General features: G+C 35.7%; 6 protein-coding genes across 7 annotated transcripts; 4 read left to right on the top strand and 2 right to left on the bottom strand.

Moving 5' to 3' along the window:
- Window positions 1–19,253: 19,253 nt before the first annotated feature.
- On the top strand, window positions 19,254–44,615 carry LOC106134270 (runt-related transcription factor 3). Of its 2 annotated transcripts, none has more exons than XM_060948845.1 (5): window positions 19,254–20,288; window positions 34,233–34,346; window positions 40,334–40,435; window positions 41,998–42,183; window positions 43,584–44,615. In XM_060948845.1, exons 1-5 carry the CDS (start codon window positions 19,874–19,876, stop codon window positions 44,198–44,200), a joined length of 1,434 nt encoding a protein of 477 aa, XP_060804828.1. In that variant the 5' UTR covers window positions 19,254–19,873; the 3' UTR covers window positions 44,201–44,615. The 2 variants fall into 2 exon arrangements, with proteins under 2 accessions (XP_060804828.1, XP_013189724.2); XM_013334270.2 differs by having other exon boundaries at window positions 40,319–40,435.
- A 40,559-nt stretch (window positions 44,616–85,174) lies between these two features.
- LOC106134237 (carboxypeptidase B-like) lies at window positions 85,175–89,288 on the top strand. The gene is made up of 8 exons (XM_013334231.2): window positions 85,175–85,370; window positions 85,738–85,821; window positions 85,956–86,089; window positions 86,666–86,826; window positions 87,232–87,357; window positions 87,916–88,021; window positions 88,465–88,611; window positions 89,043–89,288. Exons 1-8 carry the CDS (start codon window positions 85,175–85,177, stop codon window positions 89,286–89,288), a joined length of 1,200 nt encoding a protein of 399 aa, XP_013189685.2.
- Window positions 89,289–89,462: 174 nt separating this feature from the next.
- Window positions 89,463–93,342, bottom strand: LOC132902753 (carboxypeptidase B-like). The gene is made up of 8 exons (XM_060948985.1): window positions 93,213–93,342; window positions 92,426–92,614; window positions 91,873–92,006; window positions 91,413–91,573; window positions 90,914–91,039; window positions 90,412–90,520; window positions 90,076–90,222; window positions 89,463–89,741 (listed from the first exon to the last, which is right to left on the bottom strand). The coding sequence occupies exons 2-8, from the start codon at window positions 92,580–92,582 to the stop codon at window positions 89,463–89,465; spliced, it is 1,113 nt and encodes a 370-aa protein (XP_060804968.1). The 5' UTR covers window positions 92,583–92,614; window positions 93,213–93,342.
- Window positions 93,343–96,436: 3,094 nt separating this feature from the next.
- Window positions 96,437–99,996, top strand: LOC132902752 (carboxypeptidase B-like). Its single transcript, XM_060948984.1, has 6 exons — window positions 96,437–96,562; window positions 96,867–97,027; window positions 97,371–97,496; window positions 97,821–97,917; window positions 98,819–98,965; window positions 99,727–99,996. The coding sequence occupies exons 1-6, from the start codon at window positions 96,437–96,439 to the stop codon at window positions 99,994–99,996; spliced, it is 927 nt and encodes a 308-aa protein (XP_060804967.1).
- LOC106134279 (carboxypeptidase B-like) lies at window positions 99,935–104,513 on the top strand. The gene is made up of 8 exons (XM_013334281.2): window positions 99,935–100,009; window positions 101,193–101,399; window positions 101,829–101,962; window positions 102,493–102,653; window positions 103,076–103,198; window positions 103,466–103,571; window positions 103,758–103,904; window positions 104,238–104,513. The coding sequence occupies exons 1-8, from the start codon at window positions 100,006–100,008 to the stop codon at window positions 104,511–104,513; spliced, it is 1,158 nt and encodes a 385-aa protein (XP_013189735.2). The 5' UTR covers window positions 99,935–100,005.
- A 1,481-nt stretch (window positions 104,514–105,994) lies between these two features.
- On the bottom strand, window positions 105,995–129,667 carry LOC106134238 (runt-related transcription factor 3). Its single transcript, XM_013334233.2, has 5 exons — window positions 129,491–129,667; window positions 129,047–129,263; window positions 116,683–116,880; window positions 106,780–106,944; window positions 105,995–106,485 (listed from the first exon to the last, which is right to left on the bottom strand). Exons 1-5 carry the CDS (start codon window positions 129,665–129,667, stop codon window positions 105,995–105,997), a joined length of 1,248 nt encoding a protein of 415 aa, XP_013189687.2.
- Window positions 129,668–130,908: the final 1,241 nt, after the last annotated feature.

Raw genomic sequence — 130,908 nt, 5'->3', positions numbered from 1 at the left:
AAGTCAATAAAGAAAACATGCCTTTAATGAACTTTTAAAAAAGACAGATGCAAAATACGTTCGGATGTCCAATTGCATTATAGGTTTTATTAATTAACGCATTTAATGTTTTTTTTTTATCCTAAAATCACGCCACCTTTTTTTTCATAAAATACTACAATACTCATAATGGGAAACAATGCAAATTTACTTACAAAAATACATTTCAAATAACATTTTTACAGGTATCATTGATGTCTCCGAAAAAAGACCCCTAAGGACGTAACCAGGAACACCCAAGGAGAAAGAGGTTTGTTTGTTAATTTGTTTGCAAACTCTTTGTTGTACATAAAACAATTATAAGAATATTAAGAAGAATATATTGCCGGCACCAAAACAAAAAAAAATAGGACCACTCCATCCCATGTATGTCGTGTCTGAACGTGGCCATTCAGTCTTTTCAAGACTGTTGGCTCTGTCTACCCCGCAAGGGATATAGACGTGACTATATGTATGTATGTAATATATACAATGGCGGACTTATTCCAATCGCGATTTCCAGTCACCCACAATAAAAAGGAAAATACAGAATAAAAGAGGCTGCGCACATAAAAAAGCATTAAGGAAGTGTTATATTAATCAATTAATTTCAAATTAATTAATGATAAACATACATAAATAAAAAATATATAAACTTACATAAATATAAGAACAAATAATTTTGCATTCGGTGAACTGAATTTAACGGTAACACATATCTACATCTTACGGCTGATTTTATATATATAGGGAACCCACGAACGACTCTGGTCCATGATGATGCCCAAACTTTAGTCACTGTGGAAGATAAAGGAATGATATTGTTATCCAGAACCAAACTAGTAATAATAACATTTGCTAATACATACATACATACATATGGTCACGTCTATATCCCTTGCGGGGTAGACAGAGCCAACAGTCTTAAAAAGGCTGAATGGCCACGTTCAGCTATTTGGCTTAATGATAGAATTGAGATTCAAATAGTGACAGGTTGCTAACCCAACGCCAAAAAAAGAATCCCAAGTTTGTAAGCCTATCCCTTAGTCGCCTTTTACGACATCCATGGAAAAGAGCTGGAGTGGTCCTATTCTTTTTTGTGTTGGTGCCGGGAACCACATTTGCTAATCTCGAAATATAATGCGGACTGCCTGTAACAAAGGCCTGTGACTTTGCAGCGTTAACTAAAAGACCGTTTTGGACTTGGCTTGACCAAACAATGCATATTATAAAACAGAAAAAAAAAAATTCTCTGTACATTGAGTATATTTTCAAAAATGTATGTTTGTACGTTTGTGCGTTTGTTTGTACACGCTTATCTCCGGAACTACTGAACAGATTTAAATGAAACTGTTATTGTATAGCTCTTATGCCTGGTCAACATAAAGGGTATATCATCAATATTACTATCCAAAATGGCAGAGGCATAGATCTGCAAGTCATCGGCATAAAGATGAAAATTAGAGGAAAGAGATTCAGTAATCAATGAAAATTGAGAATAGAACCGGAGAAAGAATGCCACCCTGCGGAACACCAGCTACTAGATAACACCAATCTCAGAAGCAATCATTCAATTTTACACATTATTTACGTTCAGTAAGGTTAGATAAAAACCAACAGAGGGCATTGAGGAAAAATTCAAAGTTCGTAAAATTTCAAGCAATAAATTTTATTGACTCGTGTGGCAGTGGCCTTAATCTCTTATAGCATTATTCATAAAAATTCTAAGTCTCTTATAAATGTCTTTACTAAGACGTTGATTAAGACTTAAGCAGTGTCTTAAATTTTGTTATTCATAAAACCACCCAAGTTGTATCCTAATTAAACATCCCCTATTTTTTTTAACCCTGGCAGTAATAATAATAATCGTGGTAGTTATTTTAACTTAAGTGGTAGCTATCTGGCTGTAGAAGTATTGTTTGTATAAAAATAAAGAAATATAATGCATGTCACTATCACTTTGTTTGACTTCCATATTAAATTTTTTTACCAACCATAATAAGGAGGTAAATTTCTTTGTTGCGTTTAGTTACTAGGTAAGTTGTAAACAGTGTTCTATTTAATGATGGATAATTGTTTCCATATTTTTTTTTTTTGTAAATCTATATTTTATCTTAAAATTCAATATGCAAGTGCATAAGTCCGGAATTGCGTCTAAAAACATCCTCTTGAAATGCACAATACGTATTTCAAGTGTATACATCAGTATGTATTTATCGAGTTTTCGCTGTAACAACCCTGTCGTTGTAATTCACTGACAAACGCATATAAAAGAGTCCGGTTCTGAAAAGCGTCATGTGTGGAGTAGTAATTATATTATTTTTATATTCAAATATAAAAATAATATACCATAAAAATATTTATATTTTGTAAATATGCTTTTTCATATCATATGTAAAATATCAATAAAGAAATATGATAACAATTGGAGAAGATATCGAATAAATTCTTCTAATGTAATATTCTACATAGAAATACAAATTCGAAAACTGAAGACGGTTACTGCATTTCAAACTAAATGGTAGGAGAAAGAGCCGAAACGGCCTCAGGAACTAAATACATATATTGAGATAGAAACAGTTTCAAACATTATGCTCATCTCGCAAAACAATTTAATCAAAATAAACCAATAAATTTTACTTATTCAAAAAAACTTTTATGTACGAAGTGTTAGTAGCGAACAGGTAAAATACTAATTTATTTTATTGACAAAATATTAAAATGTCATCACCAACTAATATTAATATAGAAATAGACACTAACAATCTTATTCATAAAAGTTACTTAATTTTTAAGACACACTTTAAGTCGTAGTTAAGAAAAATCGTACTCATAAGCTTTTTAAAATTAAACATCTTTTTAAACAGTGTCTTAAATTGCTGTCAAATTAAACAGCCTCGGACGCTTATTTAAGAGCTTAAGCAACAACATGTCGGACCAGGCACAGCTGATTTCATTTGACGCCGATGACCATTTTTTCTCACATCTGGCATCTCAATGACTATGGTGCGTTTTGTTTGCATTTTTCGGAACTTGTGTTTCTTTTCGTTTTAATTTTGTATTTTTACACACAAGTATTTTGAAATTCTACAAATTATTTTGATATCGTCGACGATGTTTATAATATTGACCGAGATTTGAATGAGGCATTTACGCGTTCTCGAATAAAAGTTTATTAGGCAAGGTGTTATCCTATATTAAAACACGACGATGAGAAATTGAAAATAAAATTTACATTAACAAAAAAAAATATGGACACAATTATAAATCTTATAAGAGAACAAATAACTGCGGACTCAAGAGGTGGTCAAACATAAAATTATCCGTAATTAAGTAAGACACTGTTCATACGACTATCACAATTAACAACTTACCTACAAACTTAACGCAACAAAGAAACTTACCCACATTAATATATTTGGTCAAAAATGAAGTATTTAAAAGACACTGATTAAGTCTAAATCAAAGTTTTAGTTAAGACGTTCTTAAAAGACTAATTAGGATTTTTTATGAATAAGGCTGTAAGTGTTATGAGTTTAAAACAGAATAAGAAACAAAGATGAAATAATATGACGTATAAATATTTTTGAAATGTTTGACATGACTCCATTCCCTCAGCTGTCGGGCCGCAATGTGCCGATCCTCCCGGGAGGTAATTATGCATGGCCGCTTTTTAGCGCGTCCGCTGCGAATAAAATATAAAAACGCCCACACTAATGATTTCAAGTGAGTTTTGGATTAAAATGTATTATTTCATGTTCTATGCCATGCACACCTTTATTATGTACTTATATGGGATTTTCGTATACATGCATAGTTCTTTTATATCTGAACTATTTAAAAAACCGTGTGGTTCCCGGCACCAATACAAGAAAGAATAGGACCACTCCATCTCTTTCCCATGGATGTCGTAAAAGGCGACTAAGGGATAGGCTTACAAACTTGGGATTCTATTTTAGGCGATGGGCTAGCAACCTGTCACTAGTTGAATCTCAATTCTATCGTTAAGCCAAATAGCTGAATGTGGCCATTCAGTCTTTTCAAGACTTAGGGGCTCTGTCTACCCCGCAAGGGATATAGACGTGACCATATGTATGTACGTACTACTTAAAAATCGTAATGGGAATAATTTAAAAGAGTGTCGGTGGTCGAATCGGTGCCCGGTTATGGGCGTGATGCGCACTAATTCATTGTTTGAAATCTCACCTCAACCATGTAAGTACCAATACTAATGACTTTTTCAAAGTTATGAACATTAGTTTGAAAACCAACCAAAGCTTTTTAAGCGTGGTAAAACATCGTGAGGAAACCTGCACATAAAACATGACTCTCAATCTAGGATCCTTGTTAAAAAAATGGTCTAACAAAACGACAATAAAAGCTTTGTTTATATTTAATTGTTTGTTTGTATCTATATCATTTTTGTTATCGCATTTAAGTAAATTGACACTGCAACTAGTGCATAAAGCAATGTTTCTATTATTAAATAAATTTTAGTGTTAATAGTAAATGCACCACTAGCTTTCCCTTCAGAATCATTTTAGAGATACTACTGGAGGCTAATGATCAGGAATTGTTCCAGATTCATTTCAAATATGGTGATTCCATACTGCTGACGGCAGTAAATTTTTTTTCTTAGTGTTTGTTGGGTTTTAAATGTGGTAAAGCCGCAAGTGGACAGTGAAATGTATCAAGTGACTTATTAAATAAATAATCCTCATAAAAAACCTAAATTCAACAGAACTCTCAAAAAATGTTTCAGCGCCATCTCTTCATTTAAGCCGAAACTACAAAAACTCAGTTTAAGCTCGCGACTCGTCAAGTTTTGCCGAAAGCTACCGATGGCGCTGCTAGTTGATTTGGGAAAATTGTTAGGTTTAGACTTGTATTTGTTTTTTTTTATTTTGTTTTTGTTATGAAATATCTCGAAATTATTCAGAAAAGTCTAATTGGGAGTGATAGATAGCCAGCCGCAATAAACCTTTGTGTATCAATAAAGTTTAAAATAATAAAATATGTATATTTTAATAAGTAGATTTTATTTTTTATTTAAGTAGGAATGTCCTTGTGTAAAAATTCCGATAATTCTCGTTCTTATGGGAATTTCTATAGAGCAAAGTTTCAAGTCTTTCGACCCTGGGGAACCTTACCTAGTTAGTCACTTAGTAAAAAAAAGTTTTATGTAATGAATAATGTAAGGGTAGTTCTACAAATCTAAGGAAGAATTTTAGCCTGATTTCGGCCCGACTTTTTTCATAATTCTGGTTTCGAAATCCACTCTAATAACTAAACTACAACGTCTATTATCTTATCCTAAGCGGAACAGTCAAAATATTTAATGATTTATGGTAATTTAAAGAAAATGTAGTCACAGAAAAATTAAAATGTAAATATTCTAGCACTAAACACAATATTCTAATGATGTTTCCCTCGATTCTCGATAGTTCTAAATATCCTGCATCGCAATTGGACTGGACCCTGAGATAAGGATACTGATAATTTCGGTTTTTAAAAACAACTTGTTAATCTATTGTATTAGTAGTAAAGTTTAACAAAAATATTTTGGTTTATTATTTAAGAATATTTAATAATTTCTTACTATTCCTAGAAAGAAAAAAATGGTATCTTTTTTTTATTCGAGGTTTTAATTAGTTCGTTCGTTCCTTAGTGTCGAATTGAATAAATCACCACTTTAACTAAAATTTGTTTAAGGGACACTGCAGCATACTGAGATTTTGGGTCTTTAAACAAATTTTGTTAAGATTAATAATTGTGGATCTTAATTATTATTTACAGAGATTAACTAGAAACATGTAAAAACAACAGTATGTCGAACAAGAACAATGGTTCAGAACATTTTTTTTTAAATTTGAAATTTCAAAAATAGAAAGCCATTGAAAATTCCTTAGTTTGTACAACTACCCATATAGTTACATTTCCTTTTTCTTTTATCAGTGTAAGAAAGACTTACGCAACAGTCGTCCAATATATTTGTTCACGTGTCCACACCAAGGTGGCCGGAACTATAAATTTGCGGCGACAAAAACCGCGGCAGCAGGGTTCGTAGGTGGCCGCGGTGTCGGGTTCACTTCCTAGTTCGGACTGCTGTTTGTTCAAGGTTTATTGATGTTTGTTTCGTGTTCACTTTCAATTTCAAAGAACTTGATTATGTTTTCACATTATACACAGTACTTAGGTTATTTTAAGTAGATGGGATTCTTCTTATTGGCGATGGGCTAGCGACCTGTAACTATTTGAATTTCAATTCCATGATTAAGTCATACGGCTGAATGTCGCCTTTTAGTATTTTCAAAATTGTTGGCTCTATCTACCCCGCAAGGCATAAAGACATAGTTATGTTTTTAATTACAGGTTAAAAAGGTCATCATTATGATCCTGTTATTGGTAACGGTCTGTGGTTGTACAGGATCAATCCATGACTTTAATTATAATTAAGAAGGTACATTAGTCAGGTAACCATGACCTGAAAGAAGGTCAAGACTAGGAAACCTAATGCAGCTTTGGTTAAAGTTGTTTCATTGGGTGAAAAAACTTTAACGGGACAAGGATAGAGTGGCCTTTAAGTATTTCTCGAAGCGCGCCTAATGAAGCGCGTCTTTATCCTTAATGGGGTAGACAGAGCCAAATGTCGTGACAAGATTACCGATTTTATTATGAAGTCTCTCCTCTATTTTTCAGTTTTTCGCTTGGAGAGACACAATTTAAGGTATTTTAAATAGCAATCTGAAGCGCTTCGAGATATAAAAATGGTGGGCTTCATTACGTGCGCTACACAATAGTTGCCTTAAGAATACCTCTTTTTAACCCGTTCATAGACATCATCATAACAAATTCAAGCACTCGCACAGATAATCCACATGGACCAAACGAGCTACCGTTTGCCACACCTGAGACCGTTTAACAGCGGTCATTTCATATTTTCCCCAGTCCATCTCTCACGCGCCGCTAAATTATTCACCCGGGACTGCCCGGTCAAAAGTAATGACCGGTGAATGCGAAATTACACGTGTTACAATGATGATTCTGTTTACCCGGCCCGAGTAATTTTATCCGGGCATTTGAAGAGCTGTTAGGTTAAGCTGTAATCGTTTTATTTTATGGTTTGTGGTCCTGCCTTGTTTTGGTTGATACAGGAGTAAAAGCACTTGACCTGATACTGAGTTTATTAATGCTGTAATGCTTCTTCCTCTTCCTCCTAGACTTTAGTCCCCGTTGCATCCTCGCTACTCTAGATTGGAGCCCGGGTTAGGACTTTGACCATGGATCCTGGATTGGGTAAGTCAGGTTTTTACACGAAGCGACTCCCATCTAATTTCTGCATCCTTTGCAGGTAAACTTAGCCCGTATTGGATCATGGTTACATATCCAGTGGTTTGAATGAGCAGGTTTCCTAGAAATGTTTTTGCTCGTCGTTGGAGCATCAGTAAGTATTTAAACTAATGTAGGTACATAACATCCAAAATAGTCCTTGGTACATGGCCGAGGTAGGATTCGAACCTGTGCCTTTATGCGTATTAAGCATTTTAACCGGGTACCTTACCGATTCCACTACACACGCTGTAATACTAATATTCTTCTGTGCACTTATTTCCGCAGCCCATAGACATTAACACCGAGGATTTTATTTTGAAGCATCTTACAATTGATATTAGCATCTAGTTAAAATATAAGTAACAAATCACCTATCGATTTTTGGGGAACAAATGTAAGCACCACAGTCGGTAAAACTGACTTATTACAACTCAAATACTGCAAGTATAGACCAAGAAACGAGGATTATTCTAGAAAGCTTCAAATTTTTTTCTATACATAATACGGTAGCAAATCCCCGTCATAGATCGTCAAACCCTAAAACAACATAAGCACACGCGTGCCCACAAAAACGGCACCCGGGGTCGTCTGACCATTTCCGACAAGATATTTATTGGCACATCCTCCACATGGACTCACTTTTTGCATGTTTGCTTTGGATTAAATGTGACGCCGAGCAGTCTGGAAGTGCAGGGTTTGGTTTCGGTTTTTAAAGTTGTGATGACAAACATGTGTTATGTTTTTGTTTTAAGGTCTTGGTTATCAGTTTAAATAAGGAAGTTGTTCGTAGAATGAAAAAAAGAAATGTTATAATCGAAGACTGTGCTAGTGGTTTTCTACAGATCATGAAGCAAAGATCAAGAGATGGGAAAGATTATGTTCGAATTAAATAATGACCTGCTAATTATTAAAATTTAGGTCGGGTAAACAAACGTCACCTCTGTATAATAACTTTTTATTACTAAAATTCAAGGCTACTTTGTCTTCGTCTTGTGTTAATATTAAATGCAAAAATAAATTAACTATTTTATTGATTATTGATGAATATATATGCGGCAATAAAAATAGGTTTTTATCAACTGTAAAAGAACAACAAACAAATTTCGTAATGGAAAATGATTACGTAAAATTGTTTTTCGTAACTCATCTTTTCTGAATATAAGGTTTACTAATAACATACCTATTGTATTCATTGTCAAATATCTTGATTCTAATAAAGACAGGGACTGGAGACGACTTATTTGTGAGGCTCATAACATCTGACGTATGTGCCTGATGAAATGGAGTGTGTATTTATTAAGTTAATTAAACCCTTCTTCAAGGGAACTGAAGGGTCGGGCGCTCCGGATACTAGATGAGATGATATGCAGATTTCATTTATAGAGAATGGGTAGGTGTGTTGTTTATCTTTTGTTACCTTTATAGATAATCTGTGAATTATTATAAATTTGATATTTTCCTGGTTCAAAGTTTAGGTTGATAGTTTATCTATAGGTATATTCCTTATCTCATCAGCGCGATAAACTATCGTTATCTCCTTTCAGGTCATAATGATAACCGAAATAGCGATAGTTTATCGTCGCCGATCAATGACGCACATCTACGGAAGGAGAAGGTATTGTAAGTACTTATTATATTTGATTTTATCTAAATTAAAATCAGAGCATTAGGCATGGGTATTAAGTACGTCAACTATTTCCGTAAAGTCTAGTTATAGTATATAGAAAGTCGTTTATAAAAAAAGGAACAATAATAAAACAGACTTTCTAAAAGTTAGCGGGTACCAATATTAGTCTCTGTTATTTATAATATATTTATAACAAAAGTGAAAATACAAAATATTAAACCTATCAACAAACAACATTCTCCTAATTCCCTTATAAATCGTTTCAAAATATTTGCACGTAACATATTAACTTTATCTCATACGCTCGGAACTCTTAATTTTAATAATTTGAGCAATAATGAGACATTATTAGGGGAGGCTGCCATATTTAACGTTTGAAGAATCGTGTCGGCGTCTAATGAAGCCTCAGTGCGCTTCATTAGTCAAATATGTGTGTATGTGTGTGATTACAGCTTACTTATATGAGATATTGACGGGGCACAAGGCTGTGCCCTTATCTTTGTAAAGTTTTATATTATGCAGCAATGATAAATCACCATTCTACAATGTCGATATAAAATTACATTCAATACCTACATCTTGTAAAACATTTAAAACACCTATACATATCATTATGCTATCTTAAATTCGCTTTAAGGTAAAGGAGGAAGAAATTATTGCAATGAAGCAAATAATAAAAATAACAAGTGAAACACTAATTTTATTTTAATTAATTCAAATAATTTCAACATATCTACTGTATAAATCAGAATAATTCCTCTCCCGAGATCCATCTCAATCGGGCCACCTCAGGAACATAGATCACGGTCTGACAGCGCCTCGGTAATGAAGACGGGTCTACAAACTATAATACGCTATCTAAATGCATCGTCGACAGGCATAAACAATTGAAATAATTATCAAGCTAAACCCCCGGATCACGGAAAGCCCTCGAGATTTCAACCCTTCTGACAGCGTCTTATGCAAATTCTCAAACTTGTCTGCGCCTATGAATACTTTCTCGGCTTTTCCGAAACTATATTCGAAAACAAATCCTAAATTAACTCATTAGAGATTATTTTTGATTGGAATTTTAATCACTTGTGATGTTTTTGTGGTGTTTAGTGTAAAGACTTGCTCAATTGGCTCTCTCTATGGAAACTGTGTTGTGCTGTGTTTGTAGTGTAATTCAACTAAGACGTCGCTAAGCATGTAAATGATAAACAGTAACTGAAATTAGGGCAAATCAATTTATGACACATTTCGTTTTGGAATACTTATTCGTATTCGTCTTTTTTTTGTACCTACTCATATTTTTATGAAATCGGCTTTGTGTGTTAGTTTGTTTTTACACTTCCCTCTTTATCTTTTCGCCTCGCTAGATATTTTGTTGTTGTAAAATAAGTGCATTTTCATATGATTCTTCTCTCTTTATTTCTCTAGGTTTTTGTATGTCATGCATCTCTTTATGAACCTTAATCACTTTTATCAATAAACCTTTAATGAACGTCAAAAAGGTTGATATTTTAATATTTATTTTTGGTTTGTTATATTACTTATTCCTATAATAAAACAGGGATCTGCCAAACAAACGGATGAAATTCAATAAACATTAGCCTGAGAGCATAAACAAATCCAGTGAAATGTAACCGGAATCAGTCGGCTGTAAAGTGCGGTTAAATGAATATACACTATCAAACTTTACGGATTATGTGTGTACAGATATCACTATACTAGCTATACTTATATGGAGCTAATAAGATAATTCCATTTTCTTTGAATATTGATACATTAAAGGTTAATACATGTAATATACTAAAAATGTACATTATTATATTTTAAAAGCATAAAACTTAATCCTAAAGATGGCCTTTCAGTCTTTTCGAGACTGTTGATGTAATTATATGTAAGTACCTACATCATATTAATAGGATTTTATTTTGTCTACCCCGTGGGGGTATAATACGTGCATGTAAATGACTCTTACAAGATAAATGTATTCAGTTAAAGTTGCGTGATAAATCAAATTGTAGAAATATTATTCGTATATCATAATTTAATATCATGACAAGTACAAGCATTATCAAATTTTCAACCATTTTTGACCAGACCAGAAATAGAAATTCAAGTAAAATGCAGAAACACACTTTAATTCTAATAAGATACCTACTTAAATAAAAATAAATCAGATTAAATAAGTTTTGAATCTATTTATTTTTATTTGTCCATAAAAACACCCATTAAGATAATTTCAACCTGTAAACTGTGAATGTGTACACTCACAGCCACACTTCAGCTAGGAAGTGGTTACATCAAAAAGATGTGTTCCTTTACTGACGCGCGTCGTGGCGGGTCTCGTATTCGACTCAGGATGTTACAAAATATTGGGAGTACAGAGAAAAGTGCACTTCTACGTCCAACGTAACGCTAGCACATGCTCGTGGTTCGCACGGAAAATTCAAAAATTAGAGGGAAATTAGAGATATTCTCTTATGTAGCTCCCTTACCTAGGTCACATGAAAAACCTACTAATCAATACTAAATTTCACTCAGTGGTTTAGATTGTACGATGAAATGTAAGATAGCCAGTTAGTGAGTAAATGCTTTATTGTTCACTAAAAGAGTACATTACAAATATTAAACAGTAGTACAGTACAAAGACGAGCTTATCCCTATGTGGGATCTCTTCCAGCCAACCTGACAATAGGAGGAGCGCATACAAAAAACTTACTCTTTTATGCTCGATAATTTTTCTTGCTATTTAACTGACATGAGAACAAGGAAAAGAAAAACGCTTCTAAGACAAAAATAACAATAAAAGGCGCGGCAATGTTGTGCAACCTCTAGACTATCGATGGTTAGCGGCCCCTTCGCGTATCAAAATAATTTAACAAAGAGTCTTGTGCTTGGCTGCCCACCGATAACAATGGTTGTCGGACCTCCGAGAATTTCAAAACGCCCAAATATCTAATTGGAATTTCTAATTAGAATATAGGGCTGCCTAATTAGTTTTCTATTGGATGGTAGAAATATGTTGTTAGATCCCATTTATTGTTTTGACGATATTTAAGAGTAAACGTTGTGTTAGCAAATTTAATTGTATCACAAACTAATTAAAATAAACTGAAACTAAATACAATTAAAACTAACCTAAAAAAAGGGGATAATAAAATAATTAATACTTAATCTTTTATTTAGATATAGAATTTAACCATTATTTAGTGACTCATACTAGGCCCCGTATTATTTAATGGCAATATTCATAATACTAATCTGAATTTGTTGATATCTGTTTACATGTATGGAAAAAATGTCAGATTTTATTTTCTTTCTTCATAAAAATACATAGATTCAACGACTTTTTCTGGTTAGACAATATGCTACGCGGACAAAAATATTTAAGGAAAAATTCATCAAAATTTGAACAAGATAAAATCAGGGAAGGCTGGGTGATAATGCAGAGCCAGAGATTTTACTTGTTATTTAGTCTATAAACAACAAGTATAATCTCTGGCTCAGACAAAATCTGTGCAGTTGGTAAAATTCAATAAAATTTGCATGCAGACATTATAAAGCGCGTAAAGGAAGCGATTCCTGTAACCCTTTCACATAAATTGCAGTGAGTTCCATTTAAAACACGCGGGGTGCCATTAGGTCCGAGGGTCCGCTTGACCGGGCACGGAACCTGGGAAGAAAGGGCTCATTTTCATTAAGCAACTAAACGTACGTAGATTTATATAACATGCAAATCAGAGATTCTCAAATTTGTATAATGACGAGAAAATTCTAGTTTGAATGAGAATAAAATTAGTATTTTCTTACAAGAATTAATTATTCTTGTTAACGCCTACGTACGTACACGTATGTCACCCACGCACGCACACGATGTAAATCGATGAATGAAAATGAATTTCCTTCCTCTCCAAGAAATGGCGTCTATCGGTCCGCATACACTTCTCGGGCGGACGACCATTATTACTTTCATAAATTTATTTTAATAGATATTAAATAAATGTGTTATCAATTTATTCGCTTGTATTTCTACAAAGACCAGCCGCATCTCATCATCAGTTCAAAAAATCAATAATCAAATAATGATCTATTCGTCTATGTATAGTTGTATAAGTTTTGATAGTGTATAGAAAATGTTAGAATACATTTTGATGAGAGGGAGAAAGTTTAAGAAAACAAATTCAAGTAGTAAGTACTTGAACCAACGTAGAATATGAAATCTTCTTGGAAAATTAACATACATATAAAAATATCATCACGTCTATATCCCTTACGGGGTAGACAGAGCTAACAGTCTTAAAAAGACTGAAAGGCCACGTTCAGCTATTTGGCTTAATGATAGAATTGAGATTCAAATAGTGACAGGTTGCTAGCCTGTCGCCTAAAAAAGAATCCCAAGTTTGTAAGCCTATCCCTTAGTCGCCTTTTACGACATCCATGGGAAAGAGATGGAGTGGTACTATTCTTTTTTTTATTGGTGCCGGGAACCACACGGCATTTGGAAATTAACTTAATAAATATTATATAGAAGTTGGTGTAGGATGCACGGGAAAACACACAAGTTGAGAGAGTGTGTGAGAAAATATTATAAAGATATTTTGAGAGCCACTGCCCAAACGAGTGGCCGGCAGTGACCCTCTCGTTGTGGCGTCAGTAAGAGGCATTTTTGCCTGCACCGCATTCCGCCCCGAAGGAACCGCGCAAAGCATTCTTGTGTACAGAGGTCATGCATTCATATGGAATTCTTTATACATAAATAATAAATGAACCAAAATATTATAATTCATTAACGGCTCCATGAAGGCACAGTAAGAAACTCCGTTTTCAAATTAGATTAAGACGCGTTAATATGGCTTATATCACTGCATTTTGTTTGTGAAAAGACCCGCTGTTCCACTGAAATGGAAAGGTACTCCGAATTTTATAAAAGCCTCCAGATTTTTCCATTGATTTCATACTTAAGGTCATTTAACCTTATTTTATTTCTTCTCATTTTCTGTACCCACGCATAGACACGTGTTTGGGCAGTTATCGATGGACGGACGTTCAGTTGTTTTGTCGTGATAAAATGGGGAACATGTAAAATGAAAAAAAAAAATCAGTATTTATTGTAGAAAATATCAGCACGAGACTGCTTCGCTCATGGGAATTTCAAAAAATTTACTTCTTGTGGATTTCTTCTCAGTCATTTCTGTCTCAGCAAAGTGGTCGTAGTCTTCAAGAAATAACAAGTTTTGTATTATGACACAATTCTTTTTGAATCAGAGTAATACTCAGGGCATACAGGTATTTTGTTGTTGGATTAATTTGTCATTGATTTTAGATTTTGTTCGCATTGATAGGTTTGACTTTACACAGTCTTAGTACGAGTAACATGTAAAACAATTCAATACCTACTGCTGACATCAAGAGGATGATAGGTTACAGACACCTACTGATAAGATGAAAATCATACAGATGTTGTAAGCTCAGGTAGTAATAGGTAACTTACTCTTCAATGCCGCAAACTTTAAAGTGGCCTTTCCATTATACGCGTGCAATTTGAGCAGTCGGCATTCGTCTGGCGTACCAATTAAAATATTCAACCCCATTGCGGGTATAAAGTGAAACGAATCGTTTTAAAGTCCACCCGAACTTTTTAAACTTCCGCACAACGTGTGGGGTGCTGCTAAAATAGAAGTTGTTTACGAGTTTAGAATTGTTCCAACGAAAAAAGAAACTTTAATTTCTACATTTTAAAACAAAAGTCGGCGAGGCGAAGGGATAATGGCTTGTACATGTTTACCCTACGCAAGTATGTGACGCGTCTGTACCTTTATTAGGCGAGTTCTTTTTGAGAGAGGTGAAATTAAGGCTTTGTTAATTTATTTTTGTACACCTGAATAAAAATGAAATTAAATTTTAACTAAACCTTTTTTAATATGGGGAGCTGTAGTAACTGTGACTCATTTTTAGATAGCTCTTGGAGCACAGACTATCGGAAAAAATGATTTATTGAAAAACAGACTTAATGAAATCCTTATGCGCAGTATATTGGAAATTTCTTGAAAATAAGTGGAAACTTCGAGAAATTTTATCACGTGTTTGATCTTCTAGGACGGATAAGAACTTCAGCATCGATCACTAATATACATCGACACATTACTGTCAAAGTAGTACATTTGGTTGCCCAATGAATCAGTCTGTGAGCCGGGCTTGGTAATTAGATTTAAGAACAACTGGGCGGCGTCAGTGCGAGAATGGCCTGCATTAATTTGAGCTTCTCTAACGAGGGCGACGGACCGTCCGCCCGACTGGGACCTTGGCGCAGAGGTGTTGTGGAGTCGCATTTGTATAATGTATTATACAAACAGTAAAAGGCGTAGATTATAAATTTAATGTATATATAGCCGCCCAATAGTGCTAATGACTTTAGCTGGAATTCTATTGACCCTCAAACTATTTTTTACCGTTTTTTCATCAGGGAATAATTTTTCTAGATTGTAAGAAACACAAGCATAAAAAAACAATATTTCCGTGAACGTGCCGTTGCCAAAACAACAATAACATAAGCGCACTAGATAAAACTTATCAACACTTGCATACTGCCAGAGTTTTACTTGTTTATTTATTTATTTAATCTTTATTGCACAAACACAATATACTGTATTGTATAGCACAAAAAGCGGACACTTGAATAAAATTATTATCTTACAGTCAACCATTGGGTCATGCTCACACAAACAGATTTTCATTTCATATTTTTATCAACACGTTACCCTCAAACCGTAACGTAATATATTGTTTCATTTTATTGACCTGTTGATTTTTCTAATGCCAAATAAAAAACTATTATTTTGAACATAATAATGACTCCACAGACGTCGCTGTGCCCTGCTAGTCAAGCTGTGTCCGGCGTAGCAGCGGCCACGCGTCCACAGGCTATGTTTATTGCAATCTGGCAGCTAATGCCGCTTGCTTACGCCGCTTACTGCCCTTTTGTAGCCCTTAAACGTAATTATTTACAGCATTACAGTCTTAAAAGCCACAGATTTGAGAAAATACTCAATAGATGTTGAAATTTATAAATTTTTAGTATTCTTATCTTCCTTTCGGATGGAAACCCCAAAAATGTTATAGTTTTTAAGCGCCAAGTAAACAAAATCGTACCATGAAAAACTTCTTAGAATAGTTTCACATGGAGAAACGATGGCAAAACTATTTCCCAAACATTTCATGAATTTTTAAGTTCGACAGCTTATAACGCTAACGTTCAATAGATAATGAAAACAATTAAGAACTGTTTTGTTAATTGAAAATACATTTTGGTGGGATCAAATTACATAATAATATGTGTTAAACAAAAATCTCTTAAATTTCGTAATACGCAAAGGAAAATAAAACAATTCAAATTATTTCCAAAGCGAAACATAATTCTGTAATGGCAACATCTAAGCGTTGGTCAGCCGAAAGGGTTGTTGAACTATCTCCCTACCCTTAACCCTTACAAACAATGCGTTGTGTGCACGGCCTTAAATAAAAGGTTTGATTTTGTGTTGTAAGGGAGCCTCCGTCAATATTTGCAGAGGATTTCATACCTTTATTATTCTCACCGGACCTTTGAGGTGCTTTCTAAATAATAGGTACATGGGTTCGGTGAGTCGATATTAGTCTTAGGTAAATAGATTACATCATTAACAGGAAAATGATTGAGTAGGAAGAAAACTATGACCCAATATAGGTTAGGTTCCTCTGCAAAGGTTGTAAAGATCAGACCAGACGCTGAAACGAAACGGCTCGCTGGTGCAAATCGCAATGAGATTAGAGAGACAGAGTCTAATTGTTATCTTGCCAATTAATGAAGTTATTTTTATTTATGTACCTAATACCAGCGTACGGCTCCAACCGAAAAACATAGAATCCCTTTAATTTCAGCGGTTGGGGCTGTGCGTCGTCTGTCAGTCGGTCACTCGGTAATGGAAGAGTTTTTTTTTTTATAAATTGACTGTCGAGAAAATATTAGAAAAATCATACATTAATTTGCTTTCAATCGTTCCAAAGATCCCTATTCCTGCTTTAGCACGCATACCAGAGTTGGTAGGTATACTTTATTATCGACATTAATGATTTTCATAAAAGTAGATTGACGTCGTGGGAGGCGATCTTTACGACTTAGCCGCCAGCCTTTCTATTCGACAAGATGCAATTTTAAACTTTTATATTTCGTTCAGAACACCCATTGTTCTATTTTCTGGTGGAATATTTGGATTTTTATAGCATCGGTGTGAACCTGTATATAATATTTTTACACATAACGAACATATTTTTAACTGACTACAAAAATATTTGTTTATGTAAGTTTTACAAGTAGTTGCCCGTATATTTAGCACTAAATTGCACAGAAAACAAATTGTAGGAATTTTATTTTTTATAGACATAGATTATTTGGTAGCGCGGAAGAAGATTCACTTTTCTTACTTTCGTAGCGGGTCTACGAGCACTCGTAGACTCCACAATGGGACATGTCCGCAATGCGACTGTATGTTTCTTTCACGATTTTTCTTTTTATGACAGGTTTTGTCTATCTTATAAGCGACGAAGTCATTTCATATGGTTATATTTAGTATTACAACTATTTAAGGAAGGAATTAAGACTTTTCTTAGGGAAATTATGTTCCTCTAATTATATAATGTGTAAGTAAAATTTCAACATGATTGTGTTAAGTAAATCAATAATCCTACATTTGAGATTTTCTCAATTACTTATAATTAAACGTAGTTCCTCGTAGCTAGAAGATATAACATGTAGACGTAAGTACTTACAGTGTACAGTCGCAGGCAATAAATTGCGCCCAACAATGCATTGACAGAGTTTGCACCCCTATCTGTTACCCGTGGACACCCTAGCAGGGTGTCCATGTTGCGTTGTTAGGGCCACAAGGGTTTTGGAAAATATCTTACGTACGGAACAGGCTGAATAGCCTGGGAGGCAAGTGAGATTTGTGGTTTATGTATTTTGTGAATTGGGACATAGGCATGATTAGCCAATAAATAAACTTAAATGAGGATGGTTCGGAAAGAGTAGAAAAAACTCTGAATTGTTGAATTTTGAAGTATGGAAACACTTATATGTGAAACATATTTTATTTTGAAAAAAAAATTACGATTTTTGTGAATATATCTAAATTATTACAAAGGAGGTTGCCTTCAACTTTTTATATGAAACTTATGCCCGCGGCTCCATTCGTATAATACGTATATTTTTAATAATATCTGTGAAATTCTGAAATCTACATTTTAATTTTCAACATCCAATTCGCTGTGGGACTTAGGTTAATAGGTCCTACCGTAATAAGTATTTCAGTCAGTTTAATCTTTCGTACATTTAAAAGATAGATTTCTATGGACATTTAAGTTACAAGCTCTCCGACTAGTAGTGGCCATTAGCGTCACTAGTTGGAGCTGCAGCTGACATTTTCACATGCGACCTCACTGTTCTCTTCAATTTGTACCACCCTATGATAGTGGCACACAGATGTTTTACACTTCAATTCCTAGGATCCGGGGCAGCATCGGGTTCAAATACTGCCATTGTCTTTAAAGTATAAATGTAGTTCGAGTATTTACAGGTCCAATGTCCAAATTGCATAAAATTTAATAATCTTACTTGCTAAACTAGTGATTGTTATTAATTTTAGCAAGATTGATGTTTTATTATTTAATATTGTCTTAAAATTTTAAGTCATCAGATTTAATATAATTTGATTTATATTTAACCAAAAAATGAGAATAAAAATAAAATAAATATTTTTTGTCGTTATATCCGTAGAGTTCTCATATAAATCTGTAATAGGTGCTTAGTTAATATTTGACTAGAATAATTTTTTTTATAAGTGTTAATGATTTTTTTACTCCTATATAATCCCAGTGGAATAAACGAGAGATCACTTCCTCGATAACAAATGAACTGAGTACATTGTGAACTGCTCGTGGACTGGTGACAATGTGCGACGGCGGCGTCGGTGCGGCGGCGGCCGTGGCGCGCGGCCGGCGCGGCGGCTGCCAAATGCCGCAAGCACGCCGCGCCGTCCCGCTTGCTCCGCCGAGCGCGCCGCACCTCTCGCTCGCGCCGGCGCGAACACGTGTTTATTTGTATGTTTTATCCTTCGGCGGCTTTAAACCCAACCCACCCCGACCGCAAAGTGCGCTCCGCCGCCCGCCGCGCCCGCGCCGTCGCCGCCTCTCGCTCGCCGCCGCTGCCACGGAGCCGCACCGACTCGCCCGCGAAACTTTGTCCGAAGTCGACGAGCGCGGACGTACGCCGCGTATTAATAGCCACGAACGGTCACCGCAACCGAGGGCGGCCCTACGCGAGTTGAACCACAACCGCGCTCACAGACGCACGCGTCGAACGCATCATCGAAACTCAACCGACCCGGTACGCGTAAACACATCTCGTTCTACATACGAAACAGAAAAGCGAAACTGAATTCGTGATTCCTAAAAAATCGAAAAAAACACAGTCGAAAGCGAGAGGGACGTGCGTGTGCCGATCGCGTAAACACACGCTGCGAAAAAGTCCCGTCAGTGAAACTAGTGAAAAGTTTTTTAAAGCGCGGGGGAGCCACCCCTTGACGCCGGAAAAAATTGGCCCCTCACGTCCCTCGCCCGCCCGCCGCCGCCGAACTTTTCATTCACTGGGAAAAAAAGTGTGGCAAGGCCGCCGTGACGTCACAGCGTCAAGTGGCCACGCGCGTTCCCTAGCAACCGGTGTCATCGCTCGTCTTCAGAAAGTAGCGGTTCGTGGGGAACGTTAAGGTGACAGTGATGGGGGAATTCAGTGGTGATGTAGTATCGGCACGGTGGTTGTCGCCGGCGTGGAGAGAGCAGTGACATGTAGCCAAGGTCGGGAGGACGGTGGACTATATGTGCAGCACGCAGCGCAGGGTGCCGAGGATGCACCTGACGGGCGCGAGCAGCGGCGCCATGTCGCCCGACACCAGCTCCACGCTGCTTCACGAGACCTACACCAAGATGACGTCTGACATCCTCGCCGAGCGGACGCTCGGGGACTTCTTGTCGGAGCACCCGGGCGAGCTGGTGCGGACGGGCAGTCCCCATTTCGTGTGTACAGTGTTACCGCCTCATTGGCGGTCAAATAAGACGCTGCCGGTCGCGTTCAAAGTGGTAGCTTTAGGAGATGTCGGTGATGGGACGCTGGTGACGGTGAGAGCTGGCAACGACGAGAACTGCTGCGCGGAACTCAGGAACAGCTCAGCCGTGATGAAGAATCAGGTGGCCAAGTTCAACGACCTGAGATTCGTGGGGCGCAGTGGGCGCGGTGAGTGCTGAAGGTGCAGTTATGTGATACACAATAGTATTATCCCAATAAGTTCTTGTGTAAATATTATTTTTTTTTTTCAGGATAAAAGCTTATATTGCAATTAATCTTTAATGAAATAACAATAACAACAACAAAATATGTTGTTACCAACAAGCAAAATGAAATACCTGTTGTTAAAAAACAAATAAGTGCAATTATAATTATTACTCCATTTTAATAAATAACATTCTAAAAAATCATACCATTCTACAAAAAATAAAGTACCTAAAATACCCATAACAAATGACACAAAAATGTCAAATCCGCCGCGGAAGCCACGACAAGAAAACTCCGTGACATTGAGAACGGCTTAAAACTTTTTCCCCGTCACTTAAGAAAGTTTCTGAATGTCAAATAAGGAGGGCGGAACATTTGGGCGGCTATTCCCGCTCAGCCTGTGTCCGCCCTTCGTAAGAAAGTTTACTTTTCTTGAATGAGAATGTAAGATAAAAGTTGAGTACTTTTACGTTGCAATCTTACAACTTTTTTATGATGAAATTTTTACCGGTTCATTTTCCGTCGCTTATTGCATAGAAACAATATTTCACATGATTTCTGAATCAAAAAATTGTTTGACTGCATATTTAAAAAAAACTTGTCGTTTTAATTAAACATTATATAATATTATCATCATTAAATTGTTTAAATTATGTATTAACGAGTCGAGTTGAGAGGTACCTACTTAAGAAGTACTTACATCGTAACTACAGATTCAGAAAAATATAATATCTATGCAATGGGTGCAAGTGATGTACTTTTTTATCAATCAAAGTGAATGTATTGTGACGACAATAAGTGATACCTTGTGTCCAATTTTGGAAATAAATCTATTCTATTATATTTAGGCTCCCGTTTAAACATTGTTCTTACTATATTATTATTTGATTTCGGTACTTTGTTTATTTTGTTTTAAGTTTTAGAATCAAGTAGCAATTAGTTTATCTATTTCCCAAAAAACTAATTAATAAACATACATTATAAACACGCCTCTTACTCTTTTAAATGATAAAAATGAGATTCAAGAACAGAGTAGAGAGAAAATATAAAAGTATCAAATCCAGATCCTACCAATACCTATAATAAATGCGAAAGTTTTTGAGGATGTGTGGATGTGTGTGTGAACTTCGTTACTTTTCGGCGGACTTTGATAAAATTTAGTACACTGGTATTATAAAACGTGGAATAACGCAGAAGGTACTTTTTATCCCGAAATTCCCACATAGCAAAGCCCCAGAGAGCAGCTATTTTAGTATCATTTTTATTATGCTTGACACCTACAATCTTCATGTAGTTTATCCAGCATTATTTTTCAGTTAGATCCTCTGTTTATATCTCATGTTTGCATATTCTTAGTCGGCTATGTCCACGTGGGACATAGCTACGAAAGGTTCATGAACATTCGGAGAACTATGAACGGGCAAAGATGCATCTTCGTCATATATTTTTAATTTTAATCATAACATCAATAAAATCATACATCTGTTAGATTACGCTTAGTTTGAAATATGGTAACGTAAACGGATGACCTTTTTTTGGTTATTTCATAGGTGTGTGTTTACATTTACAGTTTACTCATAGATGTTATGTTCTCTTAAAAGATTTACTTTGCCTATCTCTATTATAAACAGCTTTGATACACAATATTGTTTTATGCATGGCACCAAAAAGGATTCCAAAGGATTTTAATGAATAAAATTTTCAAAAAAGTATGTTGAGGAAAAATAAAATTGTTGTTAACGGGTAAAAATTATTACACTATTAATTATTTATTGAATGAAAAATTAAGAAATATTCGTTTATTTTAATGGTGGTAGAACCATTAATTTTCAGTTGGACAGTTACCTAGGCACTTTTGTTAAACCTCCTCTTTTCCATTACGTATTTGTACACCTGTCACTGGCAAAACATGAAGAACTCAACATAAATTTTTACTTTTAACACAAATGTACATATTTATACGCATGTTTAGCAAATAAAATCTTTGTCTTTGCGGAAGTCAGGAGGGAGTCACTTCGTGTAAAAATCTGACTCACCCCATCCAGAATCCATTATCAAAGGCATACTCCAGGCTCCTCTCCAGAGTGGTGAGGATGTATGTTGAAATTGAGATGCAATATTATATTTATTTATTTACTAATTGATGTACACAGAAAACATCGAGACTGATATTCACAAGAATCAAAATTACAAAGGTACTGCTTTTTCAAAAGAATTCTCTTTCAGCAGACCCGAGATAGGGGACAGGATGGAAGGAATATTTAGGGTTCCGTAGTGAACATGAAACATTTAGTTTGGCCATGTCTGTCTGTTCTACTCAGAGACTATAAGACTATAATTAGATCCACGAGATGCCAAATAATCTGTGGCTATGCTGTTTCAGTTCTTGCGCAATCGTTGTCAACCTTTGCATTCAACCTATGGCATTCTCTCCAGCTGGCAGCGTTGTTTCCAATATGAGTTTTTCCAGTTTGCGATATTGATGTTATATATTTCGTTCGACTTGCAGTTTTGTAACTTATGTATCGTGCTTCTTGTTAACATCCAGTTAGCGGCATTAGCCCAATTCGAAGTGTTTCTTCAGTTCGTAGCATTGATTCCGATATGGTTTAACGTGTATCTAGTTCACAGCACTAATTCAATGCCGTCCGTATAACCTTTTGCCGTATTTCCTCCAGATGTCATCTTGACCTCCAATATGCCGTGTTTCCTCAGGTTCTTAGCATTAATTCGTCGTGTTATCTCAAATTAGCAGTTTATTCTTATACTTACATCGTGTTTTGTCAGGTTCGCAGCATTGATTCCAAAACGTCGTGTTTTGTTATGATTATATATTTATATATTGATATGCCTTCTGTCCTTTATTCTATTTTTTCCTAAGTAGGTACTTTATTTAATACTTTTATCATCATGTTCAAAATTACATACTAGGTTCCGTTCAGCGCTTGGTTCAGATTAATTATTACTATTTTACAACTGATAACGATGATGTGTGTGCGTTGATGATTAAATTTTATTAGCTTCATTTTATATTTTCGGCGGGTTTTTTTGCAACACAAACACACATATCGATGGCTCCTACGTATACTATCGTAATCCACAAAATAGCCATTTTCGTTTTATTAGTATTTCCGAAATATTTTATTATAAACTATCTAATTCACAAACAAAAAAAATTCTATCATTTATAATTAAAAAGTTTTCACACGTATATAATAGTATGTTGCCGTTTCCTGCACAGGATACCGTCGTAATGTCTTATACGATCGGCTACGGGGAAGACGGGAGCGGAGTTGGCAATCGTAACGATTACTTGCGGTTTGGTACGCTGCAAAGAAGCGCGATATTTTCGTACAGCGCGTCTGCAGATTTCACACAAAATACAATAACTAAATTGATGTATGTTAAGAATGAGTAATAAGTATAGGATTGATTATTCAAAACAACACGCTAGAGGTCGAAAATTATGCGATATTACATTAAAAACGACAACGGCAAGAAATGACACTGTTGTTTCTGAATCAATTTCTGTCACCTATGATTTGGCGTTGCTCAATAATAATGTAGAAGAAACTGGAAGAGTACTGAGTAAGTATTCTGACAAGAAATTTGTAATATTTAAGTATTTGCTTATTTTTTGCCAATAGTTAAAAATTAAACTATAGTAAATATAACACACGATTGTTTACGTTATTCATTTGTATTTAACAAGTATCGTAAGTATCATTTACTATTATTTACATTGTCATCAAAACTTTTTTTTTATCGTATGCAATACATACGATTTTTTACGTGGTTAATATTGAAATATTTATTATAGCATTTACACTTACTACAATTTACGTTGTTTAACTATATTTTTTTATTGATAGTAATGTTAAGTTAAGATTGTTTACGTCTTAGATGCAAAATAAATATGTATCTTATGTATCATTTTATTTAACAAAACGGCCATTAATAAATCTTACGGAATTACTCACGTGCTATTTCAATTTTTTTATACTCATCATTATCAGAAGAAGCAGATTTATAATAAATTGACACACTTTCTAAACTGAATATGATGCCGGTATTTTGATGCAATTGTTACAACTAATATTTTTAATCTACTATCGGAATATGTAAATATCACAATAGTAGATTTTATCAGTTATTATATTTTCGGGAAACACTTTAAGCAATTTATCTGTAACTCTAATTGATCACTTGCAGCATTCCCCTGTTCATAGAGTACTTAACAATTTTTTCACCAAAGTCTTCAAACACACAGTACCCGTCTTCCCCTGAATGTACAACTAAGCATGTAGAATAAATAGGCATGATTTTACTTTATTGGTGATCAGATCTATTCGACATCCTTAGCAAACACGCCGTCAACATATTTTAGTGATGTTACACCTACTCTCAAAATAAAAAAAGGTAACTAAACAGACAAGGGCCATTAGAAAACAGTACATTTATTAGAAGACAGTATAAGAATGAATGGATATAAGCAAAGAGAAAAAAAACTTGGTAAGGTGTACGTGACTCGTGAAGGTATACAAAATCCGAAAAAAGAAATAAAATCACCGTGTAAATGTCGATTAAAATGTTTCAAAAATGTATCAACTGACCAAAGAAAAGCAATTTTTGCGTTGGCTTTCTGGAAATTTGAACGATGGATTTATGTATCTAATCTAGTAAGCCGAAATCTTAAGCAAAGAGTTTATATTCATACCCGATCCCACCGAAAATATAATGATTGGGGTAATCAATACTTATATACCAGATACTTATATTCCCGAGTCAGATAGTATAGATGAAATTACATTATAGTTTGCAAAACAGTTCTTATCTACGCTGATGATTAGTGAACAATTTGTTTACACAGTAATACAGAAGACAGACTCTTCTACAGGTACTGTTTCTACTGATATCGAGGCAAGCATTAAAATTATCCATGTAAATATCTGCTGATGCCAGAAAAAGCGTACCTATGTGACCATATCAAATGCTTCCAACGTGTTGAATCCAATTACTCTCGAAAAGATAATTTTACTTATGCTCTTTGCGCGGTCTTAAGTTGTCCGATTTCATATTTAAAGAAGTAGATGCAGGGGCAGTCGAATCTAGGTTTTGGTCAGATACCGCCACAGGGTAAACCGGAATAGAATAGATTATGCAGCTGTAAGCTGTTAACAACATGTAATGTTTGTGTTTTTTATTTGGATTTATTGGAAACAATAAATATACAACAAGAAGAAGACAGTGTTCATGCATTGATTAAAAGAACTGACAATAATAAATATAACTATACTCCTTTCGAATAGTTTGCATAAGGGCTAAGCAAGATGGAAAACCTTATAATGTTGTTGAGATGGATCATACCAAGTTATTGAATTATAAATCAAATTTGGGCATTAAAAATTGGTCTGAAAATATTAACAGTGAAGTAGTGCAATGGATAAACATAAAAGAAATAAATGTTTTTTCTTCTGAGCCTAATAAATTTCTCTATAAATATAATTTAGATGAATCCTAATACATGACCAAATACAAGACGACGACTGCAAGACTGAGCACATAACTCATATTTTTCCACTTTATGATTATGTGCTCCCCATATCTTTGGCTAAAAATGACCTAATAAGTCTTTGCAATAGTTCAATCATTCCAGCAGTTCATCATAACTTTAACTAAGGGATAGGCTTATATACTTGGGATTCCTCTTTTAGGCGATGAGCTAGCAACCTGTTTCTATTTGAATCTCAATTCTATTATTAAGCCAAGCAGTGCCGTGTGGTTCCCGGTACCAATACAATAAAGAATAGGACCACTCCATCTCTTTCCCATGGATGTCGTAAAAGGCGACTAGGGGATAGGCTTACAAACTTGGGATTATTTTTTTTAGACGATGGGCTAGAAACCTGTCACTATTTGAATCTCAATCTTATCATTAAGCCAAATAGCTGAACGTGGCCATTCAGTCTTTTCAAGACTGTTGGCTCTGTCTGCCTCGCAAGGGAAATAGACGTGACCATATGTATGTATGTATGTAAGCCAAGCGGTTGACCGTGGGCTCTTTTGATAACTGTTGGCTCTGTTTTCCCCGCAAGAGTATATTACCGCAAAGACGTGATAATATATCGTATAATAATATGTTATCTCTTTATTTGTTCAAATAGTGGGATTGAGTGAGTTTTTTGGTTTGTAATTTGAGTTTTATGTGCATATTGTTTGCATTAATAACACAAAAATCATAAAGAAATATTATTATATCAAGATGAATTTAATTTTAGTTGTTTTTTTTTTTTTATTCTGGACAAAATGTTTATTTTATGTGCAATTATAATGTTCTAAAAGTATGAAAATAAAATGGTTTTGTTGTAATTTTGTTGTAAAAAATAATCTGTGATTCTTTGATTATGAATGAAAAATTCCGAAAATATTAATTGGTGTAATAATTTACTATGCACATAATATTAATACCTTACAATCAACTGCCTATTATCATAATGAAATTTAAGTTTTAAAGAAGTTTTCAATATAATATCCCAACATACGTGCTTAAACAAAAATCTTATATTCCCATAAAAAGCAGTAAGTAACTCATACCACATTTTTTGTTGACAAATATACAAAGTAAATACTCGTAAAGGAAAGTTACGATTTTTTGATCGACAAATTATACAAAGTAAATAATTGTATAGATAAGTTACGATTTTTAAAAATTATTCGTTTCAACGTAAAGTATCCTAACAACAATATCTCAGAAACTATAACACATTTATAAAAGAATGTTATTATATTCATATACACTATACTTCAAGTAATTGTAGAAAAAAAATCATGTGTCTAGCTTGAAATTTACAGGAACTACACACTCTAACACGTTCAATCGCGTCTCCTGTAAAGTTACATTTTAAGACATACGATAGTATACTTGGGAGCCATCGATATAGCTAATCCAACAATTCACAACACAACATTTCACAATGTATTTTAAATAACACGCAATAGAGTCAAAGTAGCCTAATTGCAACCGGCACAACAAGTGACCAACAGAGTCTATTGTACACAACCGTATTCTTCCGATGTCCAAACAAGACAGACATGTCGTAAAAAATATTAAAAAAAAAATTTAAGGTAGCTCCCATACAGATTCCGTGTCGTGTCGGGTATCGATGAATATTTCTTTAGATCGTTCCTGAAATTATTTGGTTCTAAAGTTCATTTTTTTTGGTTGGTTGTTCCATAGTTATATGTAAATGGCTCAACCGATTTTGATCAAACATGTCTAAGAACACCGAACCTTTGATAAAAAAAATAACCAAATTGAAATTGCTTCATCCATTTGACACAAAAGACACTAAGAGAGACATGTCAAACTACCCTTTTTTTCCGTCGGGTGATAAAAATCAAACCAACTTCAAATTTTCTTATTTGTTTTTTATTTATAACAATACAATAATTTCGATGCAAAATGTTTAAAGACTTGGTTCCTTCAAGTTTAAATTCAAGAGAATATTTCCTCGTCATTTGAAGTCTGTTGAAAGTGTTTTTCCTCCACGAAATGGATAACATCTTTTCGTTTTGATAATAAATGGTAAAAATCTTTTGAGAAACGTATCTAATTATCGACTACATTTTTTATAGATGTGACTTGTTTTTTATTGATACAGAAATGCGGTGTGAATCTGGTGAAAGACTAAAAGCTTTCTTATCTTGACCATTTTAATACATTTCAGTTACTAGTTTACTCTTACTTGGAAAATCTAGATTACGACCCATTCTTAAACCGAAATATACTTGGCCAGATAATATGCATGATATGAATTTTTACGTTTAACTTTAGGGTTCCATCGTTAAAAAAATGATTAATATCAATGTGAATTTAAAAGAAGTTGAATCCTGCAGCTTTTTCAATGTCCAATGAAACTTATGTTAAACATATATTAAGAAACTTTCAATTGGATAATTACTGAGAACGGAAGGTTTGAAGAAGGTCTTCAAACCTTGTGTTTAGGGTATAAATGTGCGTGAGATCAGAAATGATATTATCTGAGAATGGCAATTTTGAGTATGTCGTAAGTAGTCAAAATTTACTTTCTGAGCCACTAGTTTGCATTCAAACTTTATAAGTGCTGTTCAAACTTTGTTCACAGTCTGAAAGCACACGGAAACAACTTATAAAGGGTTATGTTAATGGAAATTAAAGATCTACTGCATATTGCAAACAAAAAACCGTCTCGAACTAACCGCAGCGGAACTTCCGCGTTGCGCTTTAATCTCGAGCGATATTTCAGAAGCGTGCAAATGAAAAGTTAGCGCTGAGACTCGAAGAAGCGCCCGCCTTCTCGCCCGGCAGCCAATGGAAAAGTCGGGAAATAAACGTCTTCTGTAGGCGGGGCCGCGGCCGCACAGCCATTTCAATATTTTTTCCTTTGAAACATTCTTTATTTGAATTTCTTTGCGGCCAGTTTTAATTACCCTCTTCGCTTTACGGTCTCTTTGGATGTTTACAAAATAAATCAAATAAATATTACATAAATATACAGCATCCAAGTTTCTTACGATTAAGATCCGTAATATTAATATTTTTCTGTCAAAATAACTGACGACTTTTTATGCGACACTAAACATTTTTCACACAGCAAAAGTTGGGAGTCAAACCGTCGTAATCGTCGGAACGATAAGGCTACACGCACGTATGCGGCGGCGGTTTCGCTAACACGCGACCCGTAACAGGCCCTTGTCAACCGTAACGCGGCCACAGAGGCAGACCCGACGCCCACAGCCCTGGTTACCCACTCGCCAGGAGGGTTAGCCGCGATGGAAAACTACCATTTCATTTACGATCGTTTGGCTACGAGCTAACTAAGTAAACCCGCAAGTTTAACTATGCCGTGTCGTGACACTTAATCATAACGAGCGGTATTGGATTGGTGTTGGGAAATTGTAGTTGCTGTTTGAGGTTCATGTGTACGCTTTATACAATACTATTTTTTTTTTATTTAAAGGCGTGTATTTTTGGATAGTTTTCTTTAGGGGTCTTGTATAGGACGCATCAACGCGCAAACTATTATTATTGTTGTTTAAAATTTTATTGAAATTTGGATCTAGTACCCATGAACTGTAGTCAACTCAACTAGCTTTTGTCAAGAATTCTATTTACTCCTGTTTACTTACTATACCTATAAACCTATATACTTTATATTTATAATATTTATCACATTTATAGTACGGATTTTTGTATGACTATTAATAAACACACAATCATGATTTAAGCAACTGTGTTTAAAAATATCTAACTTTTTAAAAAAGAACAACAAGTTTAAATAAGTAAGAAACTGGCCATCTACATATGTATAATATTTAAAAGAACTTAAATTGTAAAAAAAAACTAAAAGTAGAAGAGAATGACTAGAACTACTAGAAGTATTTACATTTTTAACCTAAAGACTTAACTTAGTTTTGTATTATCTACACTACACACATAGTGATTAACAGGAATTAGTAGGAACAGTTTACTTAAAAAATCCTCCTTTTTTGATGCTTTAGTTAGATCAACATTGATACTGCTGTGTTATTGCACTGCACAGGATTTAAGCTTAATCAGCATATTGATTCACTAAACTACTAACTGTAACTATTGTAGTCGTAATGACAACGTTTTGACGTTTCAAAATGTAGGACTAAGAATTATACTAATGTACGCAACCAGTGGTACCTTTACATCTCAAATTAATTATTTCTGGCTTCAGTTTCATATATACATATAATCACATCCGATTTCCCTTGCGGGGTAGACAAAGCCAACAGTCTTGGAAATGTAATAGGCCACCACTCTGTAGAGCTGTTTTGGCTTAATTAAAGAATTGCGAATGAAATATAGTGACATATTGTTAGACGACAATGCAAGTGTATTTTGTCATTTGTCAATAAAATTCGAAAGAACTTACCTACTTAGTTACTTTCTGTAATAAAGATAGGCCTATTACCACACAGGTAACAATAAAAACGTACAATTAAACAGCATTATTATCAATTCACTCAGCCTTCGTCACGACGTTGTCTTTAACATTGTAATAACTGACAAAATGGATGTACTATTTCTAAATATATTCAGAAAATTAGCGCATAGTATTGCGAGTTACCCTACTATGCTCCTACCTGTTCCTACATTAGGTAACACTTGACGCCTCAGCTCAATCAGCATATTAATTCAGTCAATTAGCACGCAGGCATTATCAGGTCGTTACCGTAATCACGAATGGCTGACAAGGCGACGAGTGTATTTGACACCCGTCAAATTGGATTGCATCTAGCTAAGAGAATGTCGACGGTGAGAGCCAGTGACGAAAGAAATGTATGGATCAGACCATAGAATTTTTATGTAATAGAAATAGGTTTATTTTCAAAATAGGATACTAGGTGTCGCTTATTGCCATCAACATAACTAAAGCATAATCATATTTAGTAGTACATATATTAGTACCGCTTCCAAAGCGCAGTATAGAAGATGTGTAATGTATGTTGGTTACACCTATGTGCCCCTGACTACATTCCTGATTTGTGTAAGTCAGATTTACTCGAAGCGACACCCGTCTGACCTCCGCAACTTTTGTTGGGAACTTTGAATATCATGGTTACACTTTCAGTTCCTCGATATACATGTTGCCACGCGGTGTTTTCCTCCAAATTTGAATACCAGTTAAAAATCAAACTCAAGCTATATGATACTCATAAAAGTGTCCTTCTTCCTGTGCGCTACCTACACTTTTCTATTTGGCCACCTTAATCTTTCAACCACCGATACCTTGAAAATAAAAAGAAAGATATGGAAAAGATAAGGTCTATGTTGGAATGCATCACATCAAAGTAATTTTAAAATTCTCAGTAATAGAAATAGCAAAGTCATGTCCTCATAAGTTAGTCGTCCAAATTGAGATGTCGCTGCGCCAGTGAAGTGGTGTCGTCTAGTCGCGATTACAATGTTCGCCATTTTGATTGCATTCAATTCGATATTTTCACTCGAATATTTTCAATTAATAAATTTCGATGGTCCAAACTGCAGAGTCTGAGCCTGTAAAAAATATTAATAAATGTAAATAAAGCAAAAATTATGCAGTGATAATGTGAAGATACTCGTACATTCTTCACCAGCCCCTCGGGGAAACAGGCGTGATTATACGTTGCTGTTTTGAGTAGGTGTTATTACCGGTAATTATTTGAATTTCTATCCATTTCCATCGATAGCACTGTGGGTCTTTGATTTGTAAGATCGTGGAGGTGGATTTTTGGTTTAGAAATTTTCGGACAATGGCAAGCAACTAAGCATACGCTTACTAGTCTTAATTAATATCCCCACTTAATTTCCCCTGGGTACTTGCCACGGTTTTTAAGAGACATACATTAAACCTTCCCCAAATACCTAAATAAGCTTTTGAAGATTGTTCCGAGTAAAGAAACGTTTCTGAAACCCGTTTCAAGTGGTTTATGTGATGAGAAAACCAGGAAAACAAATGACAATAAGTCAAAGGCGCAGCTATATTCGAACTTGGGTATCCTGAAAGAGGTACACCTCTTTATGTGTGGAATCTTATAGAAACTGCGCAAATGATAATGTATTAAGGCGAGTAAACGTATTTTACAGGAAATTCTAGAAATTTTCTACTACCTAATCGAACGGGTGATGCAGAGTGTTATAATGTTAAATGTGTGTGGAATCTCATAAAAAACGTGTCGTGTACAGGGTACATTAAGTGGGGTTATTTATTTAGACGAGCGCCGCCGCGCGTCGTAACTGGCACGGAGGGCGCGGTGGTTGGATTTCATGAGCTGTTCAACTTAGACATGACAACACTATCCTTGTGTTGATGTAGATTGGGGTTTATTGTCTGTTAATGTTTATTTAGTGCCTCGTTTTATCCAAACTTCTTCTTTGGTAATATGTAACGGTTTTAAGGCGGAAGAGATTGGCAAAACAATCCACTTCGAACCACACGTTTTAACAGGTTATTGATATTATTGTGTAGAATAAATATAATCTCTTTATATTTATCTATTTATGTGAAGTATCTTATTTTCTTAGGATAAATATAGCATAAATGACTATGGAAAATAAAATTATATACTTATACTATTCCCAATTCTGTGCGCAAAACTCTCAGCTCAGCTCTATTTGATAATTAAGAAAAACTCAGCTTAATAACACACGGTTCCATAAAGTCGTCAGCCCCACGTGAACCTAGGAACCAAACACGAACGAACTTAACGTTATGAAAGAATATTCCTCTTTGACGGACGCTACTTACTTACCATTAGACGTAAAAACATCAGTCCAAATCGTACCAGGTAGACTGGCCTAAGAAGTACTAACGATCATCCAAACCATAATCAATTAATCATCGCAGAACGGCACAGAGCCCCCAAAAGCTACGAAAACAAGTGTGAACGCTGTAAGCGGTTCTCCGGCCACGTTAATAAACTCCGATACGCCGCAACAAGCCGGCCACATGTATACGGCCTCCATTTTTAACGAGACTCACCGCCGAGCCCAAAGTAGCCTACACATGAAATCACATATGAATGAGGCCTTTTTTCAGTTTTTTGGCGTGCGGCGTGCCGCTCCAGGACCCATTAAAGCTTACATGTCACTCCCGTGCCCCCTCGAGAGGACGAGGGAGGGGGCATGTTGGAAAAATCACAAAATCGGTATTGACTGCATCCCGCAGCGAGCGGTCGCAAAGCGCTCTACAATACAGCTTTGACGGACGGTCATTTAATATTAACTGTGGTTTTCCCGCAGATGGAAATGTTTTTTTTTATTGGCAGCGTTACGCCGTGATGAAGTGGCCAGTCCGTTGTTTGTGACGCGCTCTGATATGTTGCGGGATACGATACTCTTTATGCTCTCAACGTTTGAATGAGATTGTTTCGTTTCAAGCACCGTTGGCTCGTTGGCAATTTTTGCATCATATATTTTATATTTACCTTTGTGTTGTCGTTATAATTATTGTCGTTGGGGAAATCATTTAACTGATGTATCATGTTCAAGTGTTTAAGCCACATATACATTTTGTGACATATTGGTATGCTATCTGTCGGTCGTAGGTTTTGATAGACAATTATTTTCGTCACGGACAGACCGGCGTGCAGTGGTACAAAATTCATTCGACACGCAAATTGAAAACGAACTGGCAATAAATTTTTAACTTTTCAAACAAGTGATCAAAATCGAAGTACAAAAGTGAACGGCTGAAAAGAGTAGCGACCGCAGATTGAATTTATGGCTTACGCTCACTTTGAGTAAAAAGTTTTACACAAATATTTTCAGTTTCATTGTGATTGTACATTTACATGTTTTGATTTTATTGTGTAAGAGACCAGTTATTTTGAGGTTCTTTCCTATATTTTTTAAAGCTTAATTCCAATGAAATTACAGTTTTCGCAAAACTCCATGGAGCCATAGGCAATTTGCGCTCATATCAAATGTGTCTAACTTTGTTTCTAAAACATAACTTATTAAAGAAGTCTGTAACAAATAAAAAAAATGTTTGAAATCACATATTAACCTCATAAAAATACATAGAAAAACCCTTACCAACATAAGTACACACTAACACCCTGTAGATGTCCTTGCTCCGAGATATAACGCTAAAAATATGGTGAAGGTTAGCTCTATTCTCATTAAAATAATAATATTGAAATGGCTTTAAAAGTTTTGTCACTATCACAAACTTAATTCTGTTAATGATAATAATGATGATTTTTTTGTTAAATTTCTACGAGCGTTCAAGCTTGTTATACGTCAGTTATCAAGCCCGACTTATGCGTTTCATCTTAAAGAGAAACTATGTAGCCCTATTATGTTTATATCTTGACTCTACCCCAAGTTGTGACGTCACGTTTCCATTGTTCCAGGCAAGTCGTTCACGCTGACCATCACCATATCAACGTCACCCCCGCAAGTGACCACGTACAACAAAGCCATCAAGGTGACGGTGGACGGGCCCAGGGAACCGCGCTCTAAGACCAGTTAGTACATACTCGAGCTGTTATGTTAATATTGGTAAACGTATATAAATGCCGTGTGGTTCCCGGCACCAATAGAAAAAGGAATAGGACCACTCCATCTCTTTCGCATCGATGTCGTAAAAGGCGACTAATGGATAGGCTTATAAACTTGGTATTCTTCTTTTAGGCGATGGGTTAGCAACCTGTCACTATTTGAATTTCAATTCTATCATTAAGCCAAACAGTTGAACGTGGCCTAATGGTTTTTTTGGGACAGTTGGCTCTGTCTACCCGAAAAGGGATATAGACGTGATTATATGTATGCATATATGGCGTCAAATTGTTCGTTGGCCAATCGGCCGTCGGAGAACGGTATCATGCTCTGAAGGTATTTTATAACATTGGTGCAGTGGCTTTATTAAATCTTCAGTAACCATTTTTTTATAATCATAGAAGTTAGTATACTAACTTCATAGTACTTAAGGGATGTATAAATTTTTATACCTTTTCTTATTTCAAAATACATTATTTTCCATTAGCTCCAAAATAATATTTACAACAATATAGCAACACGATATAAATACACCTACCGAGTCAAATTCAAATTCAAAATTATCATTCATTATTATACATTTCAAACATCACTTACTTAATAATTATCATATCTTTTAGTTTCACAATATTGGATGACGTCGAATAAATTACTTATAACTAAGTTTACTGCCGCTTCCAAAGCGTCAGTGCAGAAGGAGCGATAACAAACTAAACTGTAGCATTTTCTTCAGCTACGTGAACTTCATTAGAATATAAATGTGGACGATAGAAACCATTGTTATGATTAATTGATTTAATTGAAATTTAAATTAAAAAAAATCAAATGGAGTGTCATATTTATAAATTAATTATTGTACTGAGTGTGCTGAATTTTGATTTGAACCTACACAAATACAAATCTTTACAAGGTTCCTAGGTAGTAGTCATCAGTCCTTTATTAAGCCATCGCACAAAGTACTTTTTTTCATACAGACAATAAAACATCAGTCATTAGTAAAAGCATTGTATTGTATAATCTGTGTCGGGCCGGACTCGATCCTAAAAACATCAAAGCTTTGAATTTCGAACACTCGAAACACAAACAACCGTGACCGCAAAACATTCGAAAACAAACCGTCCTAATGGAGGTAATTTATTAATAATTTGCAAATAGCCGCTTTACACCGACTGCCATTACCTGAACGTGTGAGGGTTACGAAAACACATAGTTTATAAAATATGAAGATTTCTCCACACTATAGAAATTTGTTGCAATTAAGTCTTCTCCTGCGCCACTTGCGAACTACTTGGTCTAGCTTAGGTACGTACATAAACATACATAGGTATATCACCTTGTTATCTCTTACGGGGTAGACAGACTCAATTTGGCAATATTTTTAACTTTGTAAATGAGAAGTGTTTAAAAGCGAAGTCTTCTATCGAAGTCTACTATCTTACTCACATAGGCTCGTAAATAACATTTTTGCAAACAATAATTAACAACGACATTCAGAGTACTTTTAACAAGTTTATACTAAGTTAAAAAGCCGCTCAACCTGTCAATGAAATCATAAGTAAATGAGACAAAATTTAAAAGTCGAACATATACTTCCAAATTCAAAAATAGTGACAAATCACGGATATTCAAAACGTTAACCCTTTGTCTGTTGGGTGGTATGTTTAACAGCCTTGCACAGTAGCCGTTGGATTTAATAATCTGTATAACGATGTTTTTCTTAAGGCAGCCATGTTGGCTATTTTCGTGCGCCGGCGTCGGACCACCCGCGGGCGGCGCTACTAGGGTTATAGTTCTGTTTACTTCACACGGTAGATTTGAGTTAAGTCTGTTTGTTTTCTTATACTTGCGTTTGATGGTATTTAAAAATTTGTTTGTAGGTAGGATGCTTTATTACGAGTAATTTAATTTAGTGCATGAACGAGATATAAAAAGGTGATTACTTTATTTGTTCAATGTGTGTTTGTTTATTCTGTTAAAGTCTGTCTGTTAAAGATTCAGTATTAGGTAAGTCAATAAAAGGAAGAGTGTATAAGATTAAGATGTTTCAGGCGATTACCCAAACCTGCTACTGTGCAGTCGCTTCCTTATTATTATTACCTCTTGTCTACACAGCAAAGAATAGAAACGTGACGTGTGTGTATTGTATGAATAAAATCAACAGCCTGTTAAACAGAATATTTTCCTCCAAATTAATTTTATTTGAAAGCAAACAAAAGGAAATTCCGTTACACATTACGGAGTTCTGTTTCAGACGCGCGTAACTCTGGAATTAAATAATTTATTACTCGCATAGATGGAGGTTTAATAAATCAATATGCAGGGCATGCACACACGAGGGTGGCGTCCCGCACCCTTTGGCCCTTTCTTGACTAATTAATTAAACAACCGATTCATTACACCAGCCTCCTTTGTGCCCTCACATTCGTCTAGCGACCTAACGTAAGGTTAGCATGCGATCCACGTTCAAAATTTTTGGCATTCTATTCTATATTTTAAATTAAAAGAGGTAAACATTATCTTTTATTTCAAAGAGTAAAACTGTTAATTTTGATCACATATGTAAAAAAATAAATTTACAAACGTTAAATATCTACCATATTTAATTTATTTTGTAAAACATATTAATGTCGGTGTTACATTTCCAATTAATAAAGCATATAAATGAAGTAGTTACTAAATAAATTTTCATTGTGTATAGTGTGAAATTTAAATTAGCCCGATATTTAACCACATAGTTACTAATTCATACAACAAGAACTGTTACACAATATTTGATGACATCAAAATTGATACTCGTATCAAAACTTACCACCGGTAAACTGGCAACCGCAAATAAATGATAAACAGTGAACCCATTTAGCATCTTTTCAATTCCATTGCGATATTAAAAACGTGGCATTAGAATATTACCATCTGCCAGTATTTAACCCTTGTCTAAGGCCGCACTATCCCGCGGAGTTGCAATTATTTTAATTTCTGCACGGGGCCGATCGGGCCCAAGGTGTGATCCAGAGAGAAGCCTCCTCATTTGTCCACGTCACGCCTTGGAACTAGTTGAATTACTTTGTTAATCAATCTACTTATACTCGTAGACACCCTTTAAATGATATTTTGTGATACTGTTTGGATAAGTTTCAGAACTACGGAATAAAATTTTTACCAATAATAAATTGCATAATTTAGGTTAGTGTTGTGCATGCATAAATGAATAATATATTTTTGGAGCAAAAATCAAAGCCTCTTCTTTGGTAATCTCAAGTTTATAAAAATATCGATAAATAGTCGGTATTAACAAATAAAGTAGTTTATTTACAAATACTACTGTCAGAGGCAATTCCATACCTCGTTACTTTCAAAGTTCTCTCCAGTAAAATCTCCTTGAACCTTCAGAATCCTAGTAATCCTAATAGATGCATATTATTAAACCCGGGCTAACTAGTAGAAATACTTGGCATAATAAATCTAACTAGACCGGACACCACCCTCTATGTAATCCTTTAATCAGGTCCACAGTAGCCCTTGCCGCACCCTATTTTTCCTCCCGTCTCCCCCCTCCCTCCCCCCACCGAACGGTGCAAATGACAGTTTCTAATTCCAACTTGCCATGAAAGTGTGTAATTGTTGCGCCGTTGATTTATACACTGGAACCTTTGCGAGTGTACCATGTGTGTATGTGGGGGTGTATCGGGAAATAAAAGGCTGTGTGTGCGTGCGCATTTGCCAATATCTCTCGATTAACTTCAGCGGAATTTGTTTGCCATTTTTTTTTATAAAGTAGTTTACGTCTGTACAAAAAAGAGGATGCATTTAAGTTTTACGTTTATCTTAAATTTTGTGTGCTGTCGACAAAACCAGATTAATTATGCGTTAAAATACTAATAGAGAATAATGTCCTCATGATAAACACAATCCTCTGTCAGATTATTTAATCCTTTGGTACCTATATCATTCTTATTAACTGATCTTTTCTGATGTAATTTATAGATTTGAAAGGGAATGATATACTATGGAAAAAAAGTATGTTTCACCAGCATGATCAATATTATTGGTTGCTTGGTAAATAACCTTAAGATGTTTCTTACCGGAATCTCAATTATTGTAATAAAAAGTCCAGCAAAACGTGGCATTTCAATATTCGGTGTGCCTATCTGATGAGACTACTATTTTAAATACAATCGCGACTGGTATCAGCTTTGCAATTGAAATGGAATTAACACAACATGAAGATGGAAACGCTAACTCCTGTGTCAAGCAAAATTCATAGTAACTGAAACAGTACATTCAATACTCGTAGGTACTCAATTGATGTATGTCTAGAAGCGTGCGACCTTGATTGCGTTGGCGATTGGTTTGCAACGCAATTCGGAAGTGAATCGGGGTGCGAACACAGAATTAGCGTTTTCATTAGTTATTGCAGGTCTGAGGTCTGTGTTAGAATCGGGAAATGACGGATATAAACATATTGAGGTGATAGGGTTGGCAAGAAATTAAATTAAGAAGGGCTTTGAAACAGAAGAGCCTTCCTAAACTGAAAAAAGTTTTGTTAGACTTATTATATTTTAGGTTTTTTTTGTGGTCCTTATAAATAATCCTTGCTAAACTGTTAAAGTTTATGATTTTTACTAACGCTATTATGAAATTGGATTGGGTTTCTAAGGCTAGAGTAAAGCGATAAAGAATCTAGCGAGTGACATCCTACCATCTCACTTGCTACGCGTTTAAGAAGGGTTCAATTATTTGGATAATAACGTTGAACAGTTTGTTACGTTGCAATGATTCGAGATCCATTTTGAAAGACTATACTACTAGCTGTGTAGACAATATCAGGCTCAGTTCTCTTTCTTGTGGGGTGACAAACGTGAGTTATCGAGCTTGTGACAGACATGCCGCTGGAAATCCTAGCAAAACTACAATAAAAGCTAAATTTAGTCGCTATCATGAATTCGAACCTAGTATGACGAGTAACACATTAATGTCTCATTTTCAAAGCGATGGCATCATTCATTTCGATAAAAATGTTGTAACCAATTAGCTCCATTTCAAGTATAGTCCCGCGTGAGGCTGTCAGAAATACTAAGATATATACATATATAGATACAAACTAGCTACATTGCAACATCGGGCTCAGTTCTCCTACTTGTAGGGTGACAAGTGTGAATTATCGAGTCTGTGACAGCCGGGCCGCTGGGAAGGGTTGACAAATCGGCGGTAATCCTAGCTAAACTATAAATGCTGATGTTACTCGTTAACAGGAAATCGGAATAGAAATCTCATAGCAACCAAATCATGGCATAATGTAGCGAATGGAAAAATATTAGAGTTATAGCCTGTTCTCTGTTACTTTCCTAGCAGTAAACTTTATAAAACGTTTTGGTCTACTAAAGATAAAATTGGAACCGTAATTTTACAACAGGACGGACAGTTAAGGACAGTCAATATCTCTAGCACTGAAATGCTTTCTTATTGTAATTATTTAAATGGTTCTTCTTGTGCAGCGCAATGCACCACATTGTACATACATACATATAATCACGCCTATAGCCCTTGCGAGGTAGACAGAGCCAACAGTCTTGTAAAGACCGATAGGCCACGTTTAGCTATTTGGCTTTAAGATACAGTTGAGATTCAAATAGCGACAGGTTGCTAGCTTATCGCCTAAAACAAGAATCCCAAGTTAATAAGCCTACCCCTTAGTCGCCTTTTACGACATCTATGGGAGAGAGATGGAGTGGTCCTATTCTGTTTTCTATTGGTGCCGGGAACCACACGGCACACATTGTACTGTATATAATTGCAAAGGTTCTATTTTCATAGACTAAAAATTGTTGTGGATAGTCTATCGTCTGCGCCGCGCCATAAACTTACTCATTTGTTTTTAATTAGACAATATTTTACCAAAGAATGCTATAAACAAAGGACAGCTGGTATCGTACTGATGTAGTGTTGTCTCTCCTAGGGCAGCAGCAGCAGTTCCACTTCGCGTTCGGCCAGCGGCCGTTCCCGTTCCCGCCGGACCCGCTCGGCGGGTTTCGGATGCCGCCCATCACTACCTGCCAAAGTGAGTACTTCTCTTTACGAGTAATTTGTGGGTTTACAGTGAGTATTTTTAGATTTTTGTCGCGATCACTTTCTGTCGATAAAAATTAAAATTTTGATAAAATTCTGGAATCCTTTTTAAACTGATTTCAAGTTTTGTAGGGACAAATGCGCGATAAAATTTCAAGGATAATTTTTTTTTATTTGTGTTTGCAACTTAAAATATTTTATTATAATAAATCCTGTGTAATGCCTTTAAATAAGTATCGTAACGTTATTTTGCCGCTTTAAACTTATCGTCATAAATAAGATCACATCACTGGATACGCGTACCTACTAGTTTAGTAACTGAAACAAAATTTTAACCACTGTAACTGTTCAGATTGAGATTTATTTTTCTGATAGATCATAAAATAAGAACAGATCGCATCACTGCATACTCGTTCGTTACTCAATGATAATTTATAGCTGACTATCAGTTCAGAGATTTTCAGACTGGCGCCGTTCGATAAGCTACAGCCGGCTAGACCGCAAATCCATTCAATGAAATTGGAATGCTGTAAAAATCACGGAAATATTTAAAAAGTAGGGCGAGCCATTCGAAATTGGAATCTGGCAAACCTTATAACGAGAGCTTAAAAGTGAATGAGTCACCAGCCGTGATATCCTAAACTACGTTCACTAAAGCGCGGATTCAATCAGCCCAGCGAAATAAAAAAACTGGAGTTGACTGCGGGCGCAATCGAACAAGCATGCACGGAGCCCGTTAAAATCCAGGGCTACCCCAAAACAACTCGTGCGGCTCAAAATAGGAAAAAAAGCATTCGCAAATCGACGCGGCGGGCGCGCACATATCGTATAAAAGCCGAGTCCGATCGCCGGCCAAAAACGGAACCGTGATACCGAAAAATAAACGCCGGTAATACTCCGGAAAAAATAAAATGTGCGTTCGGACGCCGATTGCTGGCGCGTTTTGTCTACTCTCTGTGTCTCTATAAGTGGAGTGTCTATGTCTATATACGAGAAACGATTGTCATGTTTTTAGAGGCTGTGTGAATTTATTTTTGTTAAGAGATTATCACATCGGCCAGTCTGGCTTACGTTGAGAGCGTAATTATGGTTCGATTAATTATTGTATTATTGATTTTTAAGAAAAATAATATTCCGTAATTTCAATAAATAAATATAAATATATACGGGACAAATTACACAGATTGAGTTAGCCTCGAAGTAAGTTCGAAACTTGTGTTACAAGATACTAACTCAACGATACTAGGTATATTTTATAGTAAATACTTCTATAGATAAACATCCAAGACTCAGGAAACAGACAAACCAATCAGAGAAAGTTAGTTTTTCATCATGCCCTGGCCGGGATTTGAATCCAGGACCTCCAGTGTCATAGACGAGCGCACTACCACTGCGTCACAGAGGCCGTTAATAACCGTTAAGAATGATGGCGTATTTGGAGATTTTGGACAAACATTGAGTTGTTTAGCTATAATATACAACACCTCTTCCATGATGAATAAAAACATTAGTAACCAGTTAATATGCATGTTTAACTTTATCTTTTTTTATCAGATATGAGCCAATTCGGGCTAAGTTCAAGCAATTCGCACTGGGGTTATAGCGGCGCTGGCGCATATCCGGCGTATCTGCCGTCTTGTGCCGCACCGGCCGCGTCTCAGTTCAACCCGCCAGCACTGGGGTTCGCCGGAACCGTGCCGGATCAAACGCCTTCGCAGGAGTTCTCTGCTAACAATACAGGTACAAATTATGTTTTATGTTGCACCCTATGTAAGAAAGACCAACAATGAACCATACAAAAGTTCAGATAGGGGGTTTAAGTGATTTTAGCGTTAAGTTCACCTATTGTATCGTTAATTACCTAGATATATATGAGACAACCTAGACCTTTTATTTTCTCAGCCTTTATCCAACGGCTGAGGTTGGCACTCCTTGTTTGCATGTATCACGTATAATGTTAGAACTGCCCCTGTTGTATGTATATTTCTCATGAGAATAATTATCGATTTTATTTGAATTACGTAGCGAAACTGCCTCACCACGTTTTAATCTCATTCCATCAAAAAGTTGTTAATATTTTATGAGATGGTATGTGTGCCCATAGGACCTATTACGCAAGTTTTGAGCTTGTTTGATGTTTGACACTTCGTTATACTTACATTTTAATCATTAACATGTTACCCAAATGGAATATGTAAAAAGGACAAAAAATAAAGTAAATATTATAATTATAGTCTTTGAAATATTAAAAAATTATAAATTAAAAATACTACTCTAACAATAGAGTACAAAACTATTAGTACAAACTAATAGTGTCAGTTACATAAAAACGTTACAACCATATACCGCAACGTTGAACTTGCTCAGTATTTACAAACACAGTGAATGTACGTACGGCAGTAATCGACCATTAGAGCTAATGAAAACAACATGCTGCATAAAACGTATCCCGACCCGACTCGTCGCGACGAAAATAGTGGAACACGCGCATCAACAAGGTCTTTTTTCGACAAAATTAATAAAAAAAAATCGATCGATTTATGGTTCTGGATCGTTGTTTATACTAGTTAGGTGAAATTAAATCTACCAACATGTTTTACGACTAACATCCTCCTTATAACCGTACACGCTGGCTGCCGGCGGCGCGTCGGACGTTAAACCGACTCTCATTATAATTTACTGCGTTCGGACACGTCCGATCCAACGATGAATTTATTGCCGAGCGTGCCCGCGCGCCATCAAAAATATAGCGCCATATTAAAACTATACTATAGTTGATAAAAAACAATTTTTCTGCTGAATAATTTAATTATTCTGAATCGCAGTTCCGTATTAAGTCATCCAACTGCAAGTGGCCTTTGCATTTTGTGACTATTGACTTGCTTATCCCATATGTAATATGAAAATATTAATAAATTGATAACTGTTATGACTTCACGTTCCTAGTCCAATATCCTGGTCATAGACGGATTTTCCGCAAATACGTCCCGACACTAACCATCCAATCAATTTCATACGTTATAATTTGATTCTATATTTATTCGTAACGAACTTGACGTTATTTCGAACTTAAAATCTATAGACGGATGCTATAATTGGTTAGATTATTAATTTTAATCTAAATTGTTTTGTTATCGCAGTATTACCAGACACAACGGGCGTGGACTTGGACCAGCAGCTGTCCGGCCTCGTCGGCTCCTCGCCCTCGCACCACGGCACCCTCCTACCACGGTACAACAACAACGCCGACTACAGTCTCTCCACCGGCCCCCGGTCACTTAGCGACAACAGCTCGCAACCCGAGTCGCCAGTTCAGGACGACTTACTCACCTCCAACACGACCACAAACGTCGGACACAATCACACTAACACCACAAACTTCCCCTCCATAATGGGATCTCAAAACTCCTCGTACGGCAGCAGTAACTGCAACAATTCGCTATACCCCGTCCTCCCGGCAAGTTTGCTATACAGTCAGTTGTATACTGCCGCGAACCAAACACACAATTTCCATCCGCTGCACTCGAATTCGATTCATTCAACGCAGAGTCATCATAATGAATTGCAGACGATGATGGATCAGATATCGTCGACGACAAACAATCATAGGCATGGGAATCACGGACAAGATTTGTTATTAGGCGGTGGGAATTCGTGCGCGGCGGCCGCGGCTAGGGGAGAAGACGGCAGAGTGAGCAATCTCGGGCAACGTGGGAACCCCCAGCCTGACAGCAACACGGTGTGGCGACCCTACTAGAATCGGCGTGACACTTCTTTCTTTGCGACTACTTTAATGCGATATAGTGGACATTAGCAACGAAGTTGTGAAGTTTGATAGAATCTGTAAATTTGTTGACTGTCGAAAAGTGGTTTTACATTTTTTGTCGGATTTGTTTATTATTGAAGGAAGAAGATGTCGCTTACGACTTACGAGTAGGTTTAAATAGAGCAACGAAATAGATGTCGGTATCGACGTATTTTAATTACGTGTAAAAATTTAAAGTATGGGTTGTCCGATTAGTGAATCTCTGTTCTTGAAGTTCGGTCCCGTCCTAAAATATACGACTTTGATACAATTAAAAGAACGCGGCCATTTATGCGGTACTACAAAATATACTGAGCCTACATTATATACGAAAATGAATTTGAACACCTACCAGCAAACATCTAGTATGTGCCAATTACTTAATTAGCACATAGATGCAATAATTGTTCGGTAATATATATCGTTACTAGTTTTATTATCTTGGTAGCTGAGAAAAATATTTAATTCATTACGTGACGCGACACGTTCTTCATAAGTACTTAAAACTCGAGGTGGGCTATCTTAAGTAAGTAATCACATTAAATGTAGGCTCAGTAAATAAATTAAATAAAACAATTCTTAGTAAGAATATTTTTTTTAAATTACTTATTTGTTTCTAAAATGTAAATAGAATTGTGAATAATTTGTTGTAATGCATCTTGTAAAGTGCAATTGATGTGCAATTATAAAGTTGAGTAGATGTATACTGATTGAATTAGACTAACTGTTACTATGTGAAATCTGTCCATTTGTAGAATATTATCATTATATTGTGTTTGATGTTATTTTAGGGAAAATACTCTACCTAATTTGCTAAAATGAAATGTTCAATATTATTAATTTCCTGAACGTTAGCAAAAATGATTATTTGTAGCGAAAATATAGTTATATCTGACATTTAGTTTGAAACTCTTAATTCAAATAAGCTAATGCAGTCTATGTGTATGAACACATAATTATTATATATTTATCTGATTTTTATCAGTTTATAAATAACATGAAAAAACTCTTTGTGTTCTCATTTGCTTTAATTAAATAAAAATGAAGGATGTTACAACAATATTTTGTATGAAAAACCACATATTGTAAATTTCACATTAAATATTCTGTGCAATATTATCTCATTATTATAAGTACGTAATGTTTTAAATTTATTTAACTTGCGTAGCAACTGATATTTCACATGTTTGCCGCTTGGTGTATTTCTGTTGATTGAAGTAGCGGGGATAATTTTATAATAAATAAACTCTATGAAATATTTTTGCGTTTTATAACATTTCCTTTAGGGTTACCTACCTAATAAACTTGTAGGTAACATTATCCACTACATCCTTGTATTGTTTGTCCTATTAAGTCAAAGATGGTTTAATGAGAAGCATTAAATGTGTCAAATAAGTATTTTGACTTTGCCCTCATTTTATTATTATGATTTACAAATATTAAGACTCAATTAAAGATAAATATGTATATGACAATATATAAGTCACAAGGCATACTAGCTAAACGTGACCTTTAAGTAATTTTGAAATCTGTCACAGTCGAGATGTCTGTGTCAGCAGGTCCTGAAATTAAATCAAACACTGCAATGATTACTACAAAAGCTATTGCTTATATCAACGCAGTACCAACTAGATCTGAAAAGATAAGAAAGAAACACTTTCTTTCACCGAGATTCTTTGGATATTTTATTTGTCAAACAAAACTAAGTTATTCATGCTTTTGTTGGTAAGTTTACTAATGGTAAGGATATTTATTGATGATACGATTCTGTAATTGACCCGGGACGTAGTCTTACTATCTTTATCGGAGTCTTGGTTTCCTTTGTGTTCAAAAGTTGAAATTATAATCTGGAATTCGCTTATCAGAGACCGAAGTAGATAAAATAATAATATAAGTGCATAGGTATACACATAAAGCTTAATGAGCTCATTACCCGGCTAGAAACATTTGCATATCACCTGTATTAATGTATACGGCTGATATTTTGGCATCGGACAAGCTGAAATAAATATCCCACCCTCATTAATTTGCGCCAATGCGATACGACGGACAGACGCACTCGTACGCCCACTGGCTGGTGTGACACTGAGTTTTAATGAGATGGGATATTTAAATAAATATTATAATAATAATATTTCATCGTGATAGATTGATTGGACGTCCTGGTAAAGGGTCACGTCAAGAGTACCCGAAACCGCCGAGCTTGCATGAAGAGAGTTATGAATGTGGATGAAGCGAAGGAAGTATGCAGAGATCGTGGCAAATGGAAAGATGTAGTCTCTGCCTACCCCTCCGGGAAAGGCGTGTTTTTATGTATGTGATAGATTGCTATGATGATTTTACTATAAATACAACAAGAATCTTGCTTTTGCAAGGAGAGACGTAGTATTGTATGGCGCGATCTCTTTGTAAAGTGTGCAATGAATGAAATGAAGTTTTCTGAGTAGGTATTGCAGTAAGGATGCCTTTGTTGGCCAAGTGGCCGAAAATGCTGAAAACTTGAATGCAAAAGACTGGAAGGCTGTGAATAGAGAAATCTGCCTAAAGATAGAAACAGTCAAGGTATTTTCTTACCAAGGCCACTCAGGATTACGCCGTAGAAGAATAAAATGATAAGGTAAGAATAAATCTAATATTTGCACAATTTTGACGTGAGTAAATAACAGTCTAAGTAAAAAATAAACAAAAATTTGACGTGTTTCTGGACAGGATTCCAAATCTAAGAAGGTACATCATCCTCCTTGTGTTTGTCATGGTACCATCTTCCTTGGGAAGAAATGGGAAACAACATACATACATACATATGGTTACATACATTGACGGCCTCTGTGGCTCAGCGGTAGTACGCTTGTCTGTGACACCGGAGGTCCCGGGTTCGAATCCCGGTCAGGGCATGATGAGAAAAAGAACTTTTTCTGATTGTCTTGGGTCTTGGATGTTTATCTATATAAGTATTTATTATAAAATATAGTATCGTTGAGTTAGTATCTCGTAACACAAGTTTAGAACTTACTTCGAGGCTAACTCAATCAGTGTAATTTGTCCCATATATATTTAAAAATATATATATATATGGTCACGTCTATATCCCTTGCGGGGTAGACTGAGCCAACAGTCTTGAAAAGACTGAATGGCCACGTTCAGCTAATAAGAATCCAGAAAAGGAACCCACCATCTAATCCAACTTAGATTGTCCTCCTCACAGTCGTTACGGATTACATTTGTGAAAGGTGTTTTAACACTAGATCTAGAACATCATCATCTCTTAGGAGTTAGTCACCTCGCTGAGTGAGTTATTAAGGTTTTTACACGAAGCGATTTCGTGTGACCTCTGCAACCATTCAGCGAACCTTGCAAATGACTATGATTGACGTGAAGTCATCAGAACTTCTACCTCACCGTAAATACTTAAAATACAAAAACATTCCCTAATTAGTTAAAAATCATGGTATTACGTTTGTCACCTGGCGATAATGTATGCGATCCGAACATCGGGGCGGCAGGAAAAATCGATGGCGGACCGATTTGTATGCCAATAATGAGATTTAAAATTGCCAAGTAATTAATGAGGATTAGTGCAGGCACCGACAAATTGCACCGATATTTGCATTGCACAAGTAGCGAGGATTAAGTTTGCAAATCTAAAGTCATTTTGTTTGTTTTTTTTTTGTCGATGGATCGTGAACAGATTTAGGTTTAACCAACGCATTATATACACAAAAAAATTTTAATTTAGCATAGCAATTAAATTTTTAAGGACACAAATAAAAGGCAAAGAACTGCTAGGAACTTGTTTAGTGCTAACTGATAAACACGTAATATTTGAGTGTGTTATTTTTTGTTCTTTTTTTAAATTAAAATATTATATAACATGCGTTTGATGTTTTTATTATATTCACTTTTCTATAGAAATGTGGTAAAAATCTGGTGGACACTACGGAGTACAACGCGGTTTTCACTCGAGGATAACATTCTAATTAGTAGCGTTGCCGAAACTTTGTTTCGTCAATATCGGGTAAAGGAAGTCAGTTATGGTCAATTAAAAATTTTCTTCAAGCCCTGTTTCAAATCTTTTAAACTGAGTCTAATTCATACATACATAAAATCACGCCTCTTTCCCGGAGGGGTAGGCAGAGACTACCTCTTTCCACTTGCCACGATCTCTGCATACTTCTTTCGTTTCGTCCACATTCATAACTCTCTTCATACAAGCTCGGCGGTTTCGGGTACTTTTGACCTGACCCTTTACCAGGACGTCCTTAATTTGATCAAGATACGTTCGTCTAGGTCTTCCCACTCCGACCTTTCCCTCCACACTCTTCTTGTATATCTGCTTAGTCAACCTGCTTTCATTCATCCTCTCCACATGACCGAACCATCTTAACATACCCTTTTCTATTCCTGTAACTACATCTTCTTTCACATCACAACATTCCCTTATCACGCTGTTCCTTATCCTGTCACTCAATTTCACACCCATCATACTCCTTAACGCTCTCATTTCCACTGCATTTATTCTGCTTTCATGCTTCTTTTGCCATACCCAACTTTCACTCCCATACATTAATGTCGGGACCAACACGCCCCTGTGCACAGCCAGTCGAGCCTTTTTAGATAGTTTCTGACTGCTCATAAAGGCATGCAAAGCTCCATTCACCATGTTCCCCGCGTTCACTCTCCTTTCAATATCACTATCATACTTGCCATCTGATGTAAACTTTGATCCTAGATATACAAACTCTTTCACTTGCTCCACTTTTTCTCCTCCAATCAAAATATTACATGCTGTCATTTCTTTCTCCATTTCAAAAACCAGTGTTTTAGTTTTACTTACGTTCACTTTCATTCCTTTCTCTTTTAAAGCTTCATGCATACAGTTTACCATCTCCTGTAACTCCTCCGCTGATGACGCCAGTATAACCTGATCGTCGGCATAGAGCAGACATTTGACGAGTAACTCATTCATCCTTAATCCACTTTTAGACTCTTTCAAATCTGTCAAACAGCTATCCATAAATAGGTTGAACAGCCACGGTGACGCAACACATCCTTGCCTAACGCCTTTCTCAATCTTAAACCACTCAGTGTGCGCTCCGTTTATCCTGACACAAGCACTCGAATCCTCATATAAGGATTTCAGTGTTCGTATTAAGAGACTGCTCACCCCATGCATAGAAAGTGCTGACCACAATTCATTCCTCTCAACTCTGTCATAGGCCTTTTCCAGATCTACGAATGTGCAATAGACTTTTTGACTCTTGGCCAAAAACTTTTCGGCTATGCACCGCAAGGAAAAGACCTGATCAGTACATCCCATTCCCTTTCGAAATCCCGCTTGAGCATCCCATATTTTGTCATCAGTTTCATTCCTGACTCTATTAATCAATACCTTAGCATACAATTTGCCGACGACGCTAAGCAGGCTTATACCACGATAATTTTTGCAGTCCAGCTGTGACCCTTTTCCTTTGTAAAGTGGCACGATAACAGCCTTACACCAATCTTTTGGTACTCGGCCGCTTCTCCAACACAAATTGAAAGGGCAGTACAACTGACTAGCTACTACGCCTTTTCCTGCTTTAAGCATCTCGACCGACACTCTATCACACCCAGCAGCCTTTCCCGCTTTCATACTCTTAAGTGCTTCCACAATTTCGAACATTTCAATTTCGCCTTCCATCTCATTCTCTTTTTCTTCGCTATAGCAGAAATCTTTCTTATTTCCTTACTTTTTTTCAAATAAACTTTCAAAATAGTCCTTCCATATCTTTAGTACACATTCTTCTCCTTTCACAACGCTACCATCCTGGCATCTGATCCTAGTCAGCTCTCTGGTTATAGTATTTCCTCGGGCTGACCTTACGGATTTCCAGAATACTTTCAGATTTGACTGAAAGTCTTCTGATAGCCTTTTATCAAAATCCTCTTTATACTCTTCTTTCTTTCTAATCACAACTTTCTTAACCAAATCTTTCATTTTCTTATATTTCTTACGTGCTTCATTCACATCTTCATCTATAACCTCTTGCATTCTTAAGTTAGCTTTTGCTGCTAACAAATCCAGCCATGCTTTCTTCTTTAATCGCACAAGTTCTTGCACATCTTTACTCATCCACGCATTTTTGTGATTTTTTCCTTTCCTTCTTCTACTTACACCACACACTTCAACAGCTACTTTCACAATTCTTTCTTTAAATTCCTTCCATCCATCTTCAATATCGCTCATTTCCTCTAAATCTTTAAATTCATCCTTCAGTCTATTAATATACTTCTTACCTACATCCATATCTTGCAAATTTTCTACTTTTACTCTTTCCAAAGCGCTGGTTTGCTCCCTTACCCTGTGCCGCCAGCGATTGAAGATACCCCTTATCCGGGATATCACCAGTAAATCCGAGTCAATGCCAGCACCGCGATATGCACGGGTATCCAGCACTTTGTTCTTCAATCTTTCATCTACAATCACAAAGTCTATCATACTTTTTAAAATACCTTCCACTCTTGTGTAGGTGTGGATCTCTTTATGTTGAAACATTGAGTTCGACACAAAAAGATCCCACTCTAGACAAATTTCTAATACACTTCTTCCATTATCATTCACCTTTTTGTCACCAAACGCACCAAGCACCTTTTCATATCCATCACGCTTTACACCCACCCATCCATTAAAATCACCTAACATAACTGAGTCTAATTCGGTTTACATAAACGTACTTAATTTAGATAAAGGTAAAATTTCTTTGTTTTGGCAATATAAAATTGGCACGGGAATAGGATACTATAGGTCCATATACTATATATAGGTGTAGTGTAGTAGTATACAATAGGTCTATTTGTATGCAGTAAGTATGCAGAGATCGTGGCAAGTGGAAAGAGGTAGTCTCTGCTTACCCCTCCGGGAAAGAGGCGTGATTTTATGTATGTAGATCTATTTTACACAGGTTATTCGAAAACGACCTACACGCAGGCAAGACCGTGGGCAACAACTAGATTTCCTAACATAAGGCACAAGATGTACCTCCACCAAATAGGCATAAAACCGGTCGGCAAATTTAAAAAATCTACTTCAACGGCTGTGCAATGCAATTAATATATAAGTACATAGATAAAATTTATTCGAATAAACATTTGCCTGCACTGACGGGGCTTATCAACGCGTGATTTTCATAATGCAAGCGGCGCATTCCGCCTCGTGTATAATGCACGTCGCATAATGCAAGCACTACCGTCCACGCAACCTATTAATTACATACATGGCTTAATTATTGATTTTTATCATTAATACATGCCCGCCGCTCGCGATACGTAGTCTAAATGGACGATTTCATTATTGTATTTATAATTACGTTGGGTTATGTGTATTTTGACTATGTGGTTGTAAAATGCCGTGTGGTCCCCGATACTATAGAATAGGACTATCCCATGGATATCGAAAAATGCAAATAAAGGAAAGGCTAATCAATTTGGGTTTTTTCTCGTAGGCGATGGGCTAGCAACCTGTCACTATTTTAATCTAAAATTCTATAATTTTGCCAAACTGCTAAACGTGGTCTATAGTCTTTTCGGGAGTGTTGGGTCTGTCTACCCCGCGGGGGTATTTATGTAAATATGTGTAGGTATGTGTATATGTAACTTCACAACCTTTGCAGGGAACCCATTGGTCATAGTTACACGTGCAATTGCCTGAATGTCCACATTTAGTCACGATGTTTTTGCTCGCCGTGAGTACATAGGTTGGTAACGATTAAGTATTTTTATAATTAATGTTTCTGGTAAGACAGAGCTTTGAGTCATAAAACTCATATATGAAAAAAACATAAGAGATATTGACCAGTTGCGGGCCTATTTTATAAAAGAGGATTCCAAAAATTTACCTTAGCCTTTACTTTTTACAATCTGCGCGAGAAGAGAAGCACCCAGGCAACTAGATTTAAAAGCACTATGTAAAATTATGTTAAAAAAATGGAGTTTGGCAGGCAGTTAACCGTAGATACACCTCTTGCAGGGGAGTCACATCCAGCTTGGATCTTCGTTAAAGGTGAAATTTTCTTCTAAAGGTGGTTCTAAACTTCTTGGACACGCACGGCATGTGCGGTTCCCAAATTCTTCTTACTTTTATCTCGTTTCATTTGTTTTGCGTTTTTTGAGTTGCTGAAACTTCTACAATACCTACAATACAAATTATCTTTATTGTCCGTAAAAATACAAAGTGTATAATAAATAAACTACATACATACAGTTATACCAATAGTTTTGCGAGAAATAGAAAATTTTGCCTGACAACTCACCAAAGGTTTCACAGACTATACTATAGAAGTGGAGACTTGAGCATAGGGTAGTCACAAAATAACTAAAAGAAACGTACTATGTATCTATTAATATGTTTTTTTAAGCTGTGTATACAATGCACCGGTGAGGACGTCAAATACATAATTACAGGTAAGTTAACGTCCATACGCGCATGATAATCCACCAATATCCGACATAGTGCTATTCCTGGTTATCTGAACGGGCACAGTGGCCGGAGTGTCCGCTCCGTCGAGCGCGAAAATATTGATTGTTGTAATTAATTGCAAACATTAAACTGATAAAATGAATATCAGCAGCCCGCCAGTTTAGTGCAATATCCAATTTCGGGACTGCGTCAATTGATACTTTGGTATTAATATTTACATTATAAATTTATGACTGTTTTGGTGTGACGAAGAGAAAAAACTAGGTATAACACGTTGTTTGTTAATGCACACAAAAGATGATTCGATATTTAAAATTCCGAACTAGCTCACGATTCCGTAACTTCAAACTTACATCCGTGAACCTAATTCAAATTTCGAACTCCAATCATCACTACAGACGCTGTCGAACTGCAATCGTTGGGGGGCCGGTGTAATTTAAAACCGCACCCCCCTCCCCCCCTTCTGAAAATTAAGTGCGAGTCGGTCGGTACGTGACACCAGCAAATGCGCGCTGCCTACCGTGTGTGCCGCCTTAATTGTGAAGCTTCATTTGTTACGTGCGTTAGTCTTGGTAGTTGAAAAGTAGATGATCAATCAACGTTACAAGTGCGATTGTTTGGAAGACTTTAACGACAGTAGTGGGAGTAGTTTTACATTAAAGGTTCTTCTTCCAGCGTTGAGATTAATGGGTATTCATAAAGAAACTTGACTTTGACACTGAAAGCTTGGTTTTAAAGTATTCTAACATAATGACCAAAGATATGATATGGACAGAGTCTCAGATGAATAGTTTTTGACATGTTGAATGCAATTACTATGACAAAAGTTATACCCTCCTAAAATACCTTTAAGTTTCCTCAGTTGTCGAAATTTACAAATATTTAGCAGTAAGTAATTAGTACTTTCAATGATGTTCGTTTCAATTTATTTTTATCCAATTAGAATGCTATATGGTGTCGAATTATATGGCGGACACCGGACCGGACCACATAAGGACATACAAATTCGATAGTATATGTTATAAACAGTCTATAAAATATTTTTTAAGGAACGCAACGTAATTGTGCAGGAGTATTTTATTATAAATCATACTAACGAACATATGGTATATCCCTTGCGGGATAGACAGAGCCAACGGTCTTGAAACGACTGAATGGCCACGTTCAGCTATTATATTTGGCTTAGTGATAGAATTGAGATTCAAATAGTGACAGGTTGCTAGCCCATCGCCTAAAAATAATCCCAAGTTTGTAAGCCTATCCTATCCCAAATTTGTAGGCCTTAGTCGCCTTTTACGACATCCATGGGAAAGAGATGGAGTGGTCCTATTCTTTTTTGTATTGGTGCCGGGAACCACACGGCACCAAAATAATAAATCCTAGATGACTTAAACAATCTGAACGAAATTATATGTATAGGTAGGTATGTCTCATCGAAATGGACTCATAAAGATAAGGAGCCATACGATAGGTATCAAACTTACGCTAGGAACAGTACCTTTGTAGATTAGAATTTAAGGAATTTGTACAGAAGGAACGTTCCAAATGCAGACAATCTCTAATTGTCGATGCAAAGACTTCTCCGAGACGTATATGTAATTACAGTACATTTGAAACCCTTTTAATTACGACTCCTTTGTACTTTTGTTGCCAATTATTGCAATAAGTGAGCACCGTTTGTTCGACTCTGTGAAGTTAGGGGGCTAATGAGTGTTATTATTCATGCGAGTGAATATTTTGACTTGGCTAACATTTGAGAATACTAGCTCTGTTGTTTTATGATAAAATGAGTGAATGCGGTAATTTGTTTACATTTCAAATTAAAAATCTTATGTTTTGAATATAAACCATACCTACTTAGCAAAAAAGATAAAGAAATTTTAAACACAAAATTACTTATTATTTTAAACACAAAATTACTTTTATTATAGTTTTTATTATCTTTTATAAAATCTATCAATTTATATATTTTCATTATTTGGTATCTAACTATAGTCAAATTTATCTTGTGTTGAGGGGATACAAAGTTAGAAACTGCACAAGGTTGTAAACCAAGATGAAGCAATGACCCAAATAAGATTTCCTCGCTAAGTTTACGGAGATCAGACCGAACTGCGTGTTAAATAAATCCTGAAATACCCATATCCAGGATCGTGCTTATAGGTGCACCTTGGTTTTCTTTCTGAGAAGTGAGGACACAACTTGGACTAACCAAGAAGAAGACTAAAATAATTTAAATTTACGAATAGGTACCACAATTTTGGTTGACTTTAAAAAATCCCAACTGGGTAACTCCGCCATTGTAGTACATATTCTTCTTAATCCAATGACTGTTTTGTAATTTGTTATATTTCTATTTTATGGGAATTTTTATATTTCTTTTTTATGTGAAATAAAGAGTTAACATCAAACAAACAAACCGCCAAACAGCAATTCCCGAAATCACCCTTTAAAGCACCCAAAACCTAAGACGATCCAAGAAATCTGCAATGAATACTGATTAGGGTTGTCGTTTTTAATTAACAAGGCGCAGCCGTGGACTCTATGAATGGGAATATTTTAATTATCGCCAGCCCTTAGTAAATTTCCCACGACTGCGATAAAGAATAAACATTGGCATTGTCTTACGCCCTGCTAAGAATTACTGCTCGGTAGGGCTGGCAATAACTTGAAAAAAAATCTCTAGCATACCTATTTGGGATTAAGTTGTTATTTTATTTATATTAAGTAACTTACTTTTACTATGTATTTTACTGCAGTGATATTTATAAAAAACATCGTCAAAATTGGTTTACCCGTTAGCGTAATTGAAAAGACGGTTTTCCAATTACATAGGTCTATATCTTTTGCAGGGTAGCTAGAGCCGACAATATTGAAGAACTGAAAAGCCGCTGAGATTCAAATAAATACCGGTTTCCATCGCCTACAAGAGGAATCCCAAGTTTATGAGCCTTTTTCTTAGTCGCCTTTTACGATATCCATTGGAAAGATATGGAATAGTCGTATTCTAAAGTGTAGTTTGTCATATTAAGTCTTAAATAAACATTAAATAGATATAATTAACTAGGATTTACCGGCTTCTCTTATCGAATTAATTTAAAATTTCAACATTTCCACTACTAATTTTAATTGCCAGAAAAATGTCTATTTCTTTGAATTTACCCATACATCCAATATTGAGAAATATTTTAATTATAAATAGCGGATTTGGATATTTTAGATTGGCAACCCTAGTTTCCCGAGCCGCCGCGCGCCGTCCGTCCCGGCGGGGCCATTATGCGGTCTGCGCTGATTACCGCCTTGATTTCAACCCTTCTTTCAGACATCTCCTTAGCTCGTTCAATATTTTCGCGCCTTTGGTGCTGTATTGCATAAGCACGACCAATAAGGCCGTTGTGTTGTGGAATATTGCCATCGAATCGATATAGGTATAATTAGTTATAATTAGTAGGTACATACATATATAAAATCACGTATTTTTCCTTGCGGGGTAGACAGTGCCTACAGTCTCGAAAAGGCCACTTTCAGCTATTTCCTTTAGATTCAAATGGTGTCAGGTTACTATAAGAATAAAGGGATAGATCTCCATAGCTGCAGCCATCTTACTTTAGAACAAAAGTTACTAAAGGGCTTCTTAATGTTTGCTTCGGCCCCATGAATGTCTTCCAAATGGTCGGGTCCCGTGGGCCCGAGAACATTCATATGTACCAACATAATAATAATAATTACTTGGGACCTTATCCTTATTATATTCATTGTTATAAATTGTACTACTTCCTGTTCATATTATAAATGTAATGGTTTGTAAGGATGCCAATGTGTGGCACGTCCACACGTGTTTGTTACTCTTACACGCAAAATATACTGAATAAATTATGATAAAATTTTGTACACGGGTAGGTAACAAATTTGTATATTATAGTAGTACGAGACTTTTCAAATAAGATATTTAAGGTAGCCGCCATAATAGAAGTTCTATAGTAAATGTAAAGTAAAAATAAGGAAATAACAAGAAAATGGTTAATAATATTGGACTTCATGTTGTAGATAAGACGGTTTTGAACGTTAAAAATACACACTATATTGAAAATCGTAAACGCTCTCAGAACAAGAAATTAATAACGTTAATCCAATAAAAGCTTCCGTCAAGGGGAGGCACAACAAACCGCTTAATGAGCCCACACACACACATATCTTACATACACACACGCGGATGTCTCAGTGTGACCAGTTCGAAATAAATAGTGCAGAAAATTACGCCTCACCCACCAGGCTATACGTAAGTACTTAAAGTTGGTACTTTTAAGCTTATACTGGATAAGGGTGATTCTAAAATAAAGGCGGATGTGAGTACTTGATTTGTTAAAAATTATATCTTGCGACTTGAAAGCATATAATAAGCAGTAGGGTAGAGCAATATGAATCTGAATCTAATACATTCAGAAAATAAGATAAACAATGACAAAACTAAAGTCCAAATGATAGAAATCCTATAACTTTAACCTTCCAAAATCATGTTTCATACATCTTTAATATAAGTAATTTATTTATGCATTCTCAACTTGGTGTTCATAATAGTAACATTTGAATTTGTTTTGTTAAATAACAATCTAGATATAATAAGGTATTTAGTTTAAAAAAGGCGTCTTTGATTAAATGAGTCGACAAAGACTCTGATATAACCAAAAAGACCTATTGCACTGTATGACTTGTGTAAATACCCTAGACCCTAATTATAATTAGTGTTATAGTTTTAAGGAACACATCAAAAACTACGTGCACCACCTTCTTACCTTTGATTGCTTCTTTCGAACTATAACGATTATAGTGGCAGGGGCTGATTCCCCTTCGTAATTAGTAGCTATAACGACAAGATTTGACTCATAATTACAAATTAAACTTCTTTTTTCAAAATGTGATATCAAATAAGTACATTTTATACAGGATGTCTGGGAAATCGCATCACATGTTGAAAAAGGCGCTCAGTACTATGTATAAGTCAACACTCATTTAGAATTTCAGTTAAGTTGTGAAAAGAAAGTTAAAAAAAATATCAATTTAATTCTGATGTAGCCAAACGTGGCCTTTTATGCCTTTTCGTGTTCCAGTTGCACCAACCACTGCTATGCTTTGGAGCCCTAGGTCCGCTTTATATATTTCTCATTAAGACAGTAGTCCTAAGAGACAACTTATTACGCCGTAAGAAATTAGATAGTTTCAAAGCTCCACTACCTACACACTTAAGTACCTACTTACTTAGTTACGTGTCACCTCTTTGTTTTATTTTGGACGTTTTTTTTTATGACATCCAATTAAATTATGTGATAAAATAAAAGGCAAAAACAAATGGTTCTATTCAACATAACAAAACACTGGCGAAATTAATTTGAAAGGAGTTTTAAAACATACCTAGCAACTACCATCAACTTTTCTCATAGAAATCTGAATAAGTACCCAACTCAAGCTCTTTACGTAAATACCAAGTTAGTAAATGGGTTTTAATTTGTACACATGCCGAATAGCGAAGCACTCATACATAACTAAATGCACGAACTATAAACTGTAATCTTCTAAAAGCGATTTACGCTCATCTTTCAGATGAGTTTCCTCGAAATGTGTTCTACTTACAAACCGCAAAGCCTCGTGCTGCCATCTGTTGGCATTTCCCCACACCACTGCGCACTAGCGCCGCAGAAAACACACATTTTTATCCCCCTGTAAACATACACACTCACACAAAAGACATGGAAAAGTTGTGAAAAACGTTCCGCCGAATTTAAATCGTAGCATCAAAACATTACAAGCAAAAATAAACCTTAAAACGTTAGCAGTAGATCGCATTTTCAAATGAGGATAGCTCAAAGTATGTGTCATTTTCCCTTGTAGTAAAATCGTGAAAAGTGGAAATTCAAAATAAGAACGTCCAATGTGCCAGCGTTATAAAGTCACTTCAGCTATTTCGAAATGGTTCCATTTCAAGGAAAGAGTCAATATTCAAAATGGCGTATGTCCATTGATAAAACTGGGGGCTTACTACCGTTTGGTCATGCGTAGTGGCTCTGAGTAGTCCCCCTTTGTTATGGAATGGGGTCGGCTGTGGATGTGTGTGTTGTCGAGTGTTCGTGAACTTTCTTACAAGGAGTTTGCTTTCTTATGGACGCGAAGAAAACGAAAAGGTTCGCACTTGACTTTACTTTTGGTAAAAATAGTCACGAAGCAGTTTGCAGCGCCGCCGACAGAGGGCGGGCGTATTTTTTAAAGTTTGATAGATAAATAGTGCTTGCCGCTTTCACACTATTTATAGGAATGGTTGTTGTTTTATTTTATCAGTAAATAAGTACCTCATTCATAATACTATCATAAATTTTTTTTAACTCAAGTAACAAATATGTACTTACCTACAACAACTAAATTTCAAAAATTTTTTTTAAATATAATTATGAATTCTTAAAGAAAATACATAATGTTTCAGTAAGTACCTATTCTCTAATAGGCTAGATTCTAATAGTCTCTAAGTTATTTTTTAAAATTAATCAAATTCATTTTTTAACATAAATCTTTGATAAACACAATTTATAATCGATTTTTTTTTTTTCATATAAAATATACCTTTGTGGGATCTGCAATAAGTTTTAAACTATGAAAGTACTAACAAAATTTTGCAAACAGACACGAAATAGGCTATTAGCGGATTGGAGGAATCGAAATCGAAACCACCTAACCACAGCGCGAGCGACACCCCAGTACAAATCCTTCCAATTGCGTCCACATTATTATCTTAACGAATCGTGTTTCACGGTTAACCGCAAAATTATCACCATCGACCAATCACAAATCGCCACCCTCATATATTTTCCTCTATCTATTTTTCCTGGGGTGAAAATCTTAGAAACCGCACCGCTAACCGCAAAGGTCAGGTGATCGGCCAATAGGACACAGTAAATATAACCGCAAGCCACGCCCATTTAACCGCAAACCAACCACAACGCGAGACGTTATGTCTTTCGATCGATCAACCTAATGACGATGTTCTTTTTTTGAATTACGACTCGCGGTTGGTTATTTACAGCGTTGAGCAGTTTTCTTTATACATTAAATATTCATTATTTGTTGCCAGTTACTTTCATTTTGCAATTTATAATCTGTTTTATTTTGTTTCAGATTACTTATTGCGAGTGAAGATAACGAGTTAACCCTAAACTGGGCATCGTCCTTCATCACAAAGATGAATTTATTGATTCACCGCGTTCGTTGAGAAAGGCTCGCCGCACACATGCAGGCGACCACGTTCAGACGCACGGACACAACCGCGACCGCATTATATTCATAATGAATACAGCTATCCCACTCGGGGCCGTCTTTGACTTTGTATAAATATATTTTGTCCCTTTCGTGCGGCACTTGAGCGAGATCCCCCGAGGGAGAGGGACGGGTGCGGGTTAGGAGTTTGTCTTCGAGAGGTCGCCAATTTCTATTTCATTAGGTGGCGCGCCTGAAACCGCAGCGGATCGATACGACTTGGCCACCTGATAAAAATGTCCAGACAATGCATTTCGGAATCTTATCCCTATAAGTAGGTACTTAGAACTTTTGTACTTAATTTCATTTCCGGTTTTAAAATGGTTTTACCTTAGGTATTCATAGTACTTAATTCACTAAAATCTCGCATAGGTAGGTATTTCCTTAATACTTATATAATATTATCAAATGCCAATCCTTAGATATTGTAGGGCGTTCATGGATTCTGTTGGATCTGTTACACTGAAACAATTACTCCATCTCTGACAGAACAAAGTCTAACAACTACATACTTATGTGTTTCAAAAAAATTCCTGGCTGACTCTCAATATAAGTATAGAAAGTAGGTAAAACTTAATCATAATATTTAAATAACATGTGAAGTGTCGTTTACATGCTGTGAACAGAAGTAAGAAAATTACTTTTAAGATAACTCCACAAGTCGTTATGATGAGAGTATAAAAATAGAATATACTTAGGTATATTAAAAAAGTGACTCAAAATCTCACTTCCATTATTAAGTCATCTAACTCTAACGTGGCCTTTAAATTTTGTGACATTTGACAGTCTACACGGTAAGGTGTGACAGAGTGTGTAAGATACATACCTATGTTTGTGTGTCTGCTGTAAATGATAAATATCCTTACATGAGAGAGAGCTTTTAACAAGAGGTACATATATACATACATATAATCACGTCTTTATCCCTTACGGGGTTAGACAGTGCCAACAGTCTCGAAAAGACTGAAATGCCACGTTCAGCTGGCCCAATGATAGATTAAGATTCAAATAGTTCCAGGTTGCTTGGTTGCGCGTCGCCCAAAAAAGAATCCCAAGTTTTTAGTCTTTCCCTTCATTGGCTTAAAGGATGACTTCCTTTTATGAAGAAGTTTGGACTGGCAGAGAATGCCTTGTGGCATTAAGTCCACCTGTTGTACATTTTACGTGCATAAGGTTGAAATAAAAAAATAAAAGTTCTAACATAAAATCAAAAAAGAAAGCTCAACCAAAAACTACAATCATAGTGGACTCGTTAAACATTGATCGTTGTAGGATGGCATATTATATTCATGGGAATTTTCTTTGAAGTGTATTCTTATTGTGATTTGAGTGCACATTAAGTATTCATTAAAGGGCATGTGGGGGTGCCGTAGGTACATTGTAAATGGAGCTATTAACATTTAAGCCGTCGGGTGCTTTCCAATCATCAAATCCATAGTTACTGTATAGAAACTCTAGTTGCTGTTTCCGTGGTCGAGTGGTATTGACCATTGTCATTTGGAAGTCATACGTTCATATTCGGAGGATCTATATTAGAGTGTTTCAATATATTTTAAATTTGTAGGTAAGTAGGTACTTATGTAAAGTTAGTAATTATACTTAAACGTTAACTTATTGATTCACAATGAAATATATTAAAAAAACTGGTTTCAATATACCGTTTTACAACTAAAAAATAATGACGTTGGGTCGATGTTACAAAATTGTTGACACAAAGAAACTTACTTTGCGTAAATTCAGTCACAAAGATCAGACAACCAAATACTTACTTCAAGACCTTGAAATGGCTGAGAAGCGGCTGTTAACTCCTATCCCCTTTAACCGAGAGCCCTTATATTAATTAGCAGGAATATTTTGGGGGATATTTACGTAATAAAGCCTAATTTAATGCCCCCCAAATGAAATATGAGCAATTGGGGAAAATAAGTGCTTAGCACGGCCGTTACTTGCGAGGTGAGTGGTAATGTTTATTGGTGATAAATGGGTTATTAAAGAAGTATATCTAAGTTAACCCCATGAAGGGATGCACGCCTTATTCTGTCTCTCTTTCGTTATTTAACTTGTATGTATGTTAGGTACAAATTGTGTACAAACTTTAAAAGTAAAATACTTAAATACGTAAAAAAAACTTTATACAATTCGATCTCGTTTAAATTTCCCCTGAATCCCGTGCGTCCTGAGACCGCTTAAGGAACCTGCAAACCAAATTTCATATATCTGGACACAATGATTTGGCTGTGTGTAGATATCCCATGATAAAAATTCTACACTGAACGTGGTCAAGACTTTTTAAGACTGTTGGCTCTGTCTACCCCGCATGGGACATAGACGTGTCTATATGTATGTATGTTGGTATGTCACTAATTTAATCGCTGCATTTTTAGATATACGTACTTTAGTTTATAGAAACAAATTGTTTGGGTGGGTAACGAAAAAACTCAAAAATCCCGTCCTGTTTTGAAGGACACATTTCAATAAGTTATGACTTTCAAAAGAAACATTAGCTATTTCTAGAAAATTCCACGATGGAGCTACTTGAGACATAAATATTTCATGTTTAACTTTTCATACCCATAAACAGATCGAGATGTTACGATTATCACAACAACGAATAACAAAAGCGAATTAACAGACAGTTTAATTAGATTGATTCACGAAATCAGTGGCCCATATAATTCCGGCCCGGATATCGCTTCAATGTTACGTCTAAACCGATTTCAGCCTAATCGCAGTGCATTCAGCGATTTCACAAAAAGTCTACACACGCATTATTTAAATACAATGGCTTTCGTTAGGCGGGCGGCAAGCCTCAGAAACTGGGGCCCGTTTCACTGGGACGCCAAATTTGCTCACTTCAAAATGGAGGTACTTAAAGAAGGTAGTTAGTTCTTTACTTAATTATCTAGATCATAAAATAATTTGATATCACGTCTTCTGATTACTTTGGCGAGATTCATCAAGGGACCTGCGCTCTCCGCTGTGTTATTTTACTTAATTATTTTTTAAAGTCTCGTTGTAAGAAGACATGTGAAGACTTGATAATATCCTAATCTGCTTTATCGGAAACCACGATCTCTAGGCTTTCATCGAACGTTCACATAACACACGTCTCCTGCCTTATTTCTCTCTCTGTTTGCAGTTTGCGGAGAGAGGAAAAATAAGAAGTATTACGAAAGTTACGGAATAAACCCCAGAGTCAGTTTGTTGGTCGATAAATAAGGACTGCATTGTAAAGTACCTATGGTCAGTTTTATTAATAGGTTTGTATGAACTGTCGTTGAAATAACACATCTATTTTAACATATTAACTATACAAGTTTTTATAAAATTGAGTTGTGGTGTATGTTCCCGGCACTTTGCCCCTATCTACTCCGTAAGGGATAATGGCGTGATGTATGTAGTATCGTTGTGTTAGTATCCCTTATGTAACACAAGTCTAAAAGTATAACTTACTGTACTCGATCTGTGTCATTTGTATCGTACATATTTATTTACTTTTAAATGTTAATAAATAAAATATTATAATAAGTGTCCCAGTCCAACCCCGGGATTCGATGCAAGATTTAATTAAATCGCCACCCCCTGCAAGGCGCCTCCCCGCCGCCGGCAATTTCCTAGCGTTGATTTATTGTAGCCGCCGCGAGGTGCCGCCTGCGATCTTTAATGTACGGTGAAGGATTGTAATCTTTTTTTATAAATATCTACAGCTTTGATAGAAGGGTTGTGTTAGCTTCTAAACTGGTCTAGTGGCGACTACGTGGCGAAGAAAATTATAGTAACTCTTTTTTCCAAACGGCGATTGTTAAATTCTATGAAGGAAAAGGAACAGGACTAGGAATTGTTAATTGAGATTCAGAAAGTGACTACGAACTGGTCACTATCTGAATCTCAATTAGTCAAATAGTCATCTAGCTAAACTTGGCCATTTAATCTTGTGACGTTTAGCTCTGTTTATGCCATAAAGGATATATACATATATAATAGTAGGTAATATGTTTATTAGAAACACCATAGAAATCAGAATATTAAAAAAAAATATGGAACATTCACATTCTTCGAGCGTGTGGGAATGATCTGGTTTATGCCTATCAGAAAAAAGGCGCGATGATTTAAGGTAAACGGTTAACCATTTAGCTGTTAACGCAAATAATATAATTAGAAAGTTATTAAAAGTAGTACCTATAGTACGATATAGATATACTTACGCCTCAAGCGACCTTTATGTACTTGGGAAAGTAATGCTGTACCGGACATAGCTAAAATCCTTTTTTAAATTAATTATAAGATACACGATTACACCTGTTATCCCAACGGGATTTCCAAATTTATCTTGGACAAGTATTATAATGTGTGTATGTAAGCAGTTAACCGTTTGGCTGCTGACGTAAATCATATACGCCCCGAGCGGCCAGCGTCTGATCCCGTCTTAATATACTTGTGAAAAAGTAACCCTGAGCCGGACAGGGAAATACACTTTCGAGGGTATGAGTTATTGCGGGAGGGTTGCAGCTTGTCAGTTGTAACGTTTTATTTATCGTTGTTAGTATCTATATGGGTATGGGAATGTATATGGGTTGCGTAGATTGTTTTCAAATTTGCGAATGTGATATTGCTACTAAAAGGGTTAAATTTATATTATGGTTTTTCTACACAGCTACTTCACCTAGTTTTATTACATATACTTTTAGTCAATTTTTTTCATTGATTTTATTTCTGCTTGCCAATATACTAACACTTACCTTCCTAGTATTGGATTTCACCTTTAGACTTACATCAAAGGCTTTCCTCCAGGTGGGGATTTTTAAGGGGGAAATTAGACGTTACTAGATATTTTTAGATTTTAAGTACAATCGTGTTTATTTATCTTAATAAAAAAGTAGTTATTATTTTTTTCGTTGTATTGCACTCACTACTAACGAAGCAATAAAACTGTATTACATTTTCAACAAATACCCTGTAGGTATAATTGTTTCATAAGTAACTTTTTTTCCTCATAAGTATCCTGCCGAATTATCAAACTTTAGTTAAGAAAAAGTTTTTTTTTTTGCCAAGAATATATCAATGTATTGTGTTTTCATTTAAGTCCAAAATTAGCCTTAATATTTTCATAGTCTGAGCTTGCCTGCTATGAATATATATATATACGCGTTATGATTTATGTGACTAGACCGGCCCTTATCGTGCTATTTGTTCTTCACTGTTGACACTTGTGATATACTCTATATTTCATTATGTTAACAAGCTCCTGCTTAGGGCTTCACTCGTGTGGGATTTTCAAAATATGGATAAAAATTCATTCGATGTTTTGATCATGGTAGGTAAACATTAATTTTTTATTATTTACGTTTAAAATCAATTTTTAACCACTATGACATCTTGTCTATGATTGTTGATCTTCTTTAAGAATCATGCATTTAAACTCCAAAGCATATCGCTAGCGAGTAAAATTCGAGGTCTAGGTTAAGATCACTCCACTCATTTTACGTGTAGGTATTTCAAATTATTAGATTCTGCTTATGTAAAACGAAACATTCGGAAACTTTCCGTTTCCGTGACAATATTGGGAAATCCTCCCTTACACCAAATTTAAAATCTCCCGACCCATCGTTTTGGACTGTGCGTAGATATATCAGTATTTCAGTTTGCTCTTTTATATATACAGATAAATACATATCTGAACTTGAAGATCTGTACTATATGTACCTACGTACACTAGCCATGTTGACGCTTGGTAATCGCGAGTGACATCTTGTAATGCCGCTTAATGCTGAGCAAACACCGCGTCAGTTGCGGCTGATTTACCGACAGCTATAGCTACAGCAAATACCGGCTTCCACTAATGAGGAAACCCGGGATACAAGCCAGGTTAGATTGCGGCTTGCAGATTATTTAAAACTCCGACAATGATCAAAGTCAAAGACATTTATTATTGTTCGTAATTTACTCGTGTGGTATTCTAGTTCAGAAAAATACTTACCGGCTGTATTGTAATACATTACGCATACACATATCCCATCTTTATCCTACATGGGGCATACTACAATCTTTACAAAAAAAACTCAAAGGCCATAATCAGCTGGTTGGCTTGTGATGGAATTTAGATTTAGAATGGAATAGAATAGGTCTATGCTATTCCAAATCCTAAAATAACAATTACCTGGTAAACAACTGGACTAATATCTGAATACTGAAAGCATCAAGATAACTAGTGATTTAATTTCCCTATAGGGGCTTCATACCTAGTGTATCAGGAAACTTATGAAATGTAGGTATCTAATAATAGACATCAATTCCAGTGGGCGTATTTCGCGCGCCAGTGGCGTAAAGTTATCTTAGCTATACATAAAGGCTAACTATTGTTTAAATTTTATATAAATGATGTCTATATAAAGCTTAATTATGTAACTAATAAATAATTAAATTACACGTTAGAGCACTGTTTATAAGATTACAGTCATCCTCGTTAAAGTAATCTGACCACACTTTATTAATAGTTTTTGCAATGATGACTAGGTTATAATCTCGTTAATATCTTTAATACCTTAGTTACCTTTAATGATAAACATCTAAAATACTAGTAGCCTAAGCAATATTATAATTTTACTAGCTTTCCGCCCGCGGCTTCGCCCACGTGTAATTCGGTTATATATAGCGTTTTTTAATGATCTATCTCGACAGGGCTTTTTCTTCCACAGGCTGAAATCTTGTTACAACTGGAATTAAATATAGCCTGTGTTACTCAGGGATGATGTAGCTTTCTAATGGTGAATGTTTGAAATCGATTCAGTAGTTTCGAAGTTTATCGATTACATGTGTAAACAAACAAACATATAAAAAAATAGATTGTTCCTCTTTATAATATAAGTATACATACAAATCTATATAGAAAAAGTAAAGCGAGACAAAATCATCAATTTCATAGATCTGTTTAAGTATTTGCGTCTGATAGTCATCATCCCATGTGAATGAGCTGATGATGGAAGGTACAACTCCTCAACGGTTAGGAGTTGAAAGAAAATTCTTACGAAATTATACGTACATGTGAGGCTATTAGGTTGACCTGATAATAAAAAGTAAATCTCATTAACGTTAAGAATTTAGGTGAAAATGGATGCGGACAAATTTCGTCTCTTCACTTGTTTCCTTTTAGCTGTTTGTATGGGTAGTGTTAACACAAAATAGGGATTTAAAGGCGTGATGTTATTAATGTTATGCATGTATGTACATAATTATGTATGTTAAAGAGACGACTGAAAGTTGTCATACAAAGTCTTTTTTTTTAAGGATGGGAAATCATCAAATGACCTCTCCCGCTCTGGGTGGAACGGAAGGGAGTGTCAGACTTTTACTGACTAAAACCCACCTCGTTCCTTCAGTTGCCCTTTGCGTTCCGGGGCCACGGTATCTCGTTAGAACTTTCCCGCAGCCCCGGCTCAGTTTATCCCGTTTCCCCCCCTTGGGGGTTGACATTTCAAAAATCCCTTCTTAGTGCTCACTTATGTTACTAAAGGAACCTCTGCTCAAAATCTCAGACTCCTATACCGAGCGGTTTCGGCTGTGCGTTAATAAATCAGTCACCCAATCGCACCCCCTAAATCACGATTGGAGGGTAGTTTGAAAAAACTTATAATGTCAAACATATTTACTTGCCTATGTACGTGTTCATGCCAAGTTTCAAGTTTATAAACCCAAGGAATAAGATTTTTCATAGAAACGTTTTTACCCCTTTTCCCCCCCTTGGGGGTTGAATTTCCAAAAATCCTTTCTTAGTGCTCCCCTACATATCCCAAGGAACCTACATTCCAAATTTCAGCTGTCTACGACCAGTAGTTTCGACTGTGCGTTGTCTGTCAGTCAGTCACTCAGTAACGGAAGAGTTTTATATATATAGATAGGGGGGATGTTTTATCACGAAATCAAGTTTTTTTTAAATTAACTTACATAAACGTAAGTCGTCTTCATGGTTACCTTTTACCAGAAATGTGAGTACTTCAAACATAAGTCTGTGGTGCTAAAAATCAATACACATCGCTAACATAAGTTACATAATGTATCAGCATTTCTCACTTGGAGGCGGCACGGGGAACTTGGTATCTTGGCAGTCGTCGCCGAAGTTTGACCGTCCCGTCTCACGTGTCAAGCCCGTGATCACGCCAATATAACCCGGACACACCTTTTACTGATACCCAATACCCCAAAGTGAACCTTAACACTGTTAGTTTAAGAAAATGTAATGTGAATTTTTAAGTTTGTAATGCTGAACCGGACTGACCCTTTCATGGAAGACTTTTAGGCGAGATTAAACTTTAGTGTTCTAAGTTTAAGGAAAAATATTTCGATACAGTAAGTTTGTAGTGTTGCCAAAACGTGCCCGTAGGACACAGGTCAGTCTTTAATTTAGGATTAATTGGTGTTTAAATAAATGATAGGTAAAGATAGGATGTTTTATTTTGAAGGATTATTAGTATGGATTACTTAATTTAACAAAAACTTAAAAAATACATGCCAATTCAGCTGAAGAAAATTCCTTTACACAATGGATATGCCAGAGAGCACTTACTTTTATCTAAACGTCTCATAAGATTTCTTTCACTCTCGGTTATACAAGTTTTAGGTACTTACAAACACACTCATTTGGCTGTTTACCAATACTAGGTACCATTAGTAAATTATAAATAAACGTAATGCTTTAACTTACGACGACAACCTTCATCCTCTTTCATTAAGATTTTAATTTACGACTGGGAAAGTTCCCAAAACTTTGTTTACAAACATGTAAGAAAGGTTGTTCTAATCACGAAGGAACCGGCCCCATCAAAGTAGGGTCTGACTCAAAAAGACGCAACTTCCCTTATTAAAGGGAAATTTCGCTACGTTCATATCATTCTTGGTAATGAGTATTAATTAAAGTTTGTTTGTTTAATACCTGGAAATTAACAATGGAACTTTCTGATGGCATTAATCAATAGCCAGTAATTGATTGATTTACGGTTTCAGTATTTCTGTGTAGATCTGTTAGTGATAATGTTATACAAAATTGATTAGATACAGCCGTGATGGGAATGTCAAAAATAACTCTCATTTTCTCTCTGTTGTTCAGACATTTTTTCTCACACTATAGGTACTATACTTGATATGGTTGGACAAACATGACATAGCAATTCAAAATGGCTTAAAATAGGTAGTTAGGTACTCTATTATTTGCTGAAATGAAAATTTAAGAAAATATCTAATGGATATTACGATCATTTCCATAGAAAAGCACATAAACCTAAGCAATAATCATAAAATTAATTTTCCTCTGGTCACCTAGATAATTAAATATAACAAGACAAGAAAGCCATAAATATAAATAATATCACATCTCCCTAGTCGCTCATACGGTGCGATAAATCTCATGGGTGGACAAAGAAATGATAAATACGCGTGTGTGAGTGAGTTATGTTCGAGAAATGATTTAGTGCGTGGTAGGGGCGGGTGACTTGTAAGGTGAGGAGAATTGTTATGATGTATAGATTTTGTCGAGGTGTGAAAATTATTTTTCAATGTTGCATGTCATTATTTTGATTTTCATCCGATTTTATGGTACCTAATTATAACAAATTTGGAAGTTTTCATCTCAACAGATTGGAATTAGAAGCAGTCTAAAAACAAAAGCCGGTTACTCACCTGTAATAGCTTATTATCAACCTCCTTTCCATCCCTACTTTTTTCTTTCAACATCTTCAACTCTAAATAGCAATTATAATAGATTACCTGTCACTATTTGAATTTCAATTCTATCATCAAGCCAAATAGCTGAACGTGGCCATTCAGTCTTTCCAAGACTGTTGGTTCTGTCCACCCCGCAAGGGATATAGACGTGACCATATGTATGTGTAACTATAGATTAAACCTACAGCTCCCTTTAAGTAACCTAGCCTTCCCTATTAGATCTAACACAGTCTGCACTTGGCATTAACGCTCATTTGCCAGCTACGGGCGCCACATGAATATGCAGTCCGGACACCGACCTGAATTAATAATTAAAAGCGAAGGCTTAAGAGCTCGCCGGCACATGCTCATACCCAGGTGAACCCGGGTTAAGTAATACAGCTAACGCGTTCGTACTAGATTGTGTTCATGCACTTGATATTCACAATCCAAGTATTGTATACAATAAACTCAGCGATTTGAAATGATTTGAAAAGGTTTAGTTACCGCGATTTGGTTCTTTGTGTTTATTTTTGACATAATTCACCCAACGTTAACAATGGATGAAATGTACAAGATCAGTTGTAAGTTAAGTAAGCATTTACTCAAGTTTTTAACAAGTTCTTAAATATTGAGTGTCTGACAAAAGAACTTGTCCAAAAAATTTGTTATGACTTGACAGTTTAGATTTGAAGGATTTAATGTTCCTTTTGATCGCAACCTTAAGTAAAACATACGTGACACCTTAAAATCCATTATCAATTCAAAATACTGATCCTAAACTCCTTTCAGACTTAGCATATTGGGTACTATCGGCTCCTAAGTGTCTACCGTAAGGCCAAAAGAAAGAATCACTGCTTTATCCTTTAAGAACTCAGTGAAAACAAAAAACCTAAGCTCTAAAGCTATGCAAATGTACGTCTTGAGGGTCGAGGGGTCTGGAAGGGGTAGGGAAGAGGGGAGGGGGCAGGGGGACTGGACAAAGGGCAAGGGAACAAAATGCCATCGCTTTGTAGTCGAGGCTAATCCTTTAATAGGAATTGAGACGGCTGGTGGAGGCTAATGTAATGTTTGTTACTTTTAGTGCCTTGATATGCAATTCCCGATTTGAGATTTAGTGGATCAATCGTTTCCTGTGTGGCTTTTGACTCAGTCTTCCTCATAACAGCGGTAGGTATATATGTATGTTAAAAACGTTATATGTACAATTAATTTCAGAGCTAAATCAATCTATGTTATATATTATATATAATCAACAACTTACATAAGGAATGCCATAATTAGCACGTCAAGCGTCGCTCCCCGCGGACGAGGCCGCGTGGCTCGCGTGCCGGCGACGTGACGGGATCCGAATTCAGGGACCGAGGAATGTTGCTATTGGAAGGTATGCATCATTATAATACCTACCCTCGATTTATAGGCTACTATCTATACTGATAATTAATCTTCCTCATTTCGACAAAATACTAGCGAACCCACTTAATTTCCTCGAAAAGATATTTTCAAAGATGGATTTTTTCATTTAAAAAAAAAGATAATAACACAACTTATTTTTATTAATTAAGAAAAAGCAAATTACACGCAAGAAAAACCGCAGGCGGGAGCTGAACCATAAAAACTAAGTAAATGCCTTATTATAATTACATACGATTACAGATGAGATATAATCATATTAGTCCACGTTAATCGCCATATCAGACAAATAGCAATATCTTGTATTACCCCGTCAAGTCTCCAGCCGTCAGTTCGCTAATTTCACACAAGAGCGCGCCACTAGCGGCCCCTCGAGTTATGGGAAAAACTTGTTCAATCAGCGTAAGTAGCCGGACTGAAGGATCTGTAATAATTTGTGTAACAATGGATGTGGTACTTGTTCCTTCAGCCACTGAAGTGGAATTTCTTATGTGGCGACAAGTAGTAAATCGATGACAAGTAACGAAATGTGTCTACACATGAAAATTAAAACGCCTATTCTTTTCCTATACCTTGCTTCACCGATAACTTACTTACTTGATAATAACTTTGTAAATCATTATAAAAAATAATCATTGAATAAATTATTTTGGACAGCACTTAGCTCTTGCTTTTTTGTCGGTTGCCGGAGAAAACAAATACGAAAATACTCAAACACGCTTCCAGAAACAGAACCTTGACAATTTGGGTTGAAGAAAGGAAATTTACTATCAAATACGTAATTTGGTTGTATTACGTGACAAAAGAATCAGGTTATTGGAAATTTTATGAAGTATCTTTGTCTTTAGTAGCTCCTTGGTCTTTATCGAATTAAATGCCTGTCTGGTCTCTAGACGTAAATAGCGAGCATAAGAGAGTAAAAGAATTAATATCCATCTCCACATAATGCAATGGCGCAAAATATTATAATAACGTTAACTACAGTGGCCATGTTATTGTGTTTTGCGATACTCGACGAAGTAGAAAAAGATGCCTTTATTTGCATTTTCTTGCTGTATGTCTCCTGAATGAAAAATATAAATTTCTTTTGCAATACAAAGTGAAATATCTTGAGTTATATAACCTGCATTGTATTACCAAGGCACAGGGTTTTAAGATAACCTGCATTGTTTTCAGACAAACGAGTGAAAATGAAAGCGTGATCCAAGTTGTGTTGGTCTTCCGGCTGAATCACGTTGATCAGACAGGAAATATAAATTGTTTTATTGCCTACTTTATTTATCCATTTCCACATAGTAGTTATAACTTGGGCCCCTCTCGAGAGGATGCAATTCGGACACAAATAATTTTTCATGTAAATTCAGTACAATCTTCACATAATTTTGCAGTAGACAGACTCATAATCTCATGGAACAAAATTCATGTTAAAATAACCATTCAACATTTTTAAAATCGTTCAAAATATGAACCAAATAAAACACTCCTAGCTAAGTCCATCTCAATCCCATATGTTCGTATGCACAAATTCCCACGGGAGCACACTTGTAGCCCGAAATAGACATCTCTCAATAGGCAAGGGTCGTGCGGATGTCTTGAGTGGCGAAAGGGCTGGCCCAGGATATTTATATTCCCGATATATCCGGGAGAACTTGAAGATAGTTCGGGAAGTTACAAGGGGCTGTTGTGATTAGCGTTGACAAGATGGGGTACCATTTGGATAAACGTGATAGTTTAATGTGGAAAAGAATCGGGTTATCACTAATTTTTAAAGCTCACATTAGGTATCTTATTTTTAGAACAATCCTTTAAGTTTCAATGATCAAGTTTATTATAAGTAAATATTTTAAAGTTTAAACAGTATTTTAATAAAAAAAATTATTTCTGGAGCAAGCAGTAGCACCTATTCATATACATACATATAATAATAACCTGATTATCTAACTTTATGCCAAAGAGATCTCTTGCCAAAATAATCTACTCGTAGCATTTACATAGCATTTGGAAAAATTTGTCGGCATGAAATAAAACCACGACCGAACCGAAAGTACGAGTAGATTTTAAATACCACACACTCTGGGTACACATAATGGTTCAAATCTCATCAATGACTGAAAAGTAAATCCTTTCATAACAAACTGAAGAATCATCGACGATCCAAAAGATCAATCCTCTAATCTTAACGAAAGCGTCTCGTCACGCCCTCTGAGTTACACCAACAAAAGATTTAATTCCACCGACAAAGCGACCAGTCCTCATCCATCCACGACAGTTTGATCGAGCGCAGCCCATGGGAACGCCATTTACAACAGAAACGCCAGTTCATGGACGGTTTTAATCTTAGCTGTTTGGGAATGTTCGAGAATTTGAATTGTCATTTAATTTTAGAAATTACCTTTTTAAATTATTGGCTAAATACAGGGTTATAGTGTGCCGGGTTCCTCTGGAAGCTCTATAGGTATCATTTTTTAGAAAGTATGACTCATAAAAACGTCTAGTTAAATATAATGAGAGGCGTGATTTCTGACAGGAGTAGGCAGAGACTACCTACATATCCACTTGCGACGCTCCCTGTTGCATACTAACTTCTTTCGTTTCATCCGCATTCATAAATTTCTTTATCCAAGCTCGTCGGTTTTGGGTATTCATGACCTGACCTTTTGTCACTGGCCCAAAAACTTGTCTGTTTGACACCGAAACCTTTTAGGATGTACGCATCCACAAAGCACGAATCCTCATTAACTCTCAATTGTTTTCACAGGTAAAAATCGAAGTCTGTATTTGCTCAGACTGTTGTCTTTTATTTTAACTCTGAAAATCATTATCTCTAACCAACCGCAACCCTTGAAGTACGCATCCATGAAGAGCGAACCGTCAAGATAAGAACCTAAAGCAACAAACACACTGACTAAATTGTTTTGCCAAACTCTGAGTATTTGCTCAGGCCGTTGCCCTTTATTTTTAATCTAAAAAATGAAATCTCCAACAACTGCATGGATAAGCCCAAAACTTGACTATTTTACAATAGAGACCTATTAAAATGTACGCATTCACAATGACCTCTCAATTATTTTTCCCATGATAAGAACCTAAAGCAAAGAGCACACAAACCCGATTGTTTTGCAAAACGCCGGAGTTGGTAGGAGCCAGTATTTGCTCAGGTCGCTGTTTGCCGGCACTGCGCTCATTTACAGAGTTAGACGTCCAACAAGGTGGGTTTTTTCTGTACCGAATGAAGTCGTCCCTGTATTACAATAATTAAATAAATAAAAACATAAAAAGACAGCTTAACATGTACAAAGTTATTTAAGATATTACATAACAGAGAATTAATATCTTATGAATCATAAAATGTATAAGAACTTTTATATGGGCGTTTCTATGATTTAATTGTGAAGCAAAGTTGTAGAATTCATCCACCATCTCATTTGCGTATATGTTTCATATTCATCACTTAACAAAATCGCCTTGCCAAACCCTAATCAACACAATACTCGATTTTTGAACTTGTTGAAACTCAATTGAATCATAACTAGTTCGGTTGAGGTAAAAGACAAGTATTCCTCTTGAAAATATACATCGATGTTGACGCATTTTCATTTATTCATTCAGTTTAAATATCTAATAACTTAAAGAATTTACTTTAACAAATATATGATACACATTCAAAAATATATAGAATAAAAACATTCGGTAGCGTCAATCCAACAGTCGCAAGCAGAACCAACCAGCAAAGTAGATCCCGTCTCATTTGGGTAATACTCGGCAAACACTCGCATACCCGGCTTTATGCACTGACCTGTCGGATTTGGCCGTCTTTAAAATTCATATGACGTTAAAAGTTAATGCTGTCCCTCGAACAAGTGTCGGGTTTCACGAAAGGTTTTGGGTGAAAATTTTGTTCAATTTTTATAAAAGTTTTTACTTTAGCGAAAAGGCGAGAAGAATGTAGAGTAATGAATAAAAAGATAAAAAGTTCACAATTAAGATGTGTTTGTTTTTGAAACGAATAAGGAACAGTTAGTACAGTTAGTTTTTCAGCTCAAATGCGGGCTGGAACAGTAATGACGACATCATTGGACAGGCCATGAAAAAATGATTACAATTATTGTAAAGAGTAAGTATACGTATTTCTTTCGTATCGTATCGTATGAAATAAAATAAAATAAGAAAAACAACGGCAACACAACAAGTGCTACCGAAAATAGGACACTTGAGAATTCATCAAGTAGATAGCCATCGAATCACGTCATTTATACAATAATAGGACGAGGCTGGTTACTGCTACATGCCATCGGCGCCGCGCGCGACAATAAAATTTCACGCGACATAAAGCAAAAACACACCCCAGCGCATTACCACTGTTATATCAACCGACCATAATTACATGACCCCTACAATCTCCCACAAAATACCTTAAACTAACCAGTTTCAGAAGGAAAAGATCGTTCGCGAAGACCTCGCTCGTTGGTTGATAAAACACATCTTGTTATGTTGGCCCGGATATCGGCAAACTTCTCTCAGATGAAGCGATAACTATGAAAAGTGGAACTATCGTGACTGTCGTTTAGGTCTGATATACGTAACTGTATTATGCTTAGTTTTATGCGGTCATTATAAAGTTTTAACTGCATATTTGATTTTGTAAAATACGATTCCAGAATAAGTTGTCGGCTTAGTTTCATTTCGGTTGACGATATCTCCATAAAATTCTTTGTTCAGAAAACATTTACTACAGTATATTTATATATTGGAAAGTTATATAAATAAAAACATAAAGTACATAATCCTAAACAAGTCCATAACCTAATGAACCCTTCAAATATTATTTGAAGTAGAAAAAAATTATGACGAAATAAGTCAATCAGCACTCGAACCCCAGAGTTATATCTCGACCACTCCAGAAATACTGAGATTGGAAAGTATTGATACTTTATAAGTTTTGATATTTGAAGTGAAAAAAGATCAACATAACTTCTCAGATAGAGTGTATAGAAAAGATCTTTTTAATAGAACTTAATTAATTTTATATAAAATACGTAACGTTATTAATATGTTTTATATAAAATACGTATTAAGTAAGAATTTAAAAATAATTTAATGTTGCCTTTGTTTTGATGAATGCAAACGTAACTGGTAATGGAGATAAGAACCGTGTTTAGTTTTTCTGAAAATCGGGACATGCGTGTTTATATTAAAATGAGTTGACTAATCGTTATGGTACTTATTACAGTAACGTAGTCATTCTCTTAGTAAGAAGAACGAAAGATCTGTCTCAACTGTTTAATATGAATAAGTTTTCTTGGTACTTATGGTAGGAATATCAAAAACTTCGATTATGATCAAAACTTGTTGGTCCGCGTTGTTAATCTTGTAGAATTTTAATGTTTGCCCTCGTTAGCCCGTAATAAGACGAGAGCTGTATCAGTCAAATATTGATGTTGGAGCTACGGAGTATTGATTAGCAAGACTTCAGTGTGTACCTTTCCTAACAATTAAGTGAGCTAGTCTTGTTTCTTTCACTTTTTCATTTTCTTAATATTTTATTTATCATAAGAAGGAGAACAAAACATAGGTATCAATTTTGGTCAAACATTTACATAAAGCGACTTCATCACTTATGGGTAATACAGAGCCAACAATCATAAAACTGGGTGTGGTGGCGGTTGAGTATAAAGTTACAATTGGCTAGGTTTAAGTTTATTGCAAGTTTCGTAAATTTTAACAGACATAACTAGAAGACACTCATGGCAGACTTGGTGAGCGTTCACGGTGATTGGGTTACGTAATGAGGACCGTCGGTGTCTGCAGGTAAGATAACAATGCGGTTACTACTGAATAAGGGAAGCACGGACCTTAATTATGTACAGTAAACAAAATAAAGCTTGTGGTCAAAACGCTGAGGTGCCCGATTAAAATGCGTGGAGTAATGTAGCTATATATAATATTCTACCTCGACTATGTATGTACCAATGACTGTTTTCTAAATGAGATTAAGCGACGCTTTTAAAGTGTGAAGCAAATTGCTCATTCACACCTGATGTGTTCTATGATCCAATATGGATTTTATTCCCCTGCAAAGGTCTCAACATGTAAAAACATGAATTATCTATCCAGAATAATGATCAAAGGTGAATCCCGGGCTCCTTTCATAGAACGTTACCAGGATTAACGATAGATGGAAGATGAACCGCGTTCTAGCACCGAAGCTCTCGAATATGGGTAAATAGATATTACATTATATAGCATACATTGGGTACGATACACTAACAAGCTAACAAAGTGAGTGAGAGGCCTTCGGTCGCGTAGAAAACTGAAGGTTCGTTACCTGAAAAAACATTTTCATATGTTACCAATTACTTAATACTTAGTCCATTTTTTACACGACACTAAGTATCGAAACAGGTAACTTGAAGTTATTCGTGATGGTGAAAAGACACTATATTTTCATAACTATTGTGTAGGTATATTTATTGCTCTATAGCAATAAATTCGTTGAGTTGTGACCTTTTTGTATTGCTGCAACTTACACCCTAATTAATTTGTATTTCATATGAAATTGTAAATTGTGTGTGGCAAATCAAATAAATGAATTATCTATCTCTGCCTACCCCTCCGGGAAAGAGGCGTGATTTATATATGTATGTATGAATTATCTATGTATCTATCCTAACTATTCATGAGATACCTTTATAATGGACCAAATATTGGCACGTAGCAAGCGACGGCATTCATTACGTGAACCAATCAGCGTAAACACAAGCCAACACTACACCTTGCCTTGGGTTTCAATCTCACTACTAATTAAATCATCTGCCAGTTAACTAACGTGTCTATTATTAACTTGTATCTTGTTGGGATGATTAGTATCTTGGTTAGCAAATGCTTGGAAATGTTCTTAAAAATTATATTGATACTGATATACAGGAGTATGTCATAGTGAATAATTGATAGTATTTAATTTCAGGAAAAAAATTACGAACGTAAGAAATTACAAATTGATATTCATGTTGAAGTTAACTTCTAAATGGTTAAAATTTAAATCGTTTTCATAATTCGCACTGATATACCTAAGCTTCAATCTTTCTCATTATAATGTATAACTGATACCATTTTCAAATTTTTCACACGGAGTGACATGATCCAGCAAAGTTATTATGGTCGTAGCCTTTCTAACTCCAACTCGTTTTGGGAGTTTGTCTAAACCACAATAGAAAGATATTTAAAAAATTCTTTAATAAACTAAATTGTCAAAGATCTAAGTAGAAAAATATGAATCAGATGAATACAAAAAGGTTGCTTATATGATTTAACCTAACATACTTTTTATTCAAGATAAAATACCTACATGAAAACAAAAATCCTTTGTAAAATCGATAAACAAGCAATAAAATTCACGACCGTAACATTACCGTTACAAATTAAAAGGCAATATAAATTAATTAAATTCTACAATGGCTCTTAAAATAGTTATCTACGTTTTTTTCGTCACATTATATCAAAGAGACTTTCTATTGACAAGGGAGCCGGAAGATCGCGTTTAACAAAGAAAAGGACCGGAAAAGCCTCCAAGCGAAATAGTTTGAGTGTCGCTGACCTTAAAGAAGGACTTGAATTTTAGTACATAAGTGCGTTGCTATATAGTAAACAGGGTGTCTTGTATTTCGTGTGTTATATTTAAGGACATTAAAAAGAACACGCATACCTTGAATTCGCGCCACCCGTGTGATTTCCACACCTTGTTATTTTTTTTATTTGGAACGAGAATCAAATACCTACTATGTGCCCCATTTCAATAGGCAACGAGGTTTTCAGACGTCCTGTATACACATTCAAGTTTTTAACTCTTACGGAAAAGACAGAGCTCATACTTAATTACAAAAATCGTAGACCAAGTTGACTTAATGATGGAATCTATTCAGAGATACGAGCAGGTTGATACAGGTTGATATCCCCTGTTTATAATCTTTACCATTCGCCTTATCCCATTTTAATAAGCAAGTTTCCTAGAATGACTTACCAAGACCAATATTCAGTTATAAGAAAATAACATAAATATACTCATGGTGAAACAAACTATAAAGGCAATATTTCGCCACCACTTCCCTTATCCCGGACAAGTCTACGCGGCGCGCGGCGGGGAGGCGCGAGGGTATAATTTGAACAAATGAGCGACGGCTACCGAACCAAATTAGATTCCGCCGGCCCGACGTCTCGCAGCCGACAGATTACGGTCTGGACTCCGGGATGTGGCCATTTATTCTTATCTACTAATATCATTTAAAGTAGATGCTTTGTTTTTCACAGTTTTCTAATTTGAATCATCAATTCAAGCATACTAGATATAATAAGAAAAGTGGGAACACACACACACACACACACAATCACGTCTATATCCCTTGCGGGGTAGACAGAGCCAACAGTCTTGTAAAGACTGATAGGCCACGTTCAGCTATTTGGCTTTAAGATAGAATTGAGATTCAAATAGTGACAGGTTGCTAGCCCATCGCCTAAAATAGGAATCCCAAGTTTATAAGCCTATCCCTTAGTCGCCTTTTACGACATCCGTAGGAAAGAGATGGAGTGGTCCTATTCTTTCTTGTAATGGTGCCGGGAACCACATGGCACACAGAAAAGTGGGAATGATATTATATATGGAAGTTTCAATGAAAATTTACATACAATGTCGATTACTTTGGAGGGAAAAAAAATTTCAAGCGTGTTTTCTAATAATTAAGAGTAGTATTAGTTTTTGACAAAGGCGACTATTAAAAAAAAGCACATTCTAAACCACTGAACGGATTTCGCATAAAATTTGGATGAATCTGCTAAAGATTTACTGTAATACCCACGAACAATTTAACATAATTATGTATTATCTCCAAGCGTTTTTGATAATATTTTTAAAGAGTAAAAAATAATGGCAACGGCCAAGTAATCTCCGTCTGCCAAGTGATGCAAGAATAATAAATGTCTATATACCTATATTTATGTTGGCAGCCACTCGACTGTGCGTAAACGCCGACCAAATTCCACCGCTACGCAAACATTTAATCTAAAGAATGCAATCTAGACGAGTGCCATCGGAAGCGAGGAAAATGCGCAACCTTTGAAATAAATCAAATCTGTATTGACCCAATGCAAATAAATTCCCTGTTATCCGGTGTTTAAACAGCGCTTCGGGCACCGGCCGCGCCCTCCGCTCCTAATCAAAAAATTGAACTTTCAATAAAGGGAATCATTAATTCTGCTTAGGGAGGGATCCTGTAAGAGCCTAACGAACTCCGCAAGATTCCGCCATGTTTTTGTCGGATAATTATTTGAAAGAAATACTTATGTACCTGGGGGACTTCACGGGCATTGCTTTTGATAGACTTTGAAATATTAAGTCGCGTTTTCGTGTTTCGGACAAAATAACTTTTGATGAGATTCTTATTCATATTTTTTGTAAGTCAAAAGAATTTAAAAAGTATTCTGTAAGTCGCAGTTGTTTCTCTATTTAGTATATTTTTATTTAAGAACTAATTTTAAAGAAACATTATAATAAAGTATGATTGAGGAATGGAAAAATGCAACAAAACTCTACATCTGCTGGGCGTGCAAGTCTTCGAAAATCAGTAGTAGTAGTATTGTAGTATTTTCAAATCCGTTAGCTCTGTGTACCGTGTAAGTGATAGAGACTAATTATGTATTTATAATCAGTAGGTATTATTTTATCTCACGTTCAACTTAATATTGAGACTGAGGTCAAGTGCACTCAATTCTATTCCAAAAACAAATATCATTTTAAATTAAGGTTCCTTTTTTCCATAATCTGAGGTTGCCTTTAGTTGCACTTAGTCTAGAAAGAATAACATAGCTTCACTCACAGACAGACCGCAGTACCGTCTGCTATTGATCCGTTATTTTTCTTCCGCAGAGCACTGAACGAATGCCACGTACCGTGCTCTGTGTTCTTCTCAGACGCCGTGACGCTGGCAATCCCTTGCGGGAATTAATGATGTCCTTTATTGGGAATTTCTGATTCCGTTCTTTTTTTGTCCGATAGATGATCTCGGAATTCAAACGCTGATTTTACTTGCTCGGCCCGTGACCACGGATCATTGTAACATGACTCGAAACGTTCGAGATAAAATAATGGTACGTATGTTATGTGCGCGTTTAATACCTGTATTAGTTATAAACGCTGGTTTAAAGTTTATATAAAACTAAGTTCATTTACAGCTACTTAAATTACACATGCTAAGGATACCATATTCTTATTCCTTCATTTTAAATTTTAAATTCCTAGATCATGCCTAAACCACGGGATAGTTTGTACTACTCATTGATATGTCATTTCATTAAAGTCCTGTTTAAAATAGGTCATCCCCCAAATAGCTTTTAATCTCTTACAAATTAACAATAATTACTTAAACCACTTAAAAAGAATAATCTTCTGACAAGCTATTTAGACATAATAAGTAGGTTTATTGAGGAAAAAGTGAGTCCCCCTCAGTGTAGCCCGCAGGCGAATCCGGGCCTGTTTACACGATCCAGGATCAACCGGGATAGTCCCCAATCGCTTTAAGGCATTATCGGGGCTTAAAGTTACTGTTATGATAGATAGCTTTTGCATTTTATTATTTACTAGCTATTACCTGCGACGTTGACTGTTCATTGACAATTTCATTAAAAACGCAGACCCGAGGGGGTCATTTAAGGGTAATTATGTATATGGTCCCCTTATATGGGTAGTGGACAAATTTATATTTAAGATTTTCTAAGTTGTACCAAGCCAATATCATCTGAGAAAACCGCATTCAAATCGGAACAAAAACAGACATATAGACAAACAGGCATGAATTATGAAATTTTCAGTTTTGGCTTCTTTGGTCAAATATAAATCCCATAACGATTTTTGGCAATAATTTTCAATCACAGACATCGGTCAAAAGTTTTTGTAAGATATATGGAACATAAAAAATTATCCTTATATACATTGTCTGAATTGTACCTACTTTGACTGTGGTATACCTCAGAATTATTAATTAATAACACTATTGTACTATTACAAGAACTTAGTACACGGTTGATCTTAATTAAATTTCCCTGATGTAGGTAAATCCTACTAATGATAAAGTTAGGTCCCTCTTTGACCAATCACTAGACAAATGATTCGCTAGTACACTGCTGCGGGCCAATTAATTGATGGAGAACCCGAACATAAAATATCTACAGTATGGAAATGTTATACTCGTAATTACATTAAAGAAAAGATTTTTTTTTATTTTAGGTTGCAATAATTTGAAAGACTTGCATCATATCCTATTAGGTATTATTCAATTGGCAAAGTTTCATCACTAGAAATCATCATTGACAATATTTTCATTTTGTGTAGACAAAGACAAAGAGTTTTATTTGCATGTTGCATGTTTTTAACATGAACATAGCATTTGTGTTTCAATTTAATTTTTTTTCCAAACAATGTTAACATAATTTTCATATTTTGCATAACTAAATTTGAAAAATATGAATGGATGGGATTTGCATTAACATTAAAATTTATTATTACAATGAGTTATTTGAAGCTACTTAGTGTTATATCTGTTCTTTCCCTATTTTGTAAGGGATAGTGTCATTCAGAGCTCGGATTAGGAGCCGAGTTAGAAAGGGGATCACTGGGACGCTCATTAGCCGATGTAGCCTTTTAAATTGCTACAATGTGTACGGAATAACAGAATTCACATAGTAGTGAATGGTCTTTAATTTCTCAATTTTTATATCTTTAAGTTTCTTTTTAATAATTGATTTTAGACTTTCGCGATTCATTATTAGGGTAGGGTAAGTCTTACAGCTTGTTTCCACGGAAGTCATAAAGAGCGGAGTTCGAAAGTTAATCTAGTTACGGCGGGGTGGGCCGTAAGTTTGGTTCCGGCGGCAAACGATAATTAACAAGATTACAAAGATAGTGAGAATGTCGACGCACTGGTAATTGAAATATATTGCGCTTTTTGACGGAAGGGTGATCTTGACAGACTCTTTCCACGTTCAGCTGTTTAGCTTAATAATAGAATTGAGATTCAAATAGTGACAGGTTGCTAGCCCATCACCTAAAAGAAGAATCCTAAGTTTAGAAGCGTATCCTTTAGACGCCTTTTACGACATCCATTGGTAAGAGGTAAAGTGGTTCTATACTTTTTTATTGGTTGTTGTTGGAAAGGCGTAATTATAATCAGTATGGACCCTTGATAATAATACTTAGATTGATGAGAAACGTTCCTGTCAAACAATAGGGCTAGTTTACTCCAAATAATTACAAATTCTAGCTTGACGTCACGAAAGATGATAAAAGAAGAATGGTCTTGTAGAACTGAAAATGCGGTAGACCATAATAAGTGGAAAGAGAGAAGGAAAACGGACCCCAGGCCCTGAAGCTTAGTGGCAGAGGGTACAAATGGGAACACGATGGAAGAAAGATGAGAAAGAATCGAAATAATTACAAAAAGGAATAATTTTATTCAATTATTTTCACCTTTGTGAGTATTTCCAGCATCCAATAAAGAGTGCGACTAGTAAAAAGCCTACAAAACAAAACTGTCCGTTACAATCAATCTCATTTGTATACAATTAGTGAATGTGTCTACTCACTGAATTTCGTTCAGTGAGTAGCTAAAAGTTTTAGCGGAAAAGTTTAAGCGATGTATTATTCTGGTGTAAAATGGATTTATATGTTTTTTTATAAATTTAAGCGACTTTAAGACGAAGATTTATTTTTCTTCAATTACAAAACATGACTTTGTAATTTAAACAATTCCTTCTGAAGACGAAATTTTGAAAGAATTTTATTATTTAAAGCTCTATACTAATAAAATAGAAAATATTGATAGTCCTTAATTTTCTCCTAAAAAGATGTCTTAAATTCTGTTATTAACTTGCATGGGTTCGTCATCTTTCTAGATTTTGTCAAAAGTTAGTCAGTATGTACTTCTTTTTTAACTTGAAAATAATGCTTAGTTCCTAAGTTTACTTTAAAAATACGAACATTTTATTTACAAAGGCCGGTTTGTTCCAGAATTTTCCGGCGCGGCGTGACGCGGCGGCCGCTGATTGGCTGCCGCCACCGCAATATGGACGCAACGCCACCGCGCGCTCACTGAGTTTTCTACGCGTGGTTTTCTAATCTGAACTCGAATTGTGCACTGTTCTGACAACTAGATCCACTTTTAGAGCGTACTAATTTAAATTGCAAATTGGGTTTGTCAGTTCACTAACTGCTGAAACTAATTAAATACGTCGTACAACTATAGGCGCGATGCAACACAACTCCGTAGGTACTCTACATTACCAAAGTGACAATCTGTATGTCAACATCATGACGCGATGAGGTAATGGTCTGTTCTCATTGGGTTTACACAATAGCAATCAGTATACCGATAACTTCAGTACTAACATGACACAAAAACTTCAGATACTAAGGTCTTTTATTTCATCTTTCGCTTTAGTATGATTTTACTGGAAAGTTAATCAGGACTTAACTTCTTCAAAACTACCAAGGTTTTTGTTAGTATCTAGATTTTCCATTTATAATTAAATATATCAATGATTTGTTATAATCTCATCTAAATGAAAATAAAATTGTCAGGAAACCTTTTAATTATATTACCTATAACGAAAAGAGGTTGCCTAGGATCACTTCGCTATTTACAATGACAATATAACCTATTAGTTATCATGTCAAAGATTTTTAGGCAATAAATCTCAATCTAATAATAGTTTTGTAAATTTTTGTGTTTAACAGTGTTTAATTTAGATCGAAACCGTTATATAAAATCTATGCAACTTATAAGATATTAAATTAAAAATAAATATAAGTATTCACGAGACGCATTTTCAGAATTATAATAGTAAATATTATGGTTAGTAGATAATTATTACTGTGGATTATATAACTGCATTCGATTTGAGCGTCGGTGGTGGAGTGGTTAAGGCATTCGTCTTAAAAAATCATACTTCAATGCATGATACCCGATTAGAAATAATGAGATTGTTTATCTTGGATTACCACTTATTTTCAGAGTAACAGTGCGATGACCAGGGAAATGACCATAAATCAGCACGACACACAACTCAAACTGAAGATCTTCGAAAAACCGTCGAAACAACGCCCAAGGAGCTCTCCAAGAAGCGAAGTACTGTGTGAGGATGTAGTTGACGAAGACCTTATTTCCATCCTGACCACGAAAACCGAGAACGGCACACAAACGAAAGTTGCTCGAAAAAAAGGTGATGTGGCCAAACTTTATTTTATAGAACACATAAATACTCTTTGTTACAAACAGCTAGCACACACGTTATATCACATATTTTTCCTTCACGGCGGCGGTGCGGTTAAGCATTGGCTTTATACTTGGAAGCCACGATATATGAATAGCTTAATGATGAAATTGAGACTCAGAGATATAGGTTGCTAGCCCATTGCCCCAAAAGATAATTTTCCAGATTAGAATGGAAGTAAGACTAGCCAACATGTAAGCACTTATTTCCTCATGTCTTACTCAACCAATTAACGTTACGTTAATCAATTAATCCATATTATACGTATGACCATCATTTGAATTTTTATACTGAAGAACGGGTTTTATAATTTCAGGATTGATCAAGTCTCAATATGGCATACTTCAAAGAAATACTAAATCGGTAATAGTACCGTCAAATAAGCCAAGGAAACGGAAAGGTGATCATTTTATAATTTAATTTGAAGTATGTTTATCTTCTTCATGCAAATGCTGTGGTGGCAAATGTTGCCTTCTTTTTTTATTTTCTCTTGAAATATTTTATATAATTTTATAAAATAATATATTTTTACAGTGAAATTAATGGACTGGAAGAGGTATCATAGGTTAAATGTAATATACGCTTTCATAGATGAACTAGAAAGAGATTACCCCGCAATTTGTACAGTGAGTGTCATCGGCAAATCTGTCGAAGGACGAGACATTAAGGTAGCTATGTTTTTTTTACATTTCTTGTCTAAAAAGAAAACTTCATTTAACTTAAATTGTACAGGTATTCTTTTCGCTCACTTTTTCTATCTATGTTCTTAAATAAGTTGAGAAAAGGCTAAACATCAAACTTTATTGCAATGTCTACTTAAAGCTAACAACCGTCATTCAATGACCTACCGTAGATAATAAAAAGTCCGATTCACACAAATTGACTCTAATAATTATACAACACTTGTACATGCAACGCCAGTTACTTACATCTATACATACATAAATATAATCAAGTCTATATAATAATATAATACCTAGCGGGGCCAACAGTCAACAGTCCTGAAAAACTGATAAGTCCTGAAAACACTCATTAATAGGCAAACATATATCATGCGCGCTGGGAATCAAATTCAGCAGCGGCTGTCTAGCGATCATTCAAGCTGACCATTACACATTCGAGATTAGTTACTTCTTATTTAATCCGAGTCGTTTAGTATAAATTAATAAATATATACGGGACAACTTATATAGATAAACATCCAAGACCCAGGCCAATCAGATAATTGGATATGCAATTTTTAGATGCTAAAAATATCGAATAGTGATGCGAACAACTCAGCAGTATGGTTGGACGCATCGATACACTCTCGCGAGTGGATCAGCACGGCCGTGGTCACTTACATAGCTGACGTACTGGTCAAGAATTTCCAGAAACTATCGCCTTCTGTTACTAATAAGGACTGGTGAGTTTTTATATTGTTACCAAATTTTGTCAAAACCGGGCTCATGGTACTTTAATATAATACAATTGAGCAATAAGAACAACACTCAATTCTCAATTACGCGCATAATTTGCAAATATTTTCCCATGCCTTTAAGATGAGTAAAACTTGCATATTCAGGTAACTAAAAGTGACAAGGTTACGAAGGAGAGACGGGAGTTACTAATTTTAATAACACGACTTACCTACTAAATTGACGAGCCCTAGACACTAGGCAGGATACCCAGGCAAACGACAGCAAGGGGATAATAATTTAATTAGCCACATTTTTTTACAATTCTTCATTGTGCATCGTTAACAAAATCTTATTTTTCGTTCTATTTGATTGGTAAAGATTAAGTCTAACTTGTTTCACAACTTTCCAAGGCATATAGTTCCCGTGCTGAATCCTGATGGCTACGAATACTCTCACACTAAAGACAGAATGTGGAGGAAAAACAGGGCGGTGTACGAGGGTCATTGCACGGGCGTCGATCTCAACAGAAACTTCAGGTAAACATTACACTGTGAAAGTGAAACGAAATTGGCATTGATAATGTTGAAACATTTGTAGCGTTTATGAACATACATACATATTGTCACGTCTATTTCCCTTGCGGGGTAGACAGAGCCAACAGTCTTGAAAAGACTGAATGGCCACGTTCAGCTATTTGGCTTTATGATAGAATTGAGATTCAAATAGTGATAGGTTGCTAGCCCATCGCCTAAAAAAAAGAATCCCAATTTTGTAAGCCTATCATTTAGTCGCCTTTTACGACATCCATGGGAAAGAGATGGAGTCCTATTCTTTTTTCATTGGTGCCGGGAACCACACGGCACGGCGTTTATGAACAAAAGCAATAATTATGTTACTATGCACACTGATCGGATGAAATAAATCTTTCCAGAGACAAAAGCTTCTCTTTGTATCAAAGTCCCGAATCCACGCGAAAAAATACGAGCCTTACTATTTAATGCGTTAATATCTTCGCTTGTACGCGAAATCTCTTGCTATGTTATAGCATGCAAATATTTGAAAAATTGTGGTTACAACCATAGTTCTTGCTATAGTTGTGGCTGGGGCAACAACGGCGAGCAGGGCTCTTCAGAAGAACCTAGCAACATCTTCTACCGTGGACCTGTTCCATTCTCAGAGCCAGAAACTGTAGCAGTTAGGGTAAGTCTTGTTTGGCTTTGGTAATCTCACTCTCTGGGTACATTGTCCCAATAAGTCAATTCAGTTTTTTTTTTCTAAAGTTAACTTCTTCTTTATTTCTGCCTTTCTTACGAACCAAGCAGACCAACTCTTTATGCAAAAAGCATCCTAAGTTTCTTTTACGCTCATGAACAAATTCTCGTAAGTGACTCTAACGTTTAACTACAAGCTTATATAAAACTAACTTACTATTCTTCATAGATTGGGTAAACATGACGCGAATGCCGTCTGAACTCTGCAACCTTTGCAGGGAAATCTATAACTGCAATTTAACACATTCAGTTACCTGAATTTATAGGTTTCAATTAATGTTTTCCCTAATATGAAGCTCTATATCTTAGCATAATGTTACGTACGAGCCTTAATACAAACCTTTTACTGTTAGTTGGTTTCTTTTGATCAAGGACACAATCCTCGGGTCAACGACACCGTTCAGCGTGTTCCTGTCATTCCACAGCTACTTTGAGATGATCATCTTCCCGTGGGGCTACAAGAAGGACGCGTGTCCCGACTACCTCCGTCTACTGGAAGGTGCAGCTGTGATGGCCAGGGTAACATAGGCACGTAACGGTTGCTATACACATAGTTGAATCGGCACATTCGGTTCATATTTTGTTACACCGATCATTTTGGAAAGTTTCTAACCCCAAGAGTATTTTGTGCGAATGTATGTATATGAATTCTCTTCTTAGTAGGATTCTTTCTTTGTAATCGTGAACGTTTTGCAAGAGCGTGAAATTTTGGTGCATGCCAGTTACTGCTTTTATGCTGCACCCTGTTTTCAACGGTAAGTACATAGTGTTACATTGCAGGCTAGCTTTACTATTCTCCTAAGCGCGATCTATTTTCGATATTGATAATTGCTGGTGAATAATGATCTTAATGTGATTGGACCGACTATGCATAAAGCAACCTTATGAGATTCGATTCCACTCAATTTAACAACTGGCAGGAGTCAGAAAGGTTATTTTTATAATTTCAGGCAATTTATGATACAACCGGGATGACTTACAAGGTTGGAAGCACCAAAGATATGACATACTATGCTTGCGGTACGGCGACCGACTGGAGCTACGGTATTGCCAAGATACCTTTCTCATACATGATCGAACTGAGAAGTAGAAAATACAAGTTCAAACTACCTAAAGACATGATAATGGACACGTGTGTAGAAATATGGAATGCGGTTAAAAATCTTATGGATTACGTCGATCGAGTGAAAAGTTAACTAAAATTCCGAGTGTTGTGATGTAGTTAGTTTTGTATAAATTTTATTGCGACTATACAAGCAATCGTGGTATCGTTTTTGTACATAGTAATTTGCGTGTGAAATAAAAGTTTAATTCACATAATTCATAATATTTTTATTTTTCACAAGACTTACACACTGATACTTGAAAAATCATCTATTCTTTTTGGCAAAAACGGTACAGTTTAAACATTTCTTTTTATCTACGTACTCGGCTAACGCTATGACAGCATTCAGAGCTTCCTTACAGCAATCCGTGATTTCGTTCTTTGGCAGTGTGAATCTGTATTCTTTGCTTCTCAGCTCGACGAGGTAAGAGAAGGGAATGTGCGCAGTGCCATAGCTCCAGTCTATGCTCGTGCCGCAAGCGTAGTACATGAGATCTTTGAAGTTCCCCACTTTGTACATACGACCGGTTGTGTCGTATATAGCCTGAAAATATATGATACTATATGATCATTGCTATGCAACTTTGTCTTTCATCTTCATAATATATATGCCGTATTTATAATCAAATCATAATCTGAGAAAGGCTATAAATTCCACTTCTGCGGAGCCGTAAGCCTATGCCATAATACAAATAAATACGGAATATAAAGAAGTAAACAAAGAAGTTAAGAGTCGTATCGTGTAAAAACCTAACTAACTCATTCCAGGACCGTAGTCATAGGCGCGCCTCAGGCTCCTCTTGAGAGAGGATAGGGTGCAACTGGGACTTACGCCAGGTGAATGCTTAATACAAATTAATGTTAACTAACAAATGTACCTTAGCCATAATAGTTCCACCTTCGAGAAGACTGACGTAATCTGGACAAGGGTCCGCGGTATAGCACCAGGGGAATGATATCACTTCACTGCAAGAGTGGAACGTCAAAAAGATCTTGAACGGAGTCCCTGAATACAAAAGTAAATCCTGTAAAAGGTTTGTATCTTTACTCCAAATTGCTACTAGGAGACAGAAACTCTTTCAATATTATTTGGACTATAATTTTAGGTTTTTTGCTAATTATTAATTTGTTTTAAGACCTCGAACATATTTTATCATTTCTTAACTAAAATGCAAGAATATTCATAAAATTAGATGCAATAAAGACCTTATTACCTTTACTGCGCATGTTTCTGGCTCAGAAAATGGTTCAGGGCCACGATAATTTAAGTGGTTTGGATCGTTTGACGAAGCTTCGGAAGTGGTTCCTCTTCCCCAATAGTAACTGAAATTAAACCAATAAAGTCGTCATAGTCCTGACTTTTGTTCTGTGTAAGCGGGAGTCTAAAAACATACAATTTTAATGAAGAAATTTAAATCATATTCTGATAGAATAAATTTAGACCGAATTTCGAATGTCCTGAAAAAGGGAGATGTTAGGAGTTCCCGTAATCGTCGAATATATATGAAAACAGTTATGAGTGTGGAGGAAGCGGGAGAGGTCTGTAAGGATCGTAGCAAGTGCAAATCCATTGTCTCTGCCTACCCCAATGGAAAACAGGCGTGATGTGATGTGTAAATATGTAGAATAAAAATAAATTATTTCAATGATTATAACGAAATTCTTCACAGAGCGATGCTATGAAATAAACAGTTAATGAGGAAGATAAAGACGAACCCAAAATTTCTGTTCAGGTCCACTCCTGTCACGGTGCTACCGGTTCGAGCTCTGTTCTTCCTCCACATCCGCTCCAAGTTGTGTGTGTGATGATATCCATCAGGATTTACTATTGGGACCAAATACCTGAAGTAACAACCAACTAAAAAGCACTTATCAAAGATTATCGTTACTTATATCGATAATCTAGACTAAGGAGAGTGAAATCTACTACTTTTGCTTGCTTTCATACACACAATAACGTCTTTGTCACGGAACAAAGGGTTGGGTTCAACAGATCCAAGAGTCTTGAAAAGAATTACTTAAATTTAATACCTATTTTGGTTCTTTAAGTCATTTTCTACGAATATTCTTTCTTTGGTAATTTTATTTTCGGAAGGAAAGAGAAACATACCATTATATTTTACAATTTCCATCCTCAAAATCCCTGCATACTTCTTGGGCTTCATTCAGTCTAAATTTACTTCTTATCGAAAACAAGACATCAATTAGTACTAACCAATCTTTGTTAGTTATGCTAGCTGGTAACTCATTGAAATTTGTGGCTAAATAATCGGCGATATAAGTGACCACAGATGTGCTTATCCATTCCCTCGCGTGGATGGCTCCGTCTAACCAAACGCCTGTGTTTTTTGCATCGCTGTTTGATATCTTTAACATCTAAAGATATAATAAATAAACATCTAAAGATATTATAAAATAAAGATAAATTATTAAAATCATAATAAATTGAATCCAAGCATTTATTTCTGAGAAATATAATGAGGACATGCTTTAAACAGCATGTACCTAAAACGGATTTCGGCCTTTTTATAGTCGTCCGGTTGCCTGACATACAAACATACGTATTATAACATCCATGCATACATCTTTCGCTACAGCGGTCTGTTCATTGGAGTACTTACTCTTGGGACTTTTAAATGGTAGGAACCACACGACGCAAAAAGTTATCGTCTAACCTTAATTTCTCTGCCCTCCACTGAGTTTCCAATAGATGTGACAGTGCATATTGAAGGATAGGCAATTTCTAAACTGTCCAAAAAATTGTAAATGATATTTAAAGGATAATAATCATTCCAGTCCATACACCGTTCTGAAAAAGGGACAATAATAATAAAAGTAAGACAAGATTCTTAATGCTATGTTGTAAAAGTAACTCTTAAACTCTTCCGTTACTGAGTGAACAAGAGACAGACATGCCAGAAAAGTAATTATTTGTTTGCTATTTTCTAAAAGTTAAGTTAAGAATGCTATTAGAATTAAATTAAGTTATTGTACCTTAAAGGCTCTATAATATTTTTAATATATAAAAGTCATGTAGTGAAAAGCTTAAAATTTCGCACGTTTCTTGAGTGTAGCGGAGCACAAAGAAGATTTCCCGAATTTCCAACATTCATAATTCATCTCATTTTCAGCTCAATAATAGAGAGTCACGTAAATCACTTATATACGATAAAAACACGAGCAACTCACTCGCGACACTGCCGGCAAATTTTCTCAACTCACTTTTGCCGACCGATCCCTTAGTCGGCATCACGAACGTGGGGCTCTTGGCTCGGGAGGGACTAACGCTCCCGGCATCAGTCGCCGTGACAACAAACTGTATGTCCCTCTCTCTCAGGAGTTTCTCCAGCAGCGTGAGCCTTTGACACGCCACCATCACGTCCATGTTGTTCTCATGTTCTTTGTAGATGTTTATGGCTGGAATTTTAACATTAACTTAACACTCCCGTGAGTTCCCTGTGGCTCTTTCTACCCCGTGGTAGATAGAGCCATCAATTTCGAAAAGACTGCGGATGACCACGTTCAGCTAATGACTTGACAACCACTCAAAAATTTGTAGGAAAATGTCGGATATGGGCAGATTAAAACCGGTTAAGGAAATCTTTTGAGGAATAATAAACTACTCTTTCATTTTTGCATGTTCCCGTTAAAGCTTCTGCTACTTAGCTTCAGGTCCTAGGACCTCTCCACTTTCTCGTTCTTCATTCATGGTTCTTAAATATACGCTGTTGTATGTGCATTGGCTCGCATATCAATCAAGCAGCCAGGAAATGTTCTCTCTTCCCCTTGGTAGAGTTTTAACTCCACAGTTCATTTGGTACATGGTTTTTTGAATAATATAAGCCTATATGTTATCTCATGTACGCATTAATTTAACTTGATAAAAACTAAGATTGAATTAGAGTACCATATGAATGAAATATATAATAGCTCTAATATCAATTCATTTGCTCCAGGGCTGGGACCCCAGACGCTAATGCCAGTTCTCTTCAAAAATCATCAGTACATAGCTTACCGCCTTTGTTGTCCAAATTCCTTAAAAATATTCTTTGTCCTTCTTTTATACATTTCACGTCCCATATTTGATATCTTACGTCTGTAGGTGCCACTTTGAATAACTTTACTATAAATTTATATGTAATTAATTTAGTATTTTTTATAAAATATTACATTAGAATTTAGACATATTACTGTCATCACAAAATCAATACTTGACAGTAAAAGTGACAAGATGTTCTTGTCGTTTACAAATCTAAATAATTTTATAAACAGTTTTACATACAAATAATATTTCTGCAATAATTAACCCTTTGTCATAGGCGCATATCTTTAACAGCCTGTTTTCTTGCGTTTTAATTAAGTTCATTAAAATTTTGTGGTTCAAGGAGCAACGCGGGCTATGAAAATTTAGTAAGAAATTAAAGGAAACACTGTACTAATATTAACATCGACAAGACCGCCTTTGCAATTAATTATTCCCGTGTATTCTTCTTTTCTCTCGTATTTAGGTGCTTGCTCTTGTCGGTGTTAATAAACGGAGCGTTCTCTATTAAATTAATAGAGAACACACCGAATAATAACACAACACACAAATACACCGAGTAATATTCATGTAAATTAATGAAAGAAAAATGAGATTTTTCTAAAGTAAACTTCTATTGGGAAATAGCACTCTCATCGCAAGCGAACAATGGTAACGCAATCAAGAGGAGTCAAAGCGCCGGGTGCTAAGCACCGCTCCGCTCCGATAATTAGATGTAATCAGATATTTTCAGTAAACGCCTCACCGCGCCCCCCTCTTCTCGGCATGCACCTCCTTCTAATGAAACAACGGCGGTACTATTGAAAAAAACTCGACTCGAATTCACTTTTTAGATAAATAGTAAAAATTGATATAGTTTGCTCTTTTTTTATATCAGTTATATTATAATCTATGGTACTTATACCTACTAGAACAAAACTACAAAATCTTTTTCTATGACAGGCAGAAGATTCAAAGTCTTGAGTTTCCTTTTTTAATGAGCATTTTCCCTTGATCAACTTAAACTTTTTTACTAGCCAGGATTTTGCCTTTATTTTTTTTATATTATTATCTTTATTTAGTTTTCTCTATCAATTTATATTCGGCTTATTATTGTTATCAGCATCAATTCTTGCAAGTTTAAAAGAAAAACCGTAAAAAAAGTTGTACATTGTGCAACATGTGTAAGTACTTAAGTATTACATCGCAACCAGAATTTGATAATTTAGCTAAAAGTTTGCCAAAGAAAAAAAGCAAAATGACGAGAAAAATCCTCAACAGTGACAAGTAAAAAGTAAACATGTTATTTCACAAAAAATATTGGGGTCATAACAGCTTACCAAAACGAAAAAAAAAAACAATAAAAATACCCGCCATACATCTATTCGATATAAGTAGTTAGAAACATTGCTGCGCTTCCAAACAACATGCCCACGATTGCTGTGTCAATTAAAGAGTAAATAACAAAAAAAGAAGAACAGGAGCTTGTTTGTTATCTACAAATATATATATTACATACATACATAAAATCACGCCTCTTTCCCGGAGGGGTAGGCAGAGACTACCTCTTTCCACTTGCCACGATCTCTGCATACTTCCTTCGCTTCATCCACATTTATAACTCTCTTCATACAAGCTCGGCAGTTTCGGGTACTTATATATATTTTTTGGTTAAAAGTTATTTGTAAGTGAGAACGAGGTGAGAACCAATAATAGTAGCGTTCTGTCGGTGACCCGCTAACCAGCCACGGTCCCCACGCCGCCCAAGTGTCGCCGAGGCCCCGTCTTCTGCGCGTTTATCTTTTTAATTATTGCACTCCCCTATCTGACGGTTGTTACTTGCTTGTTAAGTTAAACCTGGATATTACTTTTTTCCATTGACAAATTCAATATTTTTGACAACTTTTCTACAAATTTTATTAATAATTAAAAAAGTATTATATATTCATTGTTTCCCTTACTAACCGACGCTTTCCGAAGACAAAAACTTTATTTTGTTATTTATTCAAATATCAATTAAATTCAATCAAACAATACTTTACATCATAATTTAAAATAACATTGCATTCCTTTTGAGCCTAATCTTTTTGCATTAAATTTGTGCATGTAAATCACAGATTTAAAAACATTACTTGAAGATCTAAATAATCTGTAAAAATGAATTTGAAAATGTCTTTTACATGTCAATTGTCAAAGAACAAAACAAATCATCATCATCACCGTCGTCAACCAATCATCTGAACCAAAAATGTATTAAAAAATATTTCTTATTTACATTACATATACAAACATTTGCTTAACAGTTGTTATTTGAATTATTAAAATTCCAGTCACTGCTGCTTCGAAAATGGATTAAATACACCAAATAGAGCCATATCCCACTTTACTTCAATATGGAGAAGTAACAAAAACAAATCAAGTACATTACATTTATTTAAAGTACTCCAATAACTGTAATTCTATATCGAAATAGATATAATAAAGAAACAAACGATGACTTCGTATACTAATACAAAACATAAAAGGCGAAGCATATTCAGCCCAATCACTGAAAATGCCAAAAACTCCCGTTACAATAATATTTTCCACACTGAAAAAGAAACTCATTGCGTTAGAGAAATAAGAAATCGAAATGAACCGAAACCAATAACTGGTCATGTTCACGGAGAGGAATGTTTGAAGAAGAATATGGTTCTTCGCACAGACAGCGAACAAGACACTAAGTTACAGAAAACTTCTGCCGAAACGCAAATTAAACAAGTCTATTTTAAAAATGGTTTGTAGCTTTGAGTTAAGCATCTTAGAGTTGCTAAGTAATGCAGGGTCTATCTATCACCTACGACATATTTGAAATCCGCGATTTCAAATATGTCGCTTTCATGATAATATTGAGTAGAGAAACTGAAGCGGATCCCGAAATGATCTTCCCTTCATGGGAAGATACAATGAGAATTAACGCCAGGTGGATTGTAATGACTAGGTGATGGACTACATCACGATCTTTTTGTGTCTGTCTGTGACTGTCCATAATATTCGAAGATTTTCGTAGTAGATTCGTAGTTCTGTCGAAATCGTGTTGCCGTCATTTAGCGATACGTTCTTTTTCTTATATTTATTACCAGATTTTCATTTAAAGTATCTAAAATTTATTATACCCGAGATTGACGAAGTCGTCTTTTCCGAACACTATTGTTACAGAAACCAATTCGCCTAGACGCATGAATTGGAACAATTACCATCGTCTGGATGTTATTCACTCATTGCTAGATGACCTGGAATACGACTACCCCTCCATTTGCACATCTGGTATCATTGGCAAGTCACTAGAAGGAAGAGATTTGAAGGTTTATGATGTTTTTGGAAGACAAGAAGACAATAATTTTGATTTAACAAATATTTTAACTATATGAGAAATTTAGTGATTCTGTTGTAAAGTGCCGGAAACCACACGGCATAACTATGTACTCTCCTCCTTCTTCTTAAATTAAAGAGCTAACTCTTGTCGGTGGAGTTAAGTAGAGCGACCTCCATTCATCGCTTTGTTATTTTTAATTGGTTCTTGGTATGATGACACCATTACTTTTAGCTTTACTCAATTAAAATATTTTATTGTTTTATTATATATTTACCTACTTATTACTATTACAGATACTAAAGATATCAAACAGTGATGCTAGCAACGCGTGTGTATGGATGGACGCCGGTATCCACGCCAGAGAATGGATCGCTCCGGCGGTCAACACGTATATTGCTGATCACATCGCGAGGAACTTCCATGAACTGCCTACAAGTGTCACGAATAAAGACTGGTGATTTAATTGTTTTCCTTCTAAGACCGACGAATGCAGACCTCCCCCAAGGATTCTGCCAGTGTTCGTTTCTTCTAAGATCCTTTAAAGATACATATTTCTTTCTATAAATTATAGTGTGTCAATGTTTATACCAAATGCTGTATCCATTGAATGAACTTTGTAGAATTTGACATGTTAAAATGAGTTAGAGGGTTCTACATAAATATAAGTAGTTCCTTTCGATAATAGACCGACCAACCAACACAATTTATGAAAGAAACGAATATAGTTCAAGGCAATCAAAGGCTACATTTGTAGACGAAGGGTTTACAAATAAAATGAAAACGTATCTTGATTCCAGGTATTTCCTCCCCGTAGTGAATCCAGATGGCTACGAGTATTCACACGTAAGAGATCGCATGTGGCGCAAAAACAGAGCATGGCACGGCGGGCAATGTGTCGGAGTCGACCTCAATAGGAATTTTAGGTGCTGTGCATCACTCTGTGTATATCACTCAAAATTCATCCTTTGACCTTTTTTCTAGATAGTTCCCGGTAACATCCGCACCATGACATCCGCGGAAACCTAACGATCATATTCTTAAGTACCATATTTCAAACTTTGAACCGCTAAAGATTTTTATTATAAAACTGCTTTATCAGACTCGTAGGCAATTGTAGCCAGTGCTACGAAACTGGAAAGTTCGTAGAGCTACGAATTACTTACTCGCTTTAAATCCATATTCCAACAGGATACAAATGATTTATTCTCCAAGTAAATAAGAGATCTTTACTTTTTATTTTATTACAGTTACGGCTATGGTGGCCCTGGGTCTTCAGATAACCCAAACCATGCATTTTTTAGGGGACCCGAACCTTTTTCGGAACCAGAATCCTGTGCCGTAAGAGTAAGTTTTCCATAAAAAGTATATCTACACTTTGCTACTCGTTACTACTACTTACAACTACGTTATAATTTTTGCTGTAAGTGAAATTATCACTGATTAAAGACTGTATGTTTAGAAAAAAAAAGTAAAGAGGCTATTACTCACCAGTTGAAATGTAGTAGAAAAAAATTATTTAAAACTGTAGTAAAAATGCCGCAGTGTAATTGTGCTTCAGACAGTGGTTCAGACACAAGTTTCCAACAAGCTGGTAAAATAAAGATATCTAACATACACAAAAAGTGAGTGGCCTGATTATATTAACCCACTGCTATTTAACATTAATGTGTAGTTAACTCCAAATTCGTGTCATCGGCGACGAACGCAGAGATTAAACTGCAAACAGGATTTAGTCGTAAATCAGTACGACTGTGGGTTTTATATCGTTCCGTTACATTTAATTAATGCATTATTTGTAATTGAAATTCTTGAAATATTTCAAATATTGGCACACATTTTCAGTCTGCGGAACTGTATGAATTAGTTTTATTCATTGTTAATGAAACAGGCCTCATAGTGTTTTATTGTACCTTGATTGATTGATATACATACCTACATATTATTATGTCTTTATCCCTTACAGGGCAACCAGAGCCCACAGTCTTGAAAATACTTATAGGCCACTTTCAGCTGAAATAGTGACAGATTACTGGCCCTACTAAAAGAAGCGTCATATCAAGTAGATATCAGAGCAAGTTTATTAGCCTTTCCCTAAATTGACTTTTACAATCTGCACGTTAAGAAAAGCAACACACACACACATAGTAGTAGTGTAGCAAATTAGTTTTTGATGTGAAATTTACCGAATAATTAATTCTTACCGACATGATAAAATTTCATCGTATCACAGCATTGTTTCTTTCAGGACATGTTGTCGAGCTCGGGTATTTCTTTTAAAGTGTACATAACCCTGCACAGCTATGGACAAGTGATTTTATTCCCGTTCGCCTTCACCGACAAACTGTGTCCCGATTACATAAGATTACTTGAAGGAGCCACTGTTATGTCTAAGGTATATACAATCGCGTCTTCATCCGTTACGGAATAGACATAGCCAACAGTCTTGTGAAGATTGAAAGGCCTTTTTCAGCCTTTAGATATAGATTAATCATGGAATTAAGAGTTAAAAAAATATTAAATTGTATGGCTAAATAAAGAATCCCAATGGCCACTGGACTTTACCAAGTTTATAAACTGTAGTGAAGCCATAAATGTTATGGTAATTTGCGTTTCTTCTTCTCTCGCTTCCTTATTATATTCACTGAAGAATTCTCAGTTATTTCTTGGAAGCTTACAATCCGATGAAACAGCACGACAGTCATATATTCATTTTGATAATTCATTTCAGTTCTCACATTATTGTTTTCATTATAATTTGCATTCAGTTGCACTAAGTGCATTCCGGACAAACCTCTGTGGTTTATGGTTTGCGTTGTAGATATAAATTGTTTGTGTTGATATGACAAAATAGTGATTGGTTTTAGTCGAGTGCCAACCTGTCATTAAACCTTCTGGGAAAATTTCTTTGATATGTCGACATTTACACAGTCAAATGAAGCGATGTTATTACTCCATCACTTCTTTGCCAAAATTATTAGAGGGACTCGTTCTACTAATAGTCTAGACAAGTTTGGGCTCCGTTTATACTTCCGAAAATCTATTATTATGTACAGTAAAGACACACACACGTGTGTGAGATATAATATATATATATACTCGTATATATATATATCCTCATGACCAATTATCTTATCAATCATATTCTATTCCAAGGCAATATACGACTGCAATGGTAACATATACAAAGTTGGTATATCCCGTGACGTCATGTACGGCGCTGCGGGAACCAGTAATGACTGGAGCTACGGAGCCGCGCATATTCCCTACTGCTACCTCATAGAACTAAGAAGCAAGGAACACAAATTCAGACTGCCCAAAGAAGAAATCGAAGAAACGGGTAACGAAATATTGAACTGCGTTAAAGCACTCATGGAGTTTTTAGACAATCGGCCACTTGAGAAAAAAGAACCTACTGAAATTTGAACATCCTTCATGGGTAAAATTTTTATCTTTATGATTTCTTTTTGTTTATAGTCTAAACAGGATGAATAGCTGGTAATGCGTGGTATTAAATATCAGGCAATAAAAGCTCGGGGTAAATTACACTAAACCTTCATGGCTTAACTTTTTATCTTTTTGACAAACGATTAACTTGTAAAATGACAATTTAAATGACATCGGTGTAATGGCTACAAAAATAATCAAAATTTAGGGTCTCTATAATGTAACAAACAGTATATTATTAAACAAACCGGGTAAACCTAATTTAAGCAAGTGATATTTATTTTTAAATGTTTCTCTATCCGTCAAGGTGGCACCTACAACCGAAAAACCTCAAGTATGGGAAGTTAAATTCAATAGGGAAGGGCAGAGGTATTTTATAAAAACTCTGGATACAATAGGCGGTATGTTTGTGAATAGTATTCTTATCTGCCACGAAATAATACTTAGGTATATCGGGCTATATTTACATTTTACGAATTATATTTTACGAGAAGCAAGTCTATATAACCATGGCGCGTGGTTCTGGCATTTTGTAAAAGAACCTCTCTATGTCTTTCCCTTGGAAGTCTTTATAACAACAACAATAAAATATTTACAAAAATAAATTGTTAATTCAAAAAACCCAAAGGGTTTCCACGAGGGAAGGTACACAGAATATTAATAGTATTATCCCTTACACAAAAATTGTTATTATGGCTACTTTGTTACCATTTGCTCTTTTATGGCGATGTTTGGAAATTAATATCTTCTTCCAAGCCAGGAGCTTTAGTCCCAGTTGTATCACCTCTCTAGAGAGGACACGGGGTATGCCTTTTACCTGGTATACCATGGATTGGGTAAGGCTGATTTTTACACGAAGCGACTCCCATCTGACCTCCGCAACCTTTGCTGGGGAACTTAACCCGTAGTTTAGCCATGGTTACACATCCAGTAGCCTGAATGAGCAGGTTTCTTCACGATGTTTGCCTTCACTGTAAGAGCTGTATATAAGAGAAATAAATATATACGGCAGTAATATTTTGTCATGTAGGTAGATTTCTTACATGGTCACTAAGAAAGACTATCTCGTCTCGCGGGAAAACTTTCGCGGCATTAATGCGAATTAATGCAGCGAATGTACTTTAGTTTCTCATTGAAATATTTTGTATTTTTCTAACGATATCTACATTTTCCAGCTATAAACATCTGGAAGGAGGAGCGCAGCACTATGGACATACTGGTGGAAAGCAGGAGGTCAGGTCAGGTCGCCGGAATGCTGCACGAGCGAGAGATCCCCTACTCGGTGGCTGTGGGAGACGTCAACATACTCCTGGAAAGGGAACAGGGTTGCAGCACTTCCAGACACTCGGCCAGGAGTCTTAAGAGAACTTCTGTTACTGCGCGTAAATATTATTTTATAAATTTTATGAACATTCTAAAAGAAAGTAGGAGGAAAGGGAAAATATATATATATACATAGTGACAGGTATAGGATATATATATATATATATATATATATATATATATATATATATATATATATATATATATATATATATATAAGTCATAAGTAATAATAATTTTTCCAAAAGTTATTATTACTTATGACTTTACTAACAACTCTCAGGTGAAATAAAATTAAATAATGATTATGAGAGTCACAAATTTTAAAGGATAATATAACTAATTGCCTGGTTAAAACTAAATGACTAAGCGATTTCGCATTACTGACTTAAATAGTAGAGTGGGGACAGTAATTTGTTCATTACTTGGCAAAACTATTTTGTTATCAGTTGACGTTATTGTGTACGCCAAAATGGGTTTGTTTATAGGTCGAGCTATGGATTGGAAGAATTATCATAGACTGGATGTTATATACGCGTTTTTGGATAGCCTTGTAGAAGAGTACCCATATTTGTGCACAGTAAGTGTAATTGGAAAATCAGCAGAAGGAAGAGACATTCGGGTAAGTTTAGTATCAGCGTTTAAAATTTAACAACAACAAGAGAAAATTTAATAAAGATGAAATTTTTTAGAGTCAATCAGAAAATTTTGTTAAGGAGTTTTTTTTTCTAGAGTGTATTGCCAGACTACCAAATGGGGGTCAAAGCCTTTTTTAAAATTATTCATTTGCATGCAAAAGTTGTGTAATAGTTTTCAGGCAGACGGTTTTATCAGATTAACATTCTGACGTTAACCTAAATTTAGGCTTAAACACTAATTAATATCATTGCCATAATCAAGTTAATATCATCATGTTCGCTGATTATGGAAATTAAAATCAAGACCTGGTTACCAATTTAGCATTTTTCTTAAGCGATGATATCTATTCAGCTATGTGTCACATCATGTACGAGTATAACTTAACGTAAAATTAGTTATTATCTTAGGTAAGACTAAAAGTCTCCATCTCGTCGACTCGACTCGTCGACGTAAAATTGTTACTTATGTGTCAAAAATTTCAAGTGACCTTAATCTGTTTTCTCTTTAATTTAGATGCTAAAAATATCGAACGGCAACGAAGACAACTCCGGCGTTTGGCTGGACGGCTCCATACACGCCAGGGAGTGGATCAGCGCCGCGGTGGTCACCTACATCGCGGACAGGGTCGTGCGCAACTTCAACGAGCAGCCCGACACTGTCACCAACAAGGACTGGTGGGTTTAGGAGTAAATGTGATAAATGGAATTATGTTGTCTCTATTTACCCTTCCAGGAAAGATTGTACGAGTATGTATGTTTGACCGTATGTAATTAAAATGTTTGCATGTAAGTAATTTGGCATTTATTAAATGGGTGAATTCGCGCGAGTACCTAATGCTCTAAATTTATTCTCTTAGTTGAAAATATATATAATTAAAAAGAAATACCTTTAAATATAATTCCAATACGTCGAGGGGTAGAATATGTGTGCACACAATATATTCCTAAATAATTAAGACAACAGGTAACCATATTAAAGGAATAAATTATTACGATTATAATAAGAAAGGGATGGCCGGGAATCACAAAACAATGAGTTGCTCGAATCTGAAACATCTTATTAATTACAATTTTTCCAAGTCCAAGTTTATTTCCAGGTTTATAGTCCCAGTCATGAACCCAGACGGCTACGAGTACACTCACACGCACGATCGCATGTGGCGCAAGAACAGAGCAAAGTATGGAGAGTGTGTTGGTGTAGATCTGAATAGGAATTTCAGGTGAATAATTATTATTGATCAATGCTAACTCACGAAATCTTTTACACAGAATAAATAAAAGATACAAATCACACAAATCGACCGCGACTCCAAATACCCAAATGGAATACTTAACTTATTTTAGTAAATATTCAAAGAACAAATATAGAATGACCTCTTGTGGTTGAATCCGTGACCTCAGTTCACGGACTAGAACAGTCATAGCAATTTGTTTGTATATCTTGTACAATTCATTTCAAACATTTTAAAACAAATTCTTCTTTACAGTTACGGTTGGGGAGAAAAGGGGGAAGAAGGTTCATCAGAAGATCCTGGAAATATTTTCTTTAGAGGACCTGAACCATTTTCGGAACCTGAGACAAGAGCAGTCAGGGTATGTACAAGTTCACAAACATCATACTACGAACATAGATTACCAAGATTCAACTGCTATAAATTTCACTTTTTGTACTATCTGTCTCTCTGTTTCACTGTACCTGCTAAGCCTAATCTGATTTTTTAATGAAATAACTATATTCAGTTAATCAAAGGTGTACAAAAAGTTATCAATCTTTTACAGAAAGCAATAGTGGACTCCGGAACAACTTTTAAGGTGTTCCTCTCGTTCCACAGCTACGGGGAAGTGATCATCTTCCCGTGGGGCTACACCGGGGATCCTTGTCCAGATTACGTGGAGTTGCTGGAAGGTGGCACTGCCATGGCTAAGGTCAGACATCAATTAATCCTCGATCTTTTGGTGATCCCGAGATGAACAATACTTCTGAGCCAGGGTTCGGCTACGTGGAGACTAGCGAGACTCAATCAATATGGCTTTTATTATACCACATTGTACATATAATCATTATATAATTTTCCCGTACCAAAACAACCCAGAAACCCACGATCTGGTCCAACCTCCTTCATTAACTTGCAGGAGACGCTGGATCCGACCAACCAACCAAATCAATGGAAATATTTGGGAGACATTTTGTTAAGCAGTTGATCTAATGCGACAATCTTCTTCTTCGTATGCTTTGATAATTCTAATTTCATCTTGCAGGCTATCTACGAAACCAACGGGCACACGTACAAAGTTGGCAGCACCAAGGATCTCATGTACTTCGCGGCTGGCACCAGCACCGACTGGAGTTACGCCGTCGCCAACATCCCCTACTCCTACATGGTCGAGCTCCGAGGGAAGAAACACCGGTTCCTACTCCCCAAGGACGAAATTCTATCGACTGCAGTCGAAGTGTTGAATGGAGTTCTAAGATTAATGGAATTTGTAGACAGAAGGTGCAGAGGGACGCAATCGAATTGCTCGTGTCCAAAATGACTAAGGATTTTAAGCAGTTTGAGGAGCTTTGTGTTGCCATGTGTAAAGATTATATCGCAATAGTGACTTTAGTAAATTTAATAACAATTGTTACGCTATATGATGTTTTACATGCAAAATATGTTAGCCGACTCTAGAACAATATGTACCATTTGTCGTTTCAGCTAATAAATTATGGTCATTTTGTACTATTTATATTATTATCAATACATCCAGACAAATCTTCAATATTCTTGTCAAGCACTTATATTGATTGCTCGAACTACTTATTATGAAAATTCATTAATTTATTATATAATTATTTAAACATGAGATTTTCTATTTGGTGTGATTGCACCATGTGATTGTTTTATTTAAATACAAAACACTTTTTACCTCGCACACGTTTTTCATTTAAGTATGCAAATAAAGGGAAATTACACAAGAACATTATTTAAACAAATGAGCCGCGGCAACTCGCCAAAACGTTGAATAAAATGTGTGTATATTAATTTGAAACCATCTAGTGTTTTCGCTATATTAATCGAATGGGTTTAATGTTTACTTCATATTGTGTTTACCTACATCGAATATTCATAATCCTGAAAATTATTCGTGTGGTCAACTCGAACGTTGTTTATCGGACCCTGTATTTTTTTTCAAATAAAGCCTTATAAGTTCTTAAAACATTGACACTTTACCTCACCTATTTGACCAGCATTGTAAGTATAAACCTGTGAACCTTTAAGACTCTGATAGAAGACGGTTGAATGTTGAATCGTAGAAATTAATGATGTTAAGGACAAGATAAGGCTCGTCTATTAATTTATACTTAAATGTCAACGATAAACAAAAAATTATTCATGAGTACCTTAAGAGTGCATGGAAGAAAATTACGATAAAATTCGATAACTTTATTTACACATTTGCATTATCTTATAATACAGTCAACAATTCTTTAAACATTACGATTTTGAGATCCACATTTATTTATCTAACGTAAAAACACCTATCGACAATTATATCTATTTACCGAATTCGTATTGAATCTAAAGCGTGATCCACTTAGCTCCTTAAATTAGCACGAATTATTTTATAATAACACTTACTTATATAAATTGACATTAAACTTCAATAAAAAGTTAGAGAATTGTATTGGGCAGTGTTCACATGATTTTCCTTAGTTTCTGGATCAGCTGCATATAATTTATGTATGTAAAAAAAATGAGTGTTAGTTCTCACAACATACAACTAAAACTTCTCGTACCGACTATCAAATTAGATGTCAAGTTTCTTGAAGAAGAATTATTGGGAGTTTAGTTACAGTCTAATAGTTACAAAAATGTCAATTAAACAATCGGTGCTATGTGGACCTAGCTCTACACAGTTCTAATTGTAACACGTCCACTCACAATAGTTTGTTTTTCCTCCGGACGGTAACCAACCAAACACTTATCACTTATAAAACGCAATATCCTTTATTTCAAACAACACTCATTGTTCTAGTAAGGACGCCACACATCAACAGGTCTTCTTTCCTGGGTTATGAGGGATTTGCTCCGAGTTCTGACTTCTTGATCAGTCCATTCTGGAGATGCCAACCTTTTCTTTCCCGTTCCCGATGTCGTTGAACCCTCTTCTTCTCTATCCGGACTCGAACTTGAGTCTTCTTGAGGCGGGGGCGGTCTTAACCACCAGTCGTAGCCTCCGTATAGTTGGGAATACAGCCACGCTGGTGGGGTCGGTAACAGTGGAGAATTGAGGAATAATTGAGCTGCTAAAGCGCTGTGGAATAGGCTGGACGGGGCTGGAAGCGGTTGCAGCGGCTTTCTCGTTCTGGCTACTGAGGTGAATGCCCCAGGACGGTCGTCAGGAGGCGGGCTGCTGGAAGCCGTGACTGAAATATCATCATCTTGAGGCGAACTCGGCCGGGAGTTCGCAGGACTTGTGGTGCTGTGTGCGTGCATTGTCGTGGGATTTTCTGATGCAACATCTGAAAATGAACTTCAAATGAGTACTGAACCTAGTAATATTGGCAGAATGAAGAGACGAATAGAGACTCACTTGTCTCATTCTACTAACGTATACGTACGGTATACGTAGTTTTAGAATCCAAGAAAAAGTAATCTACGGGCTTGCATCTAGTAGCTTAAGAAAAACAAATGTTTGGTTCTCATGCTTAATAATTGTATTCATTAATTCCCATTCGTATACTGTACATTTAAGAGGATAATCTCCTATATACTGCATTTTCACTTAGAAAAAGCCACAAAAATAAATTTAATACCTGGCTCTTGAGGAGGTGGAGGTGGAGGGTGTGGCGGCTGCGTGTGCGCTGGTGGCAGAACATGCGGTGTAAAATGTGGATGTGTGGGCAGCAGAGGTGGTGGGTAATGTCGGGCTAATGCCCCCCACTCTCCGCCTGGAAGTCCTGCCAGCTGGTGAGCAATGCCTGTAACAAAAAATAATATTAATTACTAGGTATTCTCTAGTTAAAAAATGTATATTCCCAAAATCGTGGAGACTTGTCTTCAACTGAACAACTAGGCCAATGCATAATGAATATAATCGCGGACCACTTTTTCATTAATTTAGCCAGTTGGTGAGCATATGTTTAGAGATTCAAAATTCAAAACTTTTATTAATTATTATGGGATAGTTCATATCACTTAATCATTGTCATATATTTTGGTTTCACAACATTGGTTGACGTCAAATACTTAAAACTAAGTTTACTGCCGCTTCCAAAGCGTCTGTGTAGAAGAAGCGGTAACAAACTGCACTGCAGCATTTTCTTCAACAATGTCAACTATTAGGTTAAGGATTAGGTTATTAACTGCTACACACCCTCAGGCAATGATACCAACAATAGAGGAGTTACTATTTATTGCCTGTAATTCCAGGCGAGGACAAAACCACTTCTTGACCACGCAGTTTCATTATTTATAAAAGAATAATCATTGCGTTCAACAGTCAGTTCTAAACTGACTGCGACGCTTCATAACGACGGCCTCTACAATACCACCATAATATGTCATATTCAGATTTGAAAATATATGTCATTCGACGTTTAACATTAACAATTGCTTAGAAGTATTCAGAAATGACAGAAAATTGTGAATTTAAAGGGTAATAAATATTGTTGTTTCTTTTTTTCAATCGGACATCTTCCCCATTTTTATTTAATACCTAAAAGATTTTCTTACGCAAAAAACCCGGCGCAGTCTGGTAGATTTTTTTAATCTTAACAAAGTAAAGCTTATTAGAATCGAACCCCATAATTTACAATTTCTTATAATTTAATTACTTTATAAACAACTCCATGCCGCACAAAGGTGAAATTCCACGTGGCCTAGTTCGCTTCGCCGCCGTCTACATCAACCCACGGATCTCTAAATGTGAGTGGCACGCCATAGATAAGGCGCGAACAAGCCTACGAAAGTGTCTTCTTATTGTATACCGTTTGTTTCAACCCTACAATAAAACATCAAATGGCATTTAGATGCGGAAAAATTATGAGCGACAAATAAAACGGTGAATATAATGACACAATCAAAAGCTTTGCTCATTTGAGCTTATTTACGTTGCTTCGTCTTTGTGAAAAGTAAACCCCTTTTTTTTTACGAACGTAAAGGTTACGCGGTTATTAAAGTTGCCCACCCTCTTTCTAAAATATTAAAATATATTATCAAAATAGCAGATTCTTAATCAATAACACACCATTAATATAGTTTATCGATACCGAATATGTTTGTAAATGAACTATATTCGTACCGTAATGCTAATAATCAATATTAGCTTACTGCGTAAAGAACCTCTTCAATACCTTTTCATTGGCTCCAAAGGGAACACACCTAACAAGGGAGGTGTTTCATTATTTAAATATTCCGATGACTGCGCTAAGTATCCAGTTAGCGTAGTGGGTCGCGCCAGATAAATCCGCCTTTGTTTTGTTGATTGGGTTTTGATGGCTCTTCAGAGTGACGGTTAAGTGTGTATACTATAGGTATTGACGACGATAGCGATAGAAACAATGTGACAATAAGAACTGTGATAATGAATGAAAAATGGGGTATTTTGAAAAACCAAAATGTTTATAAGATTAGTTAATTTATTTTCACGTTTGCTGAGGTATTACAGCTCTTACAAGAAATGTATAATGTGTAATGTCACCTAGATTTGTTTTTATAATCAAATTAAAGGTAAGGTGTTGACAACGGTAGCTCAACTAACAAAAAGAACCTTAAATGAAGTATTTTGAAGCACCAAGATCTCTTTTAGATACGGTCTTGCTGTTACTAAATATTTCTATACATTTAGTTTGACGTTTGTTGTGGTTTTACAACTCTAATAAAACATATTTACTTATCTGAAATATTAATCAGACCTATTTATTTTAAATGGAAAATAATTATTATTTAGTTATTGAACTATCCAACAATTGATTGATTGATCTTACATGAACTTTTTCTATTTGTGTTACTCAGTGTATTGTCTACATTACATTTTCAATCTCAAAACGTGTTTGGGACTTTCAATTCAAATAAAAATAAGTTACTGATAAAACAATGCCATTAATAAAATATATAGGAAATGTGTTTTGGCGTCATAATTTCAAGTTGACATTTTTAAGCGCATAAATTAACAAAGTTTGCAGGCGCGACCCCGTATATTCGGCTTAACCCTTTAGCACCCACCTTGGGTAATTCCCACCCCGAGCTACCCAACCCTTTCAGCAATAGAATAAATTACAGGCCGTTTTATGTCGTAGATACCGTCGCTGTGAAAATGTTAAACACATTATTCTGAATCCAACCGCTTAGCGTTTATAGGTGTAGTGCTTTATGAGATGCAGCAATTAGAAAATAGCTGCTTTTTAGGATTAAGACCAGCTTTATCGTGCCCGAAGAGCCAGCTTTACGATTACGATTTGAAATATTGGATCCGTGAAGGGTTAAAGTCTTCATGGCTTCCTTGAATAAGACACAACAATTATTATTCAGTATGCCCATATATAACGAATTATTGAGGTTGGCTCTATGTAGGTATATTGGTTGTGATGTCTCAAGCTCAATACACAGCAGAATAAAAGGTCATCCAAAGAAAAATAAATGTTGATTTCATTTTAATTTTATTACTGCCGTATAAAATGGTATTTTTATTGTACATATATTATGCGGCAGTAATTAAATTAAAATGAATATATATATAGGTATACCTATCAAAATGTAAACGTACCTTTTTGAAAATAAACGATACTTATTTGTACTAGAAAAGATACTCATGAATAAGCATTATCAATCGGAAACATTCTTGTCTATAAAAAGAATGAAAAACGTACAACAGCAAAGATTTTCTGTAAACAACAACCCACACATAAAAAGCTAGTACGTTTATCAATGTCATAAAAAATGTAAGGGTATTGTTTCATTTTGTATTCCGCGTTGAAAGTAACAAAAGAAAGGGCAACTTCAGACGATTTGCATTCGTTAAAAATGTTGGAATTCTTTGTGTTGTGTGCACTATGTGTAATCGCCGTCTACCGTCAACCATGACTTGGAAATCTTGATACTTAGATAAAACCGAAAATTTTTCTTATTTTTTTTAATTGGTATTCATTACACGATACCATATTGCATAACTGAAATTGTTTTCTTCCCTCTTAACATATAAGATAACTTTTATTTTTCCTAGTTATAAGTAACATGTGGATATTTACATCCTTGATACTTTCTATAAATTAGCGTCGCTTTCCTGAATATATTTTGTATAAGGCAGACGTTTACTTATAATTAACACAACTTCATGAATTTTATTGTACCTTTTCCATATTAAGCATTTAACAAATTATTTACTATCAAAGCATTTAATAATAATAAATTATATAAACAATTATATAATATCTAAATATTTCAACATAAAAGTATCAAAACCACCGGTCGTTGTATACTAGCCGGATTGGCCGCATCTGAAGACGTGCCAGTCCGCTACATTGCCCCGGACGAAAGGGGTTTTTTCTTCGACTTTGAAAAATCGCGCCGCACCGAGAGGGTTGAGCCCAACATTTTAATGCCATTTGCTAGATTGCGTCTTGCATTTTTCCTTCCTCCGAACATCGCTAATCCGCGAAGACGATTCAAATTACTGGGATAAAAGTCTTTACGTTTTTAGTGTGATTTCAATGTCCCGGGATTAGGTTTTTGTGAACCCTCGGCGATTAGGCTCGAAAGGGTTGGTAAAAGCACTTTGCAGTAATTATTTAACGTTTCTTGTGCATCATTCGAGTGCCATTTCACAGTACATGCCCTTTCTTTTGTTTTCGTTTGAATGCCTGGGACATTCATAGACCCCCGATTTCTAGAATATTATCTACAACATAGTCAATTGTATGAAATTATACATAACTTGATTGATTTTATCAGTTTATCAACAGTTCATGGCGAACAAACACAAACAAAGTAAACAAATATTTTCCATATCCCGAGAACAAACAACTACTACAGTATGTTGATAGTAGTTCGCAACGAAAGTTTCGTTTAATTGCTTATTCACGGTACTCCTAAGTTAAATTAATTTTCTTACATTCGCGCCTGAAGTGACACCAACTTTATACATTGTTATTAAACGGGAGGATCGAAATATTCGCATAAAATAATTAAAATATTTTCTTTTAAATTCAAAGTGAAAGTCAGTGTGCCTGTTATTTTTCTAGTGATCTACTGTAGCCTTGAGGCCACAACTTTTATAATACTATAGAAAACAAACCATTTTGTTTATATATGAAAGAATATTTCTTATTTAGTAGACGAAGGAAAAAAGTTAGATACATAGGATTAGACCATCGATTATGATACCCATAAAAATCGTCAATATTAATTTCATTCATATTGCATTTTATGATACATTACAATATTTTTTCCTTTAATGCGAAACGTGATCCGAACTGTCAATAGTCTCTGAGCTTTAGGTGATAAACTCAAGCTATTTAAATTAGTCTTTAGCTTAACTTTAGTATACTAATAAAATAAACATAATCTGTTTTTATTATACCTGACCAAACGTCGCAATAGTGAGGTTATTTTTTTTACAGCAAGTCTTGTATCCGCGATGTGGTTCGTTTTAAATTAATTACTTTCAAAATGAAAACAATTTGAACTTGTGAAAGTTTGCAATTTGCCTAATTCCTACATTTCATAGATAGTTGTGAGGGTTGTTACCTCAGAGTTAGTAAGACTGATGCCCTCCGTACATCATAAGGTTAATAAGAGGGCTCGCAACTAACGACGATGCTTTGTCAACGCGCCTTAACCCGCCGCCATCTTGGAAGCCATGTTGGATTTCAATCTGCTTAGCGCTTAATGAATTTGCGTCTATTGATTTTGTTTAACCCCTTTTTGTTTTGCTTAATTAACCTTTTGGTGTAGAAAAGTAGCTGTGACAAGAGGGAGCTGACAGTTGAAGGTTACGGAGTGTTTATTCGCTTTAGTTGTTTCATTGGATTTCAGGTAAGTAGGTATTATATTTCTTATAACGTATAGGTAGGTAAGTAAATATTTTTAAGTTTTTTTTTATCAATTCATCTCCAATCGTATCATCTCAGGCATTAAGACGAGAGATCAAATTTGTAAAAAGACTATTGGGCTTAGCATAAATCTACTTTTAGAATTGAAAATACTTATTTATATTCAGGGCAAATTTGGTAGCTACTATAATTATAATGATTATGTTTATGCTGTGCCGTTACTTTATTTAGTAGAAATATACAGAATTGTTCTTTGTTACAAAGCTTAAATATAATGATGTGTTGTTAATAACAATTCATATTCAAAATGTTTCTGCCCCAAAAAGTATTTCTGAAAATTAAAGCAATCAGATGCAACAACTCCATAAAAGCTTCCCCGCAGTATCTGCAATGACATCACATTTGCACACTCAATAAAGAGTTATGAAAATCGTCTCGATTAAGAGTAAATCGCAGTGCGTCATCACGCGAACACATTTGAGCGTTTAAAGGCGACGTAAAAGCGCGAATCACGCCATACAAAAGGCTGTATGAGTTGGGTGGGACATTTAAAATTTACAAATGCGTAATTATGCGCCCGCATTGTCGCGCGGCTGCGAAAGGGTTATCCCCCCTCTCTTCCCCCTCCACGATCCCGGCTTCCGGCCCTAATGCTATATTTAATTTTCTCTAAGGCTCTCTCATTAATAATGCGAAGGTTGCGACTTTAAGTAGCGAAGTAGAGCGCTGTGAGGCGCGATGTGCTAAACATGTGGATGGGTAAGATATTGGTGGATTGTCTTCTGAAAATACTAATTTGAAAATTATTGTTACCTAACCCAATTTTTCTCGTATGTTTCGAAGCAATCGATTATTATTTTACCATTGATAGGTGGTAGATAACATTAGTTACACATAAATTAATTACTTACACGCTATGTTAATATGCAAGTAGAATATGCTTCGACAAAGCATCTTACTTCTTAAAAGAAAAACTAGTAAGATAAGATAAAAGAACATCAAACATTTCCATTTTAATGTCATTACACACATAAAACATAGCATCTCTAGCGTCACATCCACACTATCCTAACGTACCCGCGAGGTTGGAGCGTGAGTGTGGATAATTTATCATGATTTCGCAAGGGTTATTGGTACTACAGGCTGGAAGGGCAGCCGAGACGCCTCCGCTATAAATTAACATGAAAATAAAGTTGACACTTCGTGCAATGACCTACTAACAGTATGAACAATGACGTCATTTGCATATTTTATTTTGAATCACATTATCATTCTTACATCTCATTATGTCACAAAATTACTACCTTATGAACGATTGATAAATATCTCTGTAATGCTCTTTCGCCAATCGTAAAAGTTTGTATGAGTTCTTTTACGACGACCAGATTACATCCGCGGCTCCAACCTCGTATATCCTAGTACATACTCGTACATGCCAAATTTCAGCACAGACAGTCATGCACTTTGACAATGCTATGACAAAAGCAGGTTGGCATCTTGCAGAAATGATTAAAACTTATAATTTTTCTATGGATTTTAAACTTTTCTGATCGCCCTATTTTCTAAGGGAGTCAGACAGTATAGATGTTTACTTGCAACAATCCCTTCATTCTATCTCGGCCACAAAAAAACAAGCGTAATGTGTTTATTTTCTAGATTAACTAAGATGAATAAAAATATATGTAAAACGAAATGAAATATATAAAATACAAAATGAAGTGATTCTTTTACACGCTCATTATTTGTTAGCCAACTCGCGGAATTTACATATTGAAGAGACTCCAAATTGTTTCTAAGATGAACAAAGCGAACTCGAGCTTTTCTTTAGAGGCACAGCGATCGTGTGAGCATTCCTTCTAATGAGAAAACCTCTTCAATTGTTGCTGACTACGAAAGGTAATGACATATGCAGTGGTTTAAGGTTGCAGTTCATAGGTGTCTTTTCATTAATTTATACATACTCAATTTATATACCTCCAAGTTTGAAATGATGATTTTTTTATAAAAAAAACACTTAAAATAGTGTCTTGTATGAAAGAGATTTTTTCAGAAATAGTCATTTAATCAGTGATATTAAGACTATGTTGACCAGTTTCCTAGTTTGCAAAATTAAGACTAAAGAAATAAAAAAAAATAACTAAGTTCTAATTAACTTTATAGTGGACCAAGAAATACCCACAATTTTTACGTTACTATGTATATAGTTTATACTTTTGAAAAAGAAATTGGTTTGTTGTCATTTTTGTTTAGTAATTAAATGAAAAGAAGATCGACAAAACATTGTCACTCTACATAAGACGAAATGTGTTGTATTAAAATTTAATTTCACCCCATTCCTCACCCGGCTAAGAAGCTAAACTACATCAGCATGCATTAAATCCTGTCTGAAGCCGACAAGAGCAAGAGGTGTGTAATTGAGTTACAGTTGTAGCCCTTTGACGCCCGCCTTAACGAGGTTTGCTGGCACTTGCGTACGCCTCGCACCATAGTGCCGATACACGGTGACGGCGATGGGTTATTGCGAATACATTATGGTACAGGAGAGTCATTGGACACGTGTTTAAATTAAAACCCCGAAAAGTATTAGAGTTTGCATTTCTCTGTAGTGGTGCACCGAAGGCTCTTTTCTGAATTGTATTAATAGTAACTTCATCAACAAGAGGTGTGTAATTGAGTTACAGCTGTAGTACTTTGACGCCCGTCTTAACGAGGTTTGTAGGCACTTGCGTACGCCTCGCAACATAGTGCCGATACAAAGTGACGGCGATGGGTTATTTCGAATACATTAGAGTACAGGAGGCCGAGTGTAAGTCTAGTGTACAATTTTTTAAGTTGAAATACCAAAGAAGTACTATAATTCTCATTTCTCTGTGGATGCATCGGTGGCTGGCACTTGCGTATGCACTTCTAATCGATTCGGGAGTCAATTATATTATAACACACAAAGTATTCATTTTCATAATAAAACCATCGTAATGTATTAAAACTTTGATACTCAAGTGAGTTTATTCTACTACGATCTATCGTCATCATTTACCTCAAACCTTATTAAGTTTCAACAAGCTATTCACACCAAGTGAAAAACTTTCCAAATTATAATCCAATGCAATTTTATCCCAGAGATTTTAGGATCAGATGATTGTCGTATTTATTAGGCGAGGGGACGCAACCTAGCGACCGGTTGCCCCGCGACGCCCTATTGTGCAGGTGCGACTTCCGAACTCAATAATACTGGCTGGCGAAAATTGCTAGGTATTCCATGCGAATTTTTCGGTTCTTCAAATATTAGAGGAAAAAATATTACACGGTATTGGTCAGGTGTTGTTCAAAATGTTTTGGTGTTAAAAAGGTTAGGTCCTTACTTGTAAAGAAGATTCTCGTTTCAAGATTGCTGAATTGCGGACGTACGATATCTGAACTCAATAATACAGGCCGATGAAAATTGAGGTATTCTGTATTCAATTAAATCTTTATTATTAAATGCATAATATTAGTTTGTGTTGGTGTGTGATTACACAGGTGTCGAGTGAATCCGTGGCGTTTTGGTAAAAGGTCAGATCAAGTACATCGTAACGGACAATATGCTTGAAAAGAAGATTATTGATTGTTATTTAATTTTATCGCATCGATATTATTAAATTTAGATGTTGCAGAAAAATAATATATGCAAGGATCGTGGTAAGTGGAAATATGTGTCCATGTGTTCTTCACGAGACGAGTGGCATATGTACATATGCATGTTGGTATGTGATTTTACAAAAGCTTTCTAGTGTATAAAAATAGGTATAGAAAAGTGATAGATTGTCGAAAATTCTGTAAAAATATTCTTTTTACAAGGATAATTTGATTCTAAAATTCCAACAATGGGTTGAAACTAAAATTGTAAGAAAAAGCAAACTGTTAAGACGAAATATTATTAAAACGTCACCTATTTGCGGCATACTTATAGGTAACACGCAAGTAACAAAGAGGGCAAGGTACAGATAATTAATTGTTTCGCCCAACTTCTGGGCCAAATTAAATCCATTTTGGAGGTGTCGGACGCGAGGTGACAACGGTTGCTGACAATTTAATATCTGTTGGATAGAAACGTCGGCCGGGCTCAAACGGGAGGGGGCTTCTGGAAACTTCGATAGGGTACTTCGAAAGAGGTGCGTTCACTTAACTAGTTGTTTGAAATTTAACTCAAAATATATATTTTTTTTGCTAGTGCATCATAATCATTATAACTCTTGTTCTAGGGGAGCCTCTCTGGGAAAGAGTCCGGAGCCGCCTATAACAAAGATCCAGGAAAAGATTTATTTGTTTTGATTTATATATTTATGTACATTAAGGAAAAAATAAGAATAGAACTTAAAATAAAGATAATTTCAGTACAAGGGCACAAATATTAGATTATAGATACAAGATTCGCAAGTAATTAAACTAAACAGTCCCCGTCTAACCTCGGTGACCTTGTTGTAGCAATCAGTTTCAATCATAGTCGTTGCCTTATCTTCTCATAGCGGCCTAGTACATCGTCCATAGGGTAATCCTACACTTAAGTAACATAAACGGTAAATTCCTATACATTGAATCAAAGTCCTACCCATAGTCATGGAAATAATAAATAAAAAATTTCCGACTTTGAGCCATAGATGTCTATGAACCATCTATACCTCGTCTTACCTGACAATTTAAATGGCAGCGAACCCATGAGAGGATCCGGCGCGAATCTTGGACCGAAGTGGAAGGGATGAAATCCATGATGGCGGGTCTTAGACCTGGGTTCCCGAGGGCCGTCCACGGTCACTTTGATCGCCTTCTGGTACGTCGCCACTTGAGGGGGGGACGTGGCCAACATGATCGTCAGGGTGAAAGATTTACCTGTCAACAAAAAATTGCATTTTAAACTTCAATTTAAAATACTATACGTAAGTAATGACAACCAAATTATTTTATGCCTTCCCCACGCATGACAGTAATTATTACTTATGTCATCCAAAAAAATATTTTTTTGTAAGTTATTACTTCAAACCCTAATTACAACTCAATATGGCTTAATAAGTTAAAAATTTAGTCAATAATCTTAGATATATAATTTTGAAAATTATTCTTCAATGTCTTATTACAGAAATTGCTGAGTATAAAGAGAAATAGGTATCAGACCAGATTTTGATACGCATATATTATCAACCCTTCAAATTAATTTCGTCAAAACAAATACTGTTTACAAATCGTTAAAAAATGCAACAAAATATTCCTCAACCCTTCTCCGCCGATATCTGATTTCAAGATTGGAACCGTCCGCCACCAGGCACGTCTCAACATCATCTACAAGGCGAGGCATGGCGGAATTCCGGGAATTTCGGGAATCCTCGATTCAACGGTGGCGGCGCGGTTGATTTGTGGCGTCTGCCGTCGCGTGCCTTCACGACCTCCTTGCAATTTGTGTATTAACATCATGTATCTTGAACATTTCTAGTTTTACGAGCATTTTCGCTGAGACAAAACAAAAATAAAAATCTAATGAAGCCATGAATCGGCACTGTTTTTAAGCATCTTTTACTTTAATATTTAACTCGATCAAGAAGCCAAACCTACTATAAAAAAAGGAATAGACAAACAAACAACACTTCGTTTTCCTTTACAGATTAATCTGCAAATAATTTCGAGACATAAAATACTCTTACAATTTCTTCATTCATATAAATAGTAAAGTCGCTTTCTATTGGAGATCACGATAAAACTTCATGAGTTTTTTCCAGTCCAAATAATTTTGGACCAAACAAACTTAGGATAACAACCTACAATACTATAATTAACATAGTAATGTTCATCATATTAAATGTAATGGAATATAAAACTACAAGAATATCAATATTGATGTTAGTATTTAGACCACAAATTGACAAAATCATTAGCGATGTATAACAAAATAACATATTTGTACTACCGCAACTTACGTTTCAGTGACAATAAATGATTGATTCGTCTATCTAGCTCTTGCGTTAGTGAGTGAGAATTTCATTTTAACGCGGGCGAAGAAACGAAAAAAGCTCTATATTATAATAGATATTTATATGTAAAGGTAATTCCCCTCATAAACAAGGGTTAGGGTATATAACGCCAATGTGTCCCGACCTGCGAAATTTGCATTCCATGCGCGGTATGCATGTCGCTTCGATCACTATGGATACCTCGTTATCTAAGGGCGGTATTACACATCATAACCTTATCATTTCATTTAATGATCGAAAAGTACCTTGTGGTTCACGGCACCTTATAAAAGGACCACTATATCAAGAGATGGATGACATATGGGACGACCAACTACATATATACATATATATGGTCGCGTCTATATCCCTTGCAGGGTACACAGTGCCAAAAATCAGTCCAAAAGACTGCGATAGGCCACGTTCAGCCTAGCAATACTATATCTCTTACCTTAAGATGTCGCATAAGGCCATCAAAAAGCACATTCTACTAGTGCAATCTTCCATGCTAGTACCGATGAAACAACATACTGTGTTCAGAACAGATTGTAAAATAAATTAAAGTAAAAGCTTGTGAAGTGGAGACTCTTATTTAAGGCCATGACCTAGCCTCGCTCACTCATCTTTACGTGTTCCCGGTTGCACGCTCCACATCAATGCTTCTCTACCCCTGGGTCCCTGACCCTGGTCTGGCGTAGGTAAAGAACCTAACCTCTTAATCTTGAGGCTTTAGATTCTTATATCTATTGACTTCGTATACCGTAAGGCATTAAGACGAGAACTATATGTAAATATTTATAAATCATTATGATTAAAATTTAACAATCTAATTTGAATTGCAACTGTAATATTTTCTTCCACCAACGTAGCATAGAATCTTCAAAATAAGCTAAAAAATGATACGACACTACAATGAATCTAACGAACCAGTGCAGTCTCGATGTCTCTCGAATTCGCCAAATATATTTTTTGTTTTAAAAGTAAAAAATAAAATAAAAATCATTTATTCCAGGTTTCTAGACCCATATCGTTGACACAAAAATTACATTTTAATAATTTTGTCAAAAGTGTTTCTAAATTGTGTGTCTTTCGAAATAGTTAACTGTCAAAATCCGAAACGACAGTCCTTTTAAAGTTCATTTAGTGTGTTATAGCCCTAACCGATAGGCATTGCGTCTGTGGCTACTGTGTGGCCGGCGCGCTACTCTGGCATTCCGGCATTACAAGCTACTCACCAAATTATTTCAAATGTCAATAAATGGATGATAGCTTTTGGTGTGTTGTCAGTTTGCGGGGTTAAATTGAACTCCACATTATAAATGAGAAACGAAAATCATTTTCTCGAATTGTTGGTACTAGTTAATAATTTAGCACTTTTATTCAATGTCATTTAAGCTATGAAGAATGATTGATTGATATTATTAGAAGATAAATATACATACATTTAATCACGTTTATATCCCTTACGGGGTAGACAGAGCCGACAGTCTTAAAAAGACTGGTAGGCCACGTTCAGCTGTTTGGCCTAATAATAAGAGTTGAGATTCAAATAGTGACAATGCTAGCCCATCGCCTACTAGAAGAGTCCTAAGTTTATAAGTCTATCCCTTATTCGCCTTTTACGACATCCATAGGATAAGATGGAGTGTATCTACTGTTTTTTCATAAGACAGATTAATGGACCCAGATCTCAAAAACTGCACAACACCAAAGCATGATCTGTAGATCAAGTAATCCGTAATGCTACGAAATATGCTACAAGGTCTACGACTGCTACGAATATGCTACGAACACCTATCGAAATTTTACATACCGTTTTACTAAGGGTATTCAGTTACCAGTGTTCAATAATTCAACTGTAATATTCTAACAATTAAAACCATAAATCAGACAATATCTGATTTATGTTTTGATCAGCTGTCCGGAAGTATCGTGACCTTTTAGAGGAAACTATAAAGTTAATATTAACAATAATGAATGTAGAATAATAACATTTATGTATGAAACTCTTTATCTCTATATTTTTTAAATTAAAATACAAATTAAAAAAATAAATAAAAATGCATTCAAACACGACACTTAATAAAGGATGTGTTGCAATACAGTAAGGTTAAAAAGGCCTTAATGCTTTCCCATCATCAAAGTGACGTAGCATATTCGTAGCCGTCGTAGCATATTCGTAGCAATGGTAGCCGTCGTCGTAGCATTTCTCGTAGCATTACTATGCACACAACTGCCGAGTGTAGTATTTAATTCATTCGTTGGCAAACAGGTTTACAGGTCAACGTACTGGCCGAATATTATACTGTTTTTTCCAACTCTATTAAGAAAGAGGAGGAGCTTCTTTATGTCGATTAATTAAAAAAAGATATATTTTTTTAAATGTAACATAATATTATATGTAATTATGTTATGTAATGTTTTAGCTCGGCTTAAAGTTTTAGTTTATATAATAAATGTTCAAGGAATTATTCATGTATTTTTTATATTGTCAGAATTCAAAAGTAAACTTTATTGACAGTAAATAAATATTATTAGCATCTTTACATAGAAAAGTTACGCAAAAAAAAATCAATGCACAGCTAAATAATATAAAAAGCAGAAAAAATCTAAATTCATCTTAATCGATACCTAATAATGAATAAAATTCGCACGTCAACAAAACCCTGATAAAAACTACTATTTAATAAAAGCCACACATGTCCGTAGTAGTAGAAGAAACGAGCCGCGATAGTACACTGGCGGAGAAACAAAAGGCCACCAGTCCGCGTCTGGCTTCCCGCCAAAAGTCGGTGGTCCTTGGAGCCATGAAAACGACATAAACACCCCGCGCCTTCCCCCGCCCCTCCGACCCGAAATGAGCGGCCACCCGCTTATTTTCATAAAACCGGCATAAACCCGCCAACTTAGGAGGCAACGAGATTGTTTTTCAGAGGATGCGCGCCAAATATGTTTGTCATATTAAGAATTAAAGGACTAAAGACTGGATAAGAAAGCTCACGTTAAAAAAATTGCCGTGTATTTTCTTGCACATGTTTATTATGTCTTTATCCCTTACTGGGAAGACCGAGCTTTCGACTTAGCAGACTCAAAGGCAATGTTTAAATCGATAATTTAATGATGGATTAACAAAAACTGACTTGTAAAATTGTAATAATCGGAATAACATACCACGATATTATTTTAAATCATATGACAATAGCCTTTAATAACGTAGCCACATTAAGGCTCAAAGAAAAAGGCGTTCAATACACACAGTTCATAAATCATTTAGTTATTCATAAAAATCCCTCCCCAGTGCCGAAACATATTGCACCAGTAGGTACACGTGGCACGTGCGACACACTTCATAACCTGATATCGAACGAGGGTGGCCGTCTTTTTGAAACTGTTGCCTCTGTCTGCCCCGTTTGGCATAAAGATGCAGTATATGTGTGTCCTAGAGTACGCCTGTGTGGAAATTCCTACTTATTTTCATTTCCACGGGTATTTCAGGAAATTCTCTCATATAGAACCCCTTGACCACATAAGGAATATGCCAAATTTCTGATATAGACTCAGCGATTACCGTTGATATGTCAGGCATCAGTCAGTGTCCTATTTTGTGTACAAGATGTATCATTATAAAGATCGCTCAAAAAATCCAAGAAACCATAAATCATTAAGTTATTCATAAAAAATTCCTCCCCAGTGCCGGAACATATTGCACCAGTACACGTGGCACGTGCGACACACTTCATAAACTGATATCGAGCGGGGGCGCACTGATTGTTCGTAAAAATATGCTTCCAAACATGGGGCGTTAGATCACAAACAGAGAATATGTAGAGATATAGCTAGATAAATTATGAATTGTGAATCTTACTTCTTTCTAACCCAAACTTATAAAATATTAACTTAAAAAGCGAAATACAAGTTTTTGTGTAACCTTTTCAGAGTTAAATCGCTAAACTGATCGTAAAGAAATTCTGCTGCAGTGAAGCCACGGCTAGTTTTTATAAATAGAAATTCACAAATTTTTCCACACCCATAATTTAGAGAACTGAGGAGAACATAAGGTAACTCTCATTCGAGAAAATGTATACAACAAGTACAATCTACCGACAATTTTAATTATCAAGTTAAATTTGTACTTATAAGTACATTACTTTTACATTTCTGTAGTCTCTCTATTTTACACTTAGGCGGATGGCAATGAGATTTTTATTGCAAATTGTATTATTTGCTTGCCTTATGATATTCATGTTGTTTATACACATGAAATGTATAGGATGTGGATGCAATAATAATGCCATATCTATTAAAGATCTTCTAGTAATTTTTCTTCTTACATAATTGAAAAATTAATAGGCGTTTTAGAATTCAACTTGAAAAAGTCACTCCGCTAAGATCTTCAAAAGGGTTTATTTTTTAGAATTGAATTGAGGAATTGAGACTGAAAGATGAAAAAAAAGATCAGAATTATTATTAAAAAAAGAATTAAATCAATTATCTTCCCTCTGAAACCAAACTTAAAAATAAAGAAATATCTCCGACAATTTCCAACATGTCAGATTAAAAATCAGCTTTATAACGTCATAAAGTAGACGGCAGCCGCGTTAAGATAAGAGTTCTCCGCTCTACGCTAAATAAAAAATGAGCCACAATGGTAATGGCTGCGAGCTCCTTTGATCTCGGTTTCATGGCTTACTGGGGATTTCGACCTCGACAGCGGCAATTTGGATATAAAATACCTAATGCGGACCGATACGCATTAGGGATATTAGCGGATTGAATGCGTGAGTACCTACGCATTTCACCCTCTCACATAACCCTACAACATCACTACACGTCATTTATAGTGTTCTTTAAGCTAACAGTCGCGCAAAAAAACTTAACGCCAATAAGCGCATCCCCTCAACCATAAAAACGTTCCTAATACAAGCTAGACGCCGTAAAATCCAAGTTTATTGAAGCGTCTCAAAGAACAAGAAAGTCAAAGCGGGCACAATTAAAAACGTCCCCCGAGACGCACCTCAAGCCGAACGGTCAATATTACTACGAGACCCTCAATTTTCACCACTCTCCCCAGCGCTAATAACAATAATTAGGAATGAGTGGTTCAATAATTAAAAACGGAAAAGAGAACAACTCGGAAAAGACGGGCGCGTTATAAAGAAAATATATCTGTCTCCCTCGGTGATTTAGCGGCCGCATACTTGTGTTCCTCTCGGGCACTCATCTCAATTTCGCTTATGAATTTTTTGCGCTTGCAAGTTCTCTTTTAAATTAATAATAATTCAAATGGACGCCGTAACGTTGGGCTACAGCCGCGTTGTAGTTAGTTTTTTTATAAATAGAAATTATTCAAATTTTAGTCGTTATTATAATGAATTGTGCGTGATATGCCAGTGTTTCTAAAATATCTCAGTTAGGCGAGTACCAGAATTTTGAAAGGATACAAGTTTAAATTATTAAACAGTGATTTGCCATCTTCACACATTGTTTTAACTTCATTAAGGAATTAACATTCAATTAATATTATATATTACTAGCTGTCCCGGTAAACGTTGTTTTGCCATATTCATAATTTTTAAGTATTTTCTAGTTAAAAAAAAGGCTGGACTACCCTTATCACTAAGTATGAAAAATAGATGTTGGCCGATTCTCAGACCAACTCAATATGTTCGCAAAATTTCATGAAAATCGGTCACGCCGTTTCGGAGGAGTACGGCAACGAACATTGTGACACGAGAATTTTATATATAAGATAAAGTTGTCTATCAAAACAGATTCAAAAAATTGTTACTTAACCATTCTTTTTTAAATAAAGGTTGGCTAAATTAAATTAAACAAAAACTTTTTTCGAGGATACTAACCAGTCCACGTATATTACTCATTTAGTTAGATTAATAAGTAAAATTTTTTACATACATTCTTATAATCACGTCTTTATCTCTTACGGAGTTCATAGGGCCAAAAGTCTCCAAAATAAAAAGAGGCCGCTTTCAACCAGATGTCTTCATCTTATTGCTCGTCCATTTTTTTAATCTAACATAGAAAAGTTATAAAACCATTAGTTCAAAAGCAGCAAATAGGTAGGTACGTTGAGTACATCCTGCCTCAAAGGGGAGACTGCAGTTAATAAACGAAAGGTGAGGCCGAGATCTTTCCGACACGGCTATACAAAAATAATTTTCAACCTTTGCTACAAATTAAAGAGAGCTTAGAAGAAGAACAATGTTAGCGGATATACGAATATTCGTTTCAAATACTTAGATACGAAAACATTATGAGTCGATCCAATTTTATGGAATATTTATTCAACAATAAAGCTGTAACTCTTTTCATGATTTTTCAACTAAACTTATATATGGAAGCTCGGACAAAGTTTCACGTCTGCTACAATCTTTATTTTGCCCTCAAACGAGTGAGCCTTAGAAGGGCGGCATTGTGATGTTCCACCGACGATGTTTGGTTAACTACCGTCTAGAGAGGTACCTTTGTTTTGCGAACCGTTCCGACACTTCACTACACCAAATTGTCTACAAATAGACTTCGTGTTACCTTGTGTTAGTTGGTTTGCTTGTAACAAGGGTAGGCGAGCAAACTACATGTACTTATCAACATGTACAAGATATTACTTCTTTACTACATATTTATTTCACATTATGTCGATCAGATTTAGTTATAGAACGTAGCAGTTAACACAAAGTGATTCTTGACTGACCTACGCTAACTTTGCAGTCCACTCACTCAGTGGTTGTAGGCAAATTACTTTATTTATCTTTTATTATTTATGTGATTAGTATATTTTAACGTTAACAGGCAAAACCAGCTGGCAAACATACATATATATATATGCATATGTATTTATTGTAAAAAATTATATATGTATGTATGTATATGTATTTATTTGTTTTCCTGAAACATAGTGCTTTTCATTTAATTATTTCACTCCTCTTCGGTTCTCCTTCTGTCTTCTTTGGTGGATATAGTATATTCCTGAACTTTCGTCTATACTTCTTATAGTGGTCATAGAAGTATCCCGTGGTCAGAGAAGTCAAAATTCAACTGGGACTACCAACGCTAGAAACCATCTGATAGTGTATATTGGTATTTTTATGTTTAGGTTGGCATTTTTCTTCAACATGCTAATAATATTGTGTTTATATCTGTCTTCATGGATACAGTTTATACTCGTATAAGAGTCATTCGATTTCATATCTTTTGAGAATTAATACTACAAATCATTTGGTTTCTATACTTTACTATGAACTACTCTCCAAATTTAACCATTGTACACTTATTTAAAATGTGTCGTAAAACAATCAAGTATCCTAAGTTTAAATAAATATAACGCCAATTTAATACTATCAATACCCGGTTAGTCGGGGACAATCGGTCGGGGGTGTTTTTTATCGAATAAGGTGGGGTCAATCAATCGATTAGCAGACGTCGCTCCTTGACTACTGATGCGGTAAATTGGCCTCTTACTGCAGCTCAGGGCATAATAAGGTACGATGGATCGAATCCAGTAAGAGGTATTTGAAAATTTAAATCGAGAATCAATTATTTTGTACAGAGTTTTACTTCACTAATAATTATTTATTAAACATACGCCAGATATATCTTTAATGTGATAATTATTGAACTCCTAATTTCTTTTATCACAACTTTACATTTTGCATAAAATAAACGCTGTCACAGCAAATTTTCTTCAAAAATCAAAATGATAGGTGTCCGTTCTAGCTGACGGGGCCAAAGAAAACAGTGGTCTTCCTCATTAAATTTTTCGCTTATTAAAAATTCCCGCCCGTCCCTCCGCATCAGATGGGCAACTTTTTATCTGGAACGAAAAGTTATGTTCCGTGCAGCCCCGATCTCCCCTTTGTCTTTTAGCTCGATAATTTGAGTGAGATTTTCTCGCAATTTAAGATAAACAAAGAGAGCGCTTACCCTTAATTGGAAAGCAGAGCGTTATTCAGGAAGAAACGTGACAAATAGACACCTCTTAACTTCTTTCCCACTTTCCGCCGCTTCGGGCGGTATTGGTTTTTTCGTGTACACGTTAGCCTTTGTTTGTTTAAAGGAAATTTTAATGAGGGTGGCTTCTGTTTGCGGGCGCGATTCTAAACGATGTTTACCGTTTGTTGTGTCAATGAACTCTGCATTTGCGGAGGATTAGCGGATTTACGTCACATATGGATCAAAATTTGCCGACATCCTTGCACACATACAAGATTTCTATAAGTTTAGTGCCCAACTGGAGGATGTAGAATTTACGTTTATATCACGCCTTGGTGAAAATGTTGTATAAAATGGAAAATTATAAGAAATGCATTAATAAAAAAGTTGTAAAATTCATAAAATAACTTGCGACATGACATAAGCCACGTAAACAACCGTCAACAACGTGACACAGTTGCCGCCCTCAGTTTTCTTACGAGCAACACGATATGTTCCACTTAGAGCTTATACTAAGATTATTTTTACTTCTGATTTAGAAAGCTTGGATTCCTCCTCCTGGCATTAATCTCGGTTACATCGTCACCTATCTGGAGAGGAGCCCGGGGTTTTTTTTTGACCACAGATCCTAGATTGGGTCAGTTAGGTTTTACACGAAGTGACTCCCGTTTGATCTTCGCAACCTTTGCAAGGGAACTATCTCATACTAGAGAGCATAAAATCTTTGCTTAACTATTTACAACATGTCATCACTTAGTCCAGACTCAAAGCTGAGCTCAAACTAAATCTTAAAGCAACCGAATTTTTATTGTAAAAGAGGGTGCGAGAAAGATTCGAAAAATTTAACTCAAAAGTTAATTTTTAAACCCGGTACCAAAGCGAACACAACAGCGAGAAAGTCCCACCGGTTCGTTAGTTCGCCCCTGCACTATTTGAATATGAGATGCGAAGCAAGTTTACAGTTCCGATGCTCTTCCGATGTTTGCGACCCTAAACTTAAGTTACGTGCTCACTTCGATCGATATGGTTAAACAAAACAGGGAAGCTGAACGTTTAATGTCTATCCCCATTTGAGATTATTGCCTAGAGTTTACCATTTGGCTGGTATTAGACACAATCGATATTTTTATCGCTTAAGATTTTAGTTCGATATTAAAACTTAAATTCATATTCACGTATACCTACCGTTTCCTGTCAAAACTCTTTTATGTAAAGACCAGTTGCTCTCCATACCTTTGCTTAAAATAATTTCTGTTAATTACAGCGTTTGATGTTATCTTAATGGGCGAGTTTAAATTTTGAACAAATTTATCAGATAACCTATTCTGCCGAACGAAACATTCATGAAACTCAAATAAATAGTCCTTAAATCAATCGACGAACATGACCGATGTAGGCAGATAGATCGAGCTCCTCCTTTTTATTAAATCGGTTAAGAAGTTCAACCCCTCACCACTATAAGATGTCAGCAAAGGGTTAAGGGTCATATCGGTTGTACTAGGAAAGCGATCCGCACTCTTATAAGTGCGTCCGGTTGACCGCTCTACTTAGCTTCGGTTTGCTTTTAATTTGCAACTAAGTATTTATCTTTAACCCTTAAGCCCTGGTCACATATACACACCGGGTCAACGAATGTTTATACGCACATTTGTCCGCTTTCCAAAAAAATCAAATTAAACAAATGCTAGCAAAACCATTACCCTTTGACATCCCGTTATGTGCGCAGCTTTAGAAAATTTACTTATGGTCATCCAGGACTCTTATGTTATGAAAAGTTTCTATTGTTTGTTAGGGTTCTCTCAATTATTTTTGATAAAGTCAACAAAAATAAAAAGTCATCTGCTTGCATGCAATGGTGCATCTCGTGCAATGGTTGTGGATATAAATTCTCATTTAATTTTCTTTCTTACATTTCCAGTTATTTTTAACTTCGCAATTATGACCAACCCTATTAGTAATCCACCGAATCGCCTCAAGTGCTTACGGCGCGTCGTTGTCCGGAGTTGACCGCTTGCTCGCAGACAATATAAACTATTTACGTTACTTCTCGAAGAACAAATTTATTTATTTATTGCAGTTAAGTGGTATTAGTAGTAGTAGTCTTAAAAAATTTATAATCAGACATTATACAGATGTTAATAATCTCTGCGTGCCTACTTTAGATCACAAATGACAGAAAGATATTTTCATAACTATGATTGTTTATTGGCATTTACTATCGGTTTAAATCACGTTAAAATGTTATCTGTAAGTATACTTAATTATTATGACGGTAGAGTTGATAGTTTTCCATCATCTCCATACATATATACATCTATAGACAATTTTTTTCTATTATGAAATATCCAAAAAATAAATTTGCAGCGTTACTAGGTATGTGTTTACGATAATGTAGAAATCAGCTCATAAAAAATCCCCCTCCGAGCACTCAAAAACAAAGCCCGTAGTCTCGCCTCGTGAATATTTCAACAGGTTTTCTCTTTGTCGGAATATTAAGTCAATGGGAGGTAATTGATCTGTTGAAGCTCAGTGTAAGCTGTACAAGACGTAAATATTTCAATAGCTGAGACGACTTGTATAGTTACCTATATCCTACATAAGTAGAGCAAAAAATTTGCACATATCTTATCACACGTCCTAACCTCGTATATGGTGGACAGGAGTTAAAGATAAATACTCGGCCACGTTTAGCTGAATGGTTTATTTAAAAATACTTTACAAAATTATTTTAATAATAACATTTTATTTTGGTGTTTTTGGCAAAGTCTGACTGATTGTCGTAACGCTTTGAACAGTATTATATTTATACACAGGAAAAATAATGTAGTTTAATTGTACTCTGCTGTAATTTACACAGCCTAAATATACAAATAATTTAACCTTCCGCTAACTCAAAAATTGACCCTTCCTAAAGGGTATTAGAAAACTAAAAGGAATTATTCAGATATCTGTGATTTAAGGCTACGCTGATAAATGTACTCGTACAAACTGCCGAAATAATAAAGAGTTAACGGCAAATTATGTATCTTCTAAAGAAAACTATCAACCTAAGGATATATGTAGGTACAAGTATAATCAAATTATAGTTCAAAAGTTAAAACACTCACCTCTCCCACTCCTCCCCACGAACCTTAGGTCATTGAACTTGGCGACCTGATTCTTCATAACAGCGGTACAGTTCCGCAGCTCCGCTGAGCAGTTCTCGTCGTTGCCAGCCCTGACCGTGACCAGGGTTCCGTCTCCGACCTCCCCCAAAGCGACTACTTTGAAGGCGACCGGCAAAGTCTTATTCGATCTCCAGTGAGGCGGCAGAACTGTACACACCTGAAAAATAATATACTTACACAACATGCCAACCTTCGCTCTACTTATTATTAATAAAAATATTTCGTTCTCAAATAATATGGAAAATTACTGCAAAGAGTATTGTAGGATGTAAAGACGCGGGTAACAGCTGCACATGAGCCTTGTCTGTGTATGTGCCTTTTCCCTTAGCCCACTAATGAACCACTCCAAAACCGTTTACAGCTTTTTTAAACGGAGATACTCACAACATGTGGACTTCCAGTCTTCACCAGTTCTCCGGGATGATCAGCCAGCAATCCTTCCAAGGTCCTCTCTGCCAGCAACTCAGCCGTCAACGGCTGACTCGGCAGCCCATAACTGGAAGACGGTGCCTCATGCCCCAGCCCATTCGTCGTAGAACTCACTTCACTCGATAGATGCATCGTCTTATAATCACTTACACATTATAGTCTCAACAGTTTATAATATCCGTCACATAACTGTTTGCACTAAACATTCGTCTATGTAACTCTTTTCGTATAGTCTTCTGTCTGAGGAGAATGGTGACGTCATCGTTGGAGATAGCTGAAAAGTATTAATGAATATTAGGTATACTGTCTTATAATCATCAATGTTATTACGGAATGTTCGAATTACACAAGTTAGGTAAATAGATACTTGGTTCCTTAGATTTAATACCAATTGCAAAGTTCAGTACACAGTAACCTTGTGCTTTGTAAGGATTGTAAAGACATAATTTTATACATTACATATACTTTTAACCTTTTTTTAATATGACTATACTATACACATCTAGAAAAATCTGAAATTTCGACATCGGGTAACGTAATTTTAAATATTGTTCATTTTTTATTTATATCTTTTCTACTTTCGTTGTCGCTAAGGACAATCTCTTCCACCCACAATCATACCGACTGACCTTATCTCGTTTATTTATAAAATAGCCAGCGAAAAGTAATCATCAGAAGCCCAAGAAAATATTTCACAGATTTAATTTTTTACATAGACAAATAAACTGAATTTATTTATATAACGTTAACCGAAATTATGATTAGGTCTGGTAAATAAAATACAATACAACAATAAACTTGAGCTTCTCTTTTAGACGATGGGAAACCGATGTGTGTCTCGAATCTATTATCAAGAAATTCGGCTGAACGTGGCATTTTAGTAATTTCTACGTTAACTCTGTCTACCTCGTAAGCGATGAACTACTAGCATATTATGTTTCTCTCTCAAAAAATACTGTTTTAAAATGGCAAGTCTTCAAAGTGATATTTCTCAAAGAAGCGGTACAGTGTCAAAGATCCGCCAAGATCAAAGGTTGCCAGTCGACAATGGCGGGTGGCTAACCAACCGTGCTTGGCGACTGGGGCTGGAAAGGCACTTAATCATCGCACTGAAAAATGGTTTGAATTTTCTTATTTTCTACATTTATTTATTTACAAATACTATTTACTTATCCTGTGAATCTTTCGCTCTACAAGCCCTACACTATTAATCAAAATATATAAAAAATTGGTAAGATCTCATTTAAAGCCAAGGTTTTCAATCTATGGGTCCTTACTTGACCAGGCCTAACTTCACAAACACAACATTTAACTCAAAACGCATGGCTTGACCGTTTTGCTACCGTCACGATGATTTCATAGGTATGTGAGAA

This window comes from Amyelois transitella, chromosome 17 (assembly GCF_032362555.1).
Source record: "Amyelois transitella isolate CPQ chromosome 17, ilAmyTran1.1, whole genome shotgun sequence".
In the NCBI taxonomy this organism is placed as follows: Eukaryota; Metazoa; Arthropoda; class Insecta; order Lepidoptera; family Pyralidae; genus Amyelois; species Amyelois transitella.
This window is presented reverse-complemented; position numbering and strand designations above follow the sequence as displayed.

What these genes read in the sequence shown, in the direction of transcription:
- LOC132902753 (XM_060948985.1), bottom strand. Translation starts at nt 92,582, where the DNA reads ATGGACGTGATGGTGGCGTGTCAAAGGCTCACGCTGCTGGAGAAACTC. An exon ending in GCCGACTAAGGGATCGGTCG is followed by an intron (nt 92,007 to 92,425) that starts GCAAAAGTGAGT and finishes TCCCTTTTTCAG; the next exon opens with AACGGTGTATGGACTGGAAT. An exon ending in TGGAGGGCAGAGAAATTAAG is followed by an intron (nt 91,574 to 91,872) that starts GTTAGACGATAA and finishes TTATATCTTTAG; the next exon opens with ATGTTAAAGATATCAAACAG.
- LOC106134237 (XM_013334231.2), top strand. Translation starts at nt 85,175, where the DNA reads ATGACCAGGGAAATGACCATAAATCAGCACGACACACAACTCAAACTG. An exon ending in GATCTCAACAGAAACTTCAG is followed by an intron (nt 87,358 to 87,915) that starts GTAAACATTACA and finishes TTCTTGCTATAG; the next exon opens with TTGTGGCTGGGGCAACAACG. An exon ending in CAGAAACTGTAGCAGTTAGG is followed by an intron (nt 88,022 to 88,464) that starts GTAAGTCTTGTT and finishes CTTTTGATCAAG; the next exon opens with GACACAATCCTCGGGTCAAC.
- LOC106134279 (XM_013334281.2), top strand. An exon ending in ACTGTCACCAACAAGGACTG is followed by an intron (nt 102,654 to 103,075) that starts GTGGGTTTAGGA and finishes GTTTATTTCCAG; the next exon opens with GTTTATAGTCCCAGTCATGA. An exon ending in GATCTGAATAGGAATTTCAG is followed by an intron (nt 103,199 to 103,465) that starts GTGAATAATTAT and finishes TCTTCTTTACAG; the next exon opens with TTACGGTTGGGGAGAAAAGG.
- LOC106134270 (XM_013334270.2), top strand. Translation starts at nt 19,874, where the DNA reads ATGTGCAGCACGCAGCGCAGGGTGCCGAGGATGCACCTGACGGGCGCG. An exon ending in CGTGGGGCGCAGTGGGCGCG is followed by an intron (nt 20,289 to 34,232) that starts GTGAGTGCTGAA and finishes CCATTGTTCCAG; the next exon opens with GCAAGTCGTTCACGCTGACC. An exon ending in GGAACCGCGCTCTAAGACCA is followed by an intron (nt 34,347 to 40,318) that starts GTTAGTACATAC and finishes GTACTGATGTAG; the next exon opens with TGTTGTCTCTCCTAGGGCAG.
- LOC106134238 (XM_013334233.2), bottom strand. Translation starts at nt 129,667, where the DNA reads ATGCATCTATCGAGTGAAGTGAGTTCTACGACGAATGGGCTGGGGCAT. An exon ending in AGACTGGAAGTCCACATGTT is followed by an intron (nt 129,264 to 129,490) that starts GTGAGTATCTCC and finishes ATTATTTTTCAG; the next exon opens with GTGTGTACAGTTCTGCCGCC. An exon ending in TCCACCTCCTCAAGAGCCAG is followed by an intron (nt 106,486 to 106,779) that starts GTATTAAATTTA and finishes GTTCATTTTCAG; the next exon opens with ATGTTGCATCAGAAAATCCC.
- LOC132902752 (XM_060948984.1), top strand. Translation starts at nt 96,437, where the DNA reads ATGAATTGGAACAATTACCATCGTCTGGATGTTATTCACTCATTGCTA. An exon ending in TAGAAGGAAGAGATTTGAAG is followed by an intron (nt 96,563 to 96,866) that starts GTTTATGATGTT and finishes TTACTATTACAG; the next exon opens with ATACTAAAGATATCAAACAG. An exon ending in AGTGTCACGAATAAAGACTG is followed by an intron (nt 97,028 to 97,370) that starts GTGATTTAATTG and finishes TCTTGATTCCAG; the next exon opens with GTATTTCCTCCCCGTAGTGA.